Below are 143198 nucleotides of genomic sequence, written 5' to 3'. Positions count from 1 at the left end.
CCAGTTGTTGAGCAAATTGGCCGTTTGCCGCGTGTCGTAACCGGTAGATTTAAGCCCAGACCTATCTCTCTCGGTGAACTCGGTCACACCGTTTTCAATATGCGCAATTCTGCCGCCTGTGCGTCTGATGGCGTCTGCATTCGCATGCTGAAAACCGCTTTCCCATCTATCGGTGACGTTATCCTTCACATCATTAACACTTGCATCTCAAGGTCCGATATCCCCTTTCATTGGAAACACTCTATAGTTCACCCCATCTTCAAGTCTGGAAACCCATCTGATCCCACTAATTTTCGACCCATCTCCTTAGTACCTGTCATTATGAAGGTGGTCGAGCGAGTCATTCACAAACAGCTCTATCGCTATCTCTCCCAAAACCATCTTCTGGCCAATACCCAGCACGGTTTCCGACCCCGGCACTCAACTGAGACAGCACTTCTGTCCGTCAGTGACCAAATCCTGGCCGCCACCGATAGGGGGGATGTCTCTATGCTATGCCTTATTGATTTAAGCAAATGTTTTGATGTCATCAACCATGAGTTATTACTCGCTAAATTGGCAATGCACGGCATAGAGACATCCTGGTTCGCCGCTTATCTCCAGGGTCACACACAGAGTGTGTCATTGAAGGACGAGTCCGGTCGCCGGGTATTATCACAACCTCTCCCCAACTCTATGGGCGTCTTTCAAGGCTCGGCACTCGGTCCCTTACTCTTCACGGTATTTTCCAATGATCTATCACTTTATTCTGAGGATGCAGCAGTCTTCCAGTACGCTGATGATACTCAATTGTTGGCGAGTGGCCCTTTAAACGACCTTAGGGGACTCATCTCGCGCTTGGAAGCGTCACTGGCGTCTCTCGACCATTGGTTCAGTGCAAATGCTCTTAAAGTAAACACTGCTAAAACTCAGCTCATGGTTTTCGGCAGTCGGCAAAATTTGAGAAGCATACCTGCTTTCACCGTTTCTTTTCGCGACACCAAACTAGTGCCATGCAAGCAGGTGGGTAACCTGGGCGTTATCTTCGACGGCACCCTGTCCTGGGACGCGCATGTGTCCGAGCTCAGTCGCCGATGCACGGGTCTCCTAATTGGCCTCTCCCATGTCCGCCACTATCTCCCCGACGGTGTCACCAAGACACTAGTGGTGGCTCTCGTCATGTCACGGATCCAGTACTGTCTCTCCGTATTTGGTAATGGTAGCCAAAAGAACTTCGATCGCATTCAGAAAATTCTTAACTTTGCCGCTAGAGTCATTTTCGGTCGCCGTAAATTTGATCATGTCTCCCATCTCCGGGACCAACTCGGCTGGATGGCACCTAAAACAATGGCTGAATACCATACCCTTATCACGGCGCACAAGGCCATCCAGAGAGGTGAACCCGAGGAGATCGCGACCCTATTTTCCAAAAATTCCCAAACACGAGCAAGGTCTACTCGCCAAGACCACCTTTTCCACTTACCGCGACCCCGACTAGAGACCGGAAAACGTAGATTCGCCTACCGTGCCGCGGCGCTCCTAAATACTCTCCCCCTCGAGCTAACGCAGTTGCCTCCAGCCAGATTTGCCCGTGCTGTAAAAAAGGGGCTTAAGCCTAGCCAGAGTAGCCATAGTAGTTAGCCTCATGACTCTTGGACTATGAAAGGCAAACGAGTCTGTGTGTACATAGTTATGAACGCGGCTTCGTGCGGGTTACACCCCGTATGTGCGTGTTCGGCGTTCGCGTTGTGTATTTCGTATCCGTAAGTGTGTGCGTTTTCTTGTGTAGGTACCTATTTCTTGTGTTATCTTCAACCAGCTCGGACTCGGAGTGTAATCGCCACGCCGATTGTGGATTGCTCTTGATCGTCAATACATACATACATACATACTGTAACATCAAACACATCAGTCTACCAATGTTAAATGGCAACTTATCAGTGCTAGCAAATTCCAATACCACGAGGATAATTATCTTACAAAAAAACTAATGTGCAAGACATAAACATGTATCAATGTTTAACTCACTGTATACTGGAAAACATGCTTTAACTACCTTACTCAAAATTTCCCAAGCATTCATTAGTAACAAATTTGACTGTTTTGATGAGTCTGTGATTGATCTTGACGTTGTCTTTCTCTCCATTTCACTCCAATGCAGTTACATTATCCAAAAGTCAAAACCCTGTTTTTTATAGCACTAGCTTCACCATTATCATCTAATATTGAAGGCAGCATTTATCACTTTATCATCACCCCACAAATTCTCAACTTCGCTCAACTTCAAAAAGATCCTGTGGATAATTTATTTTCTTTAATTAGTGTTCTCTTTCCTGCTCTCCTCAACAGATAGAAATAGCTAGCAATGTAATCAAAAGCATTCCTAAAATATAATTGGGTCTTGGTTTGATTCGCAAATAGCAGTTTGAAAACTGAACACAACTAAGAACTTTTTAATGTCGCAGCTGCGCCAAAACCCGATGTTGCTCAAGAAGAACTAATTAAAAATAATTCAGCAACTTTCTTTTTCTGGTTCTTCATTTTTTATCAATAACAGCCTACAATCTTTCTTGAATTAATTTTAAGATGCCAAAATATGAACATCATATTTATAACTTAAGTGTTCTTAAGCAAAAAAGAAAAAAACATTGTTTTATGCAGTTCCTGCGTTTCGTGCCTAAATGCAAATGGCCGCCGCCTGCAAGGCTGCCATTGTGGAAGAGATGCCACGTGACACGTGTCGATGATTCCGTAAAATTATGGACATTTCATTTTACTTACCTTTCATCGCGATATCATTACAGTGGTGTCTGCTATCTATCAGTGTGCCTCATACATAAGTAATTATTTATCAAGATTTGTTGTGTTAAGCATTTGCTTATGATGAAAAATTGGCTGCGTCACTATCGTCACCATCGCTACCTGAGTTGAACTGTAGGTATCATGGATTTTGTTTACATTAATGGTATAGCCCAGCCCATCATTGTCATTTGGTTACCATTTTTGGATCATGATAACACACGTAACCCTGTCTTGACTGGACTTGAATTGAATGACTTGAATTGAAAGGACGTTTGATGGTTCAGGCATGGATGAGATTCAGGGTTCAAGTTCTTGTCCTATATCACCTCATGCAGATGACTTGAATCCACATCCCAGTTAAGTTACTGACCTGAATATTTGTTCATAGTTACACAATACAGTTATATTTTTTTGCAGTGCAAATAATTTAGAGATTTCCTGACTTGTTTTGGTTGCCTTATTTTAAAGTATTACCTTTCAATGCTTATCATTTGTTTTGAAAAAGTTTGAAGCATTTGTTTGATGATTCCCTGAATTCGGTACCTGGTCGGTATTTCACCCTATTTCTGCAAATCGGTTCGGTTTTGGTATACTCTCAGTGGTTTTGGTCGGTATCGGTTTGGTATTGGTTTCCAAAATTTCTGAAATTGACATCACTAACATAGACACGATCCAGAATCAACAGATGAGACCTTTTGAGGCCTGTATGCCAGGTTGTTGCGGCGTTCTACGTGTCGTTAACCCATGCCTTTTCCCCTGGCAGGGTCCCCCGCATGCGAATGCTGCATGTGACCCGAACTGCTAACGCGTCTGGAGAAAGTTGGACATTGTGTTGCTCGGCGTACCTACCTGGAAAGAGTACGTTCCTATTTTTCTAGTCATGTGCGCTGATTAAGTTTGTGTATAATCTAATCGCCCTTGGTTAATGGAAAACTGATTTAATCCTGGCATTATGCGTACGTATTTGTATTTGTTTCAGACATCATGTTGAGTTGACTAAGATTTATTCATATTGCTTGCACTTGGTGTGAACAAGTATGTGTGCATTTATGCAGTCAGAGTGGCGCAATCTCGCTCAGGCAACATTTTACATTGTTTTCTGTCTGGTGTGATTGACAGGTTTTTTACGGTCAGTTGGTCGTTACCAACTTCTCTGCTGCCACACACGCACTGCTGACAATAGATGTAGAAAGAAACGACCCAGTTGTTTATTCCCAATGTGTCAGTAGTGACGAGACATTGCTAGTGGTGGCGGAGGCCACATCAGTAAAAAACTCTTCCTCTTGCCAGTAGCTTAGACCATTAACTAACCCATTAACAAACGTTGACTTCCAGTCTCCAGACCCATGTGCGTTGTCATATCATCCTTCTTGACATCAGTAGTTCGAAGCTGTCTCTGTCATCCACTAACTCCCACTGATTGAAAGCAAGGTCACCAAAATGGCAGAAGGTGGCGAACCTGCTGATGGAGTTGACCGTCTCACATCCCGTAGTGGGAGGCACGTCACACTCACCGAAGAAGGGAGGCAGTTCCAGATCGACACGAAGGAAAAGAAGTACCAGAGATGTGTGAAGGAGTTGAAGAGAACCGGTGTCGATATCATCAAGAGTCTGAAGAGCTCTGACGAAGGCGAAGAAGATGAGACGCTCAAGGAAGCGTACATCCAATGGAAGAGAGCCTACATCAGTCTCGTTCAAACAAACAGTGAGCTGCTAGTACTCCTTTCAGAAGGCGAACGACAAGAGCGTACAATGAGGCACCAAGATGTCATGAATGACATGAACACGATGAAGGAAGAGATGGAAGGGAGATTGGAGCCAACCCACAAGACACAAGACGCACAACCATCGATCTCTCTCAAATCTTCAGGAAGTTCCGTTCGGGCGAAGATAAGTCTAATGCACCTTGAAGATGCCCAGAAGCGAGCAGAGCTGGAGGCCAGGACTGCTGCAGCAAAGAAGCGACTGGCGATCGAGCGTCAGCGACAGGAGCTGGAGTGGAAAATGCGAGAGCTGGAATTGGAGACCGAACATGACATACTTACAGCAAAGAAGGAAGCTCTGCTTAAGTTCGAAAGGGAAGAAGGAATGAGCGAGTCGGAGCACCCTATTACGAAGGGCGAGACAAGAAGAGAGACCCCTAGTGAGGAAGAAGCGTCTCATGCTGCAAGAACCAAGGAAGAACCAGAGGTACAAAAGGAGGTCAGCGAATCAACCGCCACTGAAGTGCTAGCGAGTCTGGTGAACGTCCTCAAAGACCAGGGCAAGCAAGGCCGCCTGCCCATGATCGAACCTGGTGTGTTTACCGGAAGTGTTGACAAGTTCCCGATCTGGCTGAGAGCGTTCGAAACGTACGTGGAGCATCGGACCTCAAGTACAGTGGAACGCCTACACTTCCTCAGCAGGTACACCGATGGTGAAGCCCACAGTGCTATCGCCGGGTTCCTACATCTACGGACAGCTGATGCCTATAGCAAGGCCAAAGAGAAGCTCGTCTCACGGTACGGCAACGACTTCCTCGTGGCTAGCAGCTACTTGAATCGACTGAGGGAATGGCCCATAGTAAGATCGGGGGACAGCAAAGGACTCCAGCGACTCGCAGACTTATTGGAGCACTGTTTGATGGCCTCCGCTGCCCTCCCAGGCATGCGAGCTCTGGACGACCCGCACACCATTCAGCTGGTGCTCAAGAAGCTCCCTGCCTACGTCACTGACAGATGGAAGCGGCTTGTGGACACCCGTGTCTACGGCGCTACCCCGAGCTACCCGACTTTTGCGGACTTCGTGGAGCTGGTGGCCACGGAAGCACGCATCGCCTGCGGACCTGTGAGTGTGCAAATGGAAGAGAGTCTGCACACAAGAGACCCGAAGCAGGCGAGAGGAAAGGTGCATACTTTCACGTCAAGCACCGACAACCCCTGTGGAGCGTGCGGCCATAAAACCGAGGAGAGTTCAGTTTCTAAAGAAACCACGACAAGAAGCAGACGTCCTTGCATCATCTGCGGTGAAGATCACACTGTACATGCCTGCAAGAAGTTCATGGCCATGAGCCTCGAAGACCGCAAGGTGCAGGTGTTGAAGAAGAGACTCTGCAGAGGATGTTTGAAACCAGGCCATATGTGGCGCGATTGCCGGAGAAGAGACAAGTGCGATAAGTGCTCCAAGGCGCACCCAACGCTCCTCCATGACGAAGCGCTCGCCAAAACCGCTAACGCTCGCGGTCACAGTGAGACTGAGAACAGCAAGCCCACAAGAGGCGAAATGCAAGCAAAGGCGTCTTCACTGCGATCCACGGTCCAGAACGTCGAAGACTGCAGTACCTCTCACTGTCACACAATGATTGTTCCAGTAAAGCTGTACCGCCAGGATCAGCCCGAGCGTAAGGTCGTCACGTATGCACTGCTCGACCCGCAGTCGGATGCGAGTTTTGTGACTGACGCTCTCTGTGACGCCCTTCATCCAGAAGCCACCGAAGTCGAGCTGGAGCTGAGCACCATGAATGGTCGCAAGATACTGAAGTGCATGTCGACGTCAGGACTCGTCGTCGAAAGCCTGGAGAACGGTGAGAAGGTAGACCTTCCCACTCTGTATTCACGCCAGGAGATCCCAGCAGATCACACACTGATACCCAGACCTGAAACATGCCTCAAGTGGACGCACCTTCACCAAGTGGCAGACAAGATTCCCGTGCCACAATCTGACGCGGACATCGGACTCCTTCTGGGCGTCAACTGTCCGCGCATCATCAAGCCCAGGGAAGTCATCCCAGGAGAAGAAGACGATCCTTGGGCTGTGCGTACTCTTCTGGGCTGGGGTATAGTAGGACTCATCAGCAAGAGCGAACCGAAGGGATGCTTCTACGTCGGCTCGGGTGATGAGCGCAAGAAGTTGTGTCACTTTGCCTACCGGACCAGAGTCAAGGATGTCAGCTTGCGAGAGGTTCAACAGGTCTTCGACAGTGGCTTCTTTGATCAGAGACAAGAAAAGGCGATGTCCCAAGAAGACATACAGTTTGTCAAGGTCATGACAGAGGGCATGCACAAAGAAGAAGGAGGCCACTTCGAAGCTCCCCTTCCGCTGAAAGAAGGCCAGTCAATGCCAAACAACAGAGATCTCGCAGAAGCCAGACTAGCCCAACTGAAAAGAAGACTCCTTCGAGACGACAAGCTGAGAACTGACTACGCGGCCTTCATGAGTGATCTCTTCCTGAAAGGATACGCTGAACCGGTTCCGGACGAGGAGAGAGACCGTGACGGCATGGTCAACTACGTACCACACCACGGTGTGTACCATGAGAAGAAAGGAAAACTGAGGGTCGTGTTCGACTGCAGCGCACTCTGCAAGGATGACTGCCTGAACGCTCGTCTTCTCCAGGGACCAGATGTAAACAACAGCCTCATTGGCATTCTCGTGCGTTTCAGGGAAGCCCCTGTGGCGTTCAGTGGAGATATCGAAGGCATGTTCAACCAAGTGCGCGTCAACCCTGAACACAGAGACCTGATCCGGTTCCTCTGGTGGAGCGACGGAGATCTCGACGAGCAGCCGCGAGAGTACCGAATGTGCACTCACCTTTTCGGGGCTACGAGCTCTCCAGCAGTTGCACTCTTTGCTCTTAAGAAGACAGCTCAGATGTACGGAGAGGAGTACTCACCCGAAGCTGCGTCCTTTGTGGAGAGGAACTTCTACATCGACGATGGAGTGGCTTCGACCAAAACATCGGAGGACGCGGTCCGACTGATACGGGACGCGGTGAGTCTGTGTTCGAAGGGAGGATTCAACCTCCACAAGTTCATCTCCAACGACAGAGACGTTTTGAAAGCACTGCCGGTGTACAGTTTGTCGAAGAGCTGTCAGCTGGCACTGGACGGAGAGACGCCTCTCCCTCTTGAACGCGTGTTGGGCCTGAAGTGGGAGACCGAGGAAGACTCGCTGTGTATCGACGTCAGTTTTCCCAGCAAGCCAGCGACGAGAAGGGGTATTCTGTCATCAGTGAGCGCGATTTATGATCCCCTTGGATTTATCAGCCCATGCACTCTCGTGGCGAAGAACATTCTCAAACGCCTGTGCGTGGACAAGTACAGCTGGGACGACACAATTCCCGAGGACATGGAGGAAGAGTGGCGTTGTTGGAAGGAAGACGTTGAGCTGCTGTCCATGCTCAAGGTTCCCCGCTGCTTCGTCTCAGAGGAGCTCAGTGAAGTGAAGAAGTACGAAGTGCATCACTTCTCGGACGCGAGCTACGATGGATGCGGCCAGTGCTCGTACCTCAGGACCGTCTTCAAGGACGACAGGATCGCCAGCTCGCTGATAATGGCGAAGTCCAGAGTCACACCCGTGAGAGCGGTCACCATCCCGAGACTTGAGCTGGTTGGTGCCGTTATTTCTGTACAAGTAAGCTGCTTTCTCAGAAGCGAGCTGTCAATCCGGGACTATGAGGAATACTTCTGGTCTGACAGCCGCGCAGTTCTCGGCTACATTCGCAACGACGCGAAGCGATTTCACGTGTTTGTAGCCAACAGGGTCCAATACATCCGACAGCACACAGAGCCTCGGCAGTGGCATTACATCGAGTCAAAGAACAATCCAGCGGATTTAGCCTCCCGAGGAGTCGGCGCGAGAGAACTGCTCACCAGCAACCTGTGGTGGCATGGTCCAGAACTGCTTACAGCAGATGTCAACATCCCCGATACAGAGCAGGAGTTCATCGTCCCAAACGACGATTCAGAAGTGAAACGTTCTTCATACCGAACCACGGTCTTGAAGTCCTGTGAAGACGACGAGGGAAGGATCTCCCAGGGGGCGAAACGAGGAGACACTGAAGGTGACGCCAAAGGAAAATGTGAGGGGGATGCAACCAAACCAAATGGCGAGCTCGACGAAGAACAGAGAGTTGTATCCGGTGAAGATGACGACGTGCCCCCGATATCCAGTGGAGACCACTCGCTCGCGAAGCGCCTCGGCTACTTCTCCAGCTGGCACCGAGCAAAGAAGTCGGTAGCCTTGTGTCGGCGTTATATGACCATCTTGGCCAGCAAACCAAGTCAGAATCGAGGCACGACGGACGTCAGATCGTACGTGCCGGTCGAACGAATGACCGTAGACGACCTGATGCGAGCAGAACAAGCGATTTTGAAATCTGTTCAGAAAGAAGCGTTCACAGAAGAGCTGAGCCTGCTGACGTCACAGCAACAAGAAGGAAACTACGAAGAATGTGGACGCGAAGAAAATGCCAAAGAGAAGGCAGCCAAGAACAGAATCACGGGCAAAGACAAGTTTATAAAACGCAAAAGCCCGATCTACAGACTGGATCCGTTCCTCCGAGAGGACGGACTGATTTGTGTCGGAGGGCGCATGAAGAACAGCACGCTGTCAAAGGAGGTTGCCCACCCGGTGATCCTCCCAAGAAAGATTCACGTGACCGAGCTGATCGTGAAGGCGTGCCACGAAAACACGTGCCACGGTGGGCGTGGTACGACACTCAACGAGCTCCGTGCGGCCGGATATTGGGTCATTGGTGGTCGCCGCGCGGTAAGCAGCTACATTCTAGGCTGCGTCACGTGCAAGAAACTTCGCGGAAGTCCACGGATGCAGAAGATGGCGGATCTGCCACTTGAGAGGACTGAGCCGGTGGAGCCTTTCAGCCATTGCGCGGTCGATTGTTTCGGACCTTTCTATGTCAAGGAGCGGAGGAGCCAAGTGAAGCGCTGGGGTATCCTCTTCAGCTGCCTGGCATCCCGTGCCATCCACCTTGAGACCGTCTGTTCCCTCTCAGCAGATTCCTTCCTGAACGCGTTTCGGCGCCTCGTCTGTCGAAGGGGTCCCGTTCGGAAGCTGTTCTGCGACAACGGGACGAACTTCGTCGGAGGCAAGAACATGTTGGAGGAGGCGCTGAAGGAGGACGACCACATCCGAATCAGAGGAGAGCTGCTCAAGAAAGATTGTGACTGGTTCGAGTTCAAATTCAACGTGCCACAGGCAAGCGCCATGGGAGGAGTTTGGGAGCGCATGATCAGGAGCGTGAGGTCAGTTCTAACTCCCCTCATCGTGGCCCATGGCCACACGATGGACGACGAGCTACCGGACGTTGCTGGTGGAGTGCGAGGCGATCGTCAACAGTCGTCCGATCTCGTACTTCAGCGGAGCGTCGGACGATACGCTCCTGCCCCTCAGCCCCAATCAAATACTAACACTGAAAAGTAGAGTAGCAGTACCTTATCCCGGTAGTTTCTCCCAATCCGATCTCTACGTGCGTCAGCGCTGGAGGCGTGTCCAATTTCTGGCGGACCAATTCTGGCGGCGCTGGAGACGGGAGTTCCTGCCGACCCTGCAGGAGCGGCAGAAATGGGTTCATCGGTACCCAAATCTGCAGCCTGGAGACATCGTCGCCGTCATCGACGACGACGAGCCGCGCTCGCGGTGGCCGCTCGGCCGCATCACCAGTGTGTATCCGAGCGGAGACGGCCTGGTCCGCAAGGTGTGCGTGCGGATCGGTTCTACGAACTACGATCGACCAGTGAATCGTGTGATTCTACTGATTGGCGACCGGGATGATTCCCAGTCGGGGAGCGAGAACTCCCAGTAACTGACAAGTGCCGAATGTGTAAGGTCGGCCATGTGTGAGAAAGGCGACGGCACCGATCGAGCGGTGACCTTAGTGGTACTCGTAGCAGCGTACGGCGACCGTAATAGAACTAGTGCGGTCGATGCTCCGACATCTAGCGGTGTGACGGAGACGAGACGAGCGTGTGAAACGCCAGTGTGCCGCAGAGTGCGGACGTCGGACGATATTTGCTGTTACATTAGATCATAAGGCCAAATAAGCTTGGCATCTCGGGAAGTCCCCTATTGATTAATTTTGGTTTCTAGATTGTAAGAGTGAGATAGCACGAAATTTGTGTTACACAAATTTGGGGAGCCATGTTGCGGCGTTCTACGTGTCGTTAACCCATGCCTTTTCCCCTGGCAGGGTCCCCCGCATGCGAATGCTGCATGTGACCCGAACTGCTAACGCGTCTGGAGAAAGTTGGACATTGTGTTGCTCGGCGTACCTACCTGGAAAGAGTACGTTCCTATTTTTCTAGTCATGTGCGCTGATTAAGTTTGTGTATAATCTAATCGCCCTTGGTTAATGGAAAACTGATTTAATCCTGGCATTATGCGTACGTATTTGTATTTGTTTCAGACATCATGTTGAGTTGACTAAGATTTATTCATATTGCTTGCACTTGGTGTGAACAAGTATGTGTGCATTTATGCAGTCAGAGTGGCGCAATCTCGCTCAGGCAACATTTTACATTGTTTTCTGTCTGGTGTGATTGACAGGTTTTTTACGGTCAGTTGGTCGTTACCAACTTCTCTGCTGCCACACACGCACTGCTGACAATAGATGTAGAAAGAAACGACCCAGTTGTTTATTCCCAATGTGTCAGTAGTGACGAGACATTGCTAGTGGTGGCGGAGGCCACATCACAGGTTATGTCACTCCCCTCCCCCTCTCCCTCCCTTCCCGTTCCCATACACCCCCACCTCTCCGCTCTCTGTCTTGAGAGGCGGTCGTCACCATCACGAGTAGTTTTCCACCTTCATGTCGTTGAGACCCAGCTCCTCGTTCTGTTCAAAGGTGCGCTCGTACTCCTCAATGGTGAGGTTGGGGTCCGGCTCCGGCGCTGTGACGCTCTGTGGGCACAGGGTAACGCCGGGGTCAAACGGAGCCACAACGGTTAAATGAAGTCATAGAGGGTCACACTGGGGTCAAACGGGGGCAAATAGTAATACCGGGTAAACGGGGTCACAAGGTAACACCGGGGTCAAAATGAATCACAGGTTGACACCGGGGTCAAACAGCGGCACAGGTCGCTTCACAAGGTCACATGGGTCAAGGTGGGTGAAATAAGGGGTCAGGTTAAGGCACGATACAAAGTTACAGTCACAGTGTCACAGACAGGGTTATAATTCATATAGCCGTTACAAGGAGTATATTTTTTTTCTAAGAAAGCAAAACGTTCATTTTACATCTAGACATGTTGCACCAAAGATTTTACTGCACAAACATCCGGTATCTCCATTTGAATCGTGAGATTATTGCGGTAGCTAGGACAGCGTCTCAGAATCGAATGTCATTGGTTTATAAAAAGTTGAATCTGCAGATAACAAGCCACTCCATATCTGAGAACGTGTTGCGGATATCAGTCCGTTCAATACCCGTTTTGTGCGGCGAACACAACACAAGCCGTGACATTCTCCGACCGGCAGTGGGCGGTTCCTCGCCCACAGTTCTCCCAAATGTCACCCAGTTAGCTCCCTTCGGTCTCCGGCCGTCCGCAGAGCTCGTCCTACACCATAGTTGTCCGGTCAGCCGGCGTTAGCAACAGACCCCCACACCAGGTCGGGCCGCGGCAGCGACCGGCCCCAGCGGACCGGCCGAGCCGCCGCCGACGCCCACGCTATGAAAACAAATGTCCCGCGCGCTGCCGGTCAGCCGGACGGAGAGGTGGACGGACACGGTCCACCCCCGCCCCGCCGGCGACTCCTGAGCGCGCTGACGGGGATATCCGTCACGGGAGTCGCACAAACATCGCGCCCAGGCGGCGGCGAAATCGGCGCACGGCGCCGGCCAACGACGACATTACTTGTCCGAGTGGCCGTCAGGGATAACCGGATTGGGAGGCGGAGACTCACGGCCGTGGTCGAAAGGAGGGCACGAAGACGGAATATACAGAAAGCCAGGCTGAGAGTGGTGCGATTCCACTGGTCATTTCGTAAAAATACGTGGGTGTATTGAAGGCACAAAAGAAGAACTGCGAAGACCATTCCGAAAATGTCCTATGTATAGAAAACCTTCCGAAAATACCACAGGTATGATTTATTATTAAAACTATTCCACTAGTAGATTGGTATAACAACAAGTAAAGCATAGCGACTTGAACTGTCAGCCACGACTGAAGGCAGAAAGACAGCAGACCGCAGGACCAGCAACAGCACCTCCCTGGAGAATGCTACCTTCAGAGAGCGAACAGCACCAATACCGTCTACCAGCGCGGCGTATCAGACGCAAACGAGCCGACGTCGCGGCGATCACGACTCGCCGTCACCGCTACCGTCCTAGCGGCTCTCCGCAAAAAAAGGCGCGCACTACAATACCGACGCAAATTGAAAGCAATCACCCGAGTACGGTGGGGCGCGCCCATTGACCGCTCACTGGACGGCAGTGCGCCGCGTCTGCCGCAATAAGGCGCTACCTTTCATCACTGCCGGCGGCAAAACAGACCGGCTGCCGGGTCGGGCCGGAGGTGAAATCCCCTAATCCACCGCAGTACCGCGCCGCAATGGTGCTGTTTGCGCCGAGCGGTGGCAGTACCAGACCGCGGCTAAAACACAGTGGGGCCGGCGGGGCGGACTTGGGAGAGCAGTGAACTGGGAGCAGCTCCTGGAGGTCTGCTCCCAGTGCCTCCTACTGGGTTACAGCTAGGCTGGTACGACCCGAACGGCCGCCGACTGGAAAGTGGGAAGTATGACTCGCAAACAACAAGATGAACTAGGCCCATAGCCGTCAGATGAAAGCTCACTGATGCAGTATACATGTGCACATTGCACTATTCCTCCGGCCCATAAGCCCACCACCCTGACACCCAGGTAGGAGCGGCGAAAACGGATCACATCAGCAAAAAGGCCATCCACTGCGCGCCGGGCTCCGTGCCGATAATGGCGGCGGTCACGTATTGGGCGGGCCGGGCCGCCACGAGTGGCAGCGCTGACCGATGGTGCCCCACCGTGCCCGAGACAAGGTGCCCTCACTGCCAGCCGCGTCACCCAACACACGCCGAGCGGGCACTGCTGACGTCAGGGGTCGGACCCTGGGGGCGCACCGGGGGAAGGAGTGAAAGGCTGAGGGTGGCGGGGGTCGGTCAAGGGGCTCATTCCCTGGCAATAAGAAGGTGAGAATAATGTAAATATTCACGTCGGTAAGATAGGCAACATGTGCCTGTGATGGGCCATTCACTTGGCAGCCCTTCCAATATCGTGGGTCAATAAGGAATGCCCACAGTACAGGGCCACACTCTTACAAATGAAGCAATTTTACATAAAAAAAGATATTCACGATAAAACGTCCAGGAGCAATAATTGCCAGTGCCTAGCCTCTCACCATTCAGTGTGCAATAGGGGAGGAAACAGTCGATGTGATATGAAAAGCACTTGGCATGAATGCTTCTGAAGTAGCGCCCCATATACCCCGATAAATCCATACTTGCAGACACTCAGTCTGATTGGCACACATGGCCAATGACCGGCTCACAGTCACAACGATTCCATAGCTCCCGTATCGCAAAATGTAGCGAATATGGAGGAACGTCTAAGGAGCGTCTACCGTTGATTTACGATCATATCGTACATAACGTCCCGATGGACGACGTTCCCGATTTTGCAAACCATCCCAAGTGTGCTAAGATTAAAACCCTACTAAGCATATCAAACGTAAGGCGCATCGATGCATGCACTTCAGTGTTTCGAAAACACTAATCTGTCATCTGTGCTTCCACTGTGGGCCAAGTAGCCCTATCGTACCGATTTTCCCCGTACCTGCGAAATAATTCTCTGCATTGCACGATCTGCGGTATCCCTCCATCGAAGTGGTTCATTAGTGTCACTGGCGAATCCGACATCGGTCACATTAATCACGCTCAGTCAACTTACGGTGAATATTGTACACCGAGTCAATAGGATCACGTGCTAATGTGTGACTCAGAGGTATGTCTTGGGGCGGCGGCCAATCCGCAGTCACGTGGCCCGAGGTCCCAGGGGGCTTCATGTCGGCCACAGAAATAGGTGCTCACGATGGTCAATAGACCCACGCCGACGACCTGTAATCACAGCCACATAACCTAATAGAAGCACGATAGTCCGTATATGAATAGCACAACAGAAAAAAATACAGAGAAGTACAAAGGAATAACACTGGTCATGATAATCATATCTCAAGGCAGACCTTTGCTGGTGTAATTTAAGCATTGAAAAAATACTCCACATTATTCCAATGAATTTAAGGACCAATCCACGTTCGGAACGGGCTAGCGAGCAGTGTAGCCTCTGGTGACGGGCCGGTGCGGGCCAACTTGGCGCTCCATCCCCAACTCCGGTCAGGGATGGCTGCAATCAGTAACGGGAGCCGAACTCACACCAAAATGGCCATTGAGACGGGCCAAACGTGTTCAGTTGCGGGGACACGTCCTAGTTTTATCTCTTGGTTCGGTGCGAGAGCCGAATTCCACTATCGGATATTAACTACAATAGAATGTAAGCTGTAAATTTTATGGCACAATACAACTGAACCTCAAAGTTTGTCACATAAATGTGCGTTGTGCCATGAATGCCAATGTATTATAATAAGCTGGACAGAAACCGTTCATTTTCGCGAAATCAAAGCGAGCTGTGGTTCCAATCAGTGATATAGGTAAACAGGAGTCTATAGGTTCCATTCAGTTGATACTTGTTGAAGGTACGCTTCCTGCGTAGTGTAAGAGCCGGTTCCACACACCGCACCAAGGTGCAAGTCGTGCAACTCGTTACTCCAAGTCAGTGGAATATGATAACGAGCACGTTGATCGCGAGCCTTAGCGAAATTCTGGTTATCTCTCTTGAGCTAAGAGCACATCGCTCACGCGACTAATGAACCCGCCTCAGCAAATTGCTTCAGTTCGGGAGAGTTGTTATATTGGTGTTTAATTCCATAGCCTGAATACAGTGTATAAGCCAAGTGCAAACAATTGAGCATATAACGAACAGCCCTGCTCTGTACCCTCGCACTTCGCTCAGCAGGTAAATGTCAGCAGCTCGATCAGGTTATCAGAAAACAGCAATCGTTAAGTGAAAACATGTCAAAAATCAGCTTCCTGCCTCCCCATTTATCACGTATTGGGATATACATTATGCTCGTTCATATGTATATGCCTGCACAGCCATTCTTTCGCTTGCAAGCCAACGGCGTATATAGAGAGACTTGCCTGAACAGAAAACGGTTAGAATGGTGTCAAATTCGTCTGGCTAGTCCTGTTTCAGACGCCTGTACACGAACGGCACACACACACCATACCGACACACGGGTGAGCCGATTTCACCGGCGCCGTGCACACAGACGATTACACCAGCACCGTGCACATAAACACCCGCTCGGGCCGGGTCGGGGCTGGCCTCGGGCGTCGTACCAGGGCCGTCTCCCAATCAGCTCGATCGGTGTGTAGCCACGACAGGGCCTGCACGACACGACCCCCCCCCTCCCCCCACGCACACATATATATACACGGCGTCTAATAGTGAGAGAGAATGACGTCACAAAGGGCCGGCCCGCGGCACGTGCTGGTACGGCTGTCACTGCCGCGGGCAGTGTGGACCGTAGGTGACCCCGAGGAGGGGAGGGGAGGTAAGTGAGAAAGCGAGGAAGGGTGTCATTGCACTGCCACGGGCAGCACAGCGAGGGCCATGACTGAGCTGGGGACGGGGAAGGGAGAGTGAGAGTGGAGAGGGGATGCAGCGTGACCATACGGGCGCACAACTGAGTGACAGACGTCCAAATAAGACCACCTCATGACGTCCACTATGAAACGTCGCGGTAATTCAGATAGCTGTGAGATAAGCTGCGACGGAAAAATGAAGACGTCGGTACCGGACAGATAGCCAGGAGAAACTATATAGCAAAGAACAAGAGGATCGATCAAACTCCTCATGAACCATGGCTGATTGGAGCTTTTCAATACCGATACCGGCCACAAGCACTCCGCCCGGCCCGTGCGAAGTGTGGCATGTTGTGCGGCACAGCATCAGTTCAGGCGGCGTACAGCTACTGCCATCTAGCGGCGAATAGCCTAACCACCGGCGCCAGCCAGTCGGGTGAGACTAAATGCTTACTTCGAAATCTAAGTTGTGTTGCGGCTTTGGCGGTTATGTGCGGCGTGTATGCCGCATGATTAGTAAGCGGCGACCACTAAATTAAAGACTTAAACGCTCCAACCTGTTTTCAATGAATAACACTGCATACCTAAAATGCCAATCGCTCTCGTCATAAGATATTTAGATTTAAATAACTAAGTTATCTGCATCATCATTTTGAACCAAATTAATGCCTTTAACTTAGTACTCACTCATTCCTTCCTTCGTTGGCTCCAAACAGTCTTTCGATTGTCTGGAAATCGTATGCCAAATCCCGCACCTGTATACGACTGGTGCATATAAAGGCCGATGTAAGAATTTCAATAGGCTCTCGCATGCGATTTCCTGGCTACCCAAAAAGTCTGTTTCAGTCATGCTATCAAAACATGGTATGTCAGCCCTGTCACCAGCTTATGACTGCTCTGCTTGTAGTGCCCCTGACCGTCACCGACTCCCTTCCCTCCTTAAAAGCCTAGTTTCCCTCCATCATCTCTACTAGATTTAGGTGATGCTCCGACAAATTCTCAAACAAGACCGAACTTGTTCGAAGTTCGGACTGTGAGTTAACCCTCGTCCCTCGCCCTTTGGGGGGGGGGGGGGGGTCGAACGGACTCCCCTCGTTTTTTCGCGAATAACTCGCGTAAAAAGCGGCCGATCACGACGTAACCTTTAGTACCCTCGCGTTGATCAATTTTACACCTACCCTGAAAATTCCATGACCCTGACGCAAATAACCTTTGACCTGTGACCTACTTTTCGAGACCATGTTTGGCCGGAACCGCGATTCAGCGTATGTCGGCTCGCATTAGCAGCGCGTTTGCAGTCTTTTCGTGGTTTCAAGCGTTCAAACATGTGATATGATGTTGCCCCCATGCATTAGGGTGAGTGTCAAGGTCAACTGAAGGTCAGGTCAGGTCATTGACCTTTGGTGACCTCGGTTCACTTTTTCGAGTTTGACATGTTTCTAGGCCAGTTTTTCGAGCTGAATTCGAATTTAGCAACCACATGAACGTTTACAAAGTAGTTTTGGTGCCTTCGTAACATGTTACGAGGCTGTCAGAGGCGGTTGACACCTACTACAAATACCCGGCAGGACCTCTACTGGTTGACCTGACCTGACCTGACCCGACCTAAATGAATGAAGACATCATCTGTGATCAAAACTAGCATGATATTCGTGATCAGCACCCCGAAAAACCCCATAGCAGCCACACTACGACGTTCTAATCTAACAGGTCCCAATTTTCCCGCCTTTTGGGTCATTGACCTGACCTGGAAGGTCAACCGATGACCAAGGACCTTAAAATTGGGTATCATCGGCTTCCTCTCGTCACGGGCAACACGCTCGTTTTTTCTGCGAAGCTCTAGCTTGATCAGGAGCGAAACGGCAAGGGGTTATACCTTATACGTTCGCGGCTGGAAAAACACCAATACGGGCGAGGGTCAAGTTGAAAGTATTAGTTTGGTTCAAAACGATGATGTAGATAAGTTAGTTATTTAAATCTAAATATCCTATGACGAGAGCGATGGACATTTTTGGTATGCAGTGTTATCCATTGAAAACAGGTCAAAGCTATAGAGTTTTTAATTTAGTGGTCGCCGCTTACTAATCATGCGGCATACACGCCGCACATAACCGCCAATGCCGCAACGCAGCTTAGATTTCGAAGTAAGCATTTAGTCTCACCCCAGCCAGTCAGCCGGCCAGTAATGCGGCACAGCATGAAATCAGGGGCAATACTACTAGTGCCATCTAGAGAGGAATTAAATCAACGAGGCGGTCGCCGATGATTCCACGAGTATCATGGAACATTTGGTGGAGATTATAGAGAACTTGTATATAACCAGGTCTGCGGCAAAGACGAGAAATTGTGAGCTAGGAAACTTATATGAGAGATGGTCTTGGGCACGAATGAAAGGGCACGCACGCATGAAATTCGACCGCACCATTCACACGAAGATCGGCACCATCGGCGGTTTTACTCCGTCACTAGCGTCAGATAAGCGGGAAAGTTTCTCGGCATGTCAGCTGACAGTGCCCAACTTTGACAGTGCATGACGGGAAGGCTCGTAAACGACTGAAGGGCGGCTATGAACGGATGTGGGTCTCGTCTGACTGACGATCAGTGTTACGAGCCATGGTAGAACTTTTTAGGTAGACGTGACAAGGTGGAGTAACTTTATAGTAAACATGCACTCTTAACAGTACATTACATTCATAAGAGCACACAGGAGATGGAGACAAAATGAGAAACCACAGAAATGCAGAGGACATGAAAAGGGCATATGATAAATGAAGCTGTAAACTTGGGATGTGCAGTTGCGAGTCGGATGGTAAAAGGCAGAGAAAACTAGGTAACTCAACGCCTTGAATTCAACCCATAATAAATAACCAAATTTGTACACCACAACCGATCACACCGGAATAACACGGAGTCGGATGCTACAGCACATACATACAGCCGGGAGATGATCGGGCCGCCCGGTCAGACACAGGGCCGTATTCTGTCCGGGAACAGGCCAGTACCCAGATCCGTATCCGGGTCCGGGTAGAGGGAGGAGAGGGAGAGCCGGGAGGGGCGAGAGAGGAGCGCCGGGACTGGCGGTGACGGCCCAGACAGTAGCGCCCATCGTCCAGTGATTACCTATTGCCGGCGCACGGCGCTACTGTGTACCGGCCACAATAGCCAGCTACGACGAAACTCTACTGGCACATATGCCACTCGGCCGCGCATCCAAAGCGGCGGCCTTTGAGGATGCGTACCGTCCAGTCCACACCAAAGGCAGGGGCCTGTCCCTGTCGAATTAAGCCTGCAGAGGAGGCGTAGGCAATTACGAGGACGTCCTCAGCACGCTGGTTTTTTATCGCTTTGTTTTACAGAGCACGTATACCCCGAACGTATAGCCAATAGTACGCAATACCTCAGATACACGCTACGGTGAGTTCCTTGACGGTGACCGTCCCAGCTCACCGTGAAGGTCATCCCCTAAAGTTTGATAGCCATCAACCACCCGCCTCCTAAAACTCAAATATCACGGCAGTGGTATTACGAGCCGAGGCGTCGGCACGACACACCTCTATAAAACGGTGCTGTCGTCGTCGGCGGCTCGCCCAGCCCCGTCTACCATGTCGTGCGGGCCGAGAGTATCAGCCCCAGACTGGCCGACCACCCTCACACGACACTCGCTGTGCAAATCAGCCCCGATTGCGACAGTAAAGTGAGACATTTATCCTCAAATGCCGCGGGCACGTTTCGTGTGCGGATGTGCTAACCTCAATGTACAGGATTTGCAGCGCTTTAGTGATGCTTCGAGCCAAAAATCAACACTGTAGAGCTCCTTGACGAATGTTTCTGCCTGTCGGTCACTTTAGGTGCGGAATAGCATGACGAAAGTCATTAAGCTCACGACTTTCCAGGACATTTCATAGGTCAAGTGAAACAAGCCTTAGCTTTTATACCCTCGCCAGACGAAGTTACTCATTTCTTATTTGAGTAATGTCTCGCTTTCTACAGTAGACATAAGCTCTACAGTATGAAATAAATCAATAAAAATGAATAAAAAACATAAATTGTGCAGTAGATTTGTCCAACTCCAGGTACCACACCCTCCCTATTTGTCCAATTTAACCCTCTAATGCCCACACATAGTTCCACGGTTCCTAAAATTAGCACCTTGTGACCTATGATTCATTTTGGGTCCCTTGTTCGAAATCTGAAGTCAAAAAATTTTTCGCAGTTCAAATTTCGGAAATAATTTGTGTATCAAATATGATACATTGGGCATTCCACTTGGTTATTTTTAGTGGTATCAGACCACACAGAAGGAAGTGAAGACATAGATGAGAAGATATATGTTTTGAAAAATTTCAGAGATAAAATGTGTAAAATGCATACAAGAAATCCTTTACTGTGCGCCACTTATCAGAACATTTTCTTAATATTTCATTGGCATCCTACTTGTATCAAAATGCCCTTTCAGTCGGTACTAAGGGAACAACGCTAATCATAGGCATCTTTTTACGAGTGCCTTCTATTCCTTTAATTTCCACGATACAGCGCGTTGCACTTGTGCATTTTTTTCATAATTCAGACATGTGGGCCATGCTTCTCAAAGGTGCATTATACATACTTGATACAAAAATGAAGACATTACGGTTGGTCGAAGTGAAGCAGTTCTGATGCAAAATGCTGGACAGCCTGCCGACGGACCGGAATCAATGCCAAAGACGAATGTTGGTTTATCTTCACGATAGCCGGACAATCGCTGGTGACTGAAACTCTCAGCCTGTGAATCGTCAGTTAGCAGTTTGACTGGTCGTTCGGTCCTCATGTCATCGGCGTCAGTACAACAGCCGCGCACTGACCAGTGACCAGTGCAGTAACCGTTGTATAGTCTCTCTTGAAAGTATCGCGACTCTGAGGGAAGGCGCTGCCTGTCCCAGCCGCGGTTGAGCGGAAAGGTTTGAGAGCCGCTGGTAGCACTGACCGAAGCCTGACACGCGGAGGCAGCCGGCGCGGCGGGCCGAGGGGAGTGGTTACGGACTGCGGAGGGATAGGGGGAGGTGGGAGTCGCCGTCCTCTAACTGGTGATGGCAGTAAGCATGTAGTCAACGGAAGCCGACCTACTCGCAGAGGATTTGTTGAGCTTTGTTTCATTGCAAAGTTAATCATTTCAGCCGTCATCGGCACGACTGTCACATATTTTTGTTGTAAAATCCGGAAACCCGTGCCCGAATACGAAAAAAAAAACATCGGTTGCACTCACTTGCACCCGCTAACAGAATGCACCCGTGGTTGCAGACGCACCCGCGAGCGGGTTAAAAAAAGCAAAAGTTCTCTCTCTCTAGCCAATTCGGCAATTCGCTCTCTAGCCAATTAGTCCTATATTTGGAGTTCTCTCTTTTTAATGAGCTGGTTAGTGAGCGGCGACAAAAAAAATGTTTACTGTTCAGCCGTCTTCTTTTTAAAAGCCTTATTTGATGCCAGGCTGCCCTCCCCTCCCCCCCTCATGACCTGTTGACGTCGTTCAGCAGGCCTCTTTACAGAAGATTATGGCGGAACTTTGCTTTGATGTGATTTTCGCGTCACGCACACTGAGTGATTGGCGCCCACTAAGGCAGACCAACGAGCGCCCGGCTGGTGAGCCCAAGCGGCGCCGGTGTCCGCCTGGGGCGGTGGATGGGGTCAAGGAAGAGCGATACGAGCATGACCTCTGGCCGGCCTCTGCCTGTTTTGACCCAGTTGTCAGCCGCTGGTGCCTGCGTCATATAGCAGTTTTCCTCCTACCGCTGGCGTAGAATCGTGTTACAACGTACTTTTTATGATACAGGCCATGACCTCACTGCTGGGGTCCCCAAACTGAATGGAATAGTTCGCCGAGCCGCCGCAGCCCCTGACGCGATACTTTCAAGAGAGACTATACGTGTCAGACAACAAAGGTACAGGTAACTGTGTTCCGATCGGCAGGAACTTGCACAATGTTCATTGACCTCATATGGAGGTGAGCGTACGCAATGCCGCACTTTAACTTGTATTCTTATGGTCAGTGTCCATGTTTTAGTATAAATCCTATTTGTTCAGTGGCAATCAGCTACCATACTTGGCGGCATATGTCAATATATGACAACAAATGACATACCTGGCAGTAAAAATGTTTGCCAGGTGTCAGGCACCTGCTGGATCCTGGCAGTAGTGCATGGTTGCCTACTTCTTGGATACGTAAATCAAAGGAACCACGTCCTTCGGTCTTGACGTCTGTCTTCATGGCGAGTCCGTTTAGCTAGCTTCCTCTGACGATGACGGTGTAGTTTTCCACTCCACATTCAATCTCTTAATACTGGGATGAACGGAGGGGATTTGAATCCCAAACAAATTGTGAGTCGTTCTCCAGTATGAATGAAAAGAGCTGGCTGGCTGCTAATGCAAGTCTTCGGCCATGCCCAGCTAAGACATAGACCCACAAGACATAAGCCCGTCCACAAACCCTGTTGGAATATCGAAATTGTGCAAGAGACCGCTGAATCCTCCTTTCCCAAACATACATAGTCAAGTCTCAATTTTTGGTTTCACAAGCATAAATGCTTGCACGGATGATCGTCCCTTGAAATCAACAAGCTTGTCATCGATGGCATGTCATTCCTAACGTGGTTTTAGAAGATATGGTTTGCTAGTGTCCTGCAGATCAAAAAGTTCACTGTTATCATCGTCAAACAGTTGGAAAACCAGATTCCTATGAGCGTTAGAAAAGTCGAGATGTATGAGGCATGTAAGGCCACTCATGGGCAGCTAGATGTTAGGTGATTGACAAGGATGAGAGGCGGCATAAGCGTACGAATATCGTTATGAAATATCGAGTCTGGAGCGAAATAGAGTTATCTGACGCCAGAGGTGCGAACTTCACAAAGTTATGCATCTTGTACCATCGTCATTTTCAATGACTCACAGGCCATTGCAATGCTTATAACCTGAGAAAACTTATGGTATTGGCACACCGTATGTTGCAGCGGCGAAAATTTCATAGGAAATATTGGAGTGCTATGCCCACTGTATCATATCTAGTATCCCCCAAATTAGGGGTCCATATCTTTGACCCTGAAATAGCTGCGATGTATTGCAACATACTGTGATAAATGCTGGACATTTGTCTCACAGTATACCAAGTTTCTTTCCAAATAACTATTTTTTTGTTTTTCAAATGCTAAAATTTACACTTGCATCTCAAATAGCTTTTCAGCAAAGGACAAACTGACCCTCTTCAAAATCACCTGGTGGGAAACTAAGAAATCATTACTTAAAAATTTTGCCACCAGGTGGTTGCCAAGACGTACCACTTCTGATACAGCAGGGTTTTCAACAATTTTCGTCATCAGGATTAGCACGCGAATTTTCTGCAAATTGACTTACAGATATGATACCGGGGGCACTAGAGGGTTAAGGCACCACACCTTCCTCACTGTGGGACACAGGCCGCCGGAACCCCAAAGTGCCCAATAAATATCCCTCGCAGCGTCCCGGCAGCGCCGGCAAATCGAATCTCCGCCTCCCTCTGGCCACCTCCTCCGCTGCCGCCGCGCTCCTAGACAGTTCATGGCGCAGCTGAGACATTTTCGGCGCGGCGGAGACACGGCGCCGCCTCCGCGGCCGGCCCGGCGCGGGGTCCCAGAGGGACGGCACGGTCTGCCGCCCGTTATGAAGAGGCGGCCACCAAGTTGAGCGCGCCGCCCCGCCGCCGGCCGCTGAAGTTGGCTCGTAGCGGCGGCACGCGGCGGACACCCGCCCGCCTCTCGCTCACAGAGCGCCGTGACGGGCCTCTTTTAGCCACCATTCGGACCCGGGAGGCACGACGTGATCGTCCTCTCTCGGCCAGTCTGTCTCGTACGTCACACACACCGGGCAGCGGTCGGTGAAATCGGCCGACAGATAAGGCAAACCACGGGCGTCGTCCGCCCAACTGCCCAACTTGGGTCACATTTGTACAACTCGGCCGGCGCACTGGCGTCCGATTAGCCTGCACTGTCAGAGTCGCGACACTTCTAGCGCTGAGCGGATAATATACAGCGGGACTGCGGCCACCACCTGAAATCAGCGCTCGAGACCCACGCTCACACCGTGCACACTGTCCCAGATTAGAGCCTTTGATAAATTGCAGCACTCAAATACATCCAGAAAATAAGCAACCATGCTGAATGCTAAAACGGAGACAATGCTAATGTCTGTGTGATTTATGGCCAGTGGTTAATGACATTGTGATTGGTCATTTCGGTGGTAAATGGAACGACTGGATGGATGGCTGAGCAATTAATAACCACAAAAAGCGGCACCAGACAGCTGGTGACGATGACCAATCACCACCCAACAGAAACACGAGGGACATGTCAGAAACGAGCCGCATTACTTAGTGCGTGGGACGATCTGGACACATTGTCAAGCTTTGTCCGTAACAGATCTAACAATATCCTATATCTGGTGATTTCCCAGTCAGTGCAGGCGAGAGCATCGATAAGCGATAAAGAGCATTTCGGTGACCGAACTATGCAGCTGATGGGTCCTGGCCAATCATCAATGTCACATGCACCGACAAGCATATCACCGAATACCGTCATTGGCCATAGCCATTGTCTACCAACAAAGCGAGTCCGCATCAAGGCGTGTGTAGATTTTAGATAACCCGGATACTTCCGAAACATTTTTATTCACAAAACAACCATGTCGCCTGTAGGCACAGCAGCCCGGCGATGGAGTATCCAGAGCCGCCGCTAACCAATTCAACCTGTTTGCTGCAGGGCGACAACTCAGACAGTCTGTTCGGAAACCGATGGACGCGCCCAACTCGTCCTGCTTTCCGGTCCAATCCAATGTAGGGCGAGAAAGTGCCACAAATGCCACAACTGTTCGGGCCCAGCTGGCCAAATTGGGCCACAAAAGCCAGCAGCTTGTGCAGGCCGTTCGCTCCAGCCCAAGGGCACACGGAAAGGATAGATACATAGTGCTTCGTATCTCATTATACAAATCGACCTCGACCCCACTATAGGGCAAGTGGCATTTGGGGCTCTTCTCCAGCTTCAGCTCTATTTTCTTTTATCTCTTTTCTTCGCCCATTTCTTTTCCTTTTCTTCATCGCACCTCTTCAAAAATCCGATGCAGTGAGACAAAAAAGGATCAAAGTGCCATGTCTCACTTCAGCCGTGAACTGAAATTCTCAATCCACTTCATAAAACAGCTCCGCCAAAGATCGACGGCACCAGAGTCCAAACCATCCTCATAAAACGGACAGCTTTCGATGTCTTCAGTTTCTGTAGGGGCGCATATTATCAGGGGTAGTGGCCGGTGGCAGAGATTAAAGTGAACTGGAACGGAAAATGAACAAGGTCTAACCCGAGTGCTCGCTGTGTGTTTACGCCTAGTGGCCGCATATACTTCTGGTCCAATGCCGCAGGGTAAGGATGAAAAGTGCAACGATTCTCCAGCAATACAGGTATGCAAATGCAGCGCTCAATGCGAATACTACTTTAAAAAACCAAGGTATCTAAAACAGACATGTCATTTCTACACAGATAATCGTTCAGCAAATCACAGAAATTGCTTCGCCAAAAAGAAATTCAAATAATTTGCAACGAACAATATCAACTTAGCGACCGCAAACCAGGCTATTATCATATAGATACAACAGAGGGAAAGACGGCTTTATTTGTGCTGAAAGGTTGGCTCCTGGAGTAGTATGTGGACTATTTTCTTTCTGGGTCTTTTCATGACATCTTGCTAATGGAATGTAAATATCATCACCAACTTGCAATACGCTCTCTCACATCGATTTCACACATGCTGAGCAAATAAAATTTCAGAATTTCTCATAGGTCAACCGGAAATAACGCAGAAGAGATGGCATGTTCTGCTGCATTAGACCAGAAAAGGGTTGCGAAAAACGCTATCACCTTCAGCTAATGAAATGAAAATGCCTCAACAAAATTATCCAGAATATTGCTGAGTTAGAGGTCTCGATCAAGTCATTCTCGAGTGCAAGACGAGGGTGCACCATTCCGTCGCTTGACGTGGACTATATCGCACACCTTTCGCTGTTTCGCCTTTACATTTCCCGACACATGGTTAAGGCAACGACAGCAACTGTCAAGCTATCCCCGAAACAAATTGTACCAATCACCTAACACCATTCAAACACAATGCCGGGCGTGCAAAAACATCTATTTACATACAAATGTTTTTGCCCACACAATACACCATTGCCACATGTTCCCATTACATTTGGCTCAGTGCGGTATTCAAGTATGCATGGGCTTGTCCTGCGGCGAAAAACGCCAGAGCTGGCGACATTTCCCAGGGGGTCGGGTCGTCCCCGGGGAAATGCCCCGGGGGATGATGCCCGGCCCGGCCGGCCGCCGCCTCCTTACGCGCGCACAAAGGGTGACACTAGCCAGAAAATGGAATCGCTCGCACTTGGCTGGGTCGGCGGGCGCCCTAATGAAATGGCAGATTGGACCAATTCGCCGCTGACGGGCCGAGTTCTCCCGCTGACGACAGAACAAACTACCGGCGACGAGCCCGGTCACCGGCCGCCGAGCGCCGCCCCCCGGGAGGCGACACCGCGGCGACAAGGTCAGCGAGAGACGCCGTCCCTCTAATCCCCGACCTTGTGTTTCTGACATTCGACTTTAGACCTTGCGCCTTGCGAACGCACACCAGCGGGAGGTCCAATATTTCGCCTGTCCCGAGAGCCATGAGTGAGCTTGATAAGAGACTATGCCTGGGATTCCAATCCAATCATCGTCCACGGCGAAAATCTCGCAGGCGCGTCCTATAAACTTATAAAAGAGTTCTTCCAGGAAGCTCTCGACGCCTGATAATACGCGCTGTCCGTTTTCCGTAACGCACTATGCGTCGGTCAAACCGTGGTCCAGCGTAACACGTGTTACATAAAGCGTATCGACCAGTGGCTAACGAGAACCCCACCCAGAAGTATGCCAAATTACGCAAAAGCCCATGCCAAAGCACTGGAATAGTGCATAAGTCAAAATTTGTGTGCGATAAACCCATGAAACAAATGTGAAAATATAAAATATTTAGCTACTTGTAATGTACTTCAAGTAGACGCATTAACATTCATTTGGTGGTAATTTATCTTCAAAGAAGCAGCCGTTGCCGGCCCTTAATCACAAACTGACCTTTTCTAGACTGCCCGGAAATGAACTTTTTGATGAACACTGAGCGGTCTTCAGTCGGCAGCAGGCTCCCAAATCGTCCCACATTTCCGACTCGAGTACGTGGCTGACGGACATGACCCTCTTACCGCCGTCAGAGCGGTCAGTGGCCAGACTCGGACCCGGCTGCGGTCGAACGGTATAGAGAGATTCATGGCAGACTCATATATCGCGTTCTTCTTACTTCAGACCGGAAATAGAGGCCTGTGTGCACTGTCGCTTATCTTCCATATACGTCATAGCTTCCAATCACTGCCATTGGACGTGAAAGAGATGGAACACCAAACTCCCGACACACTGTCACCATTGCGAGCGGCAATCAGAGGTTGACAGACATTAGTCGCCACCTGCGACTCTAGCAAAGACTGTATAGCGGCAGAACGGCAGCGAGCAGACATGGCAGCGTTTGGCCGAAGCAGTCCCTCCATGCACTATTCACCCTGCAAGCAGCTCGTGCTGCTCTACGCTGACGCAGCTGGAGCCTCTACCTGCCCCAGTCGGCAGAGCCCATCTCTCCTTCTCAGCTCCATAGCTCCATCCCAGTCCGGCCCTGACCCGGCCAATACAATCCCTGGCGCTGACCTATCACCATCACCTGTCTCCATACTATCATCGCCGCTGACCTGTCGCCCCGTCAGCTCTCCTGCCTGACCGGGCGGGGCGCCGCGGCCGCTCGCCGTGCCGGGACCCACTCGGTCCTCCACGGCGCGCGCCCGGCACGACACGAGGGCCATCGAGACGCTCATATGTCGCCGGCGGCCGTCATCGGAGCGCCATTAGAGCTCGACTCGACAGCGGCCGGCCGGCGGCGCGCCAGCGTGAAGCGGCCCGCGGCCGAGCGGCGCCTTCATATGGCGCTGATTGCCACTGGATCTGCTCTCATCGGAACGGATCGCTGCGGCGAGGTGGTTGGGGAGAACCGAGCGCCGGCGACTGGGGCGCACTCACACGGAGAAGTCGAACGGCAATCGCAGTGAAGCACGTGGAGAGAGTGACACAATGCGTGGACACCTCGAATTTGGAAAAAAATCAGCTACTGTTGCCAAGCCATCCTTGCCCGTGACCCTGACCTTACCCGTGAGTTTTCCATGATATCACCCACGAGTTTCGCTCCTGACAACGATCCAAGAGGGCCTGTTCTGCATGTTGAGACCGTCAGCGTCGTTTGTCGTCATGTGCGCTGCATATTACCTCCGTGAATACGCCCAGCGGAATGTGAAATCGCTCCTTCCGCTCGATTCATGAACGTCATGCACGTGCCACCGTCCGAGCGAGCGGCACGGCGACAAAAAGACCCGCAATGTCGCCGGCGCCGGCACACAATTGTCTGCGAGGGAGAGAGCCGACATGCACCGGCATAAGGGTGGGGTGTGGAGGACATACTTCCCACCAGTCTTTGTTGGGAAAGAGCGGCGAGTTTCAGCGAGGAGACTCAAATCGACACCGGTGTCAGTAGAAGCGTTCATGTCAGTGACCGCGTCAAGGCCCTGGCTTTCCGTCACGATCAGCCCTACTGCACTCAGGGAGAGGTCAGAAGTGTCCGTCCACCGGCCGCTGGCGGCGGTATCTGTCCCTCTGCTCTCGGGGAGAGGTCAGGGGCTGGGGAGAGGTCAGGGTCCGTCCACCGGCCACTGACGGCGGCAGCAGGACGGTCTCCCCTGGCACGCGCCGGCCGCCGCTGGCACCGTCCATGGCTGGCACCGGCCGGCGCCCGCCCATCGCTGGTACGGCCGCCATCCATCTTAGCTGGCGGCCGTGTGTCGCCTGAGGAGCCCCTCCCCGGCCCGGGGCGGCGCGGCTGGGGGTGAGCAGGGTCGGCCGGCGACCCCGGCGACCCCGACCGGCTGGCTCAGGTCGCCGGGCGACAGACCCAGACCGCCCGCGGCAAAGGGCGAGAAAAAATGGAAGACAACTTCAGGCAAGTGTTATTCGATTTATCATTCTCAAACGTCCTTCATACCTTCCAACACTTTCCTACTTCTTGGTCACTGCAATATGGGCACCTATGATGTAGTAGACCTAAATTATTTCCTTATTCGTTGTTCCGACCTATAAACAGGCATCGGTAAAATCCTTTCGGAAAGGATTGCATTCCCAATCCACATTCCTAGTACTGAAGTGGATTGCAGTCCTACCCGCAATCCCCTTTTTTCACTTGGATTGTGATCAAATCCGCAATCCTTTTTGCAATCCTGTTGTATTATTATGTGCACTAGTGGATCTGGGGGAGGGAGGGGGCACAGGGCCGTGCCTCCATCCCCAAATCACCCATTTCTAGTACCTATCTAGTCTTGCGAGTAATTCCTATCTAAGGCACAGGTATTTTATGGGAAATATTTTTGCCTCAAACACCCCCACATTTAAACCTCTACCCAACCAGTGTTTTATATTTTTTAAGCGTAAACCTGAAAGCGCTCCGTGTACGTCATTAAATGGCGTTCTTGTTTTCTTAAACCAGGGGCTTACCTATTCTCACCTCGACATGTTCCATAGTGTATGGAAATATGGGCAAATAGGTACCCACCTTCTTCACTTTTCTCTATGTCCCCCCCCTCTGTCTCTCTCTCTGGATCCACCATTTAACGTGGCGTAGTTAGTTCTCGCCTCTCGCCCGGCCCCGTGTTGTCATGCAAGCAGCGCAGCGCCAACTTTGCCTTGAGACTGGGATAATTTGTGTCTATGGCAACCGACAGTATTCTACACCTTTTTACGCCCAATTTAGGCGGAAGTGCACACATTTCAGTAATAGTGCAGGTGATTTCGACGGTTCGGCATAGTGCCTTCATATATTGAATCGCGGCACGATATTCGTCATTGTGCACCCCACTCCGTCATAGTGCAGTTAAAAGTGGCTCAGGTTCAGACATATTGGACTTAGTGCAAATAATAATTCGTCAGGTTAATTCAATTTCGAAATACGGCATGTGCTTACGGCAACGTTCAAATAAATCCAGCACGGTATAAATAAGCGATTATGTAAACAAATCTCACCTTCCTACGCAACTTAAGCCCTCAGCAAAGCTCTGGAGCTAATGAAGAATGTGGGATGTCACGTGAACGTGAAATGCGCTACACCTTTTTACGGCCAAATATAGAAATAGTGCACACAGTTCAGTAATAGTGCAACCTATTTCGACAGTTCGGCATATAGTGCACCTCTAGTTCGGCCAAGTGCATGATATTCGATAATAGTGCACACGTTTCAAATGAAGAGCAATCAATTTAAAAGATGGTGCGTTCAAATTCAATGAGCCGTAGGTTCAATTTCGTCATAGTGCACGGTTTCGTCATGTGGCCTGATAGTCGGCGTCCAGCAAAGCGATTTAGGCGATGTTCAAGTGAATTCGCTGCTGGATTGGGAAAATATTTTTGAAAGCCCCTATCTGTCTGTCAAGAGTAGCGTGAATCTTGGTCAAAAACCTGCTCAAATGCAGTTTCAGCTCTCAGAAATTAACTTATCTTTAGTCTCGCTCTAAGAACTCGGTGACACGTTCAAGTGGCGGTCACGTGGCATTCAGGGCTTCTGAATCGGGTGCATAACTTCGTTGCTGGTTCAAAAAGATCTAAAATGCTATGGATTCTTGTTATCGCCTTTCAGCATCATGGCGAATTTCATTGAACAAAGCCGAAAAAATATTGCTCATGCCGAATGTAAAAGCACCCGACGAATTATGTGCACTATGTCTTATATGACTGAAGCTAAGGCACCCAGATGAAACATTAAATACCCTGTACCTTTAGCAGTGCAGCTGGCTACTTGACTTTTTGCGTTGCTGACTGACTACGAGTGTCATTGGAGGCTCAGGTAGCGTGAAATGTCAAATAAAAATTGTTATTACTTATTTATGCAATGCCGTGTTACTGAACAGTGCCTAAATTACATGCGGGACCCCGAAATTGAAACGATCTGACGAATAATGTGCGATATGTCTATTGTCTAATATGCCTGAACCTGGGTCACTTTAAACCTGCACTATGACGAAATGGCTGCAATATGGCGAATATCGTGCCGCGATTAAATATACCAATGCACTATGCCGTACTGTCGAAATCGCCTGCACTATTTTTGAAATATGTGCACTGCCACCTAAATTGTGCCTTTTCATTACATTCATTAAAATCTCATTAATATTTATTAGCAGTAAAATTTCAATAATTTAGTAAAATTTCATTAGCAGCTTGTTTGAAGAGCACCACGCTACACTTGATGAACAGCAAGAGCGTTGTCAAAAATATTTTCTAGATGGGGCACCGAATTCGCTTGAAGGTTAACTAAATCGCTTTGCGGTACGCCGAATACCAATGCATACGACGAAGCAATGCACTCTGGCGAAACTGAAATCGCAACTACTGAAAATGAATGCATTCTCTTTTAAATTGTTTGCACTGTTTCGGAGCCGTGTGCACTATTACTGAATTTCATGCACTCGGCCCAAGAAGCGGTGCACTATGCCGAACTGTCGAAACGGTTGCACTATTTCTGAACTGTGTGCACTATTTCTATATTTGGCCGTAAAAAGGTGTAGTTAGTTCCGTCGATGCACATTGCACAACTTAGCGGATGCACATCATTCTAGGCCTATTCAGGTCGGGAAAATATCAGACATGACTAATTGCCCCAGAAAAGGATTGCAATCCGGATTGGATTGCAAAATTGGAAGCATGATGCAATCCAATCCGCAATCAAATCCTGTTTTTTGGAATGGATTTCAAATCCAGGTGCAATCCACCAAAAAGGAATGCAATCAGGATTTTGCAATCCTGCAATCACAATCCTACCGATGCCTGCCTATAAACGTGTCCCGTATCATCAGCACGATCCAGACTGTGCCAGTTTCGACCTTCACTTCCGGTAACGTGATGTTAGACATGCTGCTGAGGGTGCTAAGCCATGGCGCTGAATGTAGCACATGTCTTGGTACGGCTTGTTGAAGCGCTTGACTACGGCTCCTGCAGATAAGTCTGTTAAAGTGGCTACAACCCTACGCGGTGTTTCCAGGAAATATTTTATGAGCGATTCGCGACACATGCTACCTCCCTGACCTACATTTGCTGTCACGAGAAAGTGCATTTTTCAACAGTACATCAATCTTTCTTTCCTTGCCAGTGCACAAAATAAGGATTGGCCAACAGGGTAACAGTTGTAATCCATAGCAACCCAACAGAGAGGGCCGAGCCGGCCCAGAAATTGGCGGCGAGAGCTAATCACTATTGTCGTTTTTGCGTTTTGCTAGCTTTGTTTTTGTCCTTTTCACTTTTTGTACGCTAGATTACTGCCAATGCATCATCAAGCACATGAGATCAATTATACGACCAAGCGCATGGAAGACTTGATTCGGTGTAATGAAAGCCCCCAGCTCGTTCCCCGTTACCTTCGGTAACCGACCGCCTCTGCCGCAAAGGATCAGAGTCGGAGGCAGGGAGAGACGGCGATACGGCAGCTCCGGCCGTAATCTGGTTAGTGTAATCGGAGCAGCGCCGGCGGCGCACCGCCTCGGGCCTAATCGTCTCCCAATAACCGGTTACGGCGGCTCACTGCCGCACGGATGCACGATAACAGGATACCAGGTCAGGTGGTACACGGTAGCAGGGTACCACGCCACGCGGTACACGGTAACAGGTACCCGCGCAACGTGGTACACGGTAACAGGCGGCCGTGCCACGTGACACAAGGTACCGCGCCACGCAGTACACGGTAACAGGTACCCGCGCTACGCGGTACACGGTAACAGGTACCCGCGCTACGCGGTACACGGTAACAGGTACCCGCGCCACGTGGTACACGGTAACAGGGTACCTGCGCCACGTGGTACATGGAAACAGGTACCCGCGCAATGTGGTACACGGTAACAGAAACTCGCGCAACGTGGTTAACGATGGCCAGTAGAACGCCACGTGCCACAAGCTAACTGGTCGACTATGTTACGTAGTAAGCGGTAACCGGAGACCAAACCATATGACACATGAAACCAGCTACCGCAACTCGTTGTACGGGCACGCAAATAGCTTGTTAATGTATTTGTGGAAAATGTCTCGCCAACTCTGGCACCTAAGCATTAAATCGGGAAACAGGCCTGGCAGAGAGCATTTACAGCAAGATTTAGTATATACGTTGTCCAGTCCAAAAATAGTTCAATTTGCTTGAACTTGACCTTTGAACTTGAACTTGTAGACATGCCATCACTCAGCTCCCGCCGTCCCAAAATATGCATCACCTATCGCATGCTCCCTTCGCAACGCCATCTCCCAGAAAATCTAACAAGTCACCCGTGCTGGTGAATCTATCCACCTTCAGAAAATATGGCTGTGCTATGAATTCGGGCGACCAGACTTCCAGACATCCACGCTATAAGCAAACATGATTAACGCCCCGCAGCCCTGTTTCCAATCAGACTCAGGATACTAAGCGCACCGGATCAGCCATACGAGCGTAACGGGAACCCGCTAACGGCCGGCGGTGTCGCCGTCACCACCGCAGACGGACGGCAGAAGCCGCAGCCGACCGATAACCATCGGATCACCGCTAACAAACCGCGCATCGAGTGTGTATACCTGCTGCCCGCCCGCCGCAGACTTGGCCACCGACGCATGAACGCAGCTCGTTACTCGGTCCCGGTTCTGCTGAGCGGGCTCTCTCTCTCTCTCTCTCTCTCTCTCTCTCTCTCTCTCTCTCTCTCTCTCTCTCTCTCTCTCTCTCTCGCGGCTATTCTCGCCGCTCTCTCCTCCTTTTTCTTCTTTTCATCTGGCCTTTATCGCCCCGGCTGGCGGGCGGGCCGCGGCCTATCTCCGTTTGTTACCGGCGCCGCCGCCTCCCTCGAGAACCGGATGAGTGACGGCGTCACTTCATCAACACCCTGAGACGAGACGCTACCCGTGACGTTGCTTGTGATCCTGCCCGTGACGCTGTCTATGGTGTCTATGACGCTACCGTGACGATGTCCAAGACACAGTCTCTGACGGTGCGCATAACTATGCGGGTTGGGTCACGGTGGTTTACTAAAAGATCACCAGTCTTCCCCCAGATCAAACCGAGGATGAACGGGGACGGGAGAGACGCGAAAGAGCCGCCACTTAAAGGGACTATCCCACCTTCAAAAAAGTCCCGTTTAGGATTCGAAAATGTTACTCAGGGTATTGTGACGAATTCTGCAAGTTTTTACGCGTTTTCATACTCTACTTTTTGAGATAATGCGATTTTTATATTTCATCGTGACGTCATTTAGATCGAATCTGTGACGTAATGAAGGATTTACTTCATGCCAATGAGGGGGGAAATTTGGCAGCAAATATATTTGCTTTCAAAAATGACGCGGCTCATACAATAACAAGTGTCTCTGATTAGGCATTTTGTAGTTGGCAATATGATACCTTGATGACACCTAGTCAATGTAAGTCTGTTGGATAAAAACGATAGCCCGACTCGAATTATAAACAAAGTGCGAGATTTCCCCGGCGCCGATTTCAACTTATTTGTAAAACAGGTCGAACGCGTGAAACGGTTGATGACGTCATCAAATGGCCGTTAGTAGTTAAGAGATAGGGCCTTAACTAAGGCCCACTTTTCAAATGAAGGGAACGAATTTCTTTAACACCACGAAACTGAGGATATTGCGACCAAGATATATAGTGGTTTCTGAACCTGGCCGCCAACTTGGCTATCTCAACTCAGAGGGCTGTTCACGGGCCCTGTGTGCGGTCGGACCGCACACAGCCTCCAAGCTCCGCCCACTGCGTCCCTACGTCAGCCTTCCGTCACCGCACACAGCGACCGCTGTGGCCGGTCGGGACTGGCCACAGCGGACCGTCCACCGCACGCAGCCGTGACGTCAGAGCCGCCTACCCATCCCCTACCCCCACGCCTGCTGGACGCTCCGCACACACCGCACGCAGCAGTGTGCGGTGCCCGTGAACACCCCTCAGAACTAATGCAAAGGTGGGACAGTCCCTTTAAGTTGTGCGGTGATCAGTAAAGAGAGGATGGAGAAGGAATGTGTTGTCAGCTAGCGAGATAGGACGCATTAGTGTTCCCCAGGTGGTGCGTTCCCGGTTAACAAGTGGACAAAGTCGTCAAAGATGGACAATGCTTGCTGATGACTTGGAAGGTAAGAAAATGGAAAACCCGAGCCTTTATCGACATTGCGAAACAACGCATTATTGCGGGATTTTCTGGAACAGTTGCGAGGCGGAATTGCAAGCAAGATTACACCTGGCTTGTAATTAACGCTTGGCTACTCAAAGCGATTGTACGAGCTCAAGTTTTAACTAGCAAACGCTACTTGCGTCAGTTCTATTTGGCGCCCGTGTGTGCAGCATCAGTTTCGGCACTTCAAAGACCACATTTGCCACGCCTGCCCGATGTTGAGCCCACTCCGCAATACAATGTAAATCCGGCATAAATTACGCCCCGGATCAAACAGGTTTAACCCCGGCGCACGAAACGTCCGGCGCCTGACGTAAGGATATGTCGGCAAAATTGGGGTCACCCCAAAGCAATCCGGTTGGCATGAAATGTCACGCCGCCGGAGGGGCCGCTGTCGTCCGGCCGACACCGCGCCGGCTCGAGACGGTCATTTGCGCGGACAGTGGTGACGCGTGTGTGACGCGGCGGCCCGCCCGGCTGCACGCGGCACGTGGGACCACCGGGGCTTACATCAGAGCGAGAGAGTCCGTGCGGCGGACCCACACACCCGGACAGACGCTGCCGACCGCCCGGTCAAACTGTCATAGCGGAGCTGACACGGGGCCCACAGCGGCGGCCGAGTTTCCCACAGTCGGACAGGCCGCTTCAGCGGGTAGGCCGCTGTCAGACGGCCGGACGATGTCCAAAGGTCAGCCCCGGACCAACACGAGCCCCCGCCTGTCGCTGCTTGTTGGCCAGATTTATCCGCCGGTACAGAAACCATCGCCGTGTCGAAACCCTGCCACCGCTGTCTCGGCCGCCCACCCGCGAGTCTCGTCCTGTCGACCAGCAGGATCCCTGAAGACGGGGAACGCCTCCCCTCTTCGCCGCGAAACTTACCTGAAGGTGGCTGTTGCCCGCCGGGTCGTCCAAGATTATTGTCGCTGGCCGCTTGATGGCAATGATTTCATCAATCTGAGCGCAGAGCGCCTCCATCTTTTTGGTTTCCTCCTCCGGCCTACTGTCGCCCGTGAACATGGGGTTCTTCTGAAGGTCCTCCTGTAAAATCAGAAAACATAGCTGAGAGGAGGTAGACACAAAACGAGATTACCTTTCATGAGCCAGCCTATTTCAACCTTCCTCCCCACAGAGATGACGGGACAAACAGACTCAGTCTTTGTCCACCGGGGGCGGTCAAATTAGTTCAAATCTCCATATACGGCTGATAGAGGAAGCTTGCAGAGTCTTCCTGACAAATAAGGCACCGGCAGACATTGTCTGACATCCGGGCCTGGTGCCGTGACGACCGGGCAGGAATACACACGCTGTCTGATTACCACGGCGAGCGGCGAGGAAGGTAGCGTCAAATAGCGACCGGAGAATACCGAGAGGCGGCATAGACAGCGGGGTAACGATCAGTCGGACGAGCGAGCGCGTGGTTTGATAACGAGCTCGGTCTAACGAACTCGGTTAGACGAATTCGTGGCTCCAACGGGAGACGGTAGACGAGCCAGAATTGACGGCGGCGGCGGATCGCGGAAGGGCAGGTTAATGATACGGTTGCTTATTTTGCCGACAGTTGGTTAATGACCGACGTCGGCTCCAGTGGCGCCTCGAACCAACACATTTAGCACCCCCCCCCCCCCCGACCTCGTGCAGAGGGGAGGGGACGAGAGAGGAAGGCTGGGGGGAATGCGCGAGGGGACTGATACATACAGTTTACCTTAGTGATTACATGACACATGTTGTTTTAGAGATTGACTTATGATACAGGTTGCCTTAGGGCTTACAGACACGGCAGTTGTGTTCCGTGTGCTCGCCAAGGGAGACATGACACGTGTTACTAAGCACTAAACACCACCACAAATACAACACCACAAATCCGCCCAGACACAAGCTGAGCTGCTCAGTGTACTGCTCTCACTATCGAACAGTCACAGAATCCAGGTCCAGCCCGGAGATCCCATAACTCCAGCATGTATGTAGGTACTTAATGTCTACTCCGTCGTACACTACTTATCGTTTATCCTACTACTCGGCATATCCTTTACGCTATTCAGCAATATCAGTAAGGTTACATAACATGCCCTCCGTGGCACTCCCATCTGTCCGATCCCCTCCCATCTCGCTACCCTCCTCACTCCCGCTCCCTCCCTCCCTCTCTTTTGCTTACCTTAATGCTCTCAAGCAGTCCTTCCACGGTGGTGAAGCGGCCACTGAGGGTGAACGCTCCGGCTTCGATCTTCAGTTCGGGAATCTCCACCGCACACGTCTCAGACTGGGGGAACAGAACACGTCTTAGATTGGAGAGAGATAGAGCGGTCTTAGCCTGGAGACTCAGGATAGCGCAAAGATGTCAGACTGAGGGTACAGGATAAGCCTCCGACTGGAGACACGTAGAAGCGAACACAATGCACGATATAAAAGACATTAGACCGCGTCTTACACTGGTGGCACCGCACACAATTCTAAGGCGTCTCAAGGTACGTATATTGCCCAAAGTGCTGCGTTTGCCAAAGCAGTGCACCATGTTCGAACATAAACCATAACCTACAGTTGCTGAATCCTATAAAATGCCCATGCACTCAGGTCTGTAATTGGGAAATACTGTTCCAGATATTTAAAGTCGTTCAATAGAGTAGCGACAATATTTGACCGGAAAAGGGCTATAAAAAGGCTCCACCGGATGTAGATGCCCATTTTGGCACAGGATACAAACAAACCAACTGCAGTACTAATATCGACATTGAAATGGTCAGCACAGGGAGCGCTGGATGGCATGTCAATGCATTGGGAAGAGGTGAGCTGGCAATAAATAAGAGGTTTAGGTGAGCTGGTGAGAAGAGGTCTACTAGGTATATGGTGACTCAACAGCCGATGCAGAAAACAGTAGCACAGGAGCCGATAACAGTTTTATGCAATCTAATTGTCACACAATCCCCTTGTCAATGTGATAGAGGTCCGGAAAGACTGGAGTGGCGAAAACAAGCAGTCTGTTCTACGAACAAAGAAGCAAGCGGCCTACACCAGAAAAGGAACAACGTTAAACACACCATTCTGGCTACATCAGAAAAAGCAACCCATAAATAATCACAATAATTCAGCAAAAGAAAACCTTGCTAATCTTTAAAAAAAAAAATAATAATGTCATGTTGATATGTCCGTCCGTTTCTATGCAGTATATGAATACACATCTAATAGTGTAACGGCGCAAGCACACAGCTCCTAGCAAAACACCGTGTTTATCACCATTCGAAACCGTAGTAGAAGTCCACGTAAATCACCTAAATAGCATGTTTTCAGGAAGCCATTCAGCCAGGTTACCTTGGGGGTGGCCCAGAGGGCCATTTCCACCATTTCCATCGCGCCATTTGGGAGGAAACAAGACATAGTTCTGTATCTAGGCCATTTCTATTCGCCGCGCGTGCCGCCGGCCGGCGGGGGCGGCCGTAAATTTGACGGCGGCAATAACCGATACGGCCCCCGTGAGATGATGGCCGGACCGCCGACGGCCCGTATTCATATCCGGCGGACGGAGATGCATCTCTCTAAATGTCTAACACACGGTACAAGGTAATGGTAGACAGCGATATGGGTGCAATGGTGACAAGAAGTTGGTTTGAGAAGGAAAACCTCTCAGTAACTTCACCTACCTTCACTTCGACCAACCTCATCAACTGTGACCTCCTCATTGATGACTTCCATCCTCTGCCGTGACCTTACCGTAACCTCCCAGTGACCTCCATCCCCTACCGTAACCTCCCCGTAACCCCGCCCTTAGCGGGACCCCACTGGTAACCTCTCAGTGACCTCCACCTTACCGTGACCTCCCGGTGACCTCACCACTGACCTTGAGCAGGTCGCGCGACATGTCGATGGGCTCTGTGATTCGCAGGGTGATCCTCCGTCCTCGCGGCTCGATCCCGCAGCCGGCCTTCACCTCGTTGGTGCGAGCACCGCACGCCTCGCAATTGGTGGCCATGATCACCACCTGCTTGAAGTGCGGAATATCTGCAAGGTAGAGAGAAAAGCACGAGTCAGGTCAGAGCAGGTCAGGGCAGGGCAGGTCATCCAAGTGGCGGGTTCATTTCAGCGATATCCCTTGTAAGATGGTGATTCGGTTGCATGAGTTTCCGCCAAACTTTGATGCCTTTGATCGACCATTCACTGAGCTTGTGTTCCAGTGTCCAGTCCTGTTCCTAATCCTGCCCGCTCAATCCATCTTATTGCTACCTTAGTAAAGTACGCCGAATGTCATGTGCACTGTGCGGCATCGTGGGCGGCGATAGGCAAATTTTCGTACACCACCTGTATTACTACCTGTATTACCAGGCTGATGCTCCACTATAGATCCAATAGGGTTCCGCGTAACTGAACTTCAATAGCCAGCTAAAGTACATACATTACTATTCCATTACATATATGCTTTGTTCACCTTAGCGAAATTAAAACTCCTTCCGTGTACTGAACTGAATTGGAAATGAGCGGCTCTCAATGAAAATTTATTCATCGTCCAATTGTTAATTTTTCGGTGGCAAGGGTCGTGAATTGAACGTAGGTAATACAGTTTGCTTCGATGCCACTGCCAAGTGAATCAACTAAAACTTGTTGAACATTTGAGTTTTCAGGCAAGTCTCAGCAGCCCTTGTCAAAATTAGGTCCCTTCACCACAACAGCTATGTACTCCCTCGGGAAGGTATCGGCAGTTCCTGGCAACGGAGACTATACTATAGTGAGAAATAAATCTGTAATTTGGGAATAATCTTTAATGCTATGTAGCATGTGCAAAGGTTTACTGATTATCGCAACAAAAACTACAACGCTCGCACATATTGCAGGAGCATGCTTATAACGAAAATTCATTGTGAAACGAGTGAAGATCAGTGAATATATATATATTTTTTTAATTCAGGCCTCCCTCCAACGGGCACTAAATAATAATAATAATAATAAATAATAATAATATGTTCTAAAGAGCATATTCTATAGAACATCTAATATCTATAGAACATATGGTTCATTCTATAATGTCCTTTTTACAGCATAGACTGTCTGAAGTTGCGGGAGGCAGCCCGTCACTCGGCAAAAATACTCAAATCTCTGAGCGTTTTACAGGAATGAAGTTATGAGCGCAGACCGATCACCGAACTGGCAAAAACAGTCGCAGACTACCAGCGCGGATAGGGTACGCTCGTAAAATCCGCCGCCAATTCGGCTCTGGCTCCCCGACGGAGCAGCAATAAGCAGCGACCAAAACATCAGGAATGTCGCGTCATCCGAGGTAAACACGTCAGCGGGCCGCCGGGGACAGCCCCGGTGCCGTCGCGCCCAGCGTAATAACCGGCCTCCGCTAGTTGGCCGCGCCGCCGCCAGGGGCAGACCGGCGCCATCGCCGCCAGCCACACAACTTTGCTCTCGGCTCTATCTTGTTCTCGACCGAGGCCGGGCTGACGAATTTACGGGATGTGGGGAGGCCGATGGCCGGCCGCCGCTTCTCTCCAAGTTGCCCGGTGGCGGTTATTGGCTCTGTGAGGAGCGCCGCACGCAGTAACAGTGCGGCCGGGCGGCTCTGCCAGGCGATTTATGGCCAGTAAAGAAGGATTCGAATGGGGAAACGCCACCGGAGCAGACGGTTACCCTCATCAGCAGGGGCATCAGCTCAATTCGGGCAGCATCAATGCGAACCAAACGGACGTGGGATTGACTCGTCTGCGCGTATACGAATTACGTTAAGCTCGCTAAGCTGGAGCGAAGAGCGGGCGGACGTGAGACTACCTGTCGAGGTCTTTTCGCATCTAAAAACCACACACCAAAGCGTCAAGTTAAAAAGTTAATATCGTATCAAAGTACTTCATAAAGTCAGCCTACAATTATATTTTGGTCGGTAACAACAAAATGCAGTCAGAATCTGACAAGCCCGCTGGGTGCTGACAAGTGGCTCGGCGTTTTGTGTTCCCAGATAGCCACAGTGGCGCCACCTACTTTAAACGGGTCCATGATCAACCACTTCGTCGGTTCGGGGCCGGTCCGAGCGTCATGAACGGGACAGCTGAGCAACTGAGCACATAGCGGGGCACACAGAGGAGAGGAGAGGAGAGGAGAGGAGAGGAGAGGAGAGGAGAGGAGAGGAGAGGAGAGGAGAGGAGAGGAGAGGAGAGGAGAGGAGAGGAGAGGAGAGGAGAGGAGGGCAGAGGAGAGGAGAGGAGGGCAGAGGAGAGGAGAGGAGAGGAGTGGAGAGGAGAGGAGAGGAATGGAAAGGAGAGGAGAGGAGAGGAGAGGAGAGGAGAGGAGAGGAGAGGAGAGGAGAGGAGAGGAGAGGAGAGGAGAGGAGAGGAGAGGAGAGGAGAGAACAGTACAACCACTAGAAGGGTATGGCCAAGTCGAGCCCAGATGGCCATTTGTGGGTTGGGATCGGACACATCGACATACTCGTCTGTGCTATTTTCAATCGGCGCAGAGGCCGAATGAAATGATTTCACAGCTGAAACAGGTCATTTCATTGAACCGTTGACGTAGAAATGCTAATTACGCGAGCATTTGGCCAAGAATTCGGAATTCGAGGGCGAAAATCGGAGGAGCAGCTCAGGTAGGATCTGCATGTTTTTTTTTTATAAAAGACCAAATCAGTAGAATACCGATACGCACGCATGTAAGGAATTGCACGAATAAAGGGCATCGTCGCCTCATGTGATTCTATTCGGGCGGAGAGGAGGGAACTTATGGAAGGAAAGGTAAACTGAATCGAGACGAGAGAGGTCCATCGCGCTTGATAATGCAGCCAGAAGACGCCAAAAATTCCCTAACACAGTGCACACACCAGCTACCAAACTAACAAGGTCATCGGTATCATATGGCACGCACACGACCACTGGGACATCATTTCGGCGCCGTCTACCAAGAAGTCACCGTATGCCTCCGTCACAACTACTCTAATATTCTCCGACACACTGCTGGCACGCCGCCGATTTCCGAAAACAGCGCCGGACCGCGGAGCGAGCGGTAAGGGTCGCCCCCGCACGCGTCCAGCTTACAGGGGCTCAGGGGTATTCAGGAGCTCAGCATAAACAGGGCACAGGGAACAATATTGGCCGGGGGTGCGGACAACTGCACGGCTCCCGACCGCTTACGACGCCCATTTGACACACGCAGCCGAATGAACGTTCCCGAAGCGACCGGAGTTTGTAAACTGAACGGTAAAAGGGCGCGCACAATAACTTGGAAGGCATGATAGTAGCTCTTAGTGAATTAGCGACGTCCAGCACAGTAATCTAAATTAAAACACCCTACCGGTGTGAGTGCTTCTGGCACTGCTGAAAAACGCATCCCAGCATTCGACTTGACAGACTAAGACGGTTAGAAAAGCACTAAATCAGTATGTCACAACTAACAAATATGAAATACACGCTAAACTGATACACTGGCCACTGCACAAGATCCATTTGAACTAAAAAAGACTGACAGGTCATCTGATCATCGATCAGAAGTCAGAATCAATGACGTAAGCACGGAACAGACGCATCTGTGTGCTGTGTATAGACATAGGTGATTCCCGAGACAAAATATCCTGTCACAGTAGCACAAATACGGAAAACAGGGCTCGGGAAGATAACGATGGGACGTGCACCGTATGACATGCTTTTAGTGTCCGGAGAATGTGTATAGGCGGAAGAAATGACACTTGACAGCATATTGGTACAGAAGACTAGAGAAAATATTTTATACTTCAGACAGCATTGCTGCAAATGTTCTGAACTAGGTTTAAATGGGAATCGACATAGAGTATGATTAATCACGACAGGCATTTGAAGACATCACCTGTCTGCATCGTAAATCATTGTGCCAAAAACTAGCACCAATCACAACAGGTATTTGAAAAGACATCACCTGTCTGCATCGTAAATCATTGTGCCAAAAACTAGCACCACTGTTAAAACAGCAAGCATCAACATCTTGTTTACGTTATCATTGAAAACATTTATGTTGCCTTTATTGGGCTTTTCATCAACCTCTCGCTCTTACTTTTATAGACTTATTCACATTATGCGGGCCGCAAAAGCGCAGAGCGCTGTTAGAATGCCAGGGCGGGACTAGTGCCCAGCTAAGACGTGGTGAGCGGCTAGAAAAGATGGACCGCATCCGCCATCTCCCAGACTAGCACAGTTTAGGACGGCAAAAAAACGGTTGCCACCTCAAGAGCACCGGCTAGGGCGGGAGAAAGGGTGAGAGAGGAATGTCTTGCGCGGCAGCGACGTTGGAAGGGAAGAGAGAGAGAGAGAGAGAGAGAGAGAGAGAGAGAGAGAGAGAGAGAGAGAGAGAGAGAGAGAGAGAGAGAGAGAGAGAGAGAGAGAGAGAGAGAGAGAGAGAGAGAGAGAGAGAGAGAGAGAGAGAGAGAGAGAGAGAGAGAGACCAGGATCCTTGCTGAGCTCTCGACTCACTTGCCTGAATTTTTAAATATCTTAACACACCTTACAAATCTACAGACTCCGGATGTCAAATCCCTAACACTGACAAGGAAAACGCATCAAACAAAAAACTGTAATCAATGCCACAAAATTCCAATATTTTGATTCATTACAGTGCTTAATTATACTGAAGCCGAATTCCCGCTTACTCGCAATCTCGCCCCCCCCCCTAATCTCGCTTTACCCAAAGGGCAGCGGTGTCGTTCTACATATAGACCGGTCAAACGGAAACACCGTCTCCATTCACTTTACAGTATGATCCGATGTTAGCAGGCAAGAGCCTAACAAGCCTTTTCCTCCTCTTTAGAATATAATTTCTTGCGATCGCGCCTGGTTTAACGGTCACGCCGCGAGCTGACCCGTGAGGGAGCTCAGTCAGTTGACTGCGCGAACTGTCACACCTAATGCTAAGTATCTGTCCCATCATCACACAGAGCGACGGATCCAATCACATACAAAAAGTCCGTCCGTTCCTTACAGACCTATCACAACGGAGCGCGCTAGTTATGGGAAGTCCACGTGTGGGGATGGACGGCGCGTATGACGGGCAGCACAGCCAACTGAATAGAAAGTCAGATACAGGTCATCTCCCATACACCGGGAAACTGAAGTTGAACGTATATTGACTGGAACCTGCTCACTCGAACATTGGTCTGTGCAAGAAAATCCTAGGTTTAATGGACAGAACGCAATGGCATTGAGACGGTACAAATGACAATGAATGTGTGGCTCCGTTTGACTGACTGTGACTCCATTCGATCCATCTGACTGACCAGCGACCCCTCCGACTGATATGTGACCCCGACTGTGACCCACCTGACTGCCCGGTAGACTGTGAGATAAATGACCTATTACCACCCCTCCCCCTCCCACCGCCAGGCCGATCTGTTACCCCGTCTAACTGACCTGTGACCCCAGCTGTGACCAGTCTGACATATGACCCGACTGTGACCAATCTGACTGACCTGTGACCCAATGTGACCCGTCTAACCTATGACTCCGACTGTGACCCCATTTGACTGACCTGTAACGCCCTGTGACCGGTCAAACCGACCTGTAACTTCGACTGTGACCCCGACTGCGACCCGTCTGACTGACCTGTGACCTTCATGTTGGTCTGGCAGGGCGCCGTGCACGACGGACAGTTAGTGGGGAACGTGAGTACCTCTCCCTTCAGCATGTCGGGGGTGACATTGTCCGGATCCACCCGGTCCGGGTCCGGATCCTGACGGGAAGAGAGGGGAGGTGGTCAGATCAGCTGCACCGGGGGTGTTACACAACACACATGGACCGAGAGGTCTGCTGTCGGTACACAGGGCTGAGGGCTGTCGGGACTGCGCATCAACGGTCAACACCTGTGACAACATGACAATGAAGAAGTGTGTAGCTTTAGGATCAGCATATTTAAATACGACAATAAGTGGCACGTTATAATATAAGGCCATTCAGTGCTCAAAGAAAGCGCCACTTATATTGTTTGGGCTGAATAATGAACGAGTCCGACAACACTTCAGAAGCACAAGTAAGCTAGCGTCACTCGCTCTGACACGTTCGCGCCAACACTTGATATTGCACAAAGATGAAGCAAAAACAAAACCCATCAGCGCCAACAGTGTTATAATGCACAAAGTACTAAACACCTTCTAGAACGAACCGCATGCGCACGTGAATGTAACATTTGAATGAGCACAATACTGTCGATAAATCGCGGTCACTATACTATCACAGAGCAATGAGCTGAAGGGTTTGCCGCGGTCCCGGACGCCAATGATGGGTCGTTAGTAATGCACAGCGGTACAGGGGGTAAGGTCTATGATCATCCCGTGACCTCCACGTCCTCTTCCACCACTTCCACCCCTCCACCGGACCGCCGGGAGCCGACCGGCTGGCTCTGAGAGCCGTGACCGATGGGCACCGCCGCCGGGCCGCCGGGACGGGCCGACGGCCAGACGACCGTGATGTATGCTCACTATCGGTCGGCTTAGGGCGGCTGGACCGACCCAGCGCAACCGTACTGAAAGACCCAGGGCGGCTAGACCGAACCGGCACACTCCCATATACTATTTCAAGTAAGCAGCAGCCCAGCACACACCCACTTCCCCACTTAAGGTGATCCGGGACAGCCCAAGGCGGCCTGACACGCCCCGCCGACCGACCGGTGTAGGGCATCAGACAGTCGAAACTCGTCCCCCACCTGCCGTCTAGCCTATTCCCCGTGTCAGCGCACCTATCAGCCTTTAATGTGCTCACCGGGAGTTTTACGGACCAATACCAGCCACTGTGTGTATTTTGGGAGCCTATCGGAGCTCGGAGCGGTATTTCAACCGAGGCATGCAATATCAGAAATGTCTGTGGTGGTATGTTGCATCCGACGGGAATGCTCTGCAATGGTGCATATTAGTGGGAAGTTATACAAGACTCATGGTTCGCTTCGGTCTGTCGGGAAATGCACTGGGCTTGGAAGACCGAACAGCATAATTAAAAACAGAAGATGGGGTCGTAAATTTCTCAGGAAAATGATGAAGTCGACGCAAAACGCATCCTGGCGCGCCATATATCTAGAGTTTCTGGTCACAAAAACATCGTAAAACAGAACGTTGACCGGGTGTAAAATTACTCCCGCCGCAGACACGCAACCGGCATACGGAGGCAGGACAAAGATTCATAGTTCACACCGCACACGTCTGAGTATGACATTCCGAACTGCTTGTGTCAGATTGAAAACAGTGCGACATGTATACGTCAATGCCACGTTTAAAACATCCGTAATTCACCTTGGCCTGCATACCATTTCTTTGTCGAGCTCCCATCAAAGCTGGTCATTCACGAAGATATCATTTTATACGAACTTTCTTTGACCCTATCCTACCCCGTCCTCAATTCTGCAGGGCAGCACAATCAGAGTCGGACACTGCCTCTGAAGCCCAGCTCAGCGCTGACGCCCCCACCACTACGTGACGCCCCGCGGCCGGCAGCTCTAATCCCCTACAAACACCGCCGGGCGGCGCCGAAAACAGGCGTATCCCACGCGTCAACGCAATCATTAGGCGTTAGCGGGATCCGGCGGTATTAGCGCCCGGCGATAGCACAGCCGTGTCATCGACCGACGGCACGGCCGGGCCTCTGTCCGTCCCTACCTCTACCCTACCTTCCTGTAATTTGTTGTTCTGATCATATCCTTTCATGCCGCTCTGGTTTTGTCTATCGCTGGCAGCTGAGATGTGTAAGTAACGGGTAAGACCAGACTGAGTCCACCTTACACAGCCCTGGACCAGATGTGTCAACCACACGACACTACCCTGTATAACAGCGGCGACCCCCCGGGGTGGACCGGGCTGCTGAGAGGACAGCACGAAACTGAAAATAGCCCTCCCACAAAGACGTACTCATACACAAACATACGCGTGTGTGCACAGTGGGGACAGCAGAATAGAGTGGGCGAGAGTACAGAGAGCCAAGGGGAGAGAGGGTGGGGGAGAGAACAGAAAGACGCATACGACCACAGACTATTGTGGGCGAAACCAAACACAAAGAAAGGTGACCGAAACAAAAATAACCTCCCCCTACAAGGTGACATCCTTTCACGATTGTATCCTTCAGTTCCGTTGTCCACTGGGCCGATTTATTTGCCTGCCCACCTGGCCTAAATCAACGGAATCTCCGAGTTCACCAGCGAAATGGAAACAGACGACGGCGACATTGTAGACAAATCAAATAACGGAGCGGGGCGACAGCGTAGCGAGCTACCGGGATACAGAGCGGCGACGGGCGAAAAACAGCCGGACCGCCCGGCCGGCGGGGCTGCCGCTAGCACACCGGGCGACGCGTTCTCACCGGAACCGTCTCACCGTGGGAGCTCTCACATCAGGTATCTCTTAACCCGCTGTGTTCAGTGTGTTCTCACCGAATCCCCATGTCTCATGGCGTTCTCACCTCTGGCCTCCTCTACCGCACTGTTTTTTTACATCAGTCATTTTCTCACCGGCCCGTCTCTCACCTATCCATGAGGTTTTAACCGGCCGCTCTCACCAGGCGTCGCGTTCTCACCCAGTCTGTCTCCACTCTCACCTGTTTCTGTGATCCGTCGGTAAAGTCGTAGTTATCGTAGCTCGGTGTGATGCCCACCGCCTTGTCCTGCTCCCGGCTGCGACTGTAGTGAGTGGTGTGCAACTGGGGGTCGGCGGCCGGTGCCAGACGGTTCTCGATGTAACTGTTCCCAGACGGGTCATCCAGCACCTGTGACGGAGAGGGGTCGAGAGGTCAGGTCAGGTCAGTTCAGGTCAGATCAGCGGTCAGATGGTCAGGTGAAATAATTGACAAAAGAAACGCAAACGCAAATCGCGAGTTCAGCAAAAATATGCTAAAAATGTTGATGATATGCTGGCCAAATTGGGGCTCAAAGGCACCAGAAGCACATCATAGCTTGAGCCCCAGCACCGGTGAGTGGTTACTCCGCCTGGCTGGTACAGCGCTGGGACGGCAGTACGGCGTACTATGAGTTATGACTACAGTCTACAACAGGCGTGGCGCTCGGGTCCGGCGGAGTTGCCGACTGCGGACTGCCGCTCTCTATTCAGAACGCAAACAGTCCGACCGTTACGCCGCCCTTCCAGACCATAAAACCTTCCGACAGCATTTCACAGACTGAATACCGTCAGTGAAAAGTGCGGGCAAAACCACATCAGAAGAGCAGCGGCAGCTACTAAAAATATCCGCCTGATTACACATTAACCCGCGCCCTGCTGGGGGTCCTGGATTTCCACGCCCTGCTGGGGGGGGGGGGGGGGTTGAACACCCCCCCCCCTTGTAACTCGGCTCCTGGGCCACGTAGCGATACGCGGAAGGCGGCGTTCGAAAGAACGTAAAAAATAATGACGAAATCACTTCGGTCAATTTTTTGGTCAGGTCAAAGGTCAGGTCACCAGAGGTCATTGAAGGCAAAATTTCGCCGATTTCCAGGTCGAATGTCGAAAATTTCCAAGAAGCCAACGCATAACTCGGGAACCAATAGAGCTACAGCGCCGCGGAAAAGTGAATTCGATAGCCCTTTTAATGCCCTTTCTGAGTAATCCTCTCAGATTTGACCTAACGTCAACGGTTTTGCCTGCAGGGGGCAAAAACTGCAAAAATAGCCGATTTTTTCGGAAACAGTTTTTCTGCAATAACTTTTGACCCAAGCCTTGTACGAGCTTACTTTCACCGGCATCGTGTTCCTCTCGTCAAGACGCATCGAATGAATTATAACTTGACCTTGAAAGGTGAACTTGAAAATTTGACCTCAGGTCAAGGTCATGACCTGACCGGAAAGGGTCATGTTGCATATCAGTCGATCCGTATCGTCGAGCTGAACACATATAAGGCATTTTCATCGCTCTAGCATGCCTCTATCAAAAGTTATTTGCGAAAAACTTTTAGATACCATTCGTGACCTAAGATGACCTCAGGGCATAAACAAGGGTCACGGACACCATTTTCATGTTCAGTGTGTCTAAACCACTTGTAATTCGGTGTTTGGGAGTGTTTATAATGTCTTTCGTCCAAAAGAGACGCATTTCAATTTTCTCCCATTGACTTACTCGTATAATGGGAGGTCGTAAAATTGACCTGACCTTAGGTCATCGATATCAAAATTCTGAGATATACATTTTGTACATGCTATTGCTCTTAGCAATCGCTAAAAGTTTCAAAGCGATCGGTCACTCGGTGTAGCTATGACAGACATTGAAACATTTTATGGGGTGAGGTCACTTCAAATGACCCAGGCCCATGTCGTCCCCTATCTCCGCGTGTGTCCACTAACACGAATGACGTCACGCATGTGGGCGGAGCTATGGGCGGAGCCTAACGCACGCGGCAGTCCAAGCCGCCATATTTGAATTTATATTTTAATAGAATCTTGCCGATATTTTGGGTGAAGTCAATTTATATGGATAGCTTGGTGACAGTTTAGCTATACGAATAATAATTTATTATGGATGTGCGTATATTCAGCTTAGAATTGCAATTAAAGTTCCGCACCGCATAGATTCGAACTCGGGACCTTTGGAATACTGCGCGGGCACGCTAACCACTACACTACCGCGACCGCGCGGCGGCCGGCGGCAGGGAGGCTGCGGAGACATGGGGGGACTTTTTACGCTTTTGTGAAAAAAGCAAAAGATTTAGCGAAAAACACGTAATAGATAACTTGCAGAAAATTGTCTGCTCTTTCAGATAAGATGATTAGGTTTGATATATCTTGTGCAGACTTCATTCTACAGTGCTTCGAAAGTCGCTCATTTACATAGGGATTGAACGGGGCTTCGAGACTTGACTCCAAATGACGTCACGAGCTGACGTCACGAAAAGGTAGAATCGCCGGACGACCCTACCTGGTATATAGGGCCTTGAAATGACCTGGTGACCTGACCTTGAATGACATTGGTCTGAAATTTTCACAACAAGTGTAGAATTGATGTATGATAAGGTGTACCAAAAACGACGGCGTTTGAGATATTCGCGAAAAACCACAAGGGGGGGGGGGGTGTTCAAACACCCCCCCCCCCCAGCAGGGCGCGGGTTAACGTACCGTTCTCCTATTTCAGGATGGTTGGTTATTACTGCCCTTATATGATAGAAAAACAGAAAAGACGCTGCTCGTGGAAATGTTATGACAACGGTGGCCAGTGGCCACGATCTTCATCCAGTTATGCTCTTCACAAATTTAGTTTAGTCACTGGCGGATCCAGGGGGGGGCCACCGGGGCCATGGCCCCCCCCAAAAGCCTGAAAGGGGGGGCCAACATATCTTTTGGCCCCCCCCAAAACGCTTGAAGAAAAATTAATGTGAGATGGTTCAGTCCCACGCACAAGGGGGAAAAGCTCAAAAAATTGAGCGCTCAAAAAATTGAGTGGGCCCCATTATGAAGCAATAGGCGAAACGATGGTATTTTAAAATGCCTTTAGCGTCACACTACGGCAAATATCGTATCCAAATAAGGTATCAATGGCAAGAGAGAGCAACAAGGTTTCTTCTCGAACACTCGCCGTGATAATTTATATCGGTGTTTTTGGAAAGAAAATGCCCTAAAGACGCTCAACTTTTTGAGCGCCACTTGTCGTTCGGGACCGCGATACTCAATAAATTGAGCGCCACGACAGACGACAGTCAGCTGGCGCTCAAAAAATTGAGTGCCGGCCAGCATCTACACTCAATTTTTTGAGCGTTCTCCGTGACAGGTGAAGCCGGTACTGGCTGCCATTTTTGATGTTATGTTCGTTGAAATACGTTAAACTGAGTTGAAACAGAAATGCAGGAAGTTGAATGCTACGTGGTACCTAAACTTTTCACAAACCCATGGCATCATGTCACATTTTCCGCTAGTAGTGTTATCGGTCGGCTTTCGGATTCGGCACACCTCAAATAATTATACAGGGCTTGAATAATCCGTATGAATACTGTATTGATATTCTCTGACTGTACTGGGAGAAGGGAATACGTGAATACAGAAAGATATCCACCCACGCTTGAATATTGGAGAATTATAGCAGGAAAAACTGTATTGCCACGGTTACAACTTACAAGGCCATCGGCCGCAAACAAACAAAAATACTATACAATGTGGGTTAGATTCACAAACATCATCAAGTGTGGAACACAGAGACGAGCAAAACAACATCACATTATCGCATGCCAGCCCGACCACATTGGAACCGGGTGACCTGCGACCGGAACCTGCGTCTTGCCAGCATACATCACAAAAGCAGGAGGCAGTGTCGTACTGCTTTGATCCAAAATATGCCATATAACAAATGATATAAACGACCTAAGCTCGGACTAAGCTAATCATTATCAAATCCTTAACATGTAAGGGACGAATGGAAACATCGAGTCTCAGACCAGCAGTAGCAACCATCACAGTAGCAACATCACAAAGAACACGCGGCATTATCAGACAGCCGTTTTGTTATTGGGCTACAGGCGGCGACGGCGTGGTTGCAGACCAGCTGCGAGGTAACGGCGTGCGGGCAAAAGGCGCGGGCACACCTCCATGTGGCCGTACGGACAGTACGCGGTCGGCGTCGCATAGTGGGCGGCATCGGGCTGTCCCGGGGCCGTCGAAGCCGCACAGGTTGTCGGCGCATGTGGGCGCGCGCGGTCACCACGGCCAGCTGCTCACCGCCAGCACAGACTGCGCAGCGTCGCCGCTCCGCCGGCCAGAACACGCAGACAACCCTTCTTGCAGTCGCACAACACGTCGCCAAACTCATTCACCTGCTCCACCATGTTGTTGATGTCACCGAGTCGTTCAAGTTGTGGCTCGTGCCGTCGAGCATGACCTGCCCGATCGGACACGGGTCAGCGGCTTCTTCTGCTCCAGCGAAGTCTTCATCTTGGTGACGTCTTGCTGATCTCCACAAAGGCTGAGCAGATGACCTTACCCACAGGGACGGCCGACGTCCTCGCCAGCGACCGCTTGGCTGTGCAGACCTGCCAGAAAAAGAAAAGCTGTTTGGTGATCTCAAACGATTTTTTCTTTATGCAGTGGAACAAAATGGAAAATATGTCATACAACAGGAACTAAAAAAAGATGCAGCCTAGGTCGTCTAAGAAATGGGTGCAACATTGATAAAATTCTTCATTGAATGAATTCTGCAAATGCTTTTAAGTTTTGATAAAATGTGTGGTGATTATAACTTATAAGGAGGCCACTTTACTATAAAATTGCTCAGGATTCCTTATCTGGACCTGTCAAAAAATCCTGACTGCACACCAACAATGAGCATTAAATCCGAAACCTCTGCCAGGTACCTAGGGATAATTAAATTCTGATTCAGGAAAATATTTCACATCATACAAATAAAAACCTTTACTATATTGAAACTGAAAATGTGATGCCGATCCAGTGACCTAAGGGTCTCAAAGTATAATAATGAATTAATCTATTATAAATTTGGTGGTGACTGTCGACTGGCGTCTGGCGGCCTAGACCTTGAGGCTTGAAAGTGGCCTTCCTTTTCCGTTGACTCCGATCCTCCAGATGGAAATGATAATATAAAGGATCATTTTTATCTTATTTCATATGAGCCAGTCAGCAAAGTGGCTATCCTGTTTCAGCATTCACACACATAATAGTTGACTGTAAGTCTCTCATGCTGTCAGTGTTGTGAAGTAACGAAGGAGTTGAGTTTTGTTGATTATAAATTGTGATGTTATGTAAAGGACTGGAATATGAATGTGAAAACTATGGAAACATATTGGCAGAGTATTGTCACTTACTATCAGGACATATGGATAGAGAATACATTCAAATTAATAAGAAATGCCAAATATCAAGGTACTCAATCACTGATAGGAGTGGACTATCATATGTTTTAATGTCAATTATATGAAAGTTAAGACTGAAACTACCTTTTACCTCATCATACCTAATGAAAAATTGTGTGAAGAAAACATTCACAGGCTCTTTGAAGCACTTAGACCACTAAAAAACAAAAATTTTCACGTAAATATGTTGTGTCTCCTTCCTTCAAAACATCATATCGGATGGCGCCACTTTCGTCGACAGTTACTTATCTGCACGCAAATCGAGGAAAACGTGAATTGATTGACGTTTACGTGTTTCCAAATTTAAAATCACAGCATATTCAAACTTTTCAGTGTACCTTTTAACATCTAAATATAACTAAAACGATAAAAACTTACCTTCAACACGAGGACGACGACAACCACGCGACCGGAGACGTCGCGACGAAATAAACAAACGGCGCCGCCAAATGAAAAATATTCTCCGATATGCGTAATGTGAAATTGAGTCGCAATCATTTTGGGTAGTATGAAAAATGCTCTTTCCAACAGAACCCTAGTAAAAAACGTGAATGAACAAAAAATAACTTTTATTTCGACATAAATATTGGCCTGTTTTTAAGTCATTCTGGTATGCCGTAAGATTTCGACCAATAAATTGGTGTTCCCCCAATCATTGAAGCTTGAGCAGTGAAAAATATGAAAGCCTAATCTGTTTTGCATCATTAGTGATTCGCCTAGGGTGTTGCCATTTCTCCCTAGGTGTTGCGAGTTGCTTTTGCAAAACGTGTTCCTGAAACGGCTCAATTTTTTGAGCCCTCAACATTACGCCTATGGGAGCCTCTGACGTCACACGCTCAATATTTTGAGCGCTCAATAATTTGAGCTTTTCCCCCTTGTGCGTGGGACTGGGTTGCGTAGTAGATACCTACTAGAATCAGCAGCGTGATTCAATAGCGTAGAGAAAGTCAGGGGTGCGGGAACTACTTTCAGACTGGGGGGGGGGGGGGGGGGGGGCACACCATAATAGAGATCAACCTAGGGTCCCCCCAAATCTAGTTTCTCACCGGTTTTAGGCCACTTATTTTTCATCTCTTGGCTTTTTCAACAAAAAAGAAAACATTTGCAAAAAGGGCGGTATTCCGTCTGAAAGTTGTGGTGGCACCGCCCCCCACTGGTGGATTCAGGGAGGGGCCACCGGGGCCATGGCCCCCCAAAAGCCTGGAAGGGGGGCCAACATATCTTTTGGCCCCCCTCCCAAAACGCTTGAAGAAAAATTAATGTGAGAAGGTTGCGTAGTAGATACCTAAAAGTTAGAATCACCGGCGTGATTCAATAGCGTAGAGAAACTCAGGGGTGCGGGAACTACTTTCAGACTGGGGGGGGGGGCACGCCATAACAGAGGTCAACCTAGGGTCCCCCCCCCCCCCCGAATCTAGTTTTCTCACCGGTTTCGGGCCACTTATTTTTCATCCCTTGGCTTTTTTCAACAAAAAAAGAAAACATTTGCAAAAAATGGGGTATTCCGTCTGAAAGTTGTGGGGGCACCGCCCCCACGGCCCCATAGTTGGGGGGGTGGGCAAGCTGTCCCCACTGCCCCGGTTCCCGTGCCTATGGAGAAACTACCTGGTTTACTAGCTTCCTTCATAAAGTGTCGTCATGTCTTGTCGTCACCCGAGAATGTCTTATTGCATATATATCGATTGAACTGTCAAGTTAACAAACTTGCTCTGGCAGCCTGACCTGACATGACCCGGCAATTTTTCATTCACGGAATATGCGCAATAATTTTTTTAGGAACACTCACTGAGTTGGCGTTGAAAAGCTTGTTTTGTTTGGTAATTGTACAAGAAGCATATCATGGACCTTTTTGTCCCTTCCCGTGAAACGGTAAAAGACTTATTTCGGTCAGAGCTCAGGCCAATCTCTAAGGGGTCAGTCGGGTCACTTATTTCTTAAAAGGGTCCTTACGGCATCCAAGGACCAATTCCGGCTTTTGAGTGCACCACATCAGCATTTGATGCTGCGACATATGGTGAAATATGAATATATGTTACAGGCCGTATGAAAATTGTCCGTTTGCAAACGGCCTGGCCCAGTCAGGGCATATGAAACAGCCTGAAAACACCGGCCGTTTGCAAACCATGACCTGAAATATCAGACCGTTTGAAAACGGCCTAGTTAGTTTCGGCCTAGCGGATCCAGGGGGGCCACTGGGTCATGCCCCCAAGCCTGAAAGGGGGCAACATGTATTTTGGCCCCCAAGGCCCAAAAACACTTAAGAAATATGAATGTGAGAAAGTAGCGTAGTAGGTAGAAACTACCGTATCATTAAAAATATGTGAGCTTGAGTGTTGGTCTCGTCTTCACCCAAGAAGTTCTTATTGCATACTTTACCTCTCGATCGACGCGTGAAGTTATCGTGTAAGTTATCATGAATCCGATCGCGACGAAACTTTAGCACCCTCATGTTGACAAAGTCTGAAAATTTCATGACCCTGACCCAAGTGACCTTTGACCTGTGGCCTATTTCTCGAGACTATCCGTGCGTTCGGAGAGCATGGAATATTCACCGTCCCCTGGAATATTCCCCGTGCCGCGTTCGGAGGCGTATCTCTCTGAACGGCCAATCTCCGGGAATGTTCCGCGCGCATGGAGTATTCCACGGATTCCACGTGGAATGTGCCTCTCCGAACGCACCATATGTTTGGCCATGTTTGAGGCCATGTTTGGCCGGAATCGCGATTCCGCGTATGTCGGCTCACATTATCCGCTCGTTTACAGTCTTTTCGTGGTTTAAAACGCTCAAACATGTGAAATGATGTTGGTCCCAACCATTGTGGTAGGTGTCAATGTCACCTTAGGGTCAAGTCAGGTCATTGACCTTTGATGACCTCGGTGCACTTTTCCGAGTTTAACATGTTTCTAGGATAGTTTCGTTTAGCTGATTTTGAATTTAGCATTTAGCAACCATTTGAACATTTACGAAGTAGTTTTGATGCCTTCGTATCATGTTACGTAGCTGCCAGTGGTAGTCGGACACCTGCTACACGGACGCCCATAAGTACTGGTTGACCTGGTTGACCTGACCTGGCCTGCCCCGACATGGCCTAAAGGCATGAAGACATCATCTATGATCCAAACTAACATGAAATTCGTGATCAGCACAAAAAAATCTATTACAGCCTTACTTTAGGAGGTTCTGACAGGCCCTGATTTTCCCGTCCTTTGGGTCTGTGACCTGACCTGGGCGGTGTTTCACGGCACGCTGCCAGCGCTGTTGGCACTTTTGGTTTCCATGGAGACATCAACTAGCCTATACCTACAACACTACCGAAGGTTGACCTTAGCTCGCGGAATGCGCTGGCAGCGGCTGGCAGCGCGACCGTGAAACACCGCCCTGGAAGGTCAACCAATGACCAAGGACCTTAAAATCGGGTATCATCGGCTTCCTCTCGTCACTCACAGGCAACACACTCGTTTTTTCCGCGAGCTCTAGCTTGATCAGGGGCCGAACGGCAGAGAGGTTCAACCGACACCTCCCAGCCCGCGAAGGCTGCGCCAAGCACCGACCCGGAGCGGTGGTCGACAAAAGCAATTTGAAGTGTTTTCAAAGTAATATTAAGGCACGGGTTGAGTGGGCTACCATTTCTCTCTCCATTTTTTTTAGTTTAAAAAAAATTATCGTTTCAGGGCTGTGACGAAAAATAAGTGGCCTAAATCCGATGAGAAAACAGGATTTGGGGGTACCCTAGGTTTGGCTCCTTGCACGAGTTGGCCCCCCCCAAAACGCAAGTCTGGATCCGCCAGTGAGTTTAGTTTACAGGCAAAACCTCCATGGCTAATGTCAGCACCTGCTGTCATCCCAGGACTAACATGTACCTAAATACAACTCAACTGAGCTCTACAACTCTCACTAACACATCCTCTCGTCACCCCGACCCCATCCCCATCGTCTATTTACCATCGTGGCCGGTGCGCGGAGTTCAATGACGTCCTTCAGTCGCCCGATGAACTGGTCAATCTTGTCAGCGGCGTCCGCGTCCAGGGCGCGCCGCACGGGCTGATCGGACGCCAGGTCGTCCGCCGTTCGACTTAGTATGCCCTCCACGGTGGTCACCTCTGAGGAGTGACGGGGAGGGACGGTCTCGTGATAAAGGCATGCTAGACTGACTGGAGCGCCACCTAGGTTCAATGGAGGGATGTGATTCAATGTGGAAACGTCCGCCAGGGGGACGATTCCACTAGCATCAATTTCATAACCAGTATTTCCACCTGAAAACACTGGAATAAAAACGTAAACATCGCAAATCATTATTGTAGCTGTCAACATCAAATTCAAATGAAGTGACTTTGTAAAAACGACCTACTGATGACTTTCTGACCTGCTTTTTTGGCAGTATTTGGTATTTCCAGCTCCAGTTCTGGTACTGAGATGATGGCATATTCAGACTTGACCACGGTCCTGTTCATGTCCTCAGCAGACTTCAGCTCCAGCTGGCCATCAGACAGACAAGAAAATTAAATTGTGTGCCAGAAAAACAGAAGCACCAGACCTCTAGTGGGTGAAGAAGCAAACAATAATTGAATAAAGCTAAGTTACAAGCCTTCAGTAAATGGATGGGACACAAATAGACTAATAGAAATTTCAGGCAAAGAACTAAATAAGCATGTACAAATTGGCAAACACCACCTCCTCACTTTGTTCCATGCTGATAACTTACCTTGATGGTTATTCCTTTATCCTGGATTTCCTGCCCAGACTGTATTTCATTGTTTTTGTAGCCACATTCTGGGCACTCAAAGGACATGAGAATGACTTCCTTGTAGAACGGTATCTTGGTGAGCAGAAGTCGAGTTGTGCCCTAGAAATCGGTCATAGGTATGTGAATAACTGACTTGGGCATAGGAAAACTGCATAAAAATGACAACATACACCCTATTCATATATATAATAAGAAACAAGCATGTTTAATCAGATTGCCTAAGCCGAACAAAAGACATATGTACGTTTCTGAAAAAAAAGATGAAAATGATCAAACATCAAGCTTAAGACCAATCAATGGCCATATATTGTAGACATACAATGCTCAGCTACATGCATATTGATGCTCACATTTTTCTGGCAGTTCATACACAGGCTCTCGATCTCACTAGTGCCTGCTTCCGTCTGGTCTGCTGACAGCTCTTCGAAAACAGTGCCCATTTTGGCAGAAGTTGCTGGTCAATGCCCTGTGGATATGGCAAGAAATCATAACATCAGCAAAAGTAGCCGATGTGGCACCTTGTCAAAAATCAGGCATCACACTGCTCCAGCCACCTTGTTACAAGAAAATATGACACCTGAATGACAATTTATGTGGGCACCAATTCTGAATTCAATTTCAAATTGAAATTGAAATGTCAGCAAAGTTAAAAGAGAAGAATGAGAGCTAAGATGAAAGTGCAGGTATACTGTGAATTACTCCACAAACAAATAAACTAACTTGTCTGGCGATTGTCAAATTACCACATTACACACTCTTACACGTTGAAACCTATTCAACGCGCGCAGGCGCTTCTCGTGTCACACACGCTATTCCGTAAGGCTGATTCACCGATCAGAATACATACAATATGCGACCTTACGTACGCTTCGAGAAGATTCATAACAGCAAATGTCGCAGTCGCGTCACAGTCATCGCAATTCTTTGCTACCAAACGAAGGTTTTTCATTACACTTCCTAACATCGAAGGCACCGTTGAGCTGCAACTCCATTCCTCAGGTAAGTCAAGTGCGGACCGACTGAAATGAGAAGTTTTTACAACTCTGAAACCCCATCCCCTACACCTGACTTTGAGAGCAACTTCTGTCGAGTCGAGGACCTAGCTTTGGGACCGGCTCCGGCAGCTCAAAGTTGGCTCAAAGCTGCACCTTATCTAACTTGATTTTGGATTGTGCAGTGGCGGCGGATTCGATTTTGGCGTGGGGGGGCAAGATCCCAGTCGAGATGATGTCATAGGCGGATTCAGAAAGGCGTTTTCGACGCTGTAGGGGACATACCCCCCCCCCCCAAAAAGTGTCCAAAATCCAAAAACTCCTCGGATTTCGATTCCTTACGATTAGATGGTTTTTTCGATTCCATACTGCTGAACAGCAAATAGCAAAAAAAAAACTGATAAAAGTGTTTTTATTAGGAAACATAAGGTACGTTTTGTCTATTTCGGGCGATGCAGAGGCCAGGGGGAGGGGGAGTAAATATTTGCTTTAAATGCCCGCTCCCTGGATCCGCCAGTGGAGGATGTAACGCTTTTCGTATTGCTGTATTAGAAAAAAGCTCCAATGGGAGAAATTGTGCCATAACCCGATCGCATATCAGATGTTGAAGAACGGTGCCAAACCTTTTGAAGTAGGCGAGCGCTATTCTTTGCAATGAGGTAACTCGTTACCATTTCCTCTGTTCATTTTACGTTCGATTTCCGTTTAACCTTCCTTTAAAAAGTATTTCTGAGACAGATATCAAATCAACTGAAACTAGCTCACAGCGGGAGGAGACCGCTCAAACATTCAGAGACAGTCGGTCGCATCTAAACCTATTGGGACAGCGATCCGCCAGAAACCCTCCCCCAAGGCAGTAGTTCGCCAAATAAGCTCACCGAGACGGGCTGTCTCGATGGGTTTATATTATACATACAGTAAGCCTACAGCAAGGCTTAACTAAGGCCCAAACGCTCGTCAAGCTGGGAACGGAGGGCTGAGGTGAGGGAGCGTGGCGGCGGGCTGGGGTGAAGGAACGGTGGACTGGAACGAGAATCCACAAGCTCTGGGTGGGGCGCTTCTTTATCAGGGCCTTAGGGTGCGCTGACTGCGGTAAGGTCCAAATTATCACACCAAATTTTGCCACGACATCTACCGGTTCAGGCACTCGAATTTCGAAAATCAGCGGCCAGTGATATCTGCAAAGACGAAGCATTTCCAACCCAGCTTCAGCCTGGTGTCAGGGCGCCTCAGGTGGCTTTAATTACAGTTGCACATACCAAACGACCTCAGTGCAGCCAGTCTGTGGCCGAAACCATTCGGAACAGATTTCAACCAAAAGTGAGACATGGTTAGTGCTATCGTTAAGTGCCATTATAGACTTGGGTCCCGTTGGCTTGACCCACTGGAAGGTGGTAGTTATCGGACGCTGCGGGGCATACTCATTTTTCCAAAATGCCTTAGATTTTACTTTCGTGTTCATAGGCGGCGGAACGGGGAGGGCACCGGGGGCCCGGGGCACCGTGCACCCCTTTGATGTTGGCATTTTAACGTTAGCCCTATGGGCGTTGCAAGGAAAGAATGGAACCAAAAGTCGGCAGTGCCCCCCCCCCTTAATTGAAGGTGTTCCGCCGCTACTGTTCGTGTTTGATGCTCTTTATTCTATAGCCAGCCTTTAGACAGAGGGGGCCCACTAATGATCAGTGCCCTAACCCCAGGGGGGTTCGAGTCCCGTGCCTTCAGCATTACGAAAAATGGCAACAGCCCGTGAGCAGCATCAGCGCTCACGCACATGTTCAAGGAAAACAACGTGTAATTAGCTGCTGACGACGGCCCTCTCCACCAATCAGCGCTCGGTATCTCGAGCGCTGATTGGCTGGTAGCAAACGCGTCATATGTGGGTCTCATTTTTTGCTATCAGTGAACGCGTTATTTAATACACAGTGGCCTATGGAGAATGGCACGCGGAATGGAAGGTCAGTGTTTTATTGCTTCGTACATGCGAATGGGGGTATTTGAGTGGCATTTGACACCATTTTCGAAATCTACAGTGAATTTCTGATCGACTCATGTATATATTTTTATGACTTTGACAGTATTAGTGCTACTTAGTTGGAGTTTTATGTTGGTGTTGTTTCTCTCGACCTTTGTCTTGTACTTTAATGATATCTTTTCTCGAAAGTGCTTGCCATAACCAGGTCTAAACTGTATCTGTATAAAGGGAATATGTGTTGGATATGAGGGGAAAGCAGTAATGACCATTCTGCCTATCAAACTGCCAGAAGGTGTGCTTGTAAGGTGATTGAAACTGCAGTACGGGTTGCAGATGTGGGTTTGACATTAGCATTGTTGTTGTAACCCCACTTGCTCTAATAAAATGGCAACATGGGGTTATGTACACACTATTGCACAGCCTGGTATCAAGCTGGTTGATATGTGGAGGATAATGAAAGCATAAAAGAATAGGAGCGTTGCGTCTTGTGACTTATGTCAAGTCATTTTAAATCGAATGATTGTGATTGTAACTTTTACTTCAATTATTATTGCAAGTTTTGACCTTTTTAATCATCAATTTTTATGTGTACCAATTTCATATGCCTGTGTTATGTCTGTGCGGTTTTGTGCAGTGTGCGTGTCTTGAAACAAACCAATTTATTTTGTACCTTTTTGTACTTCAATAAATGTATGTCAAAGCCAGGACAAAAATGTCATGTCTATTATCATTGACACTACTACAGCTAACTTTGCCTGTATTCCTATCTTTCAGAGGCATTCAATTCAATCTGCTTTCCAGTGCAGTACCAAGGAGGCTGCAACTGAAACTCGCACAAAGGCAATCAAGTGTCACTTCATCAGCCTACAGTAACAGCCCATCTGTAATCAAGATATGGATGAAGGGGCATAGAAGAACAACCAGTTCAAACATGAAAAGATTGTATTTTGTTTTGGACTATTTCTTAGCTTAACAGAACAGTACACTTGCTGCTTTTTATGTTTGCCCTGTGTGCAGTTTTGAATAATTTTGACCATGAGATGCTTTTTACAATTATTCTCTTTACATAAGCTTCCTTTGTCATGCATGTGTAATTTTGAGTTTACATGCATGATGTAGGCACATTTCCCTTGGCTTCATAGAAGTTAAAACTACTTGCAAGCTTTGGTTATGGACATTGGTGCTATATGTGATGCTTCGAATGTGTCCAGTAGTTGATGAAGGGAGAAGAGGAGTAGGACAGCTGATAGCTATTACCAAAAGTATGTGCTTGTCTGCACTTCGGGCTGTTTTACTTCCTTGAGTTAAAAAACCCTCATCTTTTGTTTCTTTCCTGTGTGCCCATTGTTTCCATGGTGCTATACATAAACGTCAAGTTTGAAGTTGGTATCCAAGTGAGCAAAATGTGTATTATTTCAGTCCGTCTTGAATCATTCGTCTTGAATTATATCCCTAACTGACATCCTGTTATTTGTCCTGCAATGTCTGTGCCTGTGTCCGCCCTTACCTCCGGCTCCAGCCTCCAACCAGCCCTGCTGAGCTCTGTCGCCGGCGCGGTGTGTCGCAACGTGCTGTTTCTCCACTCCAGCCGACAGCTGCTAGGAATCGTCCTGTGCCATGCGCCATGCGACACAGCAATTGTAAGCTGCAGGTCACATTCGGACTGATTGGCTCCGCGTATGTGCATCCGGCCGGGAGCTAGTCGATATCAGGGACGTGGGTCGGACTGTTGTGGCGGCGTGCACTGTGCTGGTTGAAGTTGTATTTCTGTTAGTGAAAAGCATTAATACATAACCGTGGCCGCAGCCCAATGTTATTGTGGATTTCAGAGGGAGTGGCCAGTCAGGAGGGCCCCATGTGGGTATGGATCCAGTGTCCAGTGGGATTGGCTAAGATTTCCGGCGATTGATAAACGCTTCTATGATAGTAAACCTATTGAGTTATGAGGGGAGGTCACGTGACGGACCTGACCTTACTAAACTCTTGTGAAAACACGACACATATGAACGGTAAGAAACCGACAACTCTTCTTTCTGCCAAGTGTCATCTTTCTGTGAAGGATTTCTTGGCACTGAGTGTTCAGAAATTGCGTTGTTTTTGGACTGTGCAGAGGCTCACGAGCGACAACATAGGTCAACAACCTGACCTACCTTAAATATGCGACTTGTACCATAAGATCCAGCTTGATCAAAAGATAGGACATGCCAAATTTCATCTCTTTATCTCAAAAGAATTTTGAGCTATCGTAAAAACCGCCAGTGTGGCACCATATCGCCTCCGCGCGCGGTCGGAAGGTAAAAGTTCGCCGGCTCTAACTAAACAAATAGTCGTCGTATCGCAAATTCATTGACGGCGTTCGAAGCGTCGTTCAATTTACTTTCGAAACATATCCTAACATTACCATTTAACTGCCTAGCGCAATCACCAACAAGCAAAAGTTCCGCGCATCCCTCCTCATACAGTGTTAGCGGCGGCCGGCCGCCGGCCGCTGACCCACATTCGCGTCATCAGGGAATGCCGCAACTAATTTATTGTTTCCAACTTTTTTCCCGGAGCGTTCTACCTGGTTTATATAGCCTTGCCTAACCCTCAAAAGTCTCCATCATTAATTTTTACTTTTTTGATAGTGAAAACTGAAATAAGGCGGATACTGAACTGTGAACATCCAGTTTTAACACTGGCCCCACACAAGCCTCCGAATGCCCAAAGCAGATCTCTGATGACTGGCCTTTGGGTGTCATACCATACCGTGCATTGGTCAATGTGGTCAATGTGTACGACCTCGGCGTTTACCATTTTATGCGCTGGAAACTGTTGCGCTTGAAAAATCAGGGGAGTGGCTTATTATGAGCGCTCATCAGTCCTAACTACCCGCAAGCGAATGGCTAGCCCTTCCGTCTCCGCTCGCTTGCGATTTGGCATTTATGTAGGTACAAAATAGCGGCAAATGACCACTGAAGGTATGAGTTGCGTCTCTTGCACACCTAAAGTATCTCTAAATCGAATCTAAAAAGACAAAAAAATGATATAAAGCGGAAATGGTTAGCATTTACACATATTCAAAAGGCACCGTTGGACAAACTGTAGGAGCGCATAGCTGCAATATCAGATTATGGAAATTTTCCTCATGTTTAGGGCACAAACTATGGAGGGGCAAGAATAGGTATACGTTTGCCCCTCCTCCAAAAGTTTATTAGGGGACGATGCCTCCTCTGCCACCCCGTATCTGTCGCCCCTGTAAGCGGTCACTGAAGGCCTGGGCTGCCGCTGCGTCACGTTGACGCTTATAATGCCTCCAAAACTAGGTTGAAGAGAGGAAAATTTCAATTGAACGCGAACGCCTGCCATTTAAGAAAGGCAACGTATGAAAGTATATGGGCATCTGGTTACATCTTCAGATGATCGAACAGAATAATCAGGTATATGGTTTCTTGTCTAAGCTTTGTCACAAATTATGGGGGGGCAAAAAGATACTTTTGCCCCCCCCACGATTTTGCCAGGGGGGGGCAGCTGCCCCCCTGCCCCCCCGAATCCGCCGCCCCTGGGATTGTGCCATACGCCCAGGCTGAAAAAAAAGTGTTACGGGCCTGCATACACTGCCAATAATTTTCCCCTCGTGCAGGTCGCCCGGAATGCCGGGTTGCAGAGTCACTGAAAGCCCGTCGACGATGCCATTTCCGTCACCGCTCCGCCCCCAGCACCGCAGGCTCACAACGGCCACTCAAAGCCCGAGAAAAAAAACCTGACCACTACGCTCGATTAATTCTCATAACCCCTAATCAACATTTCCGGGTCCAGAAAGGTGGTGCTGTACGCTGAGAGGGAATAGTCTGCCAGTAACATCAGCAATCAGCAGCATGGCGTGCTAACTACTTACGTCGGTAAAGTGTTTCTCTTTGTCAACGTTAGCACACGCTTTCCCCACACCATCTGTCCGTTGACCAGCTGTGCCGTGCTATTCAAATACCGACAAGCGGCAACCAAGCCTTTCAATATTCAACTCAAGCCGTATTCTGTGGCCAACACGAGCCGTTCATGTGTCCTTAAGACTGCTTCTTTGCATGTCAATCGGAAAACGGTTTATTTTCCTATAAATCGGAAAACAACATATATGAAAAGTTACAAGCATAAAAACATGCCATTAGTACACACCAAAGAACACAGCCCCTCCCCCCTCCCCAAATCGCACGACTGCACTTAACAACATTATCTACTCATTTTACCACTCGACCGACGACCATGCACTATTTCTTATTGTCCCACGGTTTATCACCGCCCACCGGCAACAAGCGACACTGTAACTGTCTCCCGTTCCAGCCCTCCGTGAGGTACTCCACTTCGTCCCCTCCCAAGCATCGTCTGCCTGGCTGAAGTCACTCAGCGGTCCGCCAGCACCGGAGAACGGCCCAACTGCTCCATAAGAGCCGCTGTGGCGTTAATCCAGCTCGTCGGGTCGAACCGGGTGCTTCAGCGGTATCATGGACTGCTTGCCGGGGTCCCGAGATAGGGCCTTCCGCATGTCTGCCGAAAATAACCACGGTCAGCCGGGAGGGACTTAGTTAACAAACACTTAACAACAGCTGATGAATTTAGAAAAATGCTGTCAGCCTCAGCAAGTCAAATAAACATCAGCAAGTTGTCCACTTCAGAAACCCACGTCCGTTTCCAGTACCGAATGGATAACGAATATGATGCCGCGTGATCTCACCAAACGCATCCTCGTCGCCCGAGTAGTACTCGAGCACCCTCCGGTAGACGACGTAGCCGAGCTTCTCGTACATGTCGATCGCCACCTTGTTGCTCACACGGACAAACAGGTCGACAAAGTAGGCCCTCTTCCTGGTGGTGAACGGGAAACAGGGCGTGAGACCATGCCGCGAAATGCGAATCATGAGTAATTAAGTACAGGGTAGAAATATTATCTATGAAACTTAAATAAGTTTTTAGAATATAATCCGAACACTTGAATGGATATCGGATCGGTTAAGTAACGCACATAGGTCCGGGTTCCCTGCTATGGAAAGGCTATCTTTACAGCACAAAAGTGCACGGACTCATCAATGGGCCATTTCACCGTCATTTGGTTCCGGGTGTGAATTTAGACCTCCCTAGCCTCACCTCTCCGAAACGGCATGAATTCAGACCTCCCTATCCTCACCTCTCCGAGACGTCCTCCAGGTAGTCCATGAGTTTGCGCGCCAGGCCGAGTCTCCGGAAGGTGGGCGCCACTGTGACGGCCGTCACGTGCCCGTGCCAATGCTCGCCGTGACCCTCCGTCTTGCCCATGACTGGAGCAGTAGGAAAGCCATTATATGAGCACAGGAAGCGATTTCAATGGAAAGGCTGAAGTAAGTGATTGAGAAGATAGCACTCTACATACTTAATGAATATCAAATAATAAACAAATCATTAGCTACAAACTGACTGAATACCAAAGGTCATTGGGAGCATGAACCCTTGTCAATCAACATAGCTACAGCATCAAATAAAAACTGGACAAGACTGAACTCTGACAAAGACTGAACAATAACAGACAAGACACCCAGAACACTTACTGTATCCCATGATCTGTCCACTGGCAGATTCGGCAACTTGCATGTACTCAGGCCAATGGGCCATGTACTGCATATAAAATGAGATGCCATACTGTTCAATATGGTTAAAGAATAAACCAAATGCATTTATCAACCTTAACAGAGGAAAGCTTACTGGTTAATCAACAATGCTAAACAGTAGGTTCTAAGATAATCACAATTAATTTAAAAGTGCACATTTTGGTAGAAATATCAGCAGGTACTGCCTTTTTAAATGTTTATGTTAGCTCCCAAATTTAATTACACTTAAAATAAGGTTGCAAGCCTACAGATAATCAGAAAATTTAGCCATTCACAGTGTGTAACTTAAAATGCATACTGATACATGCAGATGTTGATAACTAGCTTGATGGGTTGCACTTTTATGAGCCATTGCTTAAAACTATGCAGCAAAAGGATACAGTTTCAGTCAGTGGATCCAGATTCCTGAAAAAGACAAACAATCATGAATCATCAATATCAATGACAAATAAACTGCTCAACGAATATCAACACTCCCAGTTTCAACAAGCATAGCATACTACATCCATAGAAGGAAGCACAAACAAATCAATAAGGCATTTCAATAACTTGAAGCCTCAACGCTGGGTGAAGATGCTGCCACCAACCACACTAATGACTATTGAATATAAAGAGCCACCAAACGTGCAAACATGGTAGGTAACAACTTATGATTGGCAGCACCAAGGCTATAGAACTCTGGAGCACAGGAGCATTTGACAACAGTGACCAGGGCTGCTGAGTCTATGGATTTTTGGGTGACTCCGACTCCAGCTCCGGCTTCAAAAATAGACTCCAACTTAGACTCTGAATCCGGAAGGTTCTATTAAAATCCATATCATGATATTGAAGTTCATAATGGAGATGTTTTTATCTTGCCTGAAACGATCCCTTGTGCCTTCTAAGGCTTTGCATTATAATACCTATACATTAAAAATAACAAGCAGGATAAAAAATAGATTCTAGAGGATTCACTGTCTTCTAGTTCTGCTTCTGCCCCTGAAAATGTTCGTCCAAAACAGCAAAATGGCCTTTCCTCAACAGTCCAATTTTGAGCGCAGTGTCATCAATCAAACTCGTGCAGTGCATGACATTGAGCCATGCAGCATTTACGCTGACTAGTGACTGCGGAATCAGAGTCAGTAATAATTTGGTGACTCCAACTCTGGACAGAACTGTCGACTCTGACAGGCTCGTACTCCGTCTCCGCAGCCCTGCCTGTGACTTCATGTGCATGTCTTCCGACAAAATCCTGACATGCCAAGTGCAATGCAAACCCAATGCAATTTTTTTGTTTAACAATTCAAGAAAAGGTGAAGGTGAGCAACTCCCAAATCAAAATCACAACACACCACAGTCAGATATCAACATCCATATCTGATATCAGTGACAAAATAATGCAAAAATACTTACACCAGGTTGAACTTAAACAGATCGTCACATGTCATTCGACGAATGGTGGTCATTTTCTGAAAATAAATGGGATTAAATCTTGAATATTGATATTGATATCTCCACTCACCACAGTACACACCAAAACAAATAATGCAGCACACGGTTATGTTCAGTCGCCGCCTGCCGCAGTTGCGCAGAAGTTGTCCCAAAATGACCAAGGAGCTACCCCGCGTTCGATGTCTCTCGGCCGACGAAGATTCTACGTCGTCCGGCCAATCCCGTCCAAGGTCAGCGGGGGCTCAGCTGCATTTATGGAACGTGATTGGCCGGACGGCGTAGAATCTTCGCCGTCCGAGAGACATCGAACGCGGGGCTAATCAGAGTTCATATTTGTCAATTCTTTGTGGGATTAAAAAACATGCCCACTTGATATACATTATACACCCAGTAGGTACACCACTGAACTTTATAATGCAGTACACGCACGAAAACGCAAAACCGTGGCAAAACCAAGCGCAAAACACACGAGTAATCCGCGCATTTCCCTGGCTCCCCTGTACGACCGCGCATAGCAAACTCGCCCAATTTATTTTCCAGGAAATAAGACGCCTCCGGGAAAGTGACAGCGCGCACACGGCTGGAGATTTTTTAATAGCCCCAATGCAAACGAAGGCAGTGCTCGAAGGAAGGGCGCTGTAATGTCTTCCTCGCGTCTAATTTTCCCCGCTCTACCCATTTGTACTGCGTCCGCACATAAGCAAGCACGATCGTCACGCATAAGCGCCAGGCTAGCCTTCATCCCAACAGCCTCCCCAAAGAGTGGTAAAAACCAAAACAACCTTCTGTCATACATACACGATTTATTTCACCCCTAGCCGAGGATCCATCTGTTACGCACACAATAAAATAAAGATAAATATGCCGGTACACGTGTAGAGCTCGATCGTGTTTTCCGGGCAGCTCGCATGACGCACAACATCGGATCGAGGCGTAGACTAGACGCGATAAAACAACGACTAAAACGTGCGTCGTCCCACTGGACCGACAGCGACCGGCGTCCTAACAGGACAATTCGACACCGGGCGGAGCCGCACAGCGACGGAAACTGTGACCGGAGCGGCACTGGAGGACTCCGGAGCCGCCCAGCAGCCCTGCGGGGACTGGAGTGGCCGCCCAGAAATCCCCGTAAGTAGTTTGTGCTCCCGTGAGAACGCCCGGCGGCCAGCGCTGCGAGGGTCGCGCGCCGCGCCGGCTCAGCCGGCCCGGGAGCCGCAGGTACGGAGCGGGCCGGCCGCGGCGGACCGGCGCACAGAGGGCGCCACACTCGGCCCGAATCGGTACAGGTCCACACGGACCACCGGTCCCGGTCCACGCGGACCACCGGTCCCTCAATAACAGGTCCTCAGAGGCAGCGCGCAGGCAGACACTCGTCACCAAAACGACACACCCTATGCAATTGATATCATGATAGGCTCAACGGCTTAGCTTAAATAAAGGTAAGTGTAGAGCTCTGTGTGCAAACCAGTTCCGTGCTGCGGCAGAAAATCAGCCGCAGCAGGACACTCTCACGTGCCGTGCCGTGCAGTGCTCCTCTCTTACCACTCAGTCACACGACGCCGACCATCACAGGTGCGCCGGTCCGTCAACACTCTGAGAAATAAACAACCTTTGTAACCGGTAACAATCACTAGCCCGGTACCCGGCCGGCGCGCGCGCCGCGCGGCGCAGCGGGTCGTCTATAAGTAGGATATATCACAGACTGGTCTCTCCGTCTCTGCGGCCGGTGTGGGCCCGCCTTTAGCTGGCCACTGGACAGGTCTGGTCCGCTGAGGGCACGCAGATGCCCGCGCCGGGGACGGGACTCGGGTCGGCAGCGGCCGGCCAGTCCCGCGCCCGATGTGACTCCAGCGTTGCCTGCGGAGCGATTGGAGAAACGTCAGATAAGCTAGGACAAGCGGCCCCTGACCCCATCCGGCGCGTTCAAAGGGGTGTCAAATACATCAGCAACGAAACGTTGCCATGGGAATCCAAAAGCCATTTTTCATGGGTAATTTACGACAGATTTTATCGACACGTGGAAACCTCCCTATCAAATCAAAAGTTAAAATATCCATCGATAGTGCCGAAAACAAACAGGTAGATAAGTATCGTTCTGAAATGTTTTCGCACCACCAACCACCTCAATCAAAGCACAACGCAAGTGTCAATCCACCCTCTCCTGACGATTCCCTCTAACCCCTGCTCTCTTTCCCCTTCCCCTCCGCCCCCATACCTGCAGTGTGGCCAGGGCGGACTCGCTCTGTTTGAGCAGCGCCGTCACAGAGTGGACGATCTCCTGCCACTTGTGCAGCTCGGCTCGGTGCAGTCTGTCCTGCTGCTGCACCACTCGCAGACAGTCGTCCACGCTGTGCGGCCGACTCCGGCTGGCGGAGAAGGGGGAGAGGAGAGTTAGAAGGGTTTGGATAATCAGAAGTCATGTCATATGACAGAAGAAAACACAGGGATACTTGGCTGAGTGAACTATCCATTACCACAAACTGTCACACGCAAATGATTGACACCAGCGCCCATAAGAAATCCACAATACACGTTCATCTCTCTTCCAACAGTTCGCTGCCTGTGCCTTGTTCGGTCCCCACTCCCAGCCGCGTCAGCAGTAGCCCGAGTCTCACCTGAGCTGCTCGGCGAGTATGTCCCGGTGCGCGAACGCCTCCGTCTGCTCCCCGAGCCGCGACATCCTCAGGTAGAGGTAGCCGTTCATCAGCACGAGCAGCAGCATGAAGGCCATGACGGCCAGCAGGAGGCGGTCCGAGGTGGCCGGACGGGACTCGCCGCCGCTCAGTGGCGACACTGCAGAGCGGAGACAGACAGACGCAGGTTAGATGGCGTGGGGGTCAGCAGAGGCAAGGGAGCACTGCCCAGCGGCCCACCGAAGCACACAAGGGTGGGCCAGAAGGAAAGCTCATTCTGAGCCATTCCAAAATATATAGCACTTTACAGTTCAACTTGAGCCCGCCTACCCAGTAACCGTTCATCAATTCATCCCTTACGTAGTCTTATGGCTCACGGTCACATTATGACTTCGCCGCACTTCGAACAATCAGTACTCCTTAACTCCATTCCCAGACCCCCAGACCCCATGAGATTCCTCACACACTTCCAGATCCCTTACAGCAAATCCATATCCTACCTCCCCTCGCTTTCCTCTCCATCCATTTCCCCATTGTCCACCGACCTTTGGCTCCGCGCGGGCTGAGTGTCACGGACGCCTCACTAAGCAGGTCGGCCCCCGCGCCAGCCTTGCTGCCCGCCCGCCGCCGCTTGGCGCGCCGGTGCTTGCTAATTTCTCCGGTCGTGTCGAGCAGCATCTGGTTCAACAGGCTGTGGTGCTCGTCCATGCCGTCGTTGGAAGTCTTCTCGATGAAACCTGAGGGGGTTTAGGCAGGTTATTAAAGCCTGCTTCACGAGGGTCTTCTGGGCATATTTGCTACATCGTTTCCTATGAAAGATAATAAAACTAGGACATGCAACGGTCTCCGATAGCGCATGACGTATACTGTTAACTACTCAACCACCAAAAGGAAATTCCTCGAGTTTGTCTGATAAACACCACAGTTATCAGTGGCCTTGCAGTCGCACCTCAATGACGAAACATCTGATACATAGTTAGCTCACTCGAGACACTTTAGTCCCCATCGGAAGCACACAACCCACCTTTGAAGAGTGTCGATTTTCTGAACTTGACCATACACCAGATGTTGAGCCTGGTCTTTCTGCTGGAGAGTTTCACCAGGCAGTAGTGTTTGATGAGGTAGAACACATCTGCCATCGGCACCCCGGAGTTGTTGACCTCGGCGTCGACGGCGTACATGTAGCCGGCCTGGCTGGAGGGCAGCATGGTCTGCTCCTCGGTGACGGTGGTGGTCTTCCCCAGCGGGTGGTTCACGTCCAGCTGGAAGCGCACGCTGCGCACCTTGGTGCCGGCCTCCTCACCGTCCTGCCACTCACTCGACTGCACGTCTGTGGGGGGAGGGAGTCAGTGAGTTAGGGATCTGCCTGGAAGCGGTGGCCATGGGCACTAGCGGCTGCCGACTAGGACACATAGTACATACCAAGGGACTACCTGATTTAGTGGGAAGGGGCACAATGTCTAATTTCAGATCGAAAACGCACCAAATACATTAAACGTAACAATACAAATGTAACTTAGGGGAAGGGGCACAATGTCTAACTTCAGTTGACATAATGAATACATTCCTACCCCTTTCCCCACAGTAGTATCGCTCACTAACCGTAGTATTTCCTCTCACGCTGGAAGGCCTCGGAGAAGTCAGAGTGTGTGAAGAGCAGTGTGAACACCTGGTCCACGTGCAGCGGCAGCTCCAGGGAGGTGACGTGCCGGCCCACGTGCTGGCTGCCGTCACAGCCGAACGCCGCTGTACGGAGGAGAGACGGGTGTCAGACGCAGCGGCGGTGGGCTGGACTGGAGGTCCAGGTGTCCATGTGTGTGCAAATCTACAGCACAAATCTAAAGCAAAGTGGTCATGCCCTAGCGTCTGAGCTTGTGAGCTGAACAGGGCTCAGATTGTGATGCCTACGCGCTCGGCCCAGACCCCATTACGTAATTAGATTGATAAGGAATAGGCACGATAAGAAATATCACAACAGTCACATTTCAGGCGCCCGTGCTCGTAATTAAAACCGTACTCTGACCTACGACTGACAAGGCCACACCCATCTAGCGTGATACGGCACCGCACGAGTCACGGTCCGCGCGTCAGGGAGCCACTGAAGAGGTCGAGGTTGGGCTGTGGAGTGTGGGGTGTCGCGGCCGCCTACAGCTGATCAGGGGCGATACGGCAGACCGGCAGGCTACTGCTCACATGTTTGCTAAACTAAGACGGGCATAGGGGCAGTAGTGAGACGGGACAACCGTAAGTGATTCAACGAATTCCTCAGCCACTGAACAGACTAGCCGGTAGGATATTACGCCACCGAGTTACACCACCCCAACGTGACGTCACAATGACGTAATTAGCGTGTATCGGAGTCTGGAATGCGATACAGGTCTGCTCTGGAGATGAAACCGGGACTGACACAGCAGCTGGGAAGTGGGACAGAATCCCTAACGGCAAGGTCGGGCATAGTTAGATAACAGCTGAGACCGCGCGGATAGGAACCGAAACCCCAGCTGTTTGAGACCAAAGATGTTCAATATTACGCAGGTAGCTGAAGGGAAATGAATAAAATGATCAGCTATACAAGCCAATAAGAGATCCGGCTTTAGGGAGAGTCGAAATTTTGCGATGAAACGGAATCGCAAATGACGGAATTATATACCCAATCCAAAGGAAGCACTATAAACGCAAAAGGATCATCCGAAAAACCTGCATGCTTGAGCATAGTTATGCTCTTCTTGTACCTACACGACCCTGCTAGTCACCAGTGATAAGAGAATGTCGAGGACTAAAAAGGCTCTTCAGATGGAGCTAAGAGCTCTCCAATGAGAGACAAACGAGCACTCCAGAAATTCTCAGTACCGACATAAATGACACGCCACGTTCTTGAGAATTGCGGTCAGTTCCGACTCCCGGCTTATCTTTCAGGTATCACCGTGTCCAATAGAGGAGCGCTTACAAGCGAATGTCGATAGGTGACGAGAGAAAACGCCCCAGACGAGTCCGATAGCGCGCCAACACCTGTCTGACGGTGTGATAGACAGCCTGCCTTTTCTCGTGGGCTTTATATTACTGCTCGAGACAAAGCATGGGAGATGTGTAATCAAAGCAAAAGTTACGAGAAATTGGGAGTGACCGAGCCACGATACAAACAATTTAAAAATCAAATCCTTTCATATTCAGTTACATTAAGTCTGACAGAAGCGTGCTTTGTTCCAAGGTTCCTAAACGCAACAAAAATGCATTGCTTTATGGTCATACAAAATGTTGCACGATGAGCTCATAGCACTGGACCCAATACCATACAAATGAAGAAATTCAACGATACGTATCATGGCGGTGAAGGGCTCGACGCGGCCTTGCAGTTTTTGGTAGCGGAGCAGCGACCTTGTGTTTTAATATGAAGACGACCGATCCAATTATGGACAAGGTCGTATTACGCAGAATGCAGCATGTTCAGTGAAAGTGCCATGCTCACGCCCAGTGGCCCTGCCTGGTGCGTGACTGCTTACTCAATGGGGAGTGTTTTACCTGATGTGTCAATCAGACTACCTAAGTAGAGCAGTCAACAACACATTTCTTTACTGACAGCCTCCACGAGAGCGGAGATCAGGCATGGGCTTCAAGCATATCTTTTGAGCTATCTGGAGATCATTGTCGTGCCCGTAATCCGGATACAACGCATCTGATTGTGGATGTCAGCGAGCTAAGTGCACGATTTCCCAAGGAATTCACTTCAAAATCAGCTGGGCTGGCCCAGCGGTCTGGGAAACTTCTGCCTTGGAAACTGATTCTGAATGTAACCAAATCATTGTGCATCATTCACCAGAAGTAATGTGAGAAGTAAAGCAATGGCCAACCTACCAGCTTGGACTGGGTCGTCCTCGATATTCGTGACGACCCATAGTATTACGCTGGTATTCTGCTAGTGACAGGCTATTTTGTCTTATCTGGCTCGCCCTCGGTGGTATCAAGATACAATTTTACGTTTACTAAACTCGTACCTGGCTCGTCCTCTGCGTGTTACGGTAGAATTAGGTAGTGATACTACCTAGGTTAATTCAGTCCTTACCTGGTTCATCCTCGGTGGTGTCGGACTCGTCGTCATCGCGGCCGGGCGGCGAGCGCAGCGGGGCGGCCGTGGTGGGAGTGGTGGGTGCCGGGGGCACGTCACTGCCGGCCGCCGAGTCCGCCTCCAGCGGACCCGCGCCGTGGTAAAACTCCTGAGGAACAGACAGACAGACACAGTCAGTCGGCCTCCAGCGGACCCGCGCCGTGGTAAAACTCCTGAGGAACAAACAGACAGGCGGGACACAGGGTCAGGGCGCGGTCAAAGGGTCAGGGACTGAGGACAGGCCGTGATACACGATCCAGCGATACAGCACAGAGGGGTGTGCACTGTGCAGGGCGATACAAGCTGAAGTCGGCATCAACTCATGTTCAGCAGCATTGTAGTTAGCCACCGTGGCCGAGGCAGCCATTTGTTAGAGCTCTACACACAGGTATTGCAACTTGAAACAATCCACCTAGTCGGTCTCCCGACACAACACTACACTATGCATGATGCTTGTGTGGGCAATTCGCAGTCCTGTGATGGACGGTGGCACAATGGGCCATCGCCAGTCGCCACCATACCTCTCTCAGACCCCAACAGGCCCATCTCAGACATCACGCTCGACCAAGAGGTGCTGCAGCCACAGCCCCGCCGCAGCAGCCGCCCAGATACGGTCACGGTCGATCGCCAGTGACGGGCAAAGAGAAAACAGCACACGCCCTGTCACGGTGCTGATTGTAGACGGCCCAGACGCCGCCTGACGGCCCAGACGCCGACCTGCGCCGAGTGGCGACTCGTGCAGACCACGTATAGATCACGGTGACAGGCAGCGCACGCCCGGCCGCACTGTGTCACGACTCACGAACATGGAACAGATACTGCTGAACGGAGAGGAGTGGCCCTGACAGAGCCGTCAGCCGCCGAACGCAGCGGAAAATGCTGATCAGAATCGATGAGGCAGATTAATCAAATAAATTGGCAGGATTCATAGGTGATTGGATTTATGGGTTAATTTGCTATCCGTCTATCGGGGCTACATGCCACGAAAATGTTGCCAAAATGAATATTATAACCAGATCGGGCAGGTTAGGTCGAGTACGCATGAAACGCAATACCCTAGCTGTATGCTTTTGCATATGACCCCTCATCCGCAAGCATCGATTTCTGAAACAGTCGCCTGTAACGAGCCTAACAAGCACATCCGGTGCGTACCGGTTTCATCCAGCTGTCCACTGCACTGGCTAATTATCCAGCTCGGGGACTCAGCACCGACACACTATTCTCACAACCTCTCCCGTTCACCGGCCTCACTCCAACAACACACACAAAATCACGCACATAAACGCACCCGCACGCGCCGGCGGACGGCGGTGCGCGGCCGACTGAGCCGTCAAACCTCATCAGGCTCTCGCTGCGGACCGGCGACGGGCTGTGGCGTCACACACCGCCGCGCCGGTGGACCGGAGAGACCGGGCTAGCAGAGCCGGGCGCACAGAGACGCAGAACGCAGACGGTAGCGTATTCAGGCGGACTGCGGCCGTGTGTTCAGGGCAGGACCGGTCATCGGTCAGAGGGCGACGCCGCAAAGTGCAGCGTACTGCAGCGCCGGCAGAAATGCAGGCACAAACGCAGATTGTGGCGATATGGTTGCAGAGGAATGCGCTCGTTTATCTGGTGATAGGGGATCTGAGGGATTTGCAAAACGATGTTGTGAATGTATGAGAAAGGTCATTTTACTATAAATATTAGCGCAAATCGTACACAGTACAAAGATCATGTAGACTAGTGTGGAGTTCAACAGAATATTAGCACTAAATAAGCGGTAATCATACTTATTGTCATCATTAGAAGTGTCAAGTAGCCTCGGAAGCTGTCAGTCCTAAAACCAGATGTTTCCGCACGCTTATCTGACAAGCGCCTGGACCAGCCTATGAACCAGGCGATCTCGAAACACAAGATGTTTACGAAAGAGCTGTCACACAGCCGAAATACCTGAACGACATGGAGCATGTCCAGCAGACATACTCCGCCTGCGTCGTTCTCTACACGACCTCGAGATCCAGGTCGAAAACAACGTCCTTGTCTGAATCGTATAAACGACTGGCTCGTCGATGGATACCAGCAGCCCAGACAGACGCTGGAAGCGGGACCCTCCTCGGGCCCTTCAGAGGCTTCCGAGTCCCGAGTCTGCACTATTCTCTGCACGTCGGCCGAGGAGAGAAACAGGGGAGCCCGCAAAACTGCCGGAGCGCATCTATATTTAACCGGGGCCGTGCGACTCGCTGATGGAGTGGCTTCTCTACCCCTTGGGGCAGAGACACAGCCACAGAGCGCAGACGGAAATCAAACTGGTTTAGTACGACGCATCACGAAGGGGAGTCGAGGACAATGGATGATGATACAGACAACACACGGAAAATCACGACCGTGCCCGTCACACAAGGTCGCCAGGCCAGCTCAGTGAAGACGAGTAACTAACGGGGTTTCCCCCTGCTCTGGTGAATACAATTGACGACTCAGTTTTGGCCCGGCTACTTGGGTATTGTTTGATAGGGTCACTTGTCCGTGCACTGGAACAGAAGCCGCAAACAATGGTTGAACTCGTCCAAACTGGCCTCCAGAAGTTGGTGTCTCAACCCACGTCGCAACATTTTTCAACAAGCAGTCAATAAACTCGGATTAGTCTCTCCGGAAAATTTCCGAGAGCGCAAAGATCGGAGGGAGATTCGGCGGAAAACGTGACCACATCCGGTAAACTTAGGTTACAGGCCGCTGTCCCAACAAACCTCTGTTCGACCGCGCAACGAAAAACAGAAGCCGCCTAGAGTGAGCACTGGAGAAAGAAAACCGAAAGGAGGCACATGCAGGCACCTTCGTCTACACAAAAGACGCAACTGACCATCTACAGCGAATAAATGCAAGCACATCCTTTTACAAACTGCTGTTCAAGATAAATATGTGCAGTTAAACAAACGCTCTTCAATTCCACCTAAAAACCATCGGGAGGCGGAGGACGGCGGTGGGTCGACTCCAACTGGGTCAGAGCGCCTTCCCAGCGCCAGTGACAGAGGCAACAGGTAAGCTCTGCCGCAGACGCGATCAGCTTTCGTTTTCAAAAACAGGCCACCACGCCACCGCCTCGAGCGACAGAGGACGAGCCAGGCCAGGCTGGATGGGACGACGGCGAATCTTAGGATCTTGGGGGGGGGGGGAGAGGGATACGGCTAGCATACGGAGAGGGCGGTATTATTAGATATAATATATGGCTTGTTTAAAATAATATGCGGTCTACTCCGTCCTACGTAATATCAGATGCCGCAGATAACTGGCGAAGGCATGCACCGCCAACGGTTTTCCGTCCACCTAGCGCCGGTGACAGCTCAGCGGTGACAGTGCTGTGACAGCCAGCAGCGAGCGACAGTCCAGTCGGTGACAGCGAGCAGCGACACCCAGCTCTGACAGTCCAGCGCGGTGACAGTCCAGCGCCGTTGACAGCCATTACCGACCGAGGAACAGACCGATGGAACGTGACCGGCGTGGGTGCGGCCGTGGCATGCCATACGCAACCAGGCGACCGGGCCATACGCGACCGGGCCGGCCTGCCGTTCTATAAACACAGACCGGCCTCGGTTTCTGGTCAGTACTGAACAGCCGCTGCCGGGAGCGCCGCTCCGGGCAGCGGACACCGAACAGCTCATCGGCTCATGGAAATCAGCGCGCCCGGCTCGGCCGGACTGTCCAAATCAGGAGACCCGTGCGGATAGGAAGACGGCCAGTATGTGAAAGCGCCACGAGGAAAACGGAGGCGACTGCGCCTGGCACCGCCGGGTAGCGGTAAACTGAGGAGTAAAAACACGGATCGCGCCCAGGACAGTACTGGGAAGGTAGCTGCTCCCAGGCCACAATACGATGCGCTGGACGCGCCCCGCTTTGTGAAGGACGTGTGGTCATGTTAAGTGGCAGAGGAAGAAGCACCACACGCAACCATGAGTTCATGAGGAAAGTGAGCGATACGCAGCCATGAGCCAGGAAGGAAGGTGCATGACACGCAACCATGAACTCAGGTCAGGGTCGTGATTCAATGGTTTACAGTTCTGCGAGATTTTTTTAAAGTTGTTGAAACCATTTAATTTACTTCATATTACTGATGCATCTGTAGCGCATGACTATGGACATTGGGCAATGGATATTAACTCAAATCGACCAAAAGTCAGAACAAAGAATATTCATCCTGATGTAAACTTCTCAAATAACACCAAATTATCTAGATATCTGTCATTTTCAGATCAAGAGCTCCAAACCAGCATAAGACATGACAACCGCGGCAACTGAAAGACACGATGGTGAAGAAGTGCCGAAGAACAAAAACTCGCTGTTTTTCGTTTCTCTCTAATCAAAAATGAGACAGGCCAGACGTCAGACTCTCCCGAGAATACATCAAACAATCCAACAAATAAGACCTAAGAGGGCAAACAAATCATCTGCTAAGGAGGATGCCGACAATAGCCATCTCAAAATGTCTATTGTAGGCATCGTGGCCACTGATCAGCCATTTACTGACCTGCGTCACGTCATAAAACCAACGAACGGGAGCGGGCACGGGATGCCGGTGGCTGAGAGTGGACCACGGTCAAAGAACGAACTCGGAGGGCGGGGTAGCTCGAGAATGGGAAGCTCAGCAGCCACTAAAGCCGTGTTGACATTTGTGGGTTGAGATGGGTGTGGGCTGATAGAGCCAGAGGATAACGGAACGGAAACCTACATAGGATCACATATGCGAGTGGTTTGGTCAAGACCACCCTCACTAACGCACAGTTTATCGGGTCTGTTGTGTGGGTTTTGAAACATAAAAACATGAATACAAAAAGAAATGGAATGAAACGAATAACTCCATCCAATCACCCCTATCGGTTCGCTGGTCATCCCTATCGTCATCATCCCTATCGCCATCTCAACACAAGCAATATGGCGAGTGTCTGACACTGGCACCGGCTGAAGTGACACCAGTAGTCACCGAGCTGTGAATGTCAGAGCCCGAGCTGAAGCCCTTCCGGAGGGCTGACAGTCCCGGAGGGGTCCGAGCGCCGCCGGACGGATTGGGATTTGACCGCCGCCGGCGCCAGGCTGACCGCCGCCTGATCCCACTCCTGACAGCAGTCGGCAGCGAGGCGGGCTGAGTTCGTAGAGGTAAAGATTGCAAAGGAGTCGGTAAAGCCAATGGATTGTACGGATTTGTTACAGATGACAGAGAGAATGTAGGGACGGTAGACCAGACCCAGCCTAATGCTCCATAGCAACAGCTACTAAAAACGGTTACCGACAGCATACTCCACAACGGGCAATTAACCAGACCCAGAGTATTTGTCGAATCACCTTCAAGTCCCGTCCCAGGCTAGAGATCAGATCTGCAGTCAGTGTCACGGTCAGAGTCACTGTCGCCGTTACAGACGGGGCTCGTCACGATTCAGTCGGGCGGCCGTCACACGCTCCATGGGCCACCCTAAGCTCCGAGCCACGAGCTGTCACCTTTCACCGAAACGGACGGGCAGAGTGCAACTGTGCAGTGTGCACGACTTGCCATGAACCAGAGACACCGGGGAGGGAAAGGTTATCACCGCTAACACATTGCAATCTGCGTAGTCGGGTGCCATCATTTGTTAGGCCAAAAATAAACCTCACGAGGTCCACTTATTGATTAGCTCGCTCAACTTACAAAGTATCCAGCCATTAAGCACCAGTCCTGCCCCAAGCATCCATCTCAGTAGCCCGTCCACCGCACCCAGTTTCTACCAGCCAACCCTTCCTTCCAACAACACCCTAACCCTCCGCAGTCTGACCTGACTGGAGCCTAGCCCGGAGTCACCGGTGCCGACCTTGCTCGGCGACTTCCTCAGCCTCTTCAGCTTCATCTCTCAGCGTAACACCTCCTCTCACACACCACACACCGCCAGCGGTACAACTACAGACGGGACGGGACGGCGCGCGTGGCAGCAGCGGCGACTGGCGACTGAACGGCGCCCGGCGGCGGGCTCAGCGGGCTCGGCGGCCACTGCCAGCGGCGGCCGCGTGGGGAGGGGAGGGGCGGGGCGATAGACAGAGGTTGGTAGCCGAGCGCTGCCTCGAGCTCTGGTGGTGTGATCCCGCACGGGTCGTGGTTCGGTCATAAGTCAGGTCGGGTTAGGTCAGGTCGTGGAGAGTCAGGGTAGGGCGGCTCAAATACCGACTCTGATAGCCCAGGTGAACTCAGTCAGTGCGCACTGCGCATGGAAATAATATTGGACAATGGACATCCCCCGGGACCATGGAAAATTCATCAAGGTCGTTTGCTCGGTAGGGGAGAGTGGGGTAAGATGCCCAGGGTGGGAAAGACGCCCCACCCCCTCTAGCGGCGAAACAAAGAATCGAACCTGGAAATTAATGTTCTTAGCGTAAAGCGGAAGCCTGCCTCGTTAACTGCACAAAAATTTGCGAAGCTCAGTTGGGCAACGGTGGGCTGGTGATTGCATGTTTTTTATTTGCTGCTTTCAAAAAATATTTTGGTGTCAAAACATTGTAAATATCAAAGAAGGTAGATAATTTTTGCGTCCCTTGCTATAGTCGTGATACATTAACGTTCGTGTACTGTGTCCCAAACAGTTTGTTTCAGGGGGTAGTTTTATGGCTAACAAATTGTACTGATTTAATATTACTTCGGTACCTTGGGGTAAGATGCCCCCTGTCCTGATGGGGAAAGACGCCCCCCTAAATCCGTAGGCTGACCTTCAAGCAGCCCGTCAAATCATTTATTACATACTTGTGATGAGAGACAAAAGCCGATCTGGGACTATTGAGAGTCCAGTACGGTCGGGTGCTTCCCATGCCGGTCTCTCGGCCCAAACAGCGACATTTTGGGCGGCATCTGACTCTGAAAGCCCTCACGACGGCCTCTGTAGGCCCCATTATTAGCTCCAGGGCCCCTCACGACATCCTTTGAGGGCTCCCACGTTGGCCCCACGGGCCGCGCTGGCATCTGAGGTCCCCACGATGGGCTCGAGGGCCCTCAAGCATCATGAAGACCTATAAGAGCCCCACAGTGGTCTCCGAACGCCACCACGGAGGCTTGTTTGGCCGCGCTGGACTATGATGGCCCTAACGATGACCTCTGAAGCCCCTTACGACTACTTTTGAGGGCCCTTACGATGACGTTTGGTGTCTACTGCAGGCTCGAAGGGACTGCTGATTCGTTCAGGCGATTCACGTGCCCATTTATGTCACTTATAGCGCAGGGGGCATCTTCCCCAACACCAGGGGGCGTCTTTCCCACCCTGTGGGGTAAGATGCCCCCTTTCACTTCTTCAGGAAAATGCTTAATAGCAAAAAAAGTTATCATATTTCAGGCACGAAAGTGTGATATTTTTGGAGAAAAATGATGTCGGCTTCCGTTGAAACTACAAGTTTTTGATTTCCGATCGTCATTTTCGAATAATATATGACATAGTAAAACCCTGGGCATCTTTCCCCACTCTCCCCTACATTCCCATCTATTTCGAATTTACACAGATGCTGTGTTTGCAAATAGTCTCACAAGCGACATCAGCTATGTCTGCAAAGGCAAATTAGTTAATGCTTTATGGTTACTAGGTTGAACCAGTGAGCCTGCCGGGGTGCAGTCTGCTGCAACGGCTGGAACGGTTCGATTGTGCTGGGTCATGGTAATGACTTGAGCCATCCCTGACCCGCAGGTCAGTGCTCTCTGAGCCACACCCTACACGGCCCACTGCAGAGCAGCATTCCGAGCTGACGCTGACTACAGAAGGAACCGGAGCTTCAGCAGACCTGGCTGCAAATGTGCTGTTCTGCACTCTGTGCATGTTCTCGCGCCCGACTGACAGTGCGTCCGTTCGTGTATATATCAATCTGCAGTTCCACTGCACAGAGTGGAGGGTAAGGTCCCGACGAGTTGGGCCACCTGTGCGGGTACAGCTAACTGAAAACTGTTATCCTGTGTAGGGAAGGGCAAATGATAGGTGCTCTTCATTTACATCAGTGCATGGCAAAAGCAAAGCCAAAAGACAGGTAGTTAAAAACTTTCAGAGGTAAAGGCGACTATTTCCATTGCAATATTCCCATGCAACAGGAACGCACAAGGACATGTTTTTTCCACCAAGCCGAACAAAATCCCATCGTGTCATTCTGCGATTCGAACACCAACCTTTCCAGCAGAGAATCCCCGAGACCTCAGCACCTAATTTGTACGCACAGTCACGCGGGAGGACAAGGGGGCCCTTTGTGTTCAGCGCACACTATATTGGTAAGGAATCGGCGAATAAACGGGGCGAAGCTCACCGAAGGTCATCCGTTCAGTCCAGGAAACGTGGTAAATGTCGGGACATCGCATTTACTCGCTTAGTTGCCGTCACTTACTCGTCCCAATCCAGAATTACGAATCAAAAGAATCGCTTCGTGGAGTGGAAAGTGCATCTTTTGTGTTTTCCACGTGTTTTCGGTCCACCTCGACTACAAGTTGTCGAGGGAGTGCCGGGGCTTGGCAGACACGTGACAATGGAGGTAAAAGGTCCATCGATGCACCGTTAACATCGTATGCCATCGTACTATCACCCGACTTCGTGTATCGATAAACATTCACACAGATGACGGCCGTGTGTTACCAGGAGCAATGTGTAAAACTTCCCAGTGTGGAAAAATAGCACCTGGTTACACGGTGTGTCAACAAACCCAAGGACTGCAAGGCTATCCCAAATTCACATATCTACCGAGCATTCCCTTTCAGCTTGACGTGACAGATAAAAACCATCTATTCATCGGGTGACCCACCTTCGGGGTGGCACGAAAATTTAGAACAACGAAGGAAAAGAGCAATAAAACTCGTAACAAAACTATCAGAAGGCACTCAAATAATGATAGGAAGACAACCCACGAGCAAAATCACTCAACTGACGCACTTCAGGATAGAATTTTCACCGGCTAGGAAGAGTAGGGGAGAGTGGGGTAAGATGCCCAGGGTGGGAAAGACGCCCCACCCCCTCTAGCGGCGAAACAAAGAATCGGACCTGGAAATTAATGTTCTTAGCGTAAAGCGGAAACCTGACTTGTTAACTGCACAAAAAATTACGACGCTCAGTTGGGCAACGGCTGGCTGATGATTGCATGTTTTTTATTTGCTGCTTTCAAAAAATATTTTGGTGTCAAAACAATGTAAATATCAAAGAAGGTAAATAATTTTTGCGTCCCTTGCTATATTCGTGATACATTACCATGCGTGTACTGTGTCCCAAACAGTTTGTTTCTAGGTGTAGTTTTATGGCTAACAAATTGTACTGATTTAATGTTACTTCGGTACCTTGGGGTAAGATGCCCCCTGTCCTGATGGGGAAAGACGCCCCCCTAAATCCGTAGGCTGTCCTTCAAACAGCCCGTCAAATCATTTATTACATACTTGTGATGTAGACAAAAGCCGATCTGGGACTATTGAGAGTCCAGTACGGTCGGGTGCTCCCCATGCCGGTCTCTCGGCCCACATAGCGACTTTTTGGGCGGCATCTGACTCTGAGAGCCCTCAGGACGGCCTCTGTGGGCCCCATTATTGGCTCCAGGGCCCCTCACGACATCCTTTGAGGGCTCCCACGTTGGCCCCACGGGCCGCGCTAGCATCAGAGGTCCCCACGATGGGCTCGAGGGCCCTCAAGCATCATGAAGACCTATAAGAGCCCCACAGTGGTCTCCGAACGCCACCGCGGAGGCTTGTTTGGCCGCGCTGGACTATGATGGCCCTAACGATGACCTCTGAAGCCCCTTACGACTACTTTTGCGGGCCCTTATGATGACGTTTGGTGTCTACTGCAGGCTCGAAGGGACTACTGATTCGTTCATGCGATTCACGTGCCCATTTATGTCACTTATAGTGCAGGGGGCATCTTTCCCAACGTCAGGGGGCGTCTTTCCCACCCTGTGGGGTAAGATGCCCCCTTTCACTTCTTCAGGAAAATGCTTAATAGCAAAAAAAGTTATAATATTTCAGGCACGAAAGTGTGATATTTTTGGAGAAAAATGATGTCGGCTTCCGTTGAAACTCCAAGTTGTTGCTTTCCCATCGTCATTTTCGAATAATATATGACATAGCGAAACCCTGGGCATCTTTCCCCACTCTCCCCTACAAAGAGCACCAGTTATACCGCAGAGGTGGGACCACTGCTCTACCAGTGACAGAGCACCCCCTCCCCCTCCCACCCCAGGTGTGTGTGGCGTGGCGTCACCGGGCGCAACCGCGTGGAATGACACGAGCGACCGATAGGGCAGGGCCGGCGGCGCCCCTGGGGCGATAAGACAGGTCAAGAGCGGCCGGCGTGCGGCACACGGCACGCTTCGAGGGCCAGGGGCGGTCACAGCCTGGCCCACAGCCGCCCCACGAGGCACTGCAGTGCCTGGTTCAGTGCGCGTTTCTGACCAGTGCACTGGTCAGAAACGGTCAGCTGTGACCGATAGGAAGCTGCCACTTTTCTAATTGTCGCTGCTCTCAGTGCTCACTAGTCACTACCCAATTTAGCGAGTTACTGAGCGCTGGATCAGTTTCCAACAGGCATATCGCTCGTGCATGTTGGCTTCTAGGCATGCAGACCACATTTAGAAGCAAGTTGCGTTGTCAACCAACGAGGCATTGTGAGTGAGTTTGCTATAAATTGCGTAGCGATCAGACAGCTTGCGTTCCCAAGCTAAGAATTATTGTGGATAGGATAAGTATGGATTACGTTCCAACAATAAGCCAATGTTATCGCGCTCCTTCGCAGCTTTGACGCACAGCTTCTTGTCTGCTTGGTTACAAAGTACACAAATGCAATGCCAGCCTCGGCAACTAATTGTTCGAAGGACCTGAGTGAACTCCGCCAGATTTAGATTGAAGTAAACTAGGCTACAGTGAACCAAAAAAGTCACTTGCAACAGTTCGGAAGTGCCAATTCCTTTGCAATACTGCAACTGTTGCTTGGTGGCTAGTTTACTGCTTAAAAAGCAGCAGGATCGGAAGCCAATATACAACGATACCAATATACCGCCAGTCTGATGACACATACCAACAGAGTGAGGCAGTGTTGCAATTCAGAGCTGAACTATCTACGGCGTGTGACCCGTGGAATCCCCGTCGGCCCCTTATACCGGCGATACGAGTGGACCGCTACAGTCACCATTCTGCGAATGACTGGGTCTGTCCCGGAAGCACAGATAGAGGAGGAGGAGAGGGCAGGGAGGGAACGCACAACACACGTATCGACAGGCCGACTCACCCAGTGTTTCACTATTTGTTGACCGACTAAGCAAAGTCTGACTCAAACACATAATCTTCCTCTATGCCCGATAAGATTCCCGTGATTCACCTCATCACAATTGGCCCCAACCTCCGAGAAAAGACCGCGCGTTTCAGCCTGACGTTCGCTATAGTCTCTAACATATGGACAACATAAGATCAACTTATTGACACAGGGTTCCTTTTCAGCATCCCTCGCACTGTCACCCTCAGTTGCAGACCCCCTTCACTGGACTCTGACGGTAGTGACCTTCTGGGGAGTGGGCTGACGGGGAGGGGGCTGCCGGGGAGGATGGAACGATTCCACCCCCTGTCACCGGGCCGCCAACAGGAACATGTCAAGTGCTGACCGCGTGGCCACCATCTTGCGCCAGCTGTCTGACAACTATCACAGGTCAGTGTATCGGAGTGTATCAAAGCGCATCACAGCCACTCCGGGCCGACAGGCCGGTCGCAGATAGTGGATGGCGCCACCAGAGCTGCCCTTTTGGACCGGAACGCATGTGGCGAGAGGAACCAACCGCCTTCAAACAACCGTTCAAACAGACGCTTATCATACAAGTGTTTATCCACTCTGCGATCACAGAGATCATCTGCACACGAGGTGTTGGTACAGAGGTCGAAAAAATGGCCAATGGCCCTCTGATGACGACGGAAGCAGGGAATGAAAAAATTACAGAAATTGCAATGCAGCAAAAGTGAGGATGGGTCCCGTCTTTATCGAATGCCGAAAATCACAAACGAAGTAAATAACGTTACATAATATCCGAGTAGCAATACAGCAGTTAACACTCTAAGCTCAAGGATGAAGGAACAAGCTCTAAGACAGGAGTCAGATCGTACGATCTGCGTGCACCGACGACACATATATTTACGGAGCGACGAGCCGCCGGAACCATCTCACACTTACCGAGAGCGGTCTGGGCTGGAGTGCAGAGACGGAGGCGGAGGCGGAGACGGGGCTGCCGGCCGCCTGCCGGCGGTGCCGGTGCAGCCAGCGCGGAGACCGGCTGCGCGGCCCGGCCGCCATGCTCGGCTCACTGAGCACCTCGCGCCCGGCAGCGGACGGCGGCCGTCTGCCCAGCACCAGCGGCCAGTCGGCCGGCGCGCCGTCCACCGCCGACCGAGGGGCTTCAGGCCATCGACCAGCCTTTCGGCGTGACATTGGCAGTCGCATTGCAGTCCGCTCACTGCTGCGGCGCGCGGCACTCCGGGGAGACTGACCGACGGCGGAGGGAGACAGGCGACGACCTCACAGCGCTGTCAAGTAGTGCCGAAGACGAGGTCCAGTGGAGGGACAACCTCCAGCGCTTTGACAAACTCAGTTAAGCACTATGGAAAGTCTCCGATGACAAGCTGACCACTCAGCCTTTTCACGCCTCTCGTCGACGCCAGCCAAACGTCTCAATGGTATCCCTCTGATCTCGCCCGATATTCTCTCTCACACCCGTCAGAACTGGACCTCGCTGGACTGAATTGAAGCCTGTCACTGCCGCCGCCGCACTGTCCAGCTGCCGACCGGACCAGACGGCCTGACACGTGCCATGTCACGAGACGCGTCCGCCCTCGGCTGTCTCCATGGTCATAACAGAAGACTAACGACTCATTTGGTCGATGAAGTAGCTAAGTGTCTGGTTAGACGTGTTGAGACGTCTTAGCTACCATGCGAAAAAATGCCAGGCTCGATAATTGGTGGCTTCGTGGGTCAACAGGGATGGAGGGAACCGCCATTAGAAATGAAACCAAGTCAATGGAAACATACACTGAAAACAGAGCACATACGTCGCTAGTTTCACGAATACCACATGACCTCAGCCAGCGTGATAAAATAAACACAAAACGCCGCTGCTAACCACCCACGGTCATCCACCGAACCTCTACTACACCCTCCGGCCGCCAGATGTCAGTACTCGCCATTGGAGCGGACACCTACCTCGGGCGCGGCCATGACTGTGTGTCGCCGGCGACGCTGGTGTGGCGGCTGTGCCACGACCACCTGTGGCAGCACCAGGCCGGCCAGCGGACCGCCGGCGGCCGCCACAGCGCCGGCACAGAGCGGGCTCAGCGCCGAGGCCGGCGGGCTGGAGCCGGTCGAGTGCGAGCGGCCCGGCTGCGGGGAGCCGCTGGCCGACAGCTGGGAGCGACCCGTCTGGGGGGAGCTGCTGCCCACCGGAGACGAGCCGCCCGACGATCCAGCCGCCATTGCTGTCTCCGAGGTGCTCACAGGATCACTCAGTTCAGACACTCACGAACTCAGACTCATGGCGCTCACTGAAGTACTGACTCGCAGACTCACGAGGATCAAGGGTTCACGCACTTCCGTACTATCTAACTATCATGAACTCACGGAGCCACGGCTCTCACTGTTTCTGCCTCTGGTACAGCTCCAGCAGGCACAGTCCCTCTCCGGCCATGTCTGTCAGCAGCAGTAGGTCACAGACGCTGCCACGGCCCGGCGGAGCGGGCGCCGAGGCCGGCGAGGCGGTCGGAGCCGCATACGGCGCGGCTGGGGGCGCCGGCGGCGGGGGCGGCTCGTGGTCCTCAGGGGCGGTGTTCACTGGCTCGGGGTGGTCCACCATCCCAGCTCTGGCCTTCGAGGCGCCAACGGACGAGGAAGCAGCTTCAGTGTATCAAATACACGCTTTGCAGAGAAAGAAGCCGCCCCCGGGAATCTTCCCAGAGTCCGTTCTTGTACCGTTCACCTCCTCCACAACAGTCCTCCTGAGTTCACCAGAGTTCACCCCCCAACACACCAGCTCTCTGAGGTCCTCTGGGAGCTCCCTTAGCCCTCTGTAGCGCCACCGTCCGCGCCCCACTGACCGTCCTCTCTGCCGTCGGCAGGTGGGGGTCACCGGGCCACGGTCGGCCAGCGCGAGCCGCTGCCAGCTGGCCCACGGACCGCCTGCCGCCGGCGCACGCTCTCCGCTGCCAGGGGTCTGACGGTCTGAACCGGCCGGTATGTCACTCCAGGGTCGGTTGGAGAGCCGGGAGGTTGCAGCTGGGGTTAGCTGACCGCGGGGCACACATCGGATTCCGTATCGGTGAATGTCGGACCACCTGCGGCGTCCGCCGACCGCGCCAAAACCACATCGACGGGCAGACAGGCGACACCAGCAACCCATTCTAGTAAAAAAAAAGAGATCCCAAGATTGGTAGACACCAGGCCCCTGATAACCGCTATTCGAACAAGATATCACTTTGCTTTTCGATAGTTCAGTTGTTTAGGACGACTCAAAGAGGATACAATGCCTGAATATTTTCATTTCAGCTGTTCTCGACTGCTCCCATCTGAGCAAGCACATCCCACATAACAACATTCGATATGAAAAGGACCAGACAATCCTGCGCCAACCCAAACATGACCATTATCCTCCGTTTTAGAGCCAACAGAATACTGCAACACAGAACAAAAATCTTGCGCACCGCTCCCGCCATGCAGATCCACGAGCAATCACATTCCACACCAATCACGTCATCAGACCAATCGGCAGCCAAATCTACAGACCGGGCGCATAAACACCGCCAATTTATTGCCGACATCACCTAAACATCACGAAACAGCCAGCCATCGACGATATATGGCCTGTAGTCCATTCCAAACCAGCAAAACAGCTGCGTGAGCGCATAATCAGCGACCAAAAGCAAACAGCTCACTTGGCAGCACAGCAGTGGCGACGGCGACTAAAATTAGCCGGCCTTTGGCACCGGGGCCCTGCGGTCGCGGACACCCTCCCCGCAGGACCGATCTGTGGGGTATTTCTACACCAGGGGCCGAAAGTGGCCACTGATGTCAGTGTGTGGCGACGATAGGAAGCCCCGAAACACCGAGTGGAAACGGAAATCCGTCTGATCCGCGACGGCATGTCAAGGGTTGTGGGTTGCTAGATAAGACTGGATAGCACAGCAAAAAGGGCAAGTGATTGACGAGCATATACCGATTGTCTAATGAACAACTATATTGAAAAGAATACCCTGACCGCATTGTGTCTACTTTAAAAACAGGTAGTCAAAGAACAATGAATAGTTTATCAGTTACTGCAACATTGAATGAGTAAGCTCCGGCCGCCACACTCGGGAGTCAGTTATAGACTCTGAGGCCAAATTCCATGTGTTCCGCTCGTCATCTCGGCACTACGGCTGGCCAAACGTCTGGCTCGCGGGTCCGACCTGGCATAGGGCCCGGTGTGAGGGTGAGTCACCCGTTCAGAACACCGAGACGATACAGCGGGCATGGAGCGAGCTTTGTGCGAGACGGGATGACAGAAAGGCTACATGGGGGATCAGCGACCATAACGTGGGTAAAGCCTGAAACAGACTCTTTCCGCAGTCAGGAAATCGCATGCGAGAGCCTATTCTCTCTCGTGCGATTTCCGGAATGCGGAAAGAGTCTGTTTCAGCCTTAACAGTGAGCTGTTGACGCCTGACGGTAAGCAATCTCGGAGATGATAACAATGGACCTCTGGTTGATAGGGCTAACTCCCAGGCTCTTAGAGCGGACTCCGAGGCCTGTAACTTGGTCGGCAATAGCATGAAGCGCCGCAGTCGCGACTCGTGGAACATGATGTGCAATCTATTCCATCGCCTTACAAGTAAATACGCAAACATGCACGCCATTAGATCAATCCTGGCAAAAGTGTCCCTCGCGACCTATTTGTACAGCTCGCGCGGCGGCTGTCAGCGCACCTCCGCGCGGCTACAATACCGAACCGTCAAACACCAAATGCCATTACGGCACCGCCATAACAGGTGACAGCGATGGAGGGAGGGGAGGGGGTAGCCATGTTACACGGCCGCGGCCATTGGCGTGTTGAGCAGGTGACTGCCGACCCCGGGGCTGACAATGGGTGCGGTCGAACCATTCACCGGACACCAGTCGTACAGCGAGCGGCGCTGGGTCTGTGCGTGAGGCTTGACACTAACTGGTTCATGTAATGTGGACACTGGACAGGATGCGTGAAGGAAATCAATGGATGGGACAGTCCAGTAGGCATACATGCATTTGACGCGAATAGAATGTAGGGGATAGTCAGTAGTCACGGACAAAATGTACAGCATGTACATTTTACAGCATGTAAATGTAGGAGCCGAGTTACGACAAATTAAGGCAATGAAGGGGATTCCAAAAAAGTTTTATTTTTGTGTGAGCTGAAATCGGTGTTCTCGAAAGAAAATTAACAAGGGGTCAATATCGGATGCATTATGTAATGAGCTTATGATCATCAAGTGATGCCTTCCCGAACGATGCCATCCTTCTCCAGACAATATCGTACCTTCTGCCCTTCTGCCTATTCTAACAACGAAACGCAAACGAGGAAGGTGCGATTTAGTGAGCGAAGAGGAAATTTCAACCCCTTTCGTTCCATGTCTGAATCGAACTACGCATCCAGCACGGAAGCAGTCAAAGATGATTGTCAGCATCACTGGACGTAAACGATCATTACATTACCGGGCGTAGCAATAAACGTCCCATACAGCACCATTACAGAACGACTACCTGCGGCATTTGCTGGAGCTACTCTTATCATGTAGCATACCGTCTCCCACAATGCCGAAAAGGAGCACACATTGCTGTTACTTCCAATCCACCGCAAACGACCACTGACAAGACGAGCACGACGGCTCACAAGTCACAACCCTGCTGAAACTTCTGTCGCCTGAGATTACAAGCCATACAGTTTGTGCACAGCCTGATCAAGCTGTCAATGGGTTACAGGATTCAGTCAAAATTCACCTTCACCAGTACAGTCCCTGATTCGGACTGTACTGGGTCCTTCTTAGGCACTCCCTCCTTCTTACTCTTTCCCTCTTCCCCTCCTTCCCCTCCAGCACTCACCCTGGCTGCTTTTCTGGCGCGCAGTTTGTTGGACGAGTCGTCCTCTGCGCTGGGGTCCACGTAGTCGTCGTCGTCACTGGTCAGACCGAGCTCGGAACCGTACAACTCGTGGACCATCTGCCACAGCTGTGACGCAGACAACACCTGGCCATGGTGACACAACACGTCACGGGGAGCGTCACGGAGTCACGGAGTCACGGGAGGAGTGGCACAGTGCGGCGGGACGGGACAAGGGAGGGTCGACTTAAATGACTATTCAGGGGAAGTGTATCGATATTGCCTAAGCGGTCGGAGCGGTCCGAGACTTCCGGCTTCCAAGGACGGAAGAGCTCGGTCTGTGGTAGACTCGGCGCCTTTATCGAAGAAGAGCTCGGTGCCGCTAACGACACGGTTGCTAGGAGACGTCGAATACACAATGAGCTTGTCAGCAGTACGTTACCGGGGCAACGTGACTTGGCGGTGGAAACATACAACCCACACCCGCAATTTGTCACTAATGGAAATTGTTCCGGCTCATGTCTGAGACGGCGAAAGATGTCGAGAAATATCGGCATTCCAATTATGTAAATAACGTAGAGCATGATAACGGTTACAACGATTGTGAGCGGGGAGAAAAGTAATCCAAATATGCGAGATGAGACGAACGACTTTAAGTTAAATTCAAAGTGGAATAAGAGATACATTTTATTGCAGAAGCCCGGGTCAGAAGCGAAGCTAATGCTTTCGTTTCAGACTCTTGGCACTACATTGTTAGAATAGGTTTGAGTAGGATAAGACACATCGTTTGCTGCACAGTGCATACTGCAGCGGTATACCGATTGGCGCGCCACCTACATGTCTCACAGTCGGTGCACCTTCATCCACCGAGAGCCACTAGCAGCACCTATAAAATCGCCATAGTAACTGCCACCTTCCCTTGCGCAATGTCAATCCAATCCCCAACAACACATCGCCAATACACCCTCCCCTCCCTCACCAACCTACCATCCCATCCTCCCCCACCACGCACCTGCTTGTCGATACAGTTTCGCCAGATGTTCTCAATGTTTACAAAGGCGCGGTCCCGGGAGGCGAAGGAACTGAGTACGTATTTCTCGGAGGCCGTTTCTATGTTGATTCCCGATGGGAAGACGAGCACGTTCATCTTGGTGATGGCCCGCACCTCCCGCAGAGCCACGCAGAAAGACTGACGGCAGGGGAATGTGACAGTGAGAGGGTCGTGTTCATCTCGTGGAGACGTGACAAGGGGAAGAAGAGTCGCAGGGCGGAGAAAACACAGGAAAACGACCGCTAATACTCTCATGATACTTAGTACGCACCGAGATAGGCAGATAAGAGACAATGACTTTTGGTGAATTACAATAAAAGTGTTTTACGGCTACGGTAAAGAATCTTACAAGTTGCATGTCAACGGTGACAGTGTTGATTTGATTCATCCATGAAATTCAGACATCCAGTTCTGTGTCACTCCCACCCATTGATAAACACAATGCACACACGACGGAAACCATAAAAGCATATGCAACACCGGATGGCCACCCACAACCGCCTGATAACAGCCCCGGGTGGTTACGCCATACCCACTGAGCTATCTCTTTCCTTCCGGGAAGTCAGGCACGCCCAAACCTACTTCCACGCCCCCCCCCCCCCGACACCCCACCCACATCCCCCGGCAGTCGGCAACCATGTCAAACACTGTACCACGTCCCCGACACCCACGTCAGACACCGTACCACGTTCCACTTGAAGATGTTGGAAGTGAAGCAGATGTAGTTCTGGGAGATGTACAGCCGGCCGTGGTAGATCATTTTACCGACGTCTACCTGGGCGCACGAGTAGTCTGCCGGGGGAAGGGGGGCGAGAGAGTCAGGAGACGGGCGCATTCGCGCAGGCCACGAGGCCGCCTCTCGAAAGCATTGACATCAGAGGCGCAAAAGACGAAAGAAAGAAAGAAAAACGAATAGGCCAAACGTACCTCGATAACGGTCAACGGACAACAAGTAAGCTAGTCAAGACCCACTATCCTGCACACCGTGTCCCACCTCCGATGGTTCCTGTTCACCCTCCCCGCCCTCTCAGTTCCCCACCCGCAGCTCCAGTCCCCCCCCCCCGCCCGCCCTTCCCCCACTGACCGACAATGAGCCGCTCGTCGGACGGTATCTCGAAGGTGCGTCGGAACTCGTCGCAGCGCTGTTTGTACGTGTTCCGCAGCAGGCTGTACCAGGGCGTGCGGCGCGCCCGCTTACTCTCCTTCCTGCCCGAGTCGGAGGAGCGCGTGGAGTCGGGCCGAGTCACCGAGAGACTCGCCTCGCTGCCCGCCTCCTGACGGTCGAAAGGTCAGGTCAGGTCACACAGAGGGGTGGAGGGGAGGGGGACAGAGTCTCGATCGACAGTCTGAGAGGACAGGTAAGGGGATAGGGGTATGACCATTGGCCAAGCTCGATGAAAGAGAAAAGCAGGAACACGCCTGGGCTCACGGAATGCATAGTTGATATGATAGACACTGAGAAAACGAGAAGAGGAAGGAAGTATGCATGTTCAATGTTCATAAGTTCACACAAGACATCCTAAAAAATATTCGGCACTAAACAACAGAATCATTCACTTGTACCGTTTACATCAGAATACAAGACTAGCATGGTTCAACTGTCACACCAAAGCGTAAAGCGACACATTCCTGAAACTACGAGACTTGATAAAGTCTTGATTCGGGAAGGAAGCCTGTAAGGAAAATTTCATAAACTCAAGGCATAGTACCAAAGGAAGTTGGCCTATGTAACATGCTGCCTACATAGCGCTATCTGACCCAAAGCTGTCGGGTTAGTTGCCATATCAAACAAACCAATACGCGACGATTTGAAGTGCTGAAGCGTCAATGTTTCGGAAGAAAACGCTTTATACATTTGCGCTAAGCCAAATGAATCTCCGATCTTATAAAAAAGAGACTGAGCCAATTAGGGAAAACCGTCTGGCTAAAAAGCAGGATGATAACAGGACATGAAACCGAACTGATAACGAAACCGAACTGATAACGCCTGTTCGGCAGGCGGAACGGCTGAGGCCACCAATATCTGACTCTGATGGTGGCAAAAAAAAAACTTATAATTCAAAGACTTTGGATCTGTTTGACGCTAACACTCGTATTGCATTCGGGTCGAGCATTTGCGCCATTCGGGCATATCATTTGTCACTCACTTAATTGATGGTAAAAATTAAAGTGCATATGTGAGGCAACATATGACGTTATCCACTTCGGGACATAGGAAGATAATAAAAGAAGTTCACTTAACAACATACATAAGAAAGCGCACTTTCTTCCTATTTTGTTGAGATAATATTCAAGGTCGTTAATAAGACAAACACTGCATGTTCATACTTATTGCCTAGCATTAAAAATTAATCATAACGTAAATAATTAATCGAAAATTAGCTTGTCCCGCAGAATACCAATGTAAGTGTAGCTAACTGCACACCACTCCAGGCACTCAACTCCACATCACTCGGAGGAGGAAGTCCCCATCCGGCCTCCAAACCACTGCAGACTCCACTCACAGAGACCAATATCCACAAAAGGACTCTCAGTTCCAGCTGGGCGTAACAATATTAGCGGCTAAAGGCACCACTAGCCCCGCAAGTTGTCATGGTAACCGGGACAGACGCAATGCAGCGAAACATCCAAATGTTATTTGATGGTGATGAACCCAATTGAACCTTGCTATTTGTGGTTACCAGAAATATGCGATCACATAGGAAGCACCCAGTGAATGTTATGTTTATATGCGACATCATTCGTGTTAGCGTCTTGGGCCGCCAGCAGCCGCTAATATTGACACCGAACGGGGACAAAGTTCACTCAGACAAACACGCCGGGCGGCGGGGCGGCAATGGCAGGTCACGACGCGAGCCTAGGAGCGACTGAAGCCACACAAACACACACAAAGCCGTGAAGTGGGCCGGTGACCAGGACCTCGGGGGTCGCTCAGCGCCTGCTGGACATCAGGTCACGTCAGGTCAGGTCAGTAAAAGTTATCCGCCTCAGACAATGAATAGTTGATGATGGTGGCATCGACCCCCTCCTCCCCTACAAGGGCTGATGATTTTCCGCTTCTGTAAAATAGCTTACAAACATCGGAATCAGTACCGTGTTACCGAAAGGCGAACAAGCTGCCATTAATAAACAACAGGAACCGCACAAATTTGGTACCAAAAGGATGCTCCAGATAACAGTACACACCAAAAGATCGTATGTCGTGCCCACTAACAGCTGCCTACAGTGACAGCACCTACTACGAACTAATCCAGGGGAGCAATCGGGCTCAGGAAGACAATGCATTATCAAAGTCCAACTTGATCAAGGCACTCCGCGCAGATAGCCTCGTCAATTCAGCAGAGCGTCTTCCCATTGAGCCGACCTGGATTCTACCCGAGAACACTGATGAATAATTTAGAGATATAAAAGTTTGTTTGACGTCTGACGGTTCTGTAGACGCCCGAGTCATTTCGGGATTGCAGGCAAAATCAAAACGCCATCTTTGATTAATCGTACTTAAAACTTTGGCCACTGGACGACTCACTAGTTATTCATCGACCGAGACGGCGAGACACAAGTTCCACCACAAAATTATTTGCTTCCTTCCTTTTTCGTGACTACCCTCCTGTTTATCCTCGCCTCTCTCCCTCTCCAAGTCTCACCTGTCGACTGAAGTCGCCCAGTCCGTCTCGGGCGGTCTCCGAAGCGGCCCGACTCTGTTCCTGCAGTCCCGGGCCGGCGGTGGACGGGGACGGGGGACCTGCCGGAGCCATCGCCGCGCCGCTGTTGGAGCGTCTGTGACCGGACCCTCCGCCCCCTCCACCGCCGCCGGGAAGGGGCGTGCTGTGACTGCTGGCAGACCGGTGCAGCGTTGGGCCCGTAGATGACCTGGTGGGGGTGGGTAAAATGAGAGTTACACGGTGGTTGGAGAGAGATGCGCCCATTGAGAGAGGAATGACAGGGAATGACAGGCTATGCCTGCAGATATGCCCTACACCTGCGGCGCACCGCACACAATACATATAAACCCGACACAAACACGCAAAACTAGAGGCGAGATTAACGAACGGCACACCACAGCATGACACCGGGACGGGTAATACGATACACGCACGGTATCGCAAATAGTGCGAATCACGATACAGGCACCATGATGGGCGACGATACCGGATATACCAGCAGTGGATGGTGACTGGGCATGTCATGAAACCAGGCGATAAAACCGAGTTTAACAGACACACATGCGGAAACTCACGACACATTGCACCTTGGTAACAGTCCTACAGCTAGTTTCCTGAGTCTTCGAGACCCATAAACGAGATAGCATGTTGAAACGTACTGTCGAGCACTGCAGGACGGCCGCGGCGAATAAATGTGCAACACACCTCATTTACCTCTAAGGAGCTACTCGGGACAGATGACAGAGAAGACGTCAGCTGACACTACCAAAACTCAACCCACACCACACGGCAGCGACCACACGGACGGACTCGGCCGGAACTCACCGGCCAGTGCGACCTCACACCTCGGCCGGTATACAGCACAGCCGTGCAGTCACACGCCGGCCAGTGTGACGTCACATCTCGGCCGGTATACAGTACAGACGTGCCTCCGCACATGGCCGAGCAGACAGTGACCGGTGGACAGCTGAGTGTATGACGTCAAACAGATACACAGAGCAAATACCAGACGTGGGGGACGGTCAGGAATGAGAATAGCAATAACGGACAAACATTACCACTGAGACACATACACATTTATGAAACATACAACACAGTCCACAGGCCCCAAGACGCACACACTTCATGGAACAAGCTCGATACAGGCGGTAAAGCGGTGGAATTTCCATCTCGTGTCGGTATCTTGAAGGGACAGGGTCGGCAACTCTGCCCGGGCGATCGCCAAAAGTGGTGCGCCGTATTCCTTCGGGACTCCATCGGTAAGCAGCACTACGACCGGCGCCCAATTTACACACACGAACCTGTGGCGGCCGCCGTTGTGGTGTCTGTGTTTTCGCCTGCACACGCGAGGGGTTGCCATGGCGCCAGCGTAGGGGACGGGGCCCGACCGGTCGGGGTCCTGGACTCACCCATTGCTCTCCTGCACGGGCAGACTTTGAGAGGAGACCGTCTGGTGGAGATTCTCGAACGAGCGTGCCGACGTCAGTTTGCGGCTGAAACGAGGGTAGGCGGGGGTTATAAGGGGCTGACGGTGAGGTGTTATACCAGGGACGTGACGAGTTTGTAAGAGAGGACGGACACTCGGCTAAAACATCACCGGCTTGGTGACTAGGGACTAGACTAAAAATCATCAAGCAAGAAATCTGATCATTTTGAACTCGATATTTAAAATAGCATGACGCTCAATTTATTATGCAAATGATACCGATAAACTAAGCATACCGTGAACACCAAAATGATAAATAATTACCCACATAATTATACAGCACATGCATAACTCCTGTCATGAACTGCAATGGCATTAAAAATACGGCGGTCCAGAACACGTCGCACATTTACCGACACATTTACGAGCGTCGCTTCTATCACAAATTCAGCATGACTACCAACAACGGCCATAGATACCAGACATTTGCGACAGTCACGCCGTCAGAGCGTACCACATGCCACCACTCGCGGTCCGGGGGGAAGGGTATGCATGCAGCGGCTCGCGGCGGTGGTGCCAGTCCGTTTTACTATCGATTCGTGCATTGATTATGGGCCGGTCGGTAAAAATCGCGACCCTCAACAAAGCCGAATAGTGCTGGCGTTGTGGTTTGGATATGACCAGCGAGTCAGTGAATCGACGGAAGGCACTAGCTGTGTGTCGACTTCAGGGTTAGGCTTAATGATATTTGGTGTAGCTTAGTCACAATCAGATTGACATACACAGCTCACGTTATAAACTTCCTGCCGCGTTACAAAGAGCCATGTCATTAGGAATTAGGGCGACCATGGACGTAACGCTAACCTGGGACTGTCTGGCTCGCACGGGGGCTCCACAGCCGCCTCGCTAATGGCAACGCCCATTCTGCTCCCGGTGACCTCGGCCGCTCACTCTGCCACTCCTCCCTCTTTCCTGGACCGCTCGCCGCCCTTTCCTCGGCCACTATCTCCACACTTCCTCTCACTGCCGCTGCGCTCTCGTTCACCACAGACTCTCTCGACAGCAGGTGAGACCGATCGTCAGGATCCCGCGACGGTCGCCACAGGACTGACCGGCCGCCCGTCCCGCCGTCCACCGGGCGCCGCGGGGTGCCGCTGTACCGGCGCGGACGGATGGACCGCCGCTGCTAATCGCTCGCGGGCGATACGCTATCGGCCGTCACACGTAAGGGGAGCCGTGACTATGGGGGCATTCCACGTCAAATCAAACACCGAAATCCGTCATCCCCTTCGATTTTTCTGAAACTTTGTAGGCAGACTGGGCATGGTTCAAAACTGAGTTACGTATAATATTTTCGAAATTTGATAACGTATCGCTGAGATATAGGTCATCGAATATAGCGAAAAATGCCACACATCAATTTTTTAAATGGCTATAACTCTGGTTCCTTTTCTGGTATCAAAATGATATTAACAGGGTCTTATAGGCAATTGATAAGGCTTTGATTTTTAATTATAAAATTAATTTGAAGTGACCTTGAAATGCTTTTGACCTTGAATTAAAACAGTAAAATTTAAATAGCAAAAAACACGTCACCTTCGATTTGGCTAATTTTTACATATTATGTCCGTTACAATGTTCCTAACATTCTGTGAAAAAATTGGAGTGGGCCATTCATAACTTTCGCGGCAAACGCCGTTTTCATGCATCAACATCACGCAACAGCGCGTGACCTTGAAAGACAGAGTCAAGACATGCTTGCTTGTGTACACTTTCTGAAATGAATGATTGCTGATTAGTGATATCCTAAACTCTGCGAGAATGGAAATGCATAGTCATCGTAGTCAACCATTCACGTTCCATAGTAAAAGTGTCTCAGGCAAACGGTATTTTGCGGTGAATTTTGAGCCGTGTGGAAATGCATCATGAAGTAAATTCAACGAAAACATTATCACGCAACGATTACTTCACGTCTTTTGATCTTCACTATACGAAAGAACATACATTTTATAGTATGTATGGGGAATTTCTAGTTAATCCAATAATAAATATGGCAGTTAAAGGCCTGCTAAGAGTAACATGTCGCCGGCTGCAAGGCGGGCTCGGCCGATGCGGGAAATGCAGCAATCACAATTTTCTGTTTATACGTTCATATTTCAATTGTTTACCAACCGATTTTCAAAATTCTTTCACCATAAGATTGCCTGTACATTTCTTAGTCTTCTCACAAAATTGGACGCGAATCGAACGTAATCAGCGGTAAGGAGCGCGATGTAAAGACGGAACCGCTCCGTTCCGTCCCGGCACAGTCTACAATTCAGGCGGCGCGTAGCGGTCGGCGCCGGCTGCCGAGTCGCCGCGTCGCTGCGGCGACAGGATGTTCACTTTACACCGCTATTACTAGAACAGTTGTGAACCGATTTTCTTATTGCTTGCACGATGAGATGTCCAATTCAATTCTTGACAGGTAGCCATAATTAATTTCGCATTAATCTTATGAGATATTGGAGAAAAACAGGAGGGGTGGGCGAAATTCGCTCTTCCTCCTCCACTGCGCGTGCTAACATATGTTTGCATATGTGCGATTTTCTTCAAAACTTATGAATGGCCCACTCTAATTTTTTCACAGGTTGTTAAGAATATGGTAGGCAATAAAATATATGAAAATGAGCCAAATCGAAGGTGACGTGTTTTTTGCTATTTCGATATTTGTGCTTAAGAACAGAGTTAAGCAAATTTCAAGGTCATATATTTAAGTAGGTGCAATTCTAAACAAATGCTTAAGAAATTACCTAAACAGTAAGGGTTATTTCATTCAAATCAAACAAGTACAACCAAAGTTATGGTCGTTCAAAAATATAAAGATGCAACATTTTGTAAAAATTTGATGCCCTATATTTAGAAGACCTGTGGTCAGAATGTGCAAAAAACATCAATATAATGTCCGGGGCCACACAGGAACTCGCTCACAAATTTATAATGAAATCGCTGATGGTAAGGTGCAAAACAGCCGATTTTTGTTCGATTTGACGTGGAATGCCCCTATGGGAAATGGCGGCACCGAATGGCGAGCGAAAAAGATTAGCGGTGGTGAGCGAACACCATAAAAAGCTGTCTGACTAATTGACCTTGATACTGTGTCAACTGAAAGATTCAGCCGATGGGTTACGGCGAAATATCACGCGACACTTATTTCACGTGTTTCGTAGCAATGTCGAACAATCCCGACGCTCTTATAAATTTAATCTTGCACACTTGACGATAGACGACGTAGCATGCCACGAGCATTTAATGGGATCGGCACTTAATGATTCATCCGAAGACATGTCCGTTTAAAACACCATCTCATTGTTACAAGTCCATATAAAATTCACATACCAAAAACAAAACCGTCGCCAATCATATCAACGAGCTGTATACTGCCTTTTGGATGGCAACCCTACCAGTTTGGACCCGCTATGCATTAGTGGGGCATTCCGACGCCCGCAAAACTCACCTTGACAGGGAGTCCGCCTAGCAACGGGCGAGCGCCGGGTACCAGACCACCGCAATAGCTCGCGGCAATGCTGATTTTATTCGGCACGGTCCCGGCTGGCAGGTATCATCTGGCCTCACAACGCTCTACAGTGATCGTCGGCGAGCGCTGCATCAAACGGTATCATGCTGGTCGTTGGCGTACTTGACAGGGCCCTTTGAAGAGCAAACTTTACCGAACCATTTAGTGCGACGTTGTTCTCTCAACCATTCAATATCCTTTGCTGTGTAAATCGTCCCATTCGGAACTCCACCAACTAGTTGTGCAATGTGCATACATCCTGCGCTTATAACCGCTCAATGCGTCGGTTCACCCGCATGGCCGGCGGCGGCGCGGTGTCACGGAGACCCGCAGCTCCAGCGGGGCCAGATGGCGGCCGCGGACCGGCCGCCATCGATCTACGGACCGCCGCCGGCCGTATGCAACGCTGATCTGCCGCATTGACCCGGGCCTGTGCCGCGGCGGCTCGAGCCGTCTGCGGCGACCAATCCACAGAAGCGAATTACCGCGGCGGTCCGGCCTTGTCGCGGAGCTAATTGGCACCTGTCGTAGGATTACGGGGCGATCTCAGATCTACGGAGTACTACGTTACGAGGATCACATTGTACACAAAGCAGCCGGCTGCGGCGTGCCTCACGAATGGAGTGTGTTAAAAGGATTACACCGGGCTTACCGCAGTGGCCAGATACCTACCGAGGATGTCCCGAGACGGAAAGCCGGTACGTGGCCCCGCATAGGGTCACAGAATCCGCCGTGTTGTGTTTCGATACGTTCAATTCAGCTATCTTCGTCCAAAGGTCTACGTTGATGATTTTCATTGATATTTACCAAAAGTCATTATGCTAAATCACAAATAGCATCTATGAGCCTCAAACTCGTAAATTTACTATCTCAGTTCAAGTCAGCTGCTCGGAAGGTAAGCCCGGCTAGATGTGTCGTAGTGCGGCATTGCATAGCCAAGGCAGTATAATGCTAGGATCCATCTCCCAGAGACTACCTGCTCCTGCCTTCACTGAGGAAGCGGACTGGACCTCACCCGACAATGGTCAGTGGTGAGCGGTGCCAGACTAACCTGCCGGTGGAGGAGCGGGATGACTGTCTGCGCAGACGATCATCGTGTGTGTCGAAGAAGCGATCAGCCTCTGGGCTCTGGTCGGGGCTGCTGGGCGGCTGGCAGCTGAGTGCAGGCACCTCAGCCACGTCTGGCAGGCTAAAGTCGGGCTCCTCCGACTGCCGCTGCTGCCGCCGCACCACCGACATCCTCCCTCAGCCTGCCAGTGAAACAGGGTCAGGCAGGTTACTCATAGGCTACAGGGTCACTCAGGTCACTCCTGGATAAGGTCAATTAGGCCACTGGTGGCAGGATCAGCACAGCTAAGTTATGCTTATCAAGTGGTGCTAGATCACTGCAGTAGCAAAAGTGACTGCAAACAAGTCAATTAATGGCAAAACTCTGTAGAATCAATGCATAGTTTTACAGAAATGCTGTCCCTTTTCACCTTGTCCCTGCTTGTGCTAGAGCTTTGCTCTTGACTGTGATGTTCCCTACACCTAGGTACCGAGCCCACACTGCAAGGTAAGACAAGAGATAGAGTTTACATGTATCACCAATAATCGTAAAATAATGGTAAAAATTGATCCACACTAGCAATGAGACTTGTGTGGACACACCAGCCTCGGAATGATTTAAACTGAGCTTAGATATTGATATTTACCATCCAATATTAACTCAAACTGTGCTTTGATCAGATGAACTAAAAGAAAACAACATCAGTGCCTAACTGATAAGCAGAAACACAAAAATAATGCAAATTGATCATACTTACTGGCTAACTTCAAGCTTCCGTAGGTAGGTATATTTTTCAACTTTATTTATCTATGGTAAACTTTTCGTCTGCTACATTTTCCCCTTCAGCCTGCTGATTGGCGCAGATAAGACGTTCAGTATTTTGTGAACGCACTGAACGTGAGCGTGAGCAGCTGCATCAAGTCGATGCTATCATACCTTAAAATGACGTCATGAATGCAAAGTCTTCGTTCTACTTGGTTTTACATGAATAGCATGTATAACATCACAGTTAATTATTTTAAAAAAATGAAGGGATCTTCAAAATCTGTGAACTTATTCATTTTTTCAAAAGCAAAAACGAGAAATAACGTGTCAAAAAAATGCAACTTCATGATCCAATGCAATATGCATTGACCTAAAAAAGTCAATGATCCAATGCAAATTTAATGGACTCTGTCTCTTTCAAGAGAATACTTCCATGATGATTGCACTTGCATATTTCCTCACCATAAAACATTTAAAATACCTACAAGAATATTGGCATTGATTAGCACTAAAAACTCCATAGGAAGTATCATGATGTAATTTGTTAGCATCAAATTCTTTTAAGTAATGCAAGGTATTTATTTCTAAAACCTTGATCTACGGTTTTATCGTGAACGTAAATTGTTTACGAAAGTGGCGTGGGGTGTAGTCCTATGTTTGGGGATATTTCACGAATTTTATTGCATCAAGTGGGTGTGAATGATATGCCTAATAGTATGTGTTAGCTGCTGAATTTTTGTTGGCTCCAGCTTTATTGTGGCTATACATCCAAGACTGGGGAGACGATATTTATTTTTCCATTTGGCTGCGCCACAATAGCCTACTGCAATGGCATCTGGGACAGCATTGCAAAAGGCCATAGACTTGGTCACCAAAGCCACTGAGGCTGATCGCGAGAAAAACTTCTCAGAAGCTTGTAGACTGTATGAACATGGAGTGGAACATTTCCTTCACTCTTTGAAATATGAGGCTCAGTCAGAAAAGGGGAAAGAAAGTATCCGTGCTAAGTGCATTCAGTATCTCGAAAGGGCGGAAAAGCTGAAGGAGTACTTGAAGAAGCAAGAGGGTAAAGCGGACAAGAAGCCTGTTAAAGATGGAGGAAGTGGGAAAAAGGAAGACTCTGATTCTGACTCTGATTCAGACCCTGACAAGAAAAAGATGTTGTCCAAACTGGAGGGGGCTATTGTCATGGAGAAAAACCTGAATGTGAAATGGTCAGATGTTGCAGGCCTGGATGCTGCAAAGGAGTCACTGAAGGAAGCTGTCATCCTACCCATCAAGTTTCCTCATCTTTTCACTGGCAAGAGAAAGCCATGGAAAGGAATTCTCCTGTTTGGCCCCCCAGGAACAGGTAAATCCTACCTTGCCAAAGCTGTGGCAACAGAGGCCTCAAACTCGACTTTCTTTTCAGTCTCATCTGCTGACCTTGTCTCAAAGTGGCTGGGAGAGTCAGAGAAGCTGGTGCGAAACCTGTTTGAACTAGCAAGGGAGCACAAGCCGTCCATCATCTTCATTGATGAAATTGATTCACTGTGCTCTTCAAGATCAGACAATGAATCTGAATCAGCCAGGCGCATCAAGACTGAGTTCCTGGTCCAGATGCAAGGTGTTGGCAATGACTCAGATGGCATCCTTGTGCTGGGAGCCACCAACATCCCGTGGGTGCTGGACGCCGCCATCCGCAGACGTTTTGAGAAGAGGATCTACATTCCCCTCCCGGAGTCGCACGCCAGGGCAGCCATGTTCAAAATCCACCTGGGCAACACTCCGCACATGCTGACAGAGCAGGACTTCAGGACCCTGGGAGACAAGTCTGAGGGCTTCTCCGGCGCTGACATCAGCATCGTGGTGCGGGATGCCCTCATGCAGCCCGTCAGGAAGGTGCAGACCGCCACCCACTTCAAGCGAGTGAGGGGTCCGTCCCGGTCGGACCCCAACGCCACGGTGGACGACCTGCTCACCCCCTGCTCCCCCGGGGACCCGGGAGCCATCGAGATGTCCTGGATGGACGTCGACGGCGACAAGCTGCTGGAGCCAGTCGTCAACATGAGCGACATGCTGAAGTCCATGGCCAGCTCCAAGCCGACCGTGAACGACGAAGATCTTAAGAAGGTGGAGAAGTTCTGCGAGGACTTTGGAATGGAGGGGTGAGTGGGGCAGTCTGGAAGGGGATCGTGGGATTTTGAAAGTCCTTGCTGTTTAGACACGACCAAAGCACTCTTCAGTGGTCCTGTCAGCTTTGGTTAGCCACCTAGCTCTGATGTTGCTGCAGGGATGCTCATGTTCAGTGCATCAGTTGAATCTGTCATTCTGCTTCAATCAGCACTTGTTGGAAAATGGCCCGTCTGCTATGAACGACTGGACGTGACAGACTGAGTGATATTTGGTTTGGTTTTTAGATGTCCAGTCTGGTGATGTGATATGATAGCACATGTAGAACCAGTTTGTCACTTTCCTCTGCCGACCCAACTGTAATTATCTATGCTTTGAGGCTATTTGAAAGTCTGTTTAAGGGGGAGGAAAGGCATAAACTCTGCTATCATTTAACATGTGTACCTGTGGGTCGATAACTGGGCCGACATAGTGAGTGCATGTGGATGGGCCGTCCGACTGCCTTGCACGTGATGTGGTTGTGCGTATGCTGCAGGCTGCTGGGCTGTATTATAATGAGCATAGAACTGTGTGCTATATTCGAATTCTTATGGTGCTGCGTTGGAATCACTGAGAGATAAATGCTTGCGGCCGTCATTTCTTCTTTGCATCTGACATTATGCGGAATGGAGACGGCATCTGCAAAATGACGGCTCTCAATAAATTTATGATGTAGTATGAGTGGCATTTTTGGCGAAACGAGGTTGTGGTACTTGTGATGGTGAATGGACGGTTGTCGCTTGTGACGTGCAGCCTGCTTTTATACACATGCGATTTATCCCCTACCTACCAAGGCGGTTAAAATACCGTGTTTACATTTGTTTTACGTTCTTTGGTCAGTGACGACATCCGTCGTTAAGCTGATATATCATGCGTGCGCATATTTCCTGGTGCCTCACATTTGCGATACGAACATATGCGATAAGAGCTTCCGTACGTAACCGTGCTATGACTGATCCTGTGCGTCTCACCGTTGCCCGCTGTAGGCACTAGATGGCAGGACGTGGTCCGAAGGCTAGCGGAACAGATGGCAGCACTGTCAGGCCCCGTCTGGCGGTGGACGGGGATCGTTTGCTGGGTTTGCTGCATCATGCATTGCTTATTTCAGGTGACATTTTTTTTTAGAAGCGCGAATCAGCGACGAAAACACGATAGGTAGGTAGGGCTACAGACATCCAAAAACTGTAAATTTATTTGTAAATAAATTCATCGTGGCTCGCTCAGTGAACGACTGGTACAGAGCGCAATTCAGAACCATTGGCTGCCTTAAAACATATACGCGGGAGCCAGGGGGCTCGCAGGGGCTGAGCCAAGATACTTAGGCTGAGCCCGCCGATTTTTCTGCTGGGGAGAGGAGGGTCGCAGTGCATTCGAGCCTACTCAGCTCAAGTCACGGACCAACCTTTCTCGGAAATAAAACCAGATCATGATTATCAAAACCGGTCTCTCCGTTCAGTAGGCATAAAAAAAATAGGACTAGGACGTTTCGTGGCTTGTGCTGCCGATTTCCATTGTGCCCTTCTTTTGCATTTGACAGCGATTGGGATATAACGATAAACGTCCCACTATCGCTGTCATACGCCATCATCCTACACACAAAAACGCCGACGATTACCATTATCTAGGTATTTATATTGTCTGACATAGGTAACTGTCTATAATTGAGCGCTGCCACTTGCCAGTCTTGTATAAGATGATTGGTAAAAGAAAACTTAGATCCTACACGGGCGTAGGAACGTCATGAAAAGTGGGTGGGCCACCCTGTCAAGGGGCCTCCTTTTCCAGCGGGCCTCCTATTTTCAGGGGCCTCCAACTTTTGCCTCATCCTGCTGGCTGCTTTCAAGTATGACCTCCAAATCTAGCTCCTGAGATCAGGCAGATGTACCCAGGGGCGTAACCGCTTAACCCGCGCCCCACTGGGGTCTGTGTATAACACGCCCTACTGGGGGGGGGGGGGGGCTATTCATAGCCCCCCCTCCTAACTCCGAAACTACTGGGCCGATCGTCAAAATTCAAACGGCGTCTGATAGCCCCGGAAAAACTGTCGAGCGAAACCTAATTTCATTGACCTCGAGGTCACCGATGACGTCACAGGTCAGGTCAAAGTAAAAATTATTAGCACTTTGGCTTGTTCACATTTTGGGCTCTGGCCGCCGTCTTACAAGTCAGATCAGGCTCATTTTTGGTTTCCACACTCGTGAACAGATGCTCTAGATACCTTGAGGGTACCAAACTTGTACTTTGATTTTCAGGTCAGGGTCAGGTCATCACAGGTCACGAAAATATTATATCATGCGTCGGTCACGTGACACATGTTTTATGGTCCATTTAGGCCATAGATTTCGAATTTGATGTCGTCTGTGTCATTCAAGGTCATTTTGAGTCGAAATTAGCTTAGGTCAGGTCACTTTCAGGTCAAAAAAGGTCAAATTTTGAAGTTGAAATTTTTCAACAAAAAAGGTGTCTATTGGATGCAGTTTGAGCTCAGTAACACGATGGTGCCATTTATATTGGTGTACGATGCCAAATACGTACTGAAAAATTGATTTGAAAAATTAATAATTGTGAATTTTTTGCAATAATGCGTATAACTTGGCCATTTTTGAAGATATTTAGCTAAAACTTGCTAGAGTTAGTCATAATCATGCGTTCTGTCACATATATTCCGGTTTTTTCGAAAAGTCAAAAACTTTTTGAAAAAAATATAAAAATATAAATTTTGAATATTATTATATAAAATTTTCGAAATTTTCAAAATTTTGAAAATCCGAGATAGCAGTTTGATAGCGCGGTCAATTCTGAGTTATTTCATGCAAAGAAATTGGATCTAGCTTAAAAACTGAGCTCTTGGGAGCGATTGCCGTGGTTCAATGTTTTGCGTCGAAATCGGACGAACATGACGTCACTCTGACGTCATTTCCGGCCGACCTATGGTAGCTACGAAGTTGAAATTTTGACACAAGGTGTCAAATTGATGCAGCCGAAGGTACTGAAAGTTTGGCGTCGATTTGTCAAGCGGTTTGGAAGTTATTGCAGAAAAACGGGAGGGGGGGCTATAAATAGCCCCCCCCCAGTGGGGCGCGGGTTAGTGCGCATACTAGTCGTAAACTGACGTGAAGTGTGCGTTAGCTCGTCGGGACTTCGTGCCATGTCGGGGCGAGAACTTTGAAATGTTCAAAGTTTTGGTCACGACAAAATTTCGTGACCGGATCGTGAACTATGCGCAAACTGTTCGTGAACTCGTCGTGAACTCGTCGGGACGGTGCGGGAAGTGCGTAAGCTATGCGCAAACTATGCGGAAAGTATTCGTAAACTCGTCGTACCAGCCCTTGCCAATGTGTGGATCTCGGCTTGCTTCGCAGCGCAAAATTTGGGATTGTTTGGTGTTTTTCCCGAGTCGATTGGACGCCTAGATGGGAAGTTATGACCGAAAATGTATTTAACGGGTCATTTCAGGTCAAAGAGGTCAAACTAGGTCACACGGGCTCAGGCTAGACCACAGAGGTCAAATTAGGTCACACCGTGTCAGGTTAGGTCACAGAGGTCACCATGAGGTCACGATGGGTTACGCCAGGTCACAGAGGTCAGCCAAAGTCACGATAGGTCAGTCCAGGTCAAACTGGTCACATTGAGTACGGTCAGGACACTTGCGTCACTGGAGCTCACGATGGGTCAGGCCAGGACACGGAGAAACTGGTAAATGGGAGGTCCCATTTTTATATGGCATGCCCAAGTCGGCACAACTTACGCAAACTTGTCGTGCCAATGCGGGAAGTGCGTAAACTATGCGCAAACTATGCGGAAAGTATGCGTGAACTCGTCGTGCCAGTCCGTGTCAATGTGGACACTGATGGGCACGCATTCGTGAATTATTCGTGAAATCGTCGTGAACTGGTCGTGCACTAGTCGTGAACAGTGCGGGAGCCATCCCAGTTCGTGCACGAAAATGGCACGGCTTGCCACGACAAAATCGTGACCAAAAGTCGTGCAAGTGTCAGGGCACCTTAAAGCGAACAGTGCGGAAAGTCCGCACCATTTTTAAAACTTCTTCCCCCTCCGATTTTTTTTTAGAATCTATTTGCCGCAAACGGCGCATGACCCCTGAAAACCCTTACACAAATGTTAGCTTCATAGGCGCCTTTAGGCGATGGCTGTGCACTTTACAGAGTGCAATGGCCTCTGGAGACAGTGCTCAGGGGGTGTGCTACCCCTGAAACGTTATTCTTATCGGGTTATCGGCAACTTTGCCCGCCGGATGCAGGTGTGCCTTCGCCCTGCAGCGCCGGGGCGCTCACCTGGAGCACATTGTGGAGCGTCCGTAAAACACACACTGTACTAAAAGTATTCGTAGTGAAGACTTGAAACTTGGTGGATGTCTGATACGTAGGTGTGACCTAAAGTGGCCGAAGTTTGGTGATGATCTGAATAAAACTTCCGAAGTTATTCGAATTTTGGTGATGACCGCTTTTTTGTGTCACCCTGTACAATGTGCGCTTATCATAGGCGTCTCTCTTTTATGGACACTTGAAGGCGCCTCTCTTTGCCATGCCGGCGCCCCTGTTTCTTATGAATGCACCCCCATGGCATTGATCAATTGCAATTTGCAGACCTCTATTGCATGTGGACGCCCATATATGTAGGCCTCAGAGGCGCCCCTCTTTCGCATTGAGGCGCCCCTATGGGCTTCATAGGCGCCCCTCTATTGCATGTAGGTGCCCTACTGTCTCAGAACCGCTCCCCTTTGGCATGCAGACGCCCATCTTTCGTACGGAGGAGCCGCTGTGGTTCTTAGAGACGGCATGGTGCTCCCAGACGCAGATGGGGCTCTCGGAGTCGACAGTGTGGGACCTTCAGTCGCTGATGGGTACCCGCCAGATGTGGACCCTCGGAGACGCCGGTATGGGGCCCTCAGAGATGCCGGTATGTGACCCTTAGAGACACCGGTGTGGAACCCTCAGATACTTCAGTGTGAAGCCCTTACAATTGCTGGTGTGGAGCTACGAATGCGCTGGCTTAAATCCCTCAGAGGCCGGTGCATGGACATTAGAGCTCAGTAAGAGTTTGTGTGGTGCCTTCAGTGGCCTTGTGGAGCCGTTAGACATCAACATGGTGCTCTCAGGAGCCGGTGAGTCCTCAGAGTCACCGGTGTGGGGCCTTCAGAGCACCGAGATACTGGTGTGGGGCCCTCAGAGGTGTCGGTGTGGGTCCTTTAGATGTACATATAGAGCCTTGAGATGCACAGGTGTGGTGGCCCACAGAGGCGCCGGTGTGGGGCCCCCAGAGCCACCGATATAATAGGGCCCTAAGAGACACTAGTATGACCCTCAAAGGCGCCGCTGTGTGGCGCTCATAAACACTGGTGTGGAGCCATCACAGGCGGGTGGAGCCGTTAGAGGCCGGAAAGGGCCCTTAGATGCCTACAAGGAGCCTTCAGAAGCCGGCGTGGCACCCTTATGGGTATAAGCGTGTCTACTTAGGAGCCCTTGAGGTGCTCTCATGAGCTCTGTGGGGCCCTACCGAGCCGAAATATGGCCACGGCCAGTTGCCGCCGCATGGCTCTTCCGACTATCATTCTCAGGGGCCTCATCTGCCTAGTTTGAATAGAAGGGCCTCTCAGACCATCAGTCTCATGGGCCTCCTCTGGCTAGTATAAATAGAAGGGCCTGTTAGACCATCAATCCTAGGGGCCTCTTCTGGTTAGTATAAATAGAAGAGCCTCTCAGACCATTAATCTCAGGGGGCCCCTGTGGACAGTATAAATAAAAGGGCCTCTCAGACCATCAGTCCCGGGGGCCTCCCTAGAAAAGTGTAAATGTGGATAGAAGGCCCCCTCAGATTCATTACGAGTGGACCTCTCTGACTATCAGTCTCAGGGGCCTCTTGTGGCCAGTATGCATATAAGAGCCTCTCAGACCATCGGTCTCAGGGGCCTCTTCTGACTAGTGTGGATAGAGGGCCCTCCCAGACCACCGGTTTCAGGGGCCTCCAGTGACCAGTTATATGAACAGAAGGGCCTCACAGCCATCAGCCTTGGGGGCCTCTTCTGACTGGTGTGAATATGAGGGCCTCTCATACCATCAGTCTCAGGGGCCTCCTCTGCCTAGTGTGAATATAAGGGCTTCCCAGGCCATCAGTCATCAGTCTCTTCTGACTGGTGCCGGATTGAGGGACCTCCCAGACCGAAAGTTTTGGGGATCTCCTGTAGCCAGTATGAATAGAAGGGCCTCTCAGTCCATCAGTATCATGGGCCTCTTCTGCCTGGTGTGATTATAAGGGCCTCTCAGGTCATCAGTCTCAGGGGCCTCGCCCTCCTCTGACTACAATGTAGATGGATAGGCCTCCCAGACCATCAGTTTCAGGGGCCTCTTCTGACTATTGACTTTGAGGATAGAGGGGCCTCCTCTGACTAGTGAGGGTAGGGGGCCTCGGCTAGACCGCCAGTGTCAGGGGCCTATTCTGACTAGTGTGGATGGAGGGGCCTTCCAGACCAGTGTGGATATGGGGGCCTCCTCAGATCCACTAGGGCCTCTCAGGCCATCAGTCTCAGGGGCTTCGACTGATAAGCATGAACAGGGGGCCTCCTTGGATCCATCACGGCCCCTTGGAGTCCGTGCGTGGGGATTCGTGGAACTTATTTTTACCGAGTTTGTTTATTCTGGAAGGTGACGACGTCCTCTCAAATCGAGACGAGGGGCCTCGAGTAAAAAGTGGGTGGGCCAAAACACATGGTTGCCCCCCCCCCACCTCGAAAAGTGGGTGGGCACTGGGCACTTGCCCACCTGGCCCCCCCCCCCCCTGTTCCTACGCCTATGTCCTACATAGTCTGACATGTATGTAGGTAACGTAGAGATGTCGCTCCACTCATGTGACATGTCCAACAAAAACAACGAGTGGTAACTTGTCTGAACAAAGTTCATGGAACCGGACTGCTTGCACTACCGCTAAGAAAGTAAGCGGACAGGTATTTAAAAAGAAAAAAAAACACACACACGGATGTTGGCGATGCAAATATTTATCACATATTGACGGACATTGCAGTTGCATGGGGCCGTGAATTAAAAAGATATTCATAAAATGTTGTAGGTACCTAATTGTGTACGTTCCCACTTGCCACCTTCACGTGGGAAGGAGCAACAGGAGCACAATTAAACAGTAGGCTAAGTCCGCTAAGTCCAAGGCACTAAGCCTCTGCCAGCAGTTCCTCATATATGCTCTGGGCGATGTCACGAGCTGTTGTATTCTGAAAGACCTCCTGTGGGCGATACCCGAAGAGGAACAGGTCCTGCAGGTAGTGTCGCAGCACGCCCTTCAGCACGTCCGTCCGGAGCAGGCTCACCAGGCTCTCCGTGACGTCCGGGGTGGCCGACCGGTACCCCTCGGGGAACTTCACCGAGGTGATGTTGGCGGTCCGCAGCACGAGCCGGGCGTCCTCGGCGAGGGAGGCCGTCCTGCCGAGCACCGTGTACGGGATGGTGCACGGGTGGCACAGGTCCACCATCGGACGCCAGTGCTCGTCGTGCTGCCCTTCCTTGCTGTCCGTGTCTAGGTCCACGGGACCCGCCTCGGCTACCCACTCGGCGAACCTCTCAAACGTTACCGTCGGCAGATTTTCCGCAGCGACGGATGCATTTGTGCGGTCGTGTAGCGAAATGCTGCCTTTGGGCTCGCCCATTATTTCAACAGCGTATAGTTGGCGATATGGGAGATTGTAAATGCCTGGGTTTAGCTTGTTGCGGAAGGCGGACACCATCCTTTCGAGCGGATGTCGCGAGAACATGAAGGAGGTGTACGTTTCCAGCCGTCGGCGGACCTCAGGCTCGGGGAGTTGCGATAGCGTGCGATGAATGCGAGACTTGTGTGCTATCGCAGAACTTATGTTGTTGAAGGGTACGTTTGGGAACACTCCAGACAGTATGCCGAACAGTTTCTTCCATTGTGTGCAGGAGACCTGAAAGAGGAGCCACGGAGAGGTGAGAGCACGTCATGCTTATACGACCGGTCACAGTTTGGGTGGGTAGAGGCCATAGTACAGTCGTGTACAGGTTGATGGTCCGCTACTCTTTATCCACTGGTTTCCTATGGCTCAGCATTGGCAGCAGCCGCCTGGTACCGGTAGGCTGTGCCGCATGACCCGAGAGTGAAGCGGCAAAGTCTATCCACGCCGTTTGACATCGGCTCGGGTCGCCGGGTGGAGCGCTTTGTAGACTGCAGCTGTTGCGTCAGACCAGCGCGGGGGGAGGGGCTCGTCTCGGTGGTTGGCGTCGCATGGGCTGGCGAGTGGTGTGGGGCGTGTTGGTGGACCATGGGGGCTGGGCGGGTGTGTGTGGTCACTTGCTGCATTGTACATTTTGCGTCGCTTAACAATTGCATTCCTGGTTTTGCTAAGCAAAATGCACGGAAGACCCAGCGAATATAATTTTCTTTACTTGCGTGCATTGTGCAAAACGTGATTTGGCACGGTATCGAGGCAACCATATAGGTCTTGTGCCACATATATGCATGATATTTAGGCAATACGGTTATGAAAATGGTAGATTGATCCTGGATGTCAATTCGTATGCTAAATGTCGACATGTATTAAATTAACGAATGAATCAATCAATCAATCAATCAATCGACAATCGACATGTAACATGTTAGGTATAAAACCGTATAAATGGCTCGCAACCACTAAACTCAAAATTCAAACCAGATCCTAACTCGGAAAAGTAGCCGGAGTCCCGATGAGGCTCGAACCGGGACTCAACGTTGAAAGTTTTGCCAATGATCCATCATCATTCCACCAAGCTAGAGCGACCGGCACCGGAAACCACAAAAACATTCATTGACTTTGCTGCCGACTGCCCGGCCTCGCCGCCAGCCCGGCCGGACTGTGCCCCGGCCCAATCCGCGATCCGGTGTAGCTCAGCGTAGGATTGCTACACTGTCAAACTGACCGGTAGTGAGAGGCCCGGTTCGAGACGCTTCGCGTGCTGGATGTTATTTTTTTGTGTGGGAGGCTTTGCAATTAGTCCACTTTTCAGAAAGATTATTTGGTGACTAACCTGTTTTCTTTCTCTGCTGCAATTCATGAGGAGACCGTATGGACCCTTACCTGTCCTTCCGCACCCCACTTAGGATATGGGTGTTTGAACCCCCTGGGTTTTGTGAATATCTCTAAAGCGAATTTTTGGAGGGTGGATTACGATCGGTTCTATGCGACAAGTGACCACACACACCCAGCCCCAGGTCCGCTCACTCCCTCCCCACATCACCCCCGCCCCACACCACACTCCAGCCCGCCTCATCCACCGAGCCGAGCCAAATCGACAGGCCTGACCCTTACCCCCCTCCCCCTCCCCCCAGCCGGTGGTACGCAGCGTCCGGTCAAATCGCTCTACCAGGCGACCCGAGCCTGTGTCATACGGTAGGCTGTGCCGCTTCACTCTCGGGTCATGCGGCACAGCCTACCGGTACCAGGGCCGAATCGTTTCCCAAATACCTTCAACATTAGCCGAGGCGGGCCGAAGCCATTTCCCAAATGCACGTGCTAATGATATCTCGGCATGTGGTAAAATATATATACGCACTTGTATATAATGATAGGCGCAGTGGCGCGGGAACCGGGGGGGGGGGGGCTAGCGGGGGCTGAGCCCCCCCCCCCAGCTTTTCGGCTGAGGGGCTCGTAATGTATTTGAGCCCCCCCCCCCCCCTCCAGCTGGAGGAATCGAAATAGGAAATCTACCAACATATTTTCATAGATTCATACATAGGCGCGGGAAGCGGAGGAGGAGGCAGTGGGGGAAGCTTGCCCCACAACGTTTCATGAGGCCAGGAACCGTTGGGCAGCTTGTCCTCCCCAAATTAGGGGTTAGGGTCACAAAGGAAGAAAGCATGTAAGTGAAAAATCCACCTTTTTCACTGGCTCGGCAACTCATTTGGCAGATTAAAACCTTTACTCCAGGTTGCCAAAACGGTAGTTTCTTCATCAGCTGAGACGAAATGCCTCACTTTTTGAAAATATTTTCGTGTTTTTTTTTTGTTGTTGTTGAAAAGGCCAAGGTCTGAAAAATAAGTGGCCTAAAACCGGTGGGAAAACTAGATTTGGGGGTACCCTAGGTTGATTTCTATTATGGTTCAGTCCCCCCCAGTCTGGAAGAAGTTCCCGCGCCACTGGATAGGCGTGCGCACAGTAGGTAGGTACCATTCGCACTCTTGCATTTACAATTTTTGCGATTCAGTTTGTGATATTTTACCGACAAAAAAGGAATATTGCGCTTACCTTTGGGACATAGCAGTATATCAGCTTATGCTCATCATTATATATGAGATATTTGAGCAGCCATGGACGCTTAACAACATAATCCAACGTCTTTTGGGGCCTCCAAGATCTTGTTGCAGAGCAGCGACTCCTTAACAGTGGATGTATGTGTTCTTGTGACATTTCATCGTCTTCAGCAGACATTGAAGAGTATTCTGAAAAACCAAAAGCTGTAAATCGTGATTCGCAAAGGTGGGCTGACACTTCTCCAAATTTCTCTTTAGCTTCTAAATTCTGTGTAGTTTTTTAACTCCCAGTTCAGTTTTCTACAGGGTGTCCCAAAAGTTTTGCAACATTTATTTTCCACGATTATACGCCTTTACTGTTGATTGAAGTGTTGTAGCGGTGATATTATTGTTATAGGTAGATAGTACTATTTTCCACTCAAGTCATTCACACACATTGTCACGACGCATGACTGACTTCACCTATGCGGTGACTGTTAGCTGAGGCGAAGTCATTTGTAGACATACAGGCCACTAAACGGGTCACGGGCCTATAGAGAATGGCCTCTCACGCGCTATTGGATTACTGAGCACAGGTGTGTCTCAGCAAAATATCGCTGAACAGTTTGGGGTCATCGGCCCACTGTCTGTTGATGGCAAAGACGCTTGTTTTAGACAATTCAGCCGTTTTCACGATGTAAGATCTGGCGAATGCTCGTACTTCAAGCTTGACCAAATCCGTACCAAATATAATTTACAACATATATTTTTCATATCATCATAGTTTTACAACAATGTCTTCAATCTTTATATCATGATTCTATTTCAGTGTTTTAATCGAAAATAATGTCTTGTAACTTAAAAAAGTCAGGTAAATAAGCAACTGTGCAGTGTGCAACCCAAACTGACCACTTCTAAGCACCAGTAAATGAGTAAAACGCCTTTTGGGCGAAGAACGAGCGAGCGAGATAGTGAGCCCTGCACGCGCGGAAGGGCGAGAGGATACTTCCAACGGGCTTGTGGAAAGCACCCTTCTAACCGGTCGCTAGCGGTGTGCCAAATTTGAACGCAATCGGCCCAGCCGTTCCTGAGATCTGGAAGCGGCATTCTGCACGTGCGCACGTGCAAACGGGGTCCAAAATGACTTTTGCACGGCACCTTACTAACCGGTCCCCAACCCTGTACCAAATTTGAGCGCAATCGGTCCAGCCGTTCTCGAGATCTGGAAACGCCCCCTGCACCTGCGCACGTGCAGTAGCACCCCAATCTTAACACATGCAGATGAATTATCTGATGGAGACCTAACTGTGTACCGAGTTTCAATTCAATCGGCCCAACCGTTGTGCCGTTAATGAGGTTGCAATTTTGGGGTTCTTAAAAAATGTCCAACTTTACCACGCGCCACGTGCGGTGGTTGGCAAGAACGCATGGTGGCCATCACACCACAGAACTTTTACGTCCAAGTGACATTCAGTAAAGAAGACCGCTTGTCAATCGGATGTCCCGTTCCTAAGATATTAGCTTTTGAAGAGCGTCCCCACGGCCGGCCGGCCGGCCGGCCGCTACTCAGGATTTTCCCTTAAAGGTAGTGTGCCAGCTTTCTTGGACCGTATGGAGTTAATGGCCCAGATAAGGAGAACCGGATTTTTAGAACTTATCCATACCTTCAAAACTCATGGAAACGTCTTAAATTCTTCAAATTTTGAGTACCCCAGTGCGAAATTCGCCCCGACCGGTTGTCGGTCGTACCCCAACCACATTTCACACCACTATGAACAATAAATGCACACACTGAAATCGCTATTACCGATATGCTCATCCAATCAAGTTTCGATAAACCCGTTCATCATCATCTCCTGCGGTTTCGAACACGCCTGTTAGGTGGCTTCTGATGCTCGTCGAGGTCGGAATTTCCAAATACGCGTGGTGCGTCGGGCCGCGCGCTCTGACTTCGGCCAAGAAAAATGCGTCAGCTGATCATTGTCATTTCTGCCACTTGCGTGTGGTGAAATGGGGTCATAACTTATAAGACGGCTTTTTCATATCAATTATTTTACATAAAATCATATTTCAAACCATAAATAATGTTCGACAGCCAAATAAAAGAAACAATACCAATACGGGCTTACATTGTGTACTCGACATTGTGTTGTCTACGATTAGACAGCTGATAACTCATTCCCGTACGTCGTATGGTCGTAACACTATAATGACCTTTGCTTATTGTCACAAGTGCGCCGCATTCGCGATTGTTGCCCGACGCCTGTTTGCAGGTGAGCCCACTACAGTTGTTATACAATATACATATCTAAAAACCGAAAAACTTTTAGGCGAAAAAGGCACTATTCCAGGCCCATTTTTGATTTTTTTTTGCGATATTAGGTAAAAACAGAAGCTTCTTATCCTAGGAAAAATAAAATGGGAAATCTTTCAAAGGTGGCACACTACCTTTAATTCAGTACCAGTAGAACGCCTTTTGGGCGACCAACGGAGCGAGCGAGAGGATGGGCCTTGCACGTGCGAAATTGCGAGGGGGTACCTCCAACTAACTTGTGCACTGCACCCTACTAACCGGTCATTAGCGATGTGCCAAATTTCAGCGCAATCGGCCTAGCCGTTCTCGAGATCTGGAAGCGGCACACTGCACGTGCGCACGTGCAAGCGGGGTCCAAACTGGCTTTTGCACGGCACCCTACTAACTGGTCCCCAACCGTGTACCAAATTTGAGCGCAATCGGCCCAGCCGTTCTCGAGATCTGGGAGCGCCCCCTGCACGTGCGCACGTGCTGTAGCACCCCAACCTTAACACATGCAGATGAATTATCTGATGGAGACCTAACTGTGTACCGAGTTTCAATTCAATCGGCCCAACCGTTGTGCCGTTATTGAGGTTGCAATTTTGGGGGTTCTTAAAAAATGTCCAACTTTACCACGCGCCACGTGCGGTGTTTGGCAAGAACGCATGGTGGCCATCACACCACAGAACTTTTACGTCCAAGTGACATTCAGTAAAGAAGACCGCTTGTCAATCGGATGTCCCGTTCCTAAGATATTAGCTTTTGAAGAGCGTCCCCACGGCCGGCCGGCCGGCCGGCCGCTCATACTCAGGATTATATATTCCCGACCGGGGCTGGGAAAATGCGTTTTACTCACCGAGGTTTTTTGTGCGGAGGACCGAGTGCCGGTAGGCACGAGGTCCGTAGCAAAAAAAACGAGGTGAATAAAACTGCATTTTCACAGCCCAAGGTTGGGAAGAGATTTACCACATGCCGTACCGGCGCAACAGTTAATATCATATTCATTTGATATTTTACACTTTAATCTTAATATTGTGTTAATATTATATTAGTACTATGTTCATATTTATAGTCACCGTGATTAGTTTTTGTGTTTTTCATTATTGGGCTGCGTTGAGCATGAAAGATGAAATTCCGGTATCGGTAACCCTGGCGTCACCGGTAGCGTTTTCGTTCAAGGTTAAGGTTTCCTGCATTAGGCAGTATTAGGCCACCGTGCCAAGCCGTAGCATGCTGTGACGTCACTGGGTAAGAGAACGTACCACGCTACCAGTATCGACTGAGACTCAGATAGACTCAAACTGACTCAGACCGACTCAACCGACTCAAATAGATTCCGATCGACTCAAACCGACTCAGAACGACTCAAACTGACTCAGACCGACTCAACCGACTCAAATCGATTCCGATCGACTCAGACCGACTCGGAACGACTCAACCGACTCAAATCGATTCCGATCGACTCAGACCGACTCAGAACGACTCAGGCGGACTCAAACCGACTCAAATCGATTCCGAGCGACTCAGGCAGACTCAGAATGATTCAGGCAGACTCAGACAGACTCAGAACGACTCAGGCAGACTCAAACTGACTCGACCGACTCAAAATGACTCAAACTGACTCAGGCCGACTCAAACTGACTCAGACTGACTCAAACTGACTCAGACCGACTCAACCGACTCAAATCGATTCCGATCGACTCAGACCGACTCAGAACGACTCAGACCGACTCAAATCGACTCCGAGCGACTCAGGCAGACTCAAACCGACTAAAATCAATTCCGAGCGACTCAGAAAGACTCAGAACGACTCAGACAGACTCAGGTGGATTCAAACCGACTCAACCGACTCAAATAGAGTCAGTTTGAGTCTGCTTGAGTCGGTTTGAGTTTGCCTGAGTCGTTTTGAGTCTGTCTGGGTCGATCGGAATCGATTTGAGACGGTTGAGTCTGTCTGAGTCAGTTTGAGTCGTTCTGAGTCGGTCTGAGTCGATCGGAATCGATTTGAGTCGGTTGAGTAGGTCTGAGTCAGATTGAGTCGTTCTGAGTCGGTCTGAGTCGATCGGAATCGATTTGAGTCGGTTGAGTCGGTCTGAGTCAGTTAGAGTCATTCTGAGTCGGTCTGAGTCGATCGGAATCGATTTGAGTCGGTTGAGTTGGTCTGAGTCAGTTTGAGTCGTTCTGAGTCGGTCGAGTCAGTTTGAGTCTGCCTGAGTCGGTTTGAGTCTGCCTGCGTCGTTCTGAGTCTGTCTGAGTCGATCGGAATCGATTTGAGTCGATTGAGTCGGTCTGAGTCAGTTTGAGTCGTTCTGAGTCGGTCTGAGTCGATCGGAATCTATTTGAGTCGGCTGAGTCGTTCCGAGTCGGTCTGAGTCGATCGGAATCGATTTGAGTCGGTTGAGTCGGTCGGAGTCAGTTTGAGTCGTTCTGAGTCGGTCTGAGTCGATCGGAATCTATTTGAGTCGGTTGAGTCGGTCTGAGTTAGTTTGAGTCTGCCTGAGTCGTTCTGAGTCTCAGTCGATACTGATAGCGTGGTACGTTCTCTTACCCAGTGACGTCACAGCATGCTTCGGCTTGGCACGATGGCCTAATGCTGCCTAATACAGGAAACCTTAACCTTGAACGAAAACGCTACCGGTGACGCCAGGGTTACCGATACCGAAATTCCTACTTCCCCCTTATTTAGGGTTTGAAAAAGCTGAGGATGAAGATGGTGAAGCGCCAGAAGTTAGAATAAAAATATGGAGTCCAGCAGGAGTGAGGAAACCGTGAGGAAAACTGAAAATTGGGTAAAACACTGAATCAAACGCGTCTTGGATCCCAGCTGGAACAATATCAAATGTTTCATTGTGGCACGTTAAGATGTTTCACGCATTTAAATTGTTCGTTTTTTGCGTGCATAATGTAGAAATAATGATTATTCCGACCATGTTCTGCAGCAATAAATACATTGGCATTGGAACGATAACCTTGTTTAGTTGAATTACGTTGACAGCAAAAGTAAGTAAACACGCAGTCACTTACTTTTGCTGTTGCTGTTAGTGAACACACAATCCGTAAATATCTTCTTTGAAATTGGTTCTTCCGCTCAGAATATTCAGTAAAATTTTGTCTGGGAAAATAAAAAAGCCCTAGGGCCGAATCGTTTCCCAAATACCTTCAACATTAGCCGAGGCGGGCCGAAGCCATTTCCCAAATGCACGTGCTAATGTTAAAGGGATATCTCGGCATGTGGTAATTTCCCTTAATTCAGTATGAGACTCCGCTCGCTTCGCTCGCTCCGTAATGAACTCTATCGCTCGCTGCGCTCGCTCGCTCGTAAACACAGCGATTATAACCAGTATAACGCCTTTTGGGGCGACTAACGGAGCGAGCGAGAGGGTGAGCCTTGCACGTGCGAAATTTCGAGGGGGTACCTCCAGCTGACTTGTGCACGGCACCCTACTAACCGGTCTCTAGCGATGTGCCAAATTTGAGCACAATCGGCCCAGCCGTTCTCGAGATCTGGAAGCGGCACCCTGCACGTGCGCACGTGCAAAATGGGTCCCAACTGACTTTTGCACGGCACCCTACTAAGCGGTCCCTAGCCATGTACCAAATTTGAGCGCCATCGGTCCAGCCGTTCTCGAGATCTGGAATCGACCCCTGCACGTGCGCACGTGCAGCAGCACCCCAACTCTGGCACATGGATATGCAGTGCCTAGTGGGTGCCTACCTTCATGCCAACTTTCAGCGCAATCGGCCAAGTAGTTACCGAGATATTGCAACAATTACAAAAGTGACACCTCTTCGTTTTGCACGTGGCACGTGCATAAGGGGTCACCCACATGCATCGGGAATAGTCCAATACTTGGTAGAAGGAATGAAGCTACCCTACAAAAATTACCGCATGTAAATCGGTCAAGTGGTTGCTGAGATATAAGCGTCGCAGAAGCGTGACCACGGCCGGCCGGCCGGCCGGCCGGCCGGCCGCTCATACTCAGAAATTTCCGTTATTCTACGTAAGACTCCGCTCGCTTCGCTCGCTCCGTAATTAGACCGAATTTGCACCAAATCTGCACCAAATGTGAGCCGAATGTGTACCAGATAGCCTTCGTGAAAACGGCTCCCGTTACCAATTAACCCGCGCCCTGGTGTGGGTCTGAGCCACCTTCGCCCTGGTGGGGGGGGGGGGGGGCAAAATGACCCCCCCCCGTCTAACTCGAAAACGAAGAGGGCTAGGAAGACGCGGAAAAAAGCAAACGAAAGCCCATAACAAGTACGTTCGAAAGTATTTCGGTCATTTTTTCGCTAAGGTCAATATTGAGGTCGCTAGAGGTCATCATAGGTCAAATTTCAGTGTTTTCGGTGTTGCCGGACATATTCCGCTGTAGCTCGGAAACTAGAAGAGCTAGAGAGCCGCGGAAAAAAGCAATCGATAGCTCTTTTCAAGCTCTTTCGCCAAGGTTCGTCAGATTTGACCTCAGCTCAACGGTTTGGCCTACAGAGGTCATGCAAGGTCAACTTGGCAAATTTCGTTGAAAATGTTTTTAACTATAGCATGCATTCACGAGAAAATAGAGAAACGATTCATGCACCATCGTGCTTGGCTCGTCGAGACGCGTCGAATGATATATAGTTTGACCTCGAAAGGTCATTTTGAAAATTTGACCTCAGGTCAAGGTCATGACCTTACCGAAATAGGTCATGCTGCATATCATTCGATCCGCATTGACGAGACAAACACGATAAACGTCGAACGGAGTCTCTATCTCTATTCAATAACAAGTAAGTGCAGAAAAACCGCTGGTGACCTCTGGTGACCAGGGAGATGACCTAGCGTGACCTCAGCGAGGTCACAAGCAAATGGTTTCACATGGGCTGTGATTTGCTGACCCAAGACACTTCAATAACGAAATATAGGAACAATCACGCCCGATTTAGCTGAAAAACAACTACTTTTCGATTCTCCCATTGACTTATAATGGGGAGCAGCGATGACCTGACCTGACCTTAGGTCACATTTATAAAAAATCCGAGATAGCCATTTTGTAGAGCTGGGTGACATCTTCAAGTACTGTAAATTTTACATCGATCGGATAAAAGCTGTGCCTTTGAGAGAGCTTTGAACTTTTTTAGAGGTGGTGTCAGTTTTGGTGACCTTGTGACCTGACCTGACCTGACCCGAACCCCCAAAAAAAGGACATGATGTAAAAATGTTGAATAAACAGCTATACAAAGTTTCAGGGCGCTAACTCAAGTGGTTTCTGAGTTATCGCTGAAAAACCACAGGGGGGGGGCCAAAATGGCCCCCCCCCCACCAGGGCGAAGGTTAAAGGAAATAGTTCACTTTCACGAAATTATTTTTTTTGCAACGGATTTATGATTTTTTATGTTCAAAATAATCAGCAAAGAAAATAAAACCTTTTTTATAACAAAAGATTATTTTCTATATTTTGATATAGGAAGAACTTTTCAGTTTCTGCAAGGCACACGCGATCCAGTATGAAAAGAGCATGGGTCCCGAAAATTCTTCAGAAACAGAGAAATTATCGCAGCCACCGGCATTTGGGCGATCTGCTCGATCTGATAATGTTCCCCTGAATGTCCTAATTGATCAGTACGAGAATTTCTCTAGAGTTCTCGTAGATAATTTCTCTACTTTCTGAAGAATTTTCGGGACCCATGCTCTTTTCATACTGGATGGAAATATATGCAAGGCACACATCCTCAACGCAAGACACCTTTTTCGGGACGAGAAATAGAATATCTTTGCCTAGGGTGATCGTTGGGCTGTAAAAGCTCCTGATTTATGCTCGTCTCAGCCCAAGCTACGGAACTGCTATTCCAGTTCAAAACCCATGTTAAAAAGTGAACTATTTCCTTTAAGAGCGCTCCGGCCGGACATGCACTGATTACGGAGCGAGCGAAGCGAGCGGAGTCTTACGTAGAATAACGGAAATTTCTGAGTATGAGCGGCCGGCCGGCCGGCCGGCCGGCCGGCCGTGCGGACGCTTTTGCGAGGCTTATATCTCAGCAACCACTTGACCGATTTACATGCGGTAATTTTTGTAGGGTAGCTTCATTCCTTCTACCAAGTATTGGACTATTCCCGATGCATGTGGGTGACCCCTTATGCACGTGCCACGTGCAAAACGAAGAGGTGTCAGTTTTGCAATTGTTGCAATATCTCGGTAATTACTTGGCCGATTGCGCTCAAAGTTGGCATGTAGGTAGGCACCCACTAGGCACTGCATGTCCATGTGCCAGAGTTGGGGTGCTGCTGCACGTGCGCACGTGCAGGGGTCGTTTTCAGATCTCGAGAACGGCTCGACCGATTGCGCTCAAATTTGGTACACAGTTAGCAACCGGTTAGTAGGGTGCCGTGCACAAGTCAGTTGGACCCATTTTGCACGTGCGCACGTGCAGGGTGCCGCTTCCAGATCTCGAGAACGGCTGGGCCGATTGTGCTCAAATTTGGCACATCGCTAGAGACCGGTTAGTAGGGTGCCGTGCACAAGTCAGTTGGAGGTACCCCCTCGAAATTTCGCACGTGCAAGGCTCACCCTCTCGCTCGCTCCGTTAGTCGCCCCAAAAGGCGCTATACTGGTAACAAAGTTATCACCTTAACTTGACCATCCCACCTTAACATTAGTTTTTACGGAGCCGGCCGGCCGGCCGTGCGGACGCTTTTGCGAGGCTTATATCTCAGCAACCACTTGACCGATTTACATGCGGTAATTTTTGCAGGGTAGCTTCATTCCTTCTACCAAGTATTGGACTATTCCCGATGCATGTGGGTGACCCCTTATGCACGTGCCACGTGCAAAACGAAGAGGTGTCAGTTTTGTAATTGTTGCAATATCTCGGTAACCACTTGGCCGATTGCGCTGAAATTTAGCATGTAGGTAGGCACCCACTAGGCACTGCCTATCCATGTGCCAGAGTTGGGGTGCTGCTGCACGCTCAAATTTGGTACTCGGTTAGGGACCAGTTAGTAGGGTGCCGTGCACAAGTCAGTTGGGACCCATTTTGCACGTGCGCACATGCAGGGTGGCGCTCCCAGATCTCGAGAACGGCTGGACCGATTGTGCTCAAATTTGGCACATCGCTAGAGACCGGTCAGTAGGGTGCCGTACACAAGTCAGTTGGAGGTACCCCTCGAAATTTCGCACGTGCAACTCATGCAAGACTCACCCCTCGCTCGCTCCGTTAGTCGCCCCAAAAGGCGATATACTGGTGAGTAGAGAGCCAAATTGGGGTGTCTGGCTTGCACTTACCGGTTTGAGCACTCACAACATGAGAAAGGCTTTAATGCGGAGATGATTGCATGGGCGTAGGAACGGCTGGAACATTGTGGGTGCATGGGTGCAGAAATCCAGTCATGGCCGGTGAAGCGGGGGGGGGGGGGGCGACACCCGAGCGAAGGCTCGTTACGAGCTTTGAGGGTGTACCATGTCGAAAAGGTACCAACCGATAAGTGCATTTGGATTTTGGAAGCATTGACCCTCGCATGTGTAGGGGGATCGGATGACCCCCCCCATGGTTGTTCGCAAATAACTCGCGCAGAAAGCGGCCGATCGCGACGAAACTTTTAGTACCCTCGAGTTGATCAGTTTTACACCATACTCTAAAAATTTCATGACTCTGACCCAAAAGACCTTTGACCTGTGACCTGATTCTCGAGACCATGTTCGGCCGGAATCGCGATTTGGCGTATGTCAGCTCACATTATCCGCGCGTTTCTAGTCTTTTTGTGATTGTAGACGTCCAAACATGTGAAATGATGTTCTTCCCATGCATCACGGTGGGTGTGAAGATAACCTGAAGGTCAGGTCAGGTCATTGACCTTTGATGACCTCGGTTCACTTTTTCGGGTTTTACATGTTTCTAGGGTAGTTTATAGGGCTGATTTCGAATTTAGCATCCATTTGAACGTTTACGAAGTAGTTTTAGTGCTTTCGTGACATGCTACGACGCCGTCAGTGGTAGTTGACACCTACTATGGATAGCCGGTAGGACGCCTAATGGTTGACCTGACCTGACCTGACCCGATCTGGCCTAAATGCATGAAGAAATCATCTGTGATCAAAACTAACATCAGATATTTGTGATCAGTACCCCGAAAAACCCGATAACAGCTTCACTTTACGCAGTTCTAGCAGGTCCCGATTTTCCCGACTTTTGGAATATTGACCTGACCTGGAAGGTCAACCAATGAAGTAGGACCTTAAAATTGGGTATCATCGGCTTCCTCTCGTCACGGGCAACACCCTCGTTTTTTTTCCGCGAAGCTCTAGCTCGATCAGGGGCCGAACGGCAGGGGGTCCGACCGACCCCCCTCCCCCTCCCCCTACACATTAGAAGCTGGAAAACGCTGCACACATTCGAGGGCTAATATTGTCAATATTGACTACCGCAAAAAGTAAAAGCGGCCAACTTAGCCATTTTCGAAGATATCGGGCTAACATTTTTGACAGTGGGTCATCGGTTAGGTATGTGTTCAATCACATGCTCCATTTCCTTTTTTTTCAGCACAAATGTAAGTTTTGAAGACCATCACTGATCACAGTAGCAAATGCTTCGAAAGATGGATAGCAGGCAACATATCCTGAATTTGCCGTGCTGCATGGGAAGTAGTGTTGATGAAAAAGGGGTTTTTGGTTCAGATTATTGTGGGTGCAGAATACATTGTCTGCACCCACTGGATAAATAGGGTAGACCGGGGCAAGTCGCCCCGCCGAGGTAAAACGCCTCATCGATGTTTCTCGGAACTGGCAATGTTCTGGGGAAACATCCTCTCTTCTATAAAACGTGCACTATATGATCATTATATGAGCAGACTGGAAAGAAATTGTGATAACTCTTTAGGGAGATATAGCCAAAAAATTGTTTTTGGAGTGATTTTTATGTTTTGTAGTCATATTATGCATCATGGCGTTCTTTTATGGTCCACATCAGGTTAACGACTTTTATGTATTTTGAACAACTATTGTCTAACGCTTATAATGCTGGGTTGGTCCGTTTTAAATTATGTCTTGCTGGAGTGCAAGGCGTTGTTCTCTGACCAAACTACGTGATGGGGTAAAACGCCCCAGTAGGTCGCGGGGCAAAAAGCCCCATGGGGCGTTTTACCTCATGTGTTGTTCCGACTACCCACTTCCTAATGTTCGGTAGGTGGCGAACAGTAAGTTTCTAGGCAATTTTATGTACTTTTCTCAGCAAATTAATGGCAAAGGAAGTATTTTGTTATCATTTGCATTGCAATAATTTATTATTTGGTCTTATGAGGCAGGTGAAAAACCTGTACATACAATAGTGTCATAGCTGAACACCTGACAGGATGGAAGGTGCTAACTTCAGTGCCGTGCCTCCCAAGGTCTAACGAGCCTCTCATATAAGATTTAGTCAACTAGCATGTTTAATCTTTAATCTAGAGTATGGGGCGTCTTGCCCCAGGCCGTGGGGCGTTTTGCCCTGGGGTTGGGGCAAAATGCCCCATTTGCAGTTGCTTCACAAATCACTTCCTAGCTGGGAGTCCGATCATAAGTGAATTAATTTGAGGGATGGAATTTAAAGTCAAATGTCCAAAGAACGCATTGAGCACAAATTTGGCCTTCCAGGTGATGTGGGACAAAAGTTATGTAGCAGAATAAATTATCTGGGGCGTCTTGCCCCAGGCTACCCTATTGTGGGTGCAGCTGCACCCTTGCACCCATGGTTCCTACGCTTATGGATGATTGTATTATAGGTGTCGATAGAGACAAGTAGTAAAACACGGAAAAATATAGCCTGAACGCGTTTCGATTATTAAATCGTCATCAGCATGATATCGGTTTCTAGGGCTCGCTACATAGGGTCAGGGGTGGGTTCAGCCCCCTCGCCATTTTACCCTCAGTTGAGCTAGAGCCTGGCGGAAAAAGCAATCGTATGCGCCGTTACAGTGCAGCGACTGGTATGTATACCTGACTTTTAGGTCTCAGGTCAACCAGTGACCTCTGAGATAAGGTCAAGTGCCCCAAGCCATGGGTTAAGTTTTTGGTGAATAGCGTCCCCAAAAATGGTCGCAGAGCCACGATCTTACAGTAGTACCAATATGTTTTTATGCTCGAGCGCGTCGAATGATGTACTTTTGTTTGGATGAACCCTGTTAATTTCATCTTCCTAGTGCGAAAGCTCCCCTGGCTTTGCGAAGTTGCGACATTTTATGGCCGTGAGGATGCTCACTTATGACGCCATAGGTCAGTGATCTGACCTGATCTTAAAATGCAGCTGGTGTCACGAGCTCTGGCTTGAATTGAATGTCAGGTGTACCAACGTTCAGCTCTATATCGCTAGCGTGCTTTGAGGAATCGCGAAAAAAAAACATCTGGCCCCCTCCCCTCGACCGGCGAGGGTTAATGCGTAACTACAAGCAACTTCCTAAGACATCCATGAAATGAGTAGCCCACCAGTAACTTGCATAGGACGTATCTAAACTTCTTACCAGCCTGCTCGCTGGCTCTAGACGCTGGTGTTAGAATTATGTGATTGACTGACAGAAGGAATACTACAGTGAGAGCGCTCAGCAGGAGCGGTAGCTTCCTCCTCAAGGCCATCCAACTGAAGCCATATGGCATCGTCTGAAACAGAATGGGGTTATTATATGCCAGCATAGTCCTGTTATACCATGTCGCAATGTTTAGGCTTTGGCCTGAAAAAGTGAAACCATATTGGCCTCAACTAGCCCATGTGGGGGGGGGGGGGGGGGTTAATGTATATTGCATCCCCTTTCGATCAGATCAAATTGGTCTTGTGTTTCACATAACTTCATGCGTTTTGGAGGAACACAGTGCTAAATAAGTAATTAGCTATTGAAATTAGTCGAACATTATGAGGGTATCATGAACGTTGTCTCCTTTGCAGGATTGTGGTAATAATCGACAATAGGAATTATTAAAACTGCGAAACAAGGTAAGCCCCGTCCAGCTTAGGAAGCAGATTTTCGCAGTGAGGTCACCTGGTGCTGGAGTGCCATCTTTGGATGAGGTCACAGGTCGCCGGTCACAGGTCACCCACGTCGGCAGTCACAGGTCACAGGTCGCAGGTCACAGGTCACAGGTCACAGGTCACTGGTCACCGGTCACTAATGACGGGCCACAGGTCACCGGTCACCCGGCACAGGCCACCGGTCACCCGGCACAGGTCACCGGTTACCTGGCACAGGTCACCGATCACCCGGCACAGGTCACCCACGTCGGCGGCGCTGCGTCTCCCGTGAGTGTCGGCCCGGTCTGAGGAGGAGGCGGCGGTGCGACCGGCGCCGGCCGCCAAGAGTTACCGTCTGCCGACCCAGTTCGAGGGAGGGGTGCACCAGTGGCTGGCGCTGCGCCAGACGGCGACCTCACAGAGTCGTGCAGGTGCGATATCGCGCCCCACTGGCTCACTGCGCCGCTTTTGATGTTGCACAGTGCCAGAAAGCAATACAACGGAGCAATAAAACCATTCGATTCAAATCTCCATCATTCGCAGAAGTATCTAGTCTCGATTCCCAGTATGGAGCTCCAAAGGTCGATTTTGAAGTTAGGACAGCTCATGCATCTTCCTATGAATCAGTTCGTTTTCTCTTTTTTGTTATATATGAAAACAGTTCAACAAGCAGATCAAAATAAACAAACGATCCAAATTAGTGTTTAAACGTGAATGTATATGTGTAGGACGTGTACATTTCTTTGCATTTCTTTTGTCTGGATATGAGAGGTAGGGGAGAGCGGGGAGAGTTGTATCATGTCCAAGTTGTATCAGGGCGAATTGTGCCAAACTTATCCAATAGATGGCGCTCGTGACACGACCAGCCGACGAGGTTTTCCGGGCGCCAACTTTCCCTGTTCTGTCGTGTGGCTGGGTGGACGCGTCTCGAGGTGAGAGCCGATTTTATGTTTTTTTAATGTCATTCTAAAAAAATAAGTTGCATGAAAATGTGTGTTTTGGGCATTTAGATGTGCAGGAATTTGAAAGATCTCCGTAGCGCTGGTGATGGTAGGTTCTAAGGCTGCGTGAGTGAAAATGGATTTCTCCAGCTGTCCGCTGTTTTTGAGCACGAGGATGTTTTTTCCAAGATGGCGGCGAGGTACATGTTGTATCAGAGCCGGGTGGGGTATGTTGTAACATGTATGTATGTATGGGTATGCTGCTTTTGATCGCGAAAGCTAAGCCCTGGCTTGCGTTTGTAGGTAGCTAGTCAATACTCGTTCCATTTCGGCACAATGTGTTGGCTTCTTTGCTCTTAACGGGCCACTTTTGCGTCTAGTCTGATGTTTCGTTCGTTTTCGATATTTCGTTCGGATTGCATTGACCTAAGTTTGGTCTAATACCTAAAAGTTAAGCCTTTGAGCATATACATTGTATTAACCCCATTTAATGTTGTTGTTATGTTCAAAACCAGTAGCAAGCACACCCCCTGAAACGTGAAATACCTAGTGATACAAATTACCCCACCACGTGATACAACTCACCCAAGCCATGGGGCAAGTTGTATCAAAAACATTGTTCTATTCGGCAGACCGTAGAAGAAAAACTGGTTGAGGTAGCAGCAAAGTTACTTTGCACAAAAAAGCAGAAGGATCAAGGAAGGAGATGGTATGGAAATAATGAGTTTATCACGGATAGTTACGAGGTTATGGGTCTCGGAGTAAAAACTGATACAACCCACCCCACTCTCCCCTACGTTGTGTTAAAAGTAGCTCATGCTTTATCACGAGATCTAGAAAAATGTGAAATTAGGTCGTGACCGTCGTGAGTCGTGACAGAGAGATACGAACGAACAACTGCGCAGCTAAGATTGTTTTATTTCTTATTGATTTTCGACGGTTTTTATCCCTCGCATGTGTAGGGGGGGGGTCGGATGGACCCCCCCCCATGGTTTTTCGCGAATAACTCGCGTAAAAAGCGGCCGATCGCGACGAAACTTTCAGTACCCTCGCATTGATCAATTTTACACCTACCCTGAAAATTTCATGACCCTGACCCAAATGACCTTTGACCTGTGACCTCTTTTCCGAGACCATGTTTGGCCGGAATCGCGATTTCGCGTATGTCGGCTCGCACTAGCCGCGTGTTTGTAAGCTTTTCGTGGTTTCAAACGTTCAAACATGTGATTTGATGTTACTCCCGTGTGTGTCAAGGTCACCTGAAGGTCAGGTCAGGTCATTGACCTTTGGTGACCTCGGGTGACCTCGGGTCACTTTTTCGAGTTTTACATGTTTCTAGGCTAGTTTTTGGAGCTGAATTCGAATTTAGCAACCATTTGAACATTTACGAAGTAGTTTTGGTGACTTCGTAACATGTTACGAAGCTGTCAGAGGCGGTTGACACGTACTACGAATACCCGTCACGACGCCTACTGGTTGACCTGACCTGACCTGACCCGACCTGGTCTAAATGCTTCAAGACATCATCTGTGATCAAAACTAACACGATATTCGTGATCAGCACCCCGAAAAACCCCTTAGCAGCCACACTTTACGACTTTCTAACAGGTCCCGATTTTCCCGGTTTTCGGGTCATTGACCTGACCTGGAAGGTCAACCAATGACCTAGGACCTTAAAATTGGGTATCATCGGCTTCCTCTCGTCACGGGCAACACGCTCGTTTTTTCCGCGAAGCTCTAGCTCGATCAGGGGCCAAACGGCAAGGGGGGGTCCAACCGACCCCCCCCCCTACACATTAGAAGCTGGCAAACGCCGCACACATGCGAGGGTTATAATCTACTATTATAAATCTTAAAAAGTCCGCCGCCGCCCACGCCCACGCCGCCGTCGGGGTTACTCCCTAAAAGGCGTATTGCGGCGCCGTCGATTGACGCAGGATGGTGAAATTTTCACGACTCGTGGGTCACGTAAATGAACAGGTCGTATTAAATTTTGGGCACGATGCGGCCGGGGGTGGGCCCGTGGCGCGTGCTCATGTGCGCCATAGGGTTAGCATTAGAATCGGCAAAAACAGGCTATTGCTCGGAAACGGTAAGTGCTACGGGGGTGAAATTTTCGCTGTAAGTCGATCGCGTGCACTCATTTGTCGTATTAAATTCTTGAGGGGGTGGGTTCAGCGGTGTGCACGTGATGGGGCCGCGACCGGCGCCGAGCAGAGGGCACGTGCTTTAGGCTCAGTTGTTCGCTTAAAAACTGACTGGAAATAATCAGAGCCGGAAGGTCATTGACCTTTGACAACGAATACCGGCGCCGGGCACCCCTCGCCAAGGGGATTCGTCAGTAAATACGATAAATTTGTGTTTGCAATATCTCAGCCGTTTCTGGGCCGATTTAGCTGAAACTTGGACTGTCGGTGGTAGGGTAGGGTAGGGTAGGGTAGGGTAGGGTAGGGTAGGGTAGGGTAGGGTAGGGTAGGGTAGGGTAGGGTAGGGTAGGGTAGGGTAGGGTAGGGTAGGGTAGGGTAGGGTAGGGTAGGGTAGGGTAGGGTGGGGTAGGGTAGGGTATAGGGTAGGGTAGGGGTAGGGTAGGATAGGGTAGGGGTAGGGTAGGGGTAGGGTAGGGTAGGGCAGGGGTAGGGTAGTGTAGGGTAGGGTAGTGTAGGGGTAGGGTAGGGTCGGGTCGGGTAGGGTAGGGTAGGGTAGGGTACGGTAGGGTAGGGTAGGGTGGGGTAGGGTAGGTAGGGGATTGCAGGGTAGGGTAGAGTAGGGTAGGGTAGGGTAGGGTAGGGTAGGGTAGTGTAGGGGTAGGGTAGGGTAGGGTAGTGTAAGGGTAGGGTAGGGTAGGGTAGGGTAGGGTAGGGTAGGGTAGGGTAGGGTAGGGTAGGGTAGGGTACGGTAGGGTTGAATTGAGTAGCATCCTAACTTACAAAGGGCTCGAACAACTCGCATGCATCACCATCATACTTTACAGTTCAATTAAAAGCAGTTACCCAGTTCTTCACAAATAATACCAATAAAAATGCAAGTTTCTACACCCAAACTAATGCATCCGTTAATCATACATATCAAAATATACAGTTATCGCGTAAACCTGTACCTCTAGTCTACTATTATAAATCTTAAAAAGTCCGCCCACGCCGCCGCCGTCGGGGTTACGCAGCCGGCGTTACTCCCAAAAACGGCTATTGCGGCGCTGTCGATTGACGCAGGAGGGTGAAATTTTCACGACTCGTGGGTCACGGAATTCAACAGGTCGTATTAAATTTTGGGCACGATGCGGCCGAGGGTGCGCCCGTGGCGCGTGCTCATGTGCGCCATAGGGTTAGCATTAGGGCCGCGACCGGCGCCGAGCAGAGGGCACGTGCTTTAGGCTCAGTTGTTCGCTTAAAAAACTGAGTGGAAATAATCAGAGCCGGCAGGTCATTTACCTTTGACAACAAAGGCCGACACAGGGCACCGCTCGCCAAGGGGATTCGCCAGTAAATACAATTAATTTGTTTTTGCAGTATCTCAGCCGTTTCTGGGCCGATTTAGCTGAAACTTGAACTGTCGGTGGTAGTGCATGGTAGGGTAGGGTAGGGTAGGGTATAGAGTAGGGTAGTGTAGGGTAGTGTAGGGGTAGGGTAGGGTAGGGTAGGGTAGGGTAGGGTAGGGTAGGGTAGGGTAGGGTAGGGTAGGGTAGGGTAGGGTAGGGTAGGGTAGGGTAGGGGTAGGGTAGGGAAGGGTAGGGGTAGGGTAGGGTAGGGTAGGGTAGGGACTAGGGTAGGGTAGGGTAGGGTAGTGTAGGGGTAGGGTAGGGTAGGGTAGGGTAGGGTAGTGTAAGGCCAGGGTAGTGTAGGGTAGGGTAGGGTAGGGTAGTAGGGTAGGGTAGGGACTAGGGTAGGGTAGTGTAGGGTAGGGTAGGGTAGTAGGGTAGGGTAGGGACTAGGGTAGGGTAGGGTAGGGTAGGGAAGGTAGGGTAGGGTAGGGTAGGGTAGTAGGATAGGGTAGGGTAGGGTAGGGTAGGGTAGGGCAGGGTAGGGTTGAATTGAGTAACGTCCTAACTTACAAAGGGCTCCAACAACTCGCATGCATCACCATCATACTTTACAGTTCAATTAAAAGCAGTTACCCAGTTCTTCACAAATAATACCAATAAAAATGCAAGTTTCTACACCCAAACTAATGGATCCGTTAATCATACATATCAAAACATACAGTTATCGCGTAAACCTGTACCTCTAGTCTACTATTATAAATCTTAAAAAGTCCGCCGCCGCCCACGCCGCCGCCGTCGGGGTTACTCCCAAAAAGCCTTATTGCGGCGCCGTCGGTGGACGCAGGATGGTGAAATTTTCACGACTCGTGGGTCACGTAAATGAACAGGTCGTATTAAATTTTGGGCACGATGCGGCCGGGGGTGCGCCCGTGGCGCGTGCTCATGTGCGCCATAGGGTTAGCATTAGAATCGGCAAAAACAGGCTATTGCTCGGGAACGGTAAGGGCTACGGGGGTGAAATTTTCGCTGTAAGTCGATCGCGTGCACTCATTTGTCGTATTAAATTCTTGAGGGGGTGGGTTCAGCGGTGTGCACGTGATGGGGCCGCGACCGGCGCCGAGCAGAGGGCACGTGCTTTAGGCTCAGTTGTTCGCTTAAAAACTGACTGGAAATAATCAGAGCCGGAAGGTCATTGACCTTTGACAACGAAGGCCGACACAAGGCACCGCTCGCCAAGGGGATTCGCCAGTAAAATCAATAAATTTGTATTTGCAATATCTCAGCCGTTTCTGGGCCGATTTAGCTGAAACTTGGACTGTCGGTGGTAGTGTAGGGTAGGGTAGGGTAGGGTAGGGTAGGGTAGGGTAGGGTAGGGTAGGGTAGGGTAGGGTAGGGTAGGGTAGGGTAGGGTAGGGTAGGGCAGGGCAGGGCAGGGCAGGGCAGGGCAGGGCAGGGTAGGGTAGGGTAGGGTAGGGTAAGGTAGGGTAGTGTATGGATAGGGTAGGTTAGGGTAGTGTAGGGTAGGGTAGGTAGGGTAGGGTAGGGTAAGGGTAGGGTAGGGTAGGGTAGGGTAGTGTAAGGGTAGGGTATGGTAGGGTAGGGTAGGGTAGGGTAGGGTAGGGTAGTGTAAGGGTAGGGTAGGGTATGGTAGGGTAGGGTAGGGTAGTGTAGGAGTAGGGTAGGGTAGGGTAGGGTAGGGTAGGAGTAGGGGTAGGTAGGGTAGTGTAAGGGTAGGGTATGGTAGGGTAGGGTAGGGTAGGGTAGGGTAGGGTAGGTTAGGGTAGGACTGTAAGGGTAGGGTAGGGTAGGGTAGGGTAGGGTAGGGTAGGGTAGGGTAGGGTAGGAGTAGGGTAGGGAAGGGTGGGGTAGGGTAGGGTAGGGTAGGGTAGGGTAGTGTAGGAGTAGGGTAGGGTAGGGTAGGGTAGGTAGGGTAGGGTAGGGTAGGGAAGGGTAGGGTAGTGTAGGAGTAGGGTAGGGTAGGGTAGGACGGGGGTAGGGTAGGGTAGGGTAGGGCAGGGTAGTGTAGGGTTAGGGTAGGGTAGGGTAGGGTAGGGAAGGGTAGGGTTGCGTTCAGTAACATATCCTAACTTACAAAGGGCTCGAACAACTCGCATGCATCACCATCATACTCTACAGTTCAATTACAAGCAGTTACCCAATTCTACAAAAATCATACCAATAAAAATGCAAGTTTCTACACCCAAACTAATGCATCCGTTAATCATACATATCAAAACATACAGTTATCGCGTAAACCTGTACCTCTAGTCTACTATTTATAAATCTTAAAAAGTCCGCCGCCGGTTACTCCCAAAAACGCTTATTGCGGCGCCGTCGATGCATGCAGGAGGGTGAAATTTTCACGACTCGTGGGTCACGTCATTCAACAGGTCGTATTAAATTTTGGGCACGATGCGGCCGGGGGTGCGCCCGTGGCGCGTGCTCATGTGCGCCATAGGGTTAGCATTGGAATCGGCAAAAACAGGCTATTGCTCGGGAACGGTAAGGGCTACGGGGGTGAAATTTTCACGCCAGGTCGATCGCGTGCACTCATTTGTCGTATTAAATTTTCGACGGTGTGGGTTCAGCGGTGTGCACGTGGTGGGGCCGCGGTCGGCACCGAGCAAAACGCTCGTGCTTTAGGCTCAGTTGTTCGCTTAAAAACCTGAGTGAAAATAATCAGACAACGAAGGCCGACACAAGGCACCGCTCGCCAAGGGGATTCGCCAGTAAATACAATAAATTTGTTCTTGCAATATCTCAGCCGTTTCTGGGCCGATTTAGCTGAAACTTGGATTGTCGGTGGCAGTGTATGGTAGGGTAGGGTAGGGTAGGGTAATGTAGGGGTAGGGGTAGGGTAGGGTAGGGGTAGGGTAGGGTAGGGTAGGGTAGGGAAGGGAAGGGTAGGGTAGGTTAGGGTAGTGTAGGGTAGGGTAGGGTAGGGTAGGGTAGGGGATTGTAGGGTAGGATAGGGTAGGGTAGGGGATTGTAGGGTAGCGTAGGGTAGGGAAGAGTTGGGTAGGGTAGGGATAGGGTAGAATAGTGTAGGGGTAGGGTAGGGTAGTGTAGGGGTAGGGGTAGGGTAGGGTAGGGGATTGTAGGGTAGGGTAGGGTAGGGGATTGTAGGGTATGGTAGGGTAGGGTAGGGTAGTGTAGTGTAGGGTAGGGTAGGGTAGGGTAGGGTAGGGTAGGGTAGGGTAGGGTAGCGTAGGGAAGTGTAGGGATAGGGGTAGGGTAGGGTAGGGTAGTGTAGGGTAGGTTAGGGTACGGTAGGGATGGTGTAGGGGTAGGGTAGGGTATGGTAGGGTAGTGTAGGGGTAGGGTAGGGTAGTGTAGGGTAGGTTAGGGTAGGGTAGGGTAGTGTAAGGGTAAGGTAGGGTAGGGTAGGGGTAGGGTAGGGGTAGGGTAGGGTAGGGTAGGGTAGGGTAGGGTAGGGGTAGGGTTAAGTTCAAAAAGTGCCTAACATACAAAACACTTGAACACTCCGCACCTATCACCAACCCTTACAGTTTAATTAAAAACAGCTGCCCAAATCTATCCAAATAATACATCTAAAAATGCAAGTCAATCACCCAAACAAATGCACCCGTAACATAACATAAATCAAAACATACAGTTATCGCGTAAACCTGTACCTCTAGTATACTTTAATTTGTCAATTTTACTTTATCGATTACCTTATTCGGCCATGTCTCATTTGGTGGCAACGGTTAAGGATCCCGTTTATTTTTATTTGACAATGAAAACATTAAGGATAATTTGAATTTGAAGAATGGGAGATTGCATGAAAGTATATTTATGCTGAATAACAGAACGAGAAGCTGAAGAGGAGCTGAAAGAGAAGGATTGCGCATTGCTGCCGCTGACTGCAGCTTTGTGAAGGAGTTTTGGCAGCACCGTTTGACAGCAAGCGGTCTGAGTAACTGGCATCTGGGACTCGGTTCTGGTATCGCCCTGGAGTGATGCGCCTCAGTTGACAGACTTCCCCGCTCACCGACCACGAGACGAGACCACCACCATCGCGCTTTCGTCGCTAAGATGCCGTCTCACTGACTGCCACGGACATGTTCTCGCGCCTAATGGATGAAGCGTCTCGGTGTGGATTTCGTGCGGCCTTTGCGACCAGTTGCTGCGAACGCTATAGCTCAGTGATGCAGTGATTGCCTCCGCCCGCGGTGGGACTGATGGTAGGTGCCTCGAGACTGATTGTGCAGGCGCCGCCCTCACTGCGGCGCAGGTTGTGCCGTAAGCGGAGCAGCAGCGTTAGTCTGTGCGAGATCCTGGTGATAGTCTTAGTGCAATGCAGTGCCTAGAATAGTGCGGTCCGTGCGTTGTGTGATTCTGCCCTGTGTCGCTCGCCTATGTTACTGCGTAATTGGCTGTAATTCCTGTCGGCACGCTATCCCTCACGCTTATTTCTCTGGCATGACCATGGTCTAAAAGCTTGTGTCCGGGTCGGCCGCCTGGTATTGGTACATACAACCGTACAGCGCGCTACGCGCTGTCGTGTGCTAGCTTCACCTCGTCTTGTCAGTAGAATTCGCAATAGGTGATAGGTGCCACGGTGTTGTTTCCCCCTGCCTTCTTCTTCGCATCAATTGTTGTTAGACTATCTGAAGCGTTGAGTAGCAAGTGAAGCAATGTATTTTCTCTACTGGATCATCTGGCCTATACGGGGAGGATATTGTTTTGAAGAAGGGTATGGTGTAGGACGTGTGCATTTCTTTGCATTTCTTTTGTTTAGATATGAGAGGTACGTTGTGTTGAAAGTAGCTCATGCTTTATCACGAGATCTATAAAAATGTGCAATTAGGTCGTGACCGTCGTGACAGAGAGATACGAACGAACAACTGCGCAGCTAACATTGCTTTATTTGTCTTATTGATGTTCGACGGTTTTTATAATATACCTACTTTTATTTGTCAATTTTACTTTATCGATTACCTTATTCGGCCATGTCTACATATGTACTTTACAACAGATTTCTTAAATTCACATGCGAAACAAGCTGGGTTTATATTGCAGCTGGACAGCTGTCTTCCTTTGTGCTCGTGCTCTCCATTACGCAGGCCACCAGTACCAGTCCTTAGCCATTAAACGGATTGAGCTACATGTATCTCCATTATACGGTTTGAGCTAACGCCAGTCAGAGAAAGGCAATGGGAACGTGTTTTTTATATTAAAATTGGTCACACATGTGTTTCGGGAATAATCCCTTGATCACAGGCCATATAAAAATAGCTATATCGAAATACAATCGAGGTCGAACGTAGCCCTGTTCGACCTCGTACAACCTCGTTCGACCTCGATTGCATTTGGATATATAGCTATTTTATATTGTGTGATCGAGGGATTATTCCCGAAACACATGTGTAACCAATTTCAGTATAAAAACAGCATGTTCCCATTGCCTTTCCAATTTATAACAATACGCGTATGTACTAATAATAATGTGAGTCAACTCGATAATGCCGTAATGCCTAGTCCCTCACTGTCACCGATCTCATCGTGCAAAACTCTCGCGGCATTCGTTAGGTGAGTTGAGGTCACTTTGTGCCAATCAGTCTTAAAATGCCCTGACCGATATGTGTATATTGCAAAAAGAAAAGTTATCTGCCCTCTCCGGTATCCTGCCGCGAGTCTAGAATGCGGTCAGGAGTTCAGGACGATGACCCACGCCACCTCTTGGTCCGGTCCGAACCGACTACCGGTAATATCAGATAGCCATTACGTATGCAGCGGAATGATGAACCGTAAAGCTGCTGCAAAATTCACCTACATGATGTCCGTCACGATTTTCAAGCATACCTAATCGATGAGGTGTCAGTGCCACCTCCCGCGAGCTTTTCCGTTGATAAGTACAGAGTGTTTAAAAAAAAAAGCGAGACGATAAAGAATCGTTATAACTCGAAGAGTGATCATGCTAGGAAAATTATTTATATGTCATTTAAAAGAGAGTTGTTGAAAGTGTTTTTATGCTACGTCGGTTCTTATTGTCGGGCACGTATTACCTACGTGGAAACATCTCGTGCCCCCCAAAAACTATTTTTAAGCTGGCAAACTTGATCTCTCATCCGGCGTCATTCGACGTTATTGAATCAGTTGAGAGACGAGCAAGAGTTTCAATGCTGCCATTGGTTTGATCGATATTAATCTCCCATTCTCGAAAAAGTCTTTTCCAAAAAATATGTTATTGAAAGTCCTTATTGTCATGGGTTTGCTAACTTTTTGTGAAGATAATCTTTTTTTTTGGCACGAGATGTTTGCATGTGGCATGGTCATAATTCGTGCCGGACAAAAAAAAAAAAAAACATCGGCGTACCATCAGGGGCGGAGAAGTGTCATAATCCCAGGGGGTGCTTTTCTAGCACCTGGCGAATGGAAGCGTCGAATTCTTGCGTATAAATTTTTTCAACAATTCTCTTTTGAATTACACATTCATGATTCTCCTAGTATAATAATATCTTTCCGAAATATAACGATTCTTTATCGTCTCGTTTCTTTTTTAACACCCTGTATAAGAGCGGCTGTTGTCGACGGGGACACCGTAGAGTGCTTGGCAACTCCAGCCTCCGTTGCCGGCCATTGGTCCTGCTTGAGTCAGCGGCCACGAGGTCAGTGACCGCTGAGTTTCAGTGGCCACGATTCACAGTTCTGTGGCCACGATTGACAGCTCTGTGCCACATTTCTATCAATATGCAACGACAATATGCATAATGCACGATATGCAAAGCACATACCTATTGGCGTGCGAGCAGTAACGGCTCTCGATACGTGTCACGTTGTTATAGCACGGTGACTTGCACTTTGCAGTGGGATACCGTACGACGGCGAGCCGAATGGCGGGCTCTCTGTTCAGTGATGCACAATGCACATGGTTCATCAATCTTTAGATATTCAAGGTGAGATGCATTGTCGACTATGCAAATCCTAACCATTGACTACAGAAATGGATGTGGAAATTAGAGATGGATTGTGTGTGTGAGAGAGAGAGAGAGAGAGAGAGAGAGAGAGAGAGAGAGAGAGAGAGAGAGAGAGAGAGAGAGAGAGAGAGAGAGAGAGAGAGAGAGAGAGAGAGAGAGAGAGAGAGAGAGAGAGAGAGAGAGAGAGAGAGAGAGAGAGAGAGAGAGAGAGAGAGAGAGAGAGATAGACTCCTGTCCAATTCCCGACTATCTTTCCACAATATAGTAATTACGCTATCGATGTAGGAAGATGATGATTATTGATTTGCACTATGCTCGGTAGAGGAAGCAGTAGAAGTTCCGAGCAGCAGGCGGATCGAACTTTGGAGGGCTACCATTTGAAAAATGAAAATAAGGCAAGTTTGGGATGAATGACCTCGGACTAGGTCCTCAGCCACCCCCTTCCCCACACGTAAGACAATAACTCTGAAATTAAAAAAATTAAACGTGTGAAACTGTTTGCGTGTGTATTTTCTTACACACTTATCTTTACTTACGGCTGTGATTTAACTACCATGGGTAGCGTGGCGTGTCGAGTTAACTTTTAAAGATAGCGTTTGTTTGAGTACCTATCTGAGTCGTTCTAATTTACGCTTGCCTGGGTTCGGTGCCGTCCAATCCTTCTCTCCTCATCATTCAGTCACAAAACAGACTGTGCTGGTTTTGGAAGTGATTTTTTAAGCACATATAATATTTTCTTTGGCCCGCACCATGGGTCATGGGAGCCTCACCCTCAGGACCTGTTCCTGTTCGGGTATCGCCCGCAGGAGATCTTTCAGAACACGACAGCTCGCGATATTGTTAAGGCCATGTATGAAGAATTGTTGGCAGAGGCTTAGCGCACTTGAGAGTGCATGGGATGAGGATATTGTGAGTAAACAAAATGACGGCATTTTGTTACACCGCTATATTGGGTTGTTCATTTTTTTGTAGTGAAATCATAGTCGTCTGTCATTATTATGATATATTTTTCGTCTTTTATCATCATATAGGTATACAACGACAACACCCTCCTGCAGCGACTGACGTCTCGTGCGCGTCGGATACTTCACACTGTTATCGAGCAGATTTTCATTCCGACACACCCATCCCTTATCTTTGTATGTCTACATATCAGTGTGCCTTCAAATAACATCTAGCAGCGTCCCTATCAATTCAATTCATATCAATTCATTGCTTAACGCCGGATAATGTCTCGATACGAATTGGCCATTGCAGCATGTCTAAATGGCATCTGCTATTATTGCTTTCGTGCCTAGCCCTCGGGCCCAGGAGCTTTCAGATTTTTGCACCCTGTATCTGCGACTGCCCGTTATTTGTGGGGTCATCTCAGGGCGCAAACAAATGAAAACCGACTGTTGACAAAGCCGAGCACATGTCGCGGCGGACCAGGGTTCGAGTCTCGGCAGTGTCAGGTCCGAGTTTCGTCGGGCCGGAGGCGTCAGTCGCCGGTGCCCCAGAGGAAGGGGCGGCGGCGGTCGCCGCTCAGGGTTTGGTGTTCTCCAGCTGCGTGACGAGTCGGCCGCTGCGGTCCTGCAGAGGCCGCCAGTTGTTCACCAGCCGCTTCTGCTTCTGCCTGTCCTCGTACACCTTGGTGGCGAGGTCGTAGAGCAGGTGGGCGCTGACGTCCACCTGCTCGGCCGACACGAGCCACGTGGCCACCGGGTTGCACGGCGGACTGGTCAGGCTGCCGTAGTAGGCCAGCACGCGGGTCAGCGCCTTGCTGAGCAGGCCGTGCACGGGCGTCAGGTCGGCGGCGAAGGTGACCTCGCTGCCGCGCGCCGCCAGCGCGTCCAGCTGCTGCTCCAGACCGAGAGAGGGGAACGCGGCCTCTCCTGCTGCCGCGGAGGACCCGCTCAGCAGCACGCTGACGATGGCGATGCCGCCCGGATGCCGCCGCGCCTTGGCCATGCTCTCGTAGAAGTTGTTGTAGAAGACGAACTGAGCCTCGCCGTCGAAGAACTCCTTGTTGATGGCGTGCTCGGAGCCGTGGGTGCCGCCGGCGTCGCCCCAGTGCAGATCGATCGTCTCTAGGGTGTACACGCCGAACAGCGGCTTCTTGTAGGAGACCAGCTGGATGGCCGGCTGGCTGGCGTTGCCCGGCGCCAGTCGCAGCTCGATGCGCCGGCCCGTGTTGATGGCCGTGACCTCACCCTCGGCCAGACCGTCTCCGGGCACCAGCTTGGGCGGCCGCGAGTAGGCGATCCGGTCTCGAGTCAGCGCGATCGGCGACTGCAGCGGCGAGTCGCACAGCGGGAACGTCTCCTGCCACAGCTCCGGCTCGTCGTAGTTCCACAGATAGGACGGCGCGTCCATCGGCCAGAACTGCAGCACTATGATGACGTACCACCACGGCAGCATGGTGCCGGATCGGGCGGCGGCTCCGCTGCGCTGCGCTCCTCACTGACCTCGGGCGCGACTGCTCGCGCGCTAGCGGCCCTTCCAGCGGACTGCGAGCCGCCGGCTTCGGGGACACCTTTAAGCGGTGCAACGGTGCAAACCTGGCCGGCTCGGGAAAGGGCGGCTTTATAGTTTTTCGGTGCGACCGGTAAAAAATGGACGTCAGAGCATGGTGAAAACCAGTCGAAAGCTGACCATTGCATGGCGGCAGCGGCCAGCAGGAAAGTGATGGTCGGATCGCCGGCGATAGCATATTTTGGTGGAAGCGCTGCCCAGTTTTTGATTGCACGCGACATCGTGTCATTGATGCAGTTGATAGATAATAGTATACCTGGGTGGATTAAAACGTCGCCTAGAAAAGGAGCTAAAGAGGGAACAGAAACTAGTGGAAGGACATAGCATGGTCACTTTG

General features: G+C 50.0%; 6 protein-coding genes across 16 annotated transcripts; 1 reads left to right on the top strand and 5 right to left on the bottom strand.

Annotated features, from left to right (window-relative positions):
- Window positions 1-11176: 11176 nt before the first annotated feature.
- Window positions 11177-58855, bottom strand: LOC122390657 (zinc finger protein ZPR1-like). 5 transcript variants are annotated; one of them, XM_043383808.1, is made up of 11 exons: window positions 58803-58855; window positions 58398-58513; window positions 58006-58146; window positions 57667-57778; window positions 57246-57403; window positions 48065-48232; window positions 45095-45221; window positions 39385-39545; window positions 37708-37812; window positions 36435-36593; window positions 11177-11457 (listed from the first exon to the last, which is right to left on the bottom strand). In XM_043383808.1, exons 2-11 carry the CDS (start codon window positions 58485-58487, stop codon window positions 11344-11346), a joined length of 1335 nt encoding a protein of 444 aa, XP_043239743.1. In that variant the 5' UTR covers window positions 58488-58513; window positions 58803-58855; the 3' UTR covers window positions 11177-11343. The 5 variants fall into 5 exon arrangements, with proteins under 5 accessions (XP_043239743.1, XP_043239742.1, XP_043239740.1 ...); XM_043383807.1 differs by having other exon boundaries at window positions 58809-58846; XM_043383805.1 differs by having other exon boundaries at window positions 58768-58831.
- Window positions 58856-65064: 6209 nt separating this feature from the next.
- LOC122390668 (N-alpha-acetyltransferase 20-like) lies at window positions 65065-68182 on the bottom strand. The gene is made up of 6 exons (XM_043383829.1): window positions 68019-68182; window positions 67007-67031; window positions 66567-66657; window positions 66170-66299; window positions 65720-65850; window positions 65065-65532 (listed from the first exon to the last, which is right to left on the bottom strand). Exons 1-6 carry the CDS (start codon window positions 68069-68071, stop codon window positions 65447-65449), a joined length of 516 nt encoding a protein of 171 aa, XP_043239764.1. The 5' UTR covers window positions 68072-68182; the 3' UTR covers window positions 65065-65446.
- Window positions 68183-68843: 661 nt separating this feature from the next.
- On the bottom strand, window positions 68844-103836 carry LOC122390665 (protein Aster-B-like). Of its 7 annotated transcripts, none has more exons than XM_043383819.1 (15): window positions 103359-103836; window positions 102605-102803; window positions 97981-98064; window positions 96554-96779; window positions 93994-94183; window positions 93595-93701; window positions 92871-93047; window positions 91862-92005; window positions 74751-74901; window positions 72293-72436; window positions 71715-72020; window positions 71236-71427; window positions 70673-70850; window positions 70273-70423; window positions 68844-69914 (listed from the first exon to the last, which is right to left on the bottom strand). In XM_043383819.1, the coding sequence occupies exons 2-15, from the start codon at window positions 102790-102792 to the stop codon at window positions 69798-69800; spliced, it is 2355 nt and encodes a 784-aa protein (XP_043239754.1). In that variant the 5' UTR covers window positions 102793-102803; window positions 103359-103836; the 3' UTR covers window positions 68844-69797. The 7 variants fall into 7 exon arrangements, with proteins under 7 accessions (XP_043239754.1, XP_043239755.1, XP_043239756.1 ...); XM_043383820.1 differs by having other exon boundaries at window positions 103538-103554; XM_043383821.1 differs by having other exon boundaries at window positions 91862-91987; window positions 103359-103465.
- Window positions 103837-103958: 122 nt separating this feature from the next.
- Window positions 103959-106195, top strand: LOC122390664 (vacuolar protein sorting-associated protein 4-like). Its single transcript, XM_043383818.1, has one exon. The coding sequence runs from the start codon at window positions 104195-104197 to the stop codon at window positions 105515-105517; it is 1323 nt and encodes a 440-aa protein (XP_043239753.1). The 5' UTR covers window positions 103959-104194; the 3' UTR covers window positions 105518-106195.
- Window positions 106196-107131: 936 nt separating this feature from the next.
- On the bottom strand, window positions 107132-129345 carry LOC122390643 (carbohydrate sulfotransferase 11-like). Its single transcript, XM_043383786.1, has 5 exons — window positions 129234-129345; window positions 128524-128659; window positions 115779-115972; window positions 112332-113465; window positions 107132-107236 (listed from the first exon to the last, which is right to left on the bottom strand). The coding sequence occupies exons 2-4, from the start codon at window positions 128654-128656 to the stop codon at window positions 112698-112700; spliced, it is 1095 nt and encodes a 364-aa protein (XP_043239721.1). The 5' UTR covers window positions 128657-128659; window positions 129234-129345; the 3' UTR covers window positions 107132-107236; window positions 112332-112697.
- Window positions 129346-141871: 12526 nt separating this feature from the next.
- On the bottom strand, window positions 141872-142747 carry LOC122390646 (carbonic anhydrase 2-like). Its single transcript, XM_043383789.1, has one exon. It carries the CDS (start codon window positions 142745-142747, stop codon window positions 141872-141874), a length of 876 nt encoding a protein of 291 aa, XP_043239724.1.
- Window positions 142748-143198: the final 451 nt, after the last annotated feature.

The sequence above is a fragment of the Amphibalanus amphitrite genome, unplaced genomic scaffold, assembly GCF_019059575.1.
Source record: "Amphibalanus amphitrite isolate SeventyFive unplaced genomic scaffold, NRLGWU_Aamphi_draft 000404F_arrow, whole genome shotgun sequence".
NCBI classification, from domain to species: Eukaryota; Metazoa; Arthropoda; class Thecostraca; order Balanomorpha; family Balanidae; genus Amphibalanus; species Amphibalanus amphitrite.
The sequence above is the reverse complement of the archived record's forward strand: the minus strand, read 5'-3'. Positions and strand labels throughout refer to the sequence as shown.

What these genes read in the sequence shown, in the direction of transcription:
- LOC122390646 (XM_043383789.1), bottom strand. Translation starts at nt 142,747, where the DNA reads ATGCTGCCGTGGTGGTACGTCATCATAGTGCTGCAGTTCTGGCCGATG.
- LOC122390668 (XM_043383829.1), bottom strand. Translation starts at nt 68,071, where the DNA reads ATGACCACCATTCGTCGAATGACATGTGACGATCTGTTTAAGTTCAAC. An exon ending in CTGTTTAAGTTCAACCTGGT is followed by an intron (nt 67,032 to 68,018) that starts GTAAGTATTTTT and finishes TGTCTTTTTCAG; the next exon opens with GAATCTGGATCCACTGACTG. An exon ending in TGGACAGATCATGGGATACA is followed by an intron (nt 66,300 to 66,566) that starts GTAAGTGTTCTG and finishes CTACTGCTCCAG; the next exon opens with TCATGGGCAAGACGGAGGGT.
- LOC122390643 (XM_043383786.1), bottom strand. Translation starts at nt 128,656, where the DNA reads ATGCCATATGGCTTCAGTTGGATGGCCTTGAGGAGGAAGCTACCGCTC. An exon ending in TAGAGCCAGCGAGCAGGCTG is followed by an intron (nt 115,973 to 128,523) that starts GTAAGAAGTTTA and finishes TTGGTTTTTCAG; the next exon opens with AATACTCTTCAATGTCTGCT. An exon ending in TATACTGCTATGTCCCAAAG is followed by an intron (nt 113,466 to 115,778) that starts GTAAGCGCAATA and finishes CTCCTCTTTCAG; the next exon opens with GTCTCCTGCACACAATGGAA.
- LOC122390657 (XM_043383808.1), bottom strand. Translation starts at nt 58,487, where the DNA reads ATGGGCACTGTTTTCGAAGAGCTGTCAGCAGACCAGACGGAAGCAGGC. An exon ending in AAATACTGCCAAAAAAGCAG is followed by an intron (nt 57,404 to 57,666) that starts GTCAGAAAGTCA and finishes GTCACTCCTCAG; the next exon opens with AGGTGACCACCGTGGAGGGC. An exon ending in TCCGCGCACCGGCCACGATG is followed by an intron (nt 48,233 to 57,245) that starts GTAAATAGACGA and finishes TCTCCGTCACAG; the next exon opens with GTGCTGGATGACCCGTCTGG.
- LOC122390665 (XM_043383819.1), bottom strand. Translation starts at nt 102,792, where the DNA reads ATGTCGGTGGTGCGGCGGCAGCAGCGGCAGTCGGAGGAGCCCGACTTT. An exon ending in AAAATCGACACTCTTCAAAG is followed by an intron (nt 71,428 to 71,714) that starts GTGGGTTGTGTG and finishes AAACCCCCTCAG; the next exon opens with GTTTCATCGAGAAGACTTCC. An exon ending in ATACTCGCCGAGCAGCTCAG is followed by an intron (nt 70,424 to 70,672) that starts GTGAGACTCGGG and finishes CTTCTCCGCCAG; the next exon opens with CCGGAGTCGGCCGCACAGCG.
- LOC122390664 (XM_043383818.1), top strand. Translation starts at nt 104,195, where the DNA reads ATGGCATCTGGGACAGCATTGCAAAAGGCCATAGACTTGGTCACCAAA.